This window comes from Microcebus murinus, chromosome 20 (assembly GCF_040939455.1).
Source record: "Microcebus murinus isolate Inina chromosome 20, M.murinus_Inina_mat1.0, whole genome shotgun sequence".
NCBI lineage: Eukaryota > Metazoa > Chordata > Mammalia > Primates > Cheirogaleidae > Microcebus > Microcebus murinus.
Window position 1 is genome coordinate 40973647 of NC_134123.1, and position 144179 is coordinate 41117825.

Sequence of the window (144179 nt, forward strand, 5' to 3'; positions counted from 1 at the left end):
CAGAGAGAGAGGCGGTTGGGGGAGAGAGAGAGAGAGAGCGAGAGCGCGAGATCACAGCGTTGATCTTCAGCCATTCTTAGAAAATTGTGTGATGAGCTATGTTCCTTTGGTGACAGCAAGGCTGTCCCTAAACACTTGATCACACCAAATTCCGTAGAATATGAAACTCTCCCTGGTGATGTGGACAAACTGCCTCGAAGAAATGAGTCTGAGAGTTTCCAGGGTAGGGATCATCAATCATCCGAGTGTGGGCTTATCTATTCCTCCTCACTGAATGCCACGGTGTTGTGCTCAGGTGCCCCAGGCAGTGATAGAGATGCGCAGCGTAGTCCCAAATATGAAATTTGACTGAAGAACACGGGAGCCAACCTTCTGTCCTCCAAAACCGAGAGTTTCCACCTTTGCGTGTGTGCAAAAGACAAGTTAGAGCATTGGGAAGACAGACGCGCTTTGGACACGAGTCGAGGGAAGGCTACGTTTCCCAGAGCAAAGGAAACGAGATCGGGCTTCTGAAGGAGGGAACGTGGTACACGGCCACACGCATCCACCCACACCCCGCACACAGACAGACACAACTCTACAAGGGAGTCAGAGACAGAGAGGGAGAGACTGAGAGAGAGACAGAGAGAAGGATCGCAATGATTTGAGATGACAGAGACCCTTGGGATGAGAATTCAGCTCCAGGCAGCTTTATTGTGCATTGTCGGGGAACTGGCCCATCCCCTGCATGCGCTGTTGCTTTCTCAAATGTCGGGGAATGTCTCCTCCTGCAGGGGACACCCCGTTGCGCTGTGAAGCATGTGCAGCAGATGCTGAAATTCTTCCTCGCTGAGGGGTGGCTCGGGTGGCAGAAGGTCCTCGTCCCGTGCAGCTAGACTTGGGAAAGGCTGTGCCTGTTCCTGAAAGTCCGGGGCCGGCGAGAGCTCAACCAAAGGGCTCCAGCTGGGTGGTGCCGCTTGCTGTCGCTCAGGCTCGGGAGAAGGCTCTTCCCCGGCGCCTGTCGGCTCTTGCCGCACGTGTGCCCGCCTCTGAGTGGGCTGCAGGAGGCCCGCAGCCCCTTGTCCCGGTTGCCTGCCCCCCTCAACCTCCTGGGGCCCCTGTCCCCAGCCCCACCGTTGCCCAAGCTGTGATGATTCTTGCTGAGTCACGGCCTGGCCAGGGGCCCCAGGCTGAGCAGGCAGAGCCAGTGTGAAGGACAGGCTGGGGCTGAAGCAGTTGGGGGTGGGAAGAGGAGGGGCCCCTCGGTGCAGCTGCACAGTGAGCCCCGGTGTCTGACGTGCGTCTGGCTCCAGGCAAGCGGGAGGTCCCTGTCTGCTCGGGCCCGGATGTCTGGCCCTTCGATTCTGAAACCAGATTTGAATTCTGGACTCTGGAAGGCCCGTCTGTTTCGCCAGCTCCTCCCTGGCGGCCATTCCCGGGAAGCGATTGTCCTCAAAGGCTCGAAGGAGAAGAGCCAGCTGGGATGCCGTGATGGTGGTGCGCTTCCGTGGGCCTTCTTTGGGCAGGCCCCCCTGAGCCCAAGCCTGGGCTTGCGCTCGCTTCTGCTTCCGCAGCCGGGATCTCTGGTTTTGGAACCAAACGTGTATTCGAGGCTCCGGAATGCCGACCTCCTGCGCCAGTCTCTCTCGGGTACTCATACCAGGGTAGGCGTTCAGCTGGAAGCACGCTTGCAGGCTTTGCTTTTGAGTCGGGCTGAGAACGGTTCTCCTCCTCCGGCGGGACCCACTTGGGAGAGAGCTCCCTGGAGGTTGGGGAAAATCCATCATGGGGGCAGGATGGCACCTGGCTCCCACACAGAGCTCTGGAGAGCCGCTTCCGTCCCTCCTGGCAGCACTTGTGCACACCCACCCAGCAGGTCCCACCCTGGGCTTATATAGACTCTGAAGGGGCCCTTCCTTAAGCATCCCGCCCTTAGCAGCGGGATCAGGGTGGGGCACCGAGCAGCCTGCTCTCTAGGAACTTGGCCTTGAAGACAGCCCCGAATAACCCACCAGAAACCAGAGGAGAACAGCAACTCAATGTTTGGCATTCAGAGGCGGAAATCACTGTGGAGAAAAATGAGTATTGTGTGCGATTTCCGTGTGAGGGTGATAAGCCTAGTAGGGGTGCCCATGACGCCAGTGGAGAATAATTTCTGATGCCGAGACTCACGAACGTGAGTATGATCTTCTTTTAATCCTCCAGGATTACAGAGAGCATGTGTGGCAGATACATAGAAGGGGAGGGAGCGACAGAGGGAGACAGAGATTGAGAAAGAGGAGAGAGACAGAGAGATCGTTTGACAGAGGAGGGGTGGGCACAAAACAGACACATGTCCTGGCATTTCAAAGGAAGAGTCGAAGGGCCCTACTGCCTTCTGGGGACAAAAGGAAAATTAGTGACGTCATGGCAGTACTCGGCAGACAGCTGTGAGAAGCAGAGTTGTTCACCGAGTCTTTCCTCTATCTGCCCTTCCCGGTGATTTTGTCACCTCTGAAACATAGTCCCGCTACCTTAGGGGAAGTCACCGTGCCCAGGAGATGTGCCTTGGGGGAGGACACGGAGGCCTGGGCTTTACCACCGTGCTGTCGGTGCAAGGGCCTCTCTCAGGAACGCCTTGAGGCTCTAGAAGGAATTTGCAAGGGCCGTGAGCTGCTGATGGTAATCAGCAGGATCGACATGTTCCTCTTGTCTGGTGGCCCGCTCTGAGATATGGTGAGCATGGACGCATGCAGGGTGCCTGCTGGCCAGCAAGAGACAGACAGAGAGAGAGGCGGTTGGGGGAGAGAGAGAGAGAGAGCGAGAGCGCGAGATCACAGCGTTGATCATCAGCCATTCTTAGAAAATTGTGTGATGAGCTATGTTCCTTTGGTGACAGCAAGGCTGTCCCTAAACACTTGATCACACCAAATTCCGTAGAATATGAAACTCTCCCTGGTGATGCGGGCAAACGGCCTCGAAGAAACGAGTCTGTGAGTTTCCAGGGTAGGGATCATCAATCATCCGAGTGTGGGCTTATCTATTCCTCCTCACTGAATGCCACGGTGTTGTGCTCAGGTGCCCCAGGCAGTGATAGAGATGCGCAGCGGAGTCCCAAACATGGAATTTGACTGAAGAACACGGGAGCCAACCTTCTGTCCTCCAAAACCGAGAGTTTCCACGTTTCCGTGTGTGCAAAAGACAAGTTAGGGCATTGGGAAGACAGACGCTCTTTTTACACGAGTCGAGGGAAGGCTACGTTTCCCAGAGCAAAGGAAACGAGATCGGGCTTCTGAAGGAGGGAACGTGGTACACAGAAACACGCTTCCACCAACACCCCGCACACAGACAGACACAACACTACAAGGGAGTCAGAGACAGAAAGGGAGAGACTGAGAGAGAGACAGAGAGAAGGATCGCAATGATTTGAGATGACAGAGACCCTAGGGATGAGAATTCAGCTCCAGGCAGCTTTATTGTGCATTGTCGGGGAACTGGCCCATCCCCTGCACGCGCTGTTGCTTTCTCAAACGTGGGGGAATGTCTCCTCCTGCAGGGGACACCCCGTTGAGCTGTGAAGCATGTGCAGCAGATGCTGAAATTCTTCCTCGCTGAGGGGTGGCTCTGGTGGCGGAAGGTCCTCGTCCCGTGCAGCTAGACTGGGGAAAGGCTGTGCCTGTTCCTGAAAGTCCGGGGCCGGCGAGAGCTCAACCAAAGGGCTCCAGCTGGGTGGTGCCGCTTGCTGTCGCTCAGGCTCGGGAGAAGGCTCTTCCCCGGCGCCTGTCGGCTCTTGCGGCACGTGTGCCCGCCTCTGAGTGGGCTGCAGGTGGCCCGCAGCCCCTTGTCCCGGTTGCCTGCCCCCCTCAACCTCCTGGGGCCCCTCTGCCCAGCCCCACCGTTGCCCAAGCTGTGATGATTCTTGCTGAGTCACGGCCTGGCCAGGGGCCCCAGGCTGAGCAGGCAGAGCCAGTGTGAAGGACAGGCTGGGGCTGAAGCAGTTGGGGGCGGGAAGAGGAGGGGCCCCTCGGTGCAGCTGCACAGTGAGCCCCGGTGTCTGACGTGCGTCTGGCTCCAGGCAAGCGGGAGGTCCCTGTCTGCTCGGGCCCGGATGCCTGGCCCTTCGATTCTGAAACCAGATTTGAATTCTGGACTCTGGAAGGCCCGTCTGTTTCGCCAGCTCCTCCCTGGCGGCCATTCCCGGGAAGCGATTGTCCTCAAAGGCTCGAAGGAGAACAGCCAGCTGGGATGCCGTGATGGTGGTGCGCTTCCGTGGGCCTTCTTTGGGCAGGCCCCCCTGAGCCCAAGCCTGGGCTTGCGCTCGCTTCTGCTTCCGCAGCCGGGATCTCTGGTTTTGGAACCAAACGTGTATTCGAGGCTCCGGAATGCCGACCTCCTGCGCCAGTCTCTCTCGGGTACTCATACCAGGGTAGGCGTTCAGCAGGAAGCACGCTTGCAGGCTTTGCTTTTGAGTCGGGCTGAGAACGGTTCTCCTCCTCCGGCGGGACCCACTGGGGAGAGAGCTCCCTGGAGGTTGGGGAAAATCCATCATGGGGGCAGGATGGCACCTGGCTTCCACACAGAGCTCTGGACAGCCGCTTCCGTCCCTCCTGGCAGCACTTGTGCACACCCACCCAGCAGGTCCCACCCTGGACTTATATAGACTCTGAAGGGGCCCTTCCTTAAGCATCCCGCCCTTAGCAGCGGGATCAGGGTGGGGCACCGAGCAGCCTGCTCTCTAGGAACTTGGCCTTGAAGACAGCCCCGAATAACACACCAGAAACCAGAGGAGAACAGCAACTCAAGGTTTGGCATTCAGAGGCGGAAATCATTGTGGAGAAAAATGAGTATTGTGTGCGATTTCCGTGTGAGGGTGGAAAGCCTAGTAGGGGTGCCCATGACGCCGGTGGAGAATAATTTCTGATGCAGAGACTCACGAACGTGAGTATGATCTTCTTTTAATCCTCCAGGATTACAGAGAGCATGTGTGGCAGATACATAGAAGGGGAGGGAGCGACAGCGAGACAGAGATTGAGAAAGAGGAGAGAGACAGAGAGATCGTTTGACAGAGGAGGGGTGGGCACAAAACACACACATGTGCTGGCATTTCAAAGGAAGAGTCGAAGGGCCCTACTGCCCTCTGGGGACAAAAGGAAAATTAGTGACGTCATGGCAGTACTCGGCAGACAGCTGTGAGAAGCAGAGTTGTTCACCGAGTCTTTCCTTTTTCTGCCCTTCCCGGTGATTTTGTCACCTCTGAGGAGATGTGCCTTGGGGGAGGACACGGAGGCCTGGGCTTTACCACCGTGCTGTCGGTGCAAGGGCCTCTCTCAGGAACGCCTTGAGGCTCTAGAAGGAATTTGCAAGGGCCGTGAGCTGCTGATGGTAATCAGCAGGATCGACATGTTCCTCTTGTCTGGTGGCCCGCTCTGAGATATGGTGAGCATGGACGCATGCAGGGTGCCTGCTGGCCAGCAAGAGAGAGACAGAGAGAGAGGCGGGGTGGGAGAGAGAGAGAGAGAGAGAGAGCGCGAGATCACAGCGTTGATCATCAGCCATTCTTCGAAAATTGTGTGATGAGCTATGTTCCTTTGGTGACAGCAAGGCTGTCCCTAAACACTTGATCACACCAAATTCCGTAGAATATGAAACTCTCCCTGGTGATGTGGGCAAACAGCCTCGAAGAAATGAGTTTGAGAATTTCCAGGGTAGGGATCATCAATCATCCGAGTGTGGGCTTATCTATTACCCTTCACTGAATGCCACGGTGTTGTGCTCAGGTGCCCCAGGCAGTGATAGAGATGCGCAGCGGAGTCCCAAACATGGAATTTGACTGAAGAACACGGGAGCCAACCTTCTGTCCTCCAAAACCGAGAGTTTCCACCTTTGCATGTGTGCAAAAGACAAGTTAGAGCATTGGGAAGACAGAGGCGCTTTGGACACGAGTCGAGGGAAGGCTACGTTTCCCAGAGCAAAGGAAACGAGATCGGGCTTCTGAAGGAGGGAACGTGGTACAAGGCCACACGCATCCACCCACACCCCGCACACAGACAGACACAACTCTACAAGGGAGTCAGAGACAGAGAGGGAGAGACTGAGAGAGAGACAGAGAGAAGGATCGCAATGATTTGAGGTGACAGAGACCCTTGGGATGAGAATTCAGCTCCAGGCAGCTTTATTGTGCATTGTCGGGGAACTGGCCCATCCCCTGCACGCGCTGTTGCTTTCTCAAATGTCGGGGAATGTCTCCTCCTGCAGGGGACACCCCGTTGAGCTGTGAAGCATGTGCAGCAGATGCTGAAATTCTTCCTCACTGAGGGGTGGCTCGGGTGGCGGAAGGTCCTCGACCCGTGCAGCTAGACTGGGGAAAGGCTGTGCCTGTTCCTGAAAGTCCGGGGCGACGAGAGCTCATCCAAAGGGCTCCAGCTGGGTGGTGCCGCTTGCTGTCGCTCAGGCTCGGGAGAAGGCTCTTCCCCGGCGCCTGTCGGCTCTTGCCGCACGTGTGCCCACCTCTGAGTGGGCTGCAGGAGGCCCGCAGCCCCTTGTCCCGGTTGCCTGCGCTCCTCAACCTCCTGGGGCCCCTCTGCCCAGCCCCACCATTGCCCAAGCTGTGATGATTCTTGCTGAGTCACGGCCTGGCCAGGGGCCCCAGGCTGAGCAGGCAGAGCCAGTGTGAAGGACAGGCTGGGGCTGAAGCAGTTGGGGGCGGGAAGAGGAGGGGCCCCTCGGTGCAGCTGCACAGTGAGCCCCGGTGTCTGATGTGCGTCTGGCTCCACGCAAGCGGGAGGTCCGTGTCTGCTCGGGTCCGGATGTCTGGCCCTTCGATTCTGAAACCAGATTTGAATTCTGGACTCTGGAAGGCCCGTCTGTTTCGCCAGCTCCTCCCTGGCGGCCATTCCCGGGAAGCGATTGTCCTCAAAGGCTCGAAGGAGAAGAGCCAGCTGGGATGCCGTGATGGTGGTGCGCTTCTGTGGGCCTTCTTTGGGCAGGCCCCCCTGAGCCCAAGCCTGGGCTTGCGCTCGCTTCTGCTTCCACAGCTGGGATCTCTGGTTTTGGAACCAAACGTGTATTCGAGGCTCCGGAATGCCGACCTCCTGCGCCAGTCTCTTGGATTTGTGAATGCGGACCTCCGGAATACCAACCTCCTGGGCCAGTCTCTCAGGTTTGTGATGTGTTTTTTAACACACATCGGAATTCTAGGCCCTGGAAGGCATGTTTTCCCAGCTCATCCATGGTGGCAATCAGTGGCATATGATTGTCCTCAAAGCCTGAAGTCAGAAGACTGCCTTGGATGTCGTGATAGTAGTGGGTTTCCTGCCATTTTTGGGGGGCATATTTCCCTGACCCCCAAAGTAGGATTGCGCTTTCTTTCTGCATTTGGAGCTAGGTTGTCTGGTTTTGGATCCAAACGTGTATTCATGGTTCCAGAATGCTCATCTTGTCTGTCAGTTTCTCTCTGGTACTCACACCAGATTAGGGGCTCAGCTGGAAGCACGCTTGCATTTTTTTGTTTTCATTCAAGCTTAAAACAATTCTCCTGTGGTGGGATCCACTTGTGAGAGCATTCTCTGGAGATTGGGTAAAACGTATCATGGGAGTATGGCACCCAGTTTCCACAGAGAGCTGTGCCTAGCTCCTTCAATGCCTCCTCAGGGGACTTATGCAAACCCAACCTGCAGGTCCCACCCTGGGCTTATATAAACTCTGAAGGTGCCCTTCATTAAGCATTCAGCCCTAACCAGCATGGTAATGGTGGGGCACAGAACAGCCTGCTCTCTAGGAACTTTGCCTTGAAGATAGCCCTGAATAACCCATTAGGAACCCAGTGAAAACCATCATTCAATATTTGGCATTCACAGGTGGAAATTATTATTCAGAAAAATGTATTGTATGTGATCTCCATGTGAGGGTGGAAAGTCTAGTCAAAGTCCTCGTGGAATGAGTGGAGAATAATTCCTCATGCATAGACTCATTTATGTAAGAATTTCATTTAATCCTCTAGGAAGCCAGAGGTAATCTGAATGAGATACAGACAATGAGAGGGAGCGAGACAGTCAGAGTTATAGTGAAAGAGAGAAGTACTGGTTGACAGAAGCGGGAGTGGGGAAAAGACACAGAGATGACATGGTTTTTAAAAGTAAGAGACCAAGGGGCACGCTGCCTTGTGGGGATAAGTGGTAAATTAGTAATGGCTGGCAGTAGTTATCAGGTCTTTGTGAGAACTTTTCTTGGTGGTGGTTTTTATACCTCTGAAACATAATGCCACTATACTAGGGCATGTCATTGTTTGCCTGAGGTGTTGTTTGTGGGAAGAAATGGAGACCTAGGATTAACCACCCCGCTGTCTGTCTAGGAGCCTCTGAGGAATAGCTTGAGGCTCTAGAAGGAATTTTGAGGGGCTGTGAGCTGGTTATGGTAAATATTAAGATTTCATTTTTTCATTTGTCTGTTGAGCTACCTTGAGATGTTGTGAGAATGGACCCATACATGGTGCCTGAGAGCTAGCAAGGGAGGAAGGGAGGGAGTAACGGGGGAGAGGGAGAGAGGGAGAGAGAGAGAGAATGAGTTTCATCAATCATCCGAGTCTGGAATTATCAATTCCTCTTTACTGAATCACACCATGTTGTGTTCAGGTGACCCAGACAGTGATATATGCACAACAGAATCCCAAACATTGAATTTGACTGAAGAACACAGGAGCCAACTTGCTTTCCTACAAAACTGAGAGTTTCCACCTTTGTGTGTGTGCAAATGTTAAATTACAGAATTTTGGAAGACGTGCTTTTGGAATAAGCGAGCGAACTCAGGGTAGATCTTCAGCTGTTCTTAGAAAATTTCCGGATGAGATATGTTCATTTTATTACAGCAAGGTGTCCATAAACCCTTCTCACAACATTCTGTACTTAAGCAAGTTCATGTGAATAAAGAGAATAACTGCTATAGTGAAAATAAACCTTAAGGAAAGCAGGAAAGGCGATGAAATCACTGTGTGGTGTGGGTCCACAATGCCTTCACTTTCACAAAGTGAAATCCTTTGATCCGAATGAAAAGATCTGCAACTATCAAAGTCTGAAAACTGAGTTTCAGAGATGTGCCACCCCTGGAGTAGCCAGTCACAGGTAGAAATGACTTTTCAGAGGAGATTAGAAAAAGGACAGTGTGGGTAGAGGGAGCCTTGTGGAGAGAGGAGCAAATGGAGAATCCTGAGGCTGCAAGATGAGGGAGGTGGCCTGTTCTTCTATGAAAACACTGCCCCCAAATTTACCACGTTTAGACAATACCTAACACCTTACGATTTGTTTCTCACAGTTAGGGCACAACTTATCAGGTGCCTCTGCCTCTAGCTCTCCAAAGAGTCTGGGGCTGTGGTCTCAGTTGACATTGGATTGTGAAATAATCAGCTTCCAAGCTCACACATGTGGGGATTGGGAGGAATCCATGTAGGCTGAGCCTGATTTTCTATTCGTTCTCTTATTGTCACTCCTTCAATTCTTCACCATTCAGGATCTACGAAAAGCAGTTCATAGTACTAATGCTTGCTTCACCAACGTTAAGAATACACTGGAGATAGGGAAACTTTAGTGGATAGAACATGTGAGAAAGGAAATTAGAGGGAAATAATAGCTTTGTTCATCATTAATTTATGGAACTCAAAATGGACTGTCCTCCAAAAATTGATATGTTATACTTTTTGTCTCCAATGTGATGGAATTAGGAGATGAGTCCCCTAGTAAATTATTAGGTCCAAAGGTGGAACCGCCATGCTTGGGATTACTGGCTTTCTACACAAAACCCCAGAGACCTCTCTTCTCTGTCTGCCAGGTGAATATAAAACCTGAAGTCTGCAACTAAGAGTAGAGTCCTCACCAGAGCCTAGCCATGCTCACAGCCAGATCTTGAACTTTCAGCCTGTGTGCAGTTAAACTCTGTTTTGTTTTTTTGTTTGTTTGTTTGTTTTTGCTATAGCAGCCTGAACTAACACATAAGTAATAGCTGATCATTTGTGTGGTGTTTTGTTAGTTCAAAGTGACTCACTAAACACTGATTGCTGTGAGCCTTTGTGGAGGTGGCAAGTACATAGGCTGAGATGAGGAACATGAATCTGACTCTAAATATAATGGGAAGGCATTGGAAGGTTTGATTTCAGAGGATGAATATATTTGGATTTCATTTAATTTAAATTTCTTACTTTAGCAGAATTAAAAATGAGGCCCAGAAGAGAAGTGACTTTTCCCAGATCACACAGCTGGGCCCCAGGCCTGAGGTGTATTCTGTACTACTGTCTTCACATTCTTATTCTTCACATTTCTATGGTTTCTCTCTGGAATGTATTTTCTCATGTCTTTTAAGATTTGAGGACCAGTTAATATCTGCCACATTCTTCACATTTGTAGGGTCTCTCTCCTGTATGAATTCTCTTATTTGCAATAAAGGCTGAGAACCACTTAAAGGCTTTGGCAGATTCTTCACATTTGTAGGGTTTCTCTCCTGTATGAATTATCTTGAGTTTTAAGAACTGAGGACCACTTAAAGGCATTGCCACATGCTTCACATTTGTTTAGTGTATCTCCAGTATGAATTCTCTTATGCAAATTAAGGGTAAAGCAAGAGCTAAAAGCTTTGCCACATTCTTCACATTTGTAGGGTCTCTCTCCAGTATGAATTGTCTTGTGTGCAATGAGACTTGAGGGCTGGTTAAAGGCTTTCCCACATTCTTTATATTTGTATGGCTTCTCTCAATTATGAGTTCTTTTATGCTGAGTAAGGGAAGTACACCAGGTAAAGGCTTTGCCACATTCTTCACATTTGTAGGGTTTCCCTACTGTATGAATTATCTTATGTGCAATAAGATGTGACGGCCGGTTAAAGGCTTTGCTACATTCTTCACATTTGTGTAGTTTCTCTCCAGTATGAATTATCTTGTGTCTTTTAAGATTTCAGCAACAGCTGAAAGCTTTGCCACATTCTTCACAGCTGTAGGGTTTCTCTCCTGTATGAATTCTCTTATGTGCAATAAGGAGTGAGGTCCGGTAAAAGGCTTTGCTACATTCTTCACATTTGTAGGATTTCTCTCCAGTATGAATTCTCTTATGACTTTTAAGATCTGAGGACCACGTAAAGGCTTTGCCACATTCTTCACATTTGTACGGTGTATCTCCAGTACGAATTCTCTTATGCAAATTAAGGGTAGGGCATGAGCTAAAAGCTTTGCAACATTCTTGACATTTGTGGGGTCTCTTTCCAGTATGAATTGTCTTATGTAAAATGAGGCTTGAGGACTGGTTAAAGGCTTTGCCATATTCTTCACATTTGCATGGTTTCTCTGCAGTGTGAGTTCTTTTATGTTGAGTAATGTATGTACACTGTGTAAAGGCCTTCCCACATGCTTCACATTGGTAGGGTTTCTTTCCTATATGAATTCTCTTATGTGCAATAAGGAGCAAGTTATGGTTAAAGGCTTTGCCACATTCTTCACATTTGTATGCTTTTTCTCCAGTATGAGTTTTCTTATGTTTAGTAAGGCATAAGTACTGATTAAAGACTTTGCCACATTCTCTCAATTTATAACGTTCCTTAGTATTAGAAGTTATTTTATGTTCAGAAATGTGTAAGCATTTGTTAGAGGCTTTCCCACATTCTTTACATTTTAAAAGTTTCTCTAGGTCTCACTTTATGTCTATTTAGATTTAACAATTCCCTGAAGACTTTCAAACTTTCATTACACTGGAAGATCTTGCTATATGTAGTCATTGAACATTGGTTATGTTCATTATAGCATCCTTTCTGCTCCTTACACTCACCCACACTTTCCCAGTCTTCTGTTAATTGTAGATTCTCAAAGCCACAGCTTCCATATCTTCTTGGTATCTCTTTCAGGAATAAACATTGTATATGCTGCTCTGACGTATAGTGTTGGGTAGAATGAGAAGATATAGCTGAAAGAAATTTTAAAAATAACAAATTATCTCCTTTTTTCTTCTCTTCACAATCAGATAAATATTACAAATAAATATGTAAAACTATATGAAGCACATTATCAAGATAGTACAATACAACATGCAGTTTCTAATTCTCTTTTAGAAAAATAAATATAAAAAATTACACTTAGCAAATTCCTTTGTGGGAATTCTAATAACCAGAGAAGAGTTCACAGAACAGCAGGTGAGGGCAATGTCAAAAGAAGAAAAATTGTTATATATACCCTCCATGGCCTTTCCTCCTTCTTAATACAGCAAGATGCACATAGAGGTATATTCCCAAATCCCAGCCTCTCTGTCAAAAGAGAAGGAAAATGTTACCTAACTTTCTGCTTTTTAAGAGCCCTTCCAAAGACTGATTTCTGTCTCCCATAACACAGAGTTCTAAAAACAATTATGCTATTATTTGAAAGACAGAGTGTGCTGAAACCAAAAGTAATAGATTGTTACTGTACCATGGACATTTTAAGACCACAGATGGAGAAGTGTTCTAGCATATGATGAAGCTCCTAAGAAGAAATGTGGGAAAATAAACAAAAAAATCACAGAAGAAGCGTCCTCACAACAGATTTGAGGCTCCTCTCCAGTACAGTGACTTGGTATCAGAGGACTGCAGGATAAAGCCACTTGATGGAGTTTTTGAAAGCTGATTTTGTTAATTCTCAAATTTCAACCAAAGATTACAACATACACAAAATATCAGCGTAACATATCCCAATCAAAGAAACAATATAACAAGAAATCAGCCATTAAGGACAAGAGATGCATAAATTTCCTGAAAAATTAAAAATAACCATCTGAATGATGCTTAATGTCTGACATCAGGACAATACTGAACACTAAATGAAATCAGGAAAATAAGAACAAAACATAGAAGCAGAAGAAAACATACACAGTTCAACTGAGGCATGCAATAAGAAAGGAGTGAGAAATTCTCAAAGGTAAGAATAAATACATAAAAAAATTGAGAAGCTCAACATACATCAGCTAGAAAAAAACCAAAGAACACACAGGGGACAGATATATGCAAAGTTTTGGAAGTAACACACAACAAAAGAATCTTTAAAGCAGCAAGAGATAATTATGTTATCTAAAAATATGCTTCTTAGAGATTACTAGATTTATCAACAGAAAACTCACATGCGAGAAAATGGTTGGGTTGCATAGTCAAAGTGTTAAAGGAATGAAAACTTCAAAGCAGAACTATATGTTTCAAAACTGCCTTTCTAAATGAAGAAAAATAAGGATTTCAGAAGATAATTAGATACTGGAAACGTTGATTATCCACATGAAATTCCAAAGGGAGCCCCTTGCATTATAAATAAAAAGATGCTGGAAAACAACATAAAATTACATGAAACCAAGTAACTCTATGGGAACAGCATGAAAGAATATCTGAACAAAATTCTCTAGTATCATAATGACGGTGCATAAAACATTTTTATTCATGATCTAAAATTTGAAGACAAAAACAGAAAAATACCACACCTCTGTTAATGGGTATACACTATAATAAGACATAATTGGTGACATCAATAACAAAGATGATGGCAGATATAATGAGGAAAACTTTTTGTATGTGACTAAATTTCAGTTGTTAATGTTTTAAAATACATTGCTGTAACTATAAGAAGCACTGTGTTGTCATCATGGTATCAATAATAAAAATACCTACAGGGATACAATGAAATTAAATAACAAAGGAGTCAGAGCATGTCACTACAGAAATCAATGAAACACAAAGGAGGAAAGAAAGAGAAAAGAGAGCTACAACAATAAAAATACAATTGATAAAATGGCTAGAGTAAGTCCTTTGCATTGAGAAAATTATGTGAATATTCATGGAGTAAACTTCACAATCAAAAGACATACATTGAATAGAGATAGGGATTCAAGAAAATACTAATAAAAACATCCAACTATAAACTTTCTGCAAGAGATTCACCTTATGTCACATGAGAAAATACAGAATAAAATTGGCAGGACAGAAAAAGATATCCCATGCAAATGTTGATCAAATGAGACTAAGGGAGATCAAAATTAGGCACGATATATTTTGAAACAAAACTGGTCTTATTTCATACAATATACTTTAAGTCGAAACCATCACAAAACACAAAGAATGATATTAAATAATAATAAAAGGGTTCATTCACTAGAAACCTATGATTTATTTTTACATTTCTATATATGTGTATACTTGTGTGTGTCTGTGTGTGTGTGAGTAAAATAAAGGTTGCCAAATATGTAAACATTGACAGAATTAAAGCTAGAAATACATAGCAATGTCATAATGGTAGGATCCGGCAATACCCCACTTTTGGTAATGAATAATAATGCGAGACACAATATTAAATGAGGGAACAGAGAACTTAAAAGCACTATAAAACAATTATGCTTAATAGCCATATTGATAACACTCCATGCAACGACAGAATAAAAAATCTTCTCAATGGCTCAAAAAACGTTATCCTGGATAGAACAAGTGTTAGGCCACAATACATTTCTTTACAAGATTTAAAAAATTAAACTGTTACAATTATTTGTGACCAAAAGGAAATAAAAGTAGAAGTCAGTAACAGATCGACAAACAAAATATCCATAAATAAATGGAAAGTAAATGATGTACTCTTGAGAATAATCTTCAGACATTTAAATGCTGTTATTATTTGTAAGATGGCCGTACTGCCCCAAATGACCTATAACTTCAATGCCATGTTTTAAAAATTCTCAAGGTAAATTTTTTTTAGGAAAAGAAGTTAAAAAATCATATGGAATGCCAAAGTACCATGAAGAGCACAATAATCTTGAAAAAAGAAATGATGTTAGAGATAGCCCATTTTCTGATTTCCAGATGTGTTACAAAGGTAAAGTAATCAAAGCAGTTTGCTACTGGCATACAGTCAGACAACTAGAACAATGAAACAAAATGTAGAACAGATATAAAAACCTCACAAACACGGTCAAATGAAGAGTTATTTGCACATTCATATTTATTGCAGCATTATTCATAAAAGCAAATATGTGAATGCAACCCAAATCTGCCTCATAAAATGAATGGATACATATAATTTGATATATAAAAATAATGGAGTGTTATTCAATTTTGAAAAGGAGAAAATTTTCTAACTTTACAATAAAGATAAATCATGACTTTATGCTAAATGAAAAAGCTAGCCACCTGAACAATGACAATTTATGAATGTACTGATATAAAATATTTCAAGTAGGTTAATTTTTAGAAACAAAAGAAAAATAGAATAGTGTTTGTAAAGGATGTATGTTGCATAGCATTGTTAATATATTTACTGTGAGCAAAATGTATAGTCAAAATATTTAAGATTATAAATTTCATGTGTTTTACAATAAAAAAGAAATAATAGCAAAAATACTTTAAAACCTTTTCAAAAATCATTTTCAAATCACACAAATGATTCACACAAAGATAATATATCTTTACCAATAACTACAGGTTGGTTTTAAGATAATTTTCATGACTATTCTCCTAGACAGAATAAAATAATCATTTTATACCAAGAAAAAAATGTGTTACTCATAAAGAAAATAGGAGTAATTATTTATAATTACTTATAATTATTTATACAGGCAAAGAAACACAAAGAAAATTATATTAGAAAGACATATGGCTGATTTATATTTTACATTTGCCCCACAATGTTTTAAATGATACAGAGTTCAATATTATCATGCAAAATATTATATACACATAAAAACTAAAAGCACAACTGTCTGATGCGAAGTTGCCTACGTTAAAGAATAATAGAGGAAAAAAATGGAACTATAAAATTACAAAACAAAATTAAAAAATTAATCTATAAAATTCTGAATAAACATAGTGTATGAATAAATAAGAATTCGAGATAACTGTAATTTTCAAAGATGCCTGGGCATCCATGAAGAGCACAGATTTTGAAACATTAGCATACATATAAGGCAATAATATTTCACAAAACACATTGTAATCATACATAAATATCTTTGAGAATTGTTAAGGATTACACATTGAGATGATACTAGAGAACCTTCTTTCTTATGTTATTGTTATAAATTTAAGATGTTTTGTACTCTCCATTTCTCAATGTGTCCAGAAAGTATCTATAGAAGATAAACTAAAGAAGATTACAGGGAATCAAAGAAAGTAACTACAAAATCAATATAAGATATATTAAGGCAGTAAGAGAAGAAATGACTGATAACATAGCCAGAAGAAACAAAGTCAGAAGTAACTTCATTTCTTTCACTAATTACTTTTAATATAAATGGATTGAACTCTGAGATTTTTCTAGAGAGAATAAACAGAAGTTGGCTACAGTTAGGGAAATAAGAAGAAAAACTGTGGATGGTAAACTGTTCCCATTAAAATGAAGCAATAATGATGTGAGTGAGAAATTCCCCAAGATTGATATATCAATCTGGAAAAGATCATTCCAAATTTTATATACACATATGTCAATTACTGTCAAACATTTAATATGTACACTCAAAAATAGAATATTCTGCATAGAAACATAAGTTCTGATATAATAATTCCATTAAAACACTAAATTCCAAATTTGCTATTGACTCTCCTGAAGATTTTATTTCAAAGAGACATTGAATCTTAAGAATTTTCCATATTCTGATCTGTGTCTTTACATTATTTACAATAGGTTAAGGCCCACTACTAATGCTGTTCATACTCTAACATTTTTCCTTCACAAAGGCAGACAATATTAACAGTCTGTTTTACCCTCTAGTCAATGGACACTACATCATTCTTATCTCAATTAAGTGATCAGAACGTTTCTTTTATACCTTATATGTGGGCTGTCTCAAAAGTATCAAGCCATTTTTCTCACATATTTCATATTACATGGCTGCATACTTCCCAGACAGCCCTCATAAATGCTTTCAAACTCTCCAGATAAAAACAATTTTTCTCCACATTAAAAAAATTCAAACTTCTCATTGCAGCCTACAATGTGCTATGCAAAATTACATGGGGTGGAGAGGACAGTGAGAAAGCTGTTAGGCATAACACAGGGAAAGAAGAGAAGGAGAAGGGCTGAGATGCACTAGTAGCTAGAGATGAACATGAAGACACACCAAGGACCTGGATATAATTAGGAAATTAAAAATACAGAATTCCTCTTTCAAAGTTGAAACAGAGTCCATTGTGTAGCCTGGGAAAAGGTGTCCTCTTCGCACATGAAGAATCAGTGCCATTTCTACATATGATTATTTTCTATCTTTCATGTAGAGCTGATGTGGCCCAATTAAAGGACAGGGGATGACACAGAACACAAAATAACGTTCCCATGGTCTCAGACCTCAAAACGGTTACTAAAATTCAGGAGCCGGACAGAGCTCAAAAGCCAAAGCCAAGATAGGCAACATAAAACAATGCAGCCATTTGAAGTGCTTCTTGGTCTCAATCCCAGGCGGCAGTTCCTCCCTGGCCCCCACAGTTGTGCCTGTTTTAGGTCACCCCCCTCCATGGGGAGTCTTACCCTTCATTGACTACCAACCATCAATTGGGGGCCAGTTCTTGGGAGAGTTCTTGTTCTCATGGCCTCCAGACTCCCACCATGGGGCCCTCCGTGTGGGAGTTGGGAGCATTTGCTTATGTGCAACAACTCAGGCCTCTTACCAAGTCACAAGGCAGCAACCGTGTCTGAAGGAAATGCTGACTACTGCTGCGTCAGACAGCACACGGACATTACAGACTATAGTGAATGATTAGTATAAGGCGTAACACCAGAATCAGCCCCCAACATCTCCCCCCTTTTTCTTTAATTAAAAACGATGAACAGAGAGAGGATCAAGATGGCAGACAAGAAACACCGCCAGAAAGAGTGTCTCTGCAGAAAAGACAGATTCTAGCAGAAATTAGAAAAAAGAAGCAAGAAGGCGAGCATACAGCAGATGAGGGCCGGAAGGAGGGTTACCTGAGACCCCGGGAGACTCCACGGGAGGAGACTATGGAGGAGAACTGCAATCTCAGACCGCTGGAGCAGCCCGGAGACCAGCGGGAAGGGTAGGTGGATAAATCACCTTTCCCCTCCCCTGCATTTGGGACTGCTGGTGGGCTCCCCAGCGGGTGGAGAGACCTGCGGACACCAGCCCAGATACGGCCGCCACCAGCTAGTGGTGAGCCTGTAGCAGACATGGCACCAGACTCCCAAATCCCTCGGGGCACCTCCGTGTGCACAGACCCAAGCCGCACGGCAGGTGCCATATTGCCTCCTCCTCCCCTCCGCCAACCCTACCCGCGGCTGCCCAGAGAGACAATACAGCCACCAGCCAGAGGCACCTCCAGGGAACAGGACCTTCCCTTTTGGGACCCTACAGCTGACTAAGGGGAACTCAGACTGTGAGCTCCCTACCCGACAGCCCTCCCAGGTGCTGCTGGCATGGTGTTCCCAGGAGAACGGTGCCAACTCAGAGGCTGAGAGACACAGACACAGCTTGGGCTCCCTGTGGGTAAATTGGGACCAGAACTCCTCTCCCTGGTGGGGATACAGTTTGAACTCTGGGACCCAGAGGTCGGACCTGCAGACCAGATCCCGTGCACCAAGGTCTAGCATTTCCCGGGGCACAGAAGGGATATTTGTGAGCAGCCTGCTGAGGTGTGTGTGCCTCCAGGGGCAGATCAGTGTCCTAGAGGGCAACCCTCCCCCAAAAGGGAGGCCGTGCGCCCAGCCCAGGTGGCGTTCCAGTGCAGGGAATCTCCCCACCGGCATCACAGTCCGGGGAGGCCTGGTGGCGTGTGGTCTGGCCTGCTGGCAGAGGCCCAGGAGTAGCTGCGGAGTTGGGGAGTGTGGAAAGAAGCGAGGACTGCTCCAGACTGTGGGTCTCAGACAGCCCCACCCCCACAAGCAGACTTTCTAGCTGAGCGGGACCATTCCAGCCCCGCCCTGACAGCTTTTCCTGGAAGCAGAGAACAGAACTTTGACCCCTGATAACTGCCTGAGGGCAGGCTTACCCAACACAGCTCCGCCCAGAACAAGAGCTGATAACAGGACACAAAATCAACAGCATAGCCTGTTCCTCCAAGCAAGTACCACCTACTGACAGGGACGGCATCCTGCACAGCCTTTTCACGGCACCCACTGACTCATTATACAGGGAGTGGTAGAATCTCACCCACAGACACCACCTAACGGCTCAGAAACTAAACAAGGTGTGTGAATACCCAAACAATAACCTAAAGGAAAGAAACAACAACTGATCGACATGGGAATAAATCACCGAAGGAACTCAGGAAATATGAAGAACCAAATGGAAAACACACCCCCAAAGAGGAGCACCAGCCCCCTAGAAATGGACACCAACCCAAATCAGGCAACCAAAATGACAGAAGAGGAATTTCGTATGTGGATCATAAGAACACTCACTGAGCTGCAACAACAACTCAATAACCAACACAAAGAAACCACAAAAAACCTCCAGGATCTGGAAAAAGAAATAGACACAATGAAGAAAAGTTTAGCTGAACTCCTGGAAATGAAGAATCAATTCAGGGAACTACAAAATACAGTGGAAAGTCTCAAGAACAGGGTAGATCAAACAGAAGAAAGAATCTCAGAGATTGAAGATAACACCCTCCAACTAAATAAATCCATCACAGAGATAGAGCAGAGAAACAAGAGAAAAGAGCAAAGCCTAAAAGAGCTGTGGGATTATGTGAAGAAACCTAATGTGAGGGTCACAGGGTTACCAGAAGGGGAAGAGGACAACACCCAAGGGTTGGACAAGCTATTTGAAGATATAATAGAGGAAAATTTCCCAGGCCTTGCTCAAAATCTCGATATACAAGTTCAAGAAGCTCAGAGGACCCCTGGGAGATTCAATGCAAACAGGAAGACATCACGACATGCAGTCATCAGACTGACCAAATTATCAACTAAAGAGGCCCTTCTAAGAGCTGTAAGACAAAAGAAGCATGTGACATACAAGGGAAAGCCAATTCGAATAACACCAGACTTCTCTAATGAGACTTTACAAGCAAGGAGAGACTGGGGCCCCATTCTCACTCTTCTGAAACAAAACAATGCCCAGCCTAGAATCTTATTCCCTACAAAACTAAGCTTCATATATGAAGGAGAAATAAAGACATTCTCAGACAAGCAAAGTCTCAGAGAATTCACCAAGACAAGACCAGCCCTACAAGAAGTACTCAAAACAGTGTTATCCACAGAACACCATAATAAAAAACGATGAACATGTTGAAAAACAGTCATGATGTCTTGCTGCCTTTTTGTGCTGCATCTTCTCCTTGGCCTTCCAGCACCTATGAATTAAGAACAAGAGTCACAACAGCAGCAAAAAGACAACCAGATTCCCACCAATTCTACGAAGCATAGTTTTAAGTGAAGCAAGGGGATAAACTTGGGATAGTCCATTAGCCAAACCAGAGAAAAATTCATCATTATCAGGTAATCTTTTCTGAAACGTTGAGTGATTTCTTGCTCTAAACTTTGGATATCTTTAGTAATATTTAGACTTCCAATCAACAATTTTCTTAATGACATCCAGTGTCGGCTACTATTAAAAGGAATGGAAGTTACACAGAACCAAGGGGAATTCGTCACAATGTAAAAAAGACTAAGTAGTCAGCACCTGAATTTGGTCTCCCAACCATTGCAGTGCTTTTTAGCTGAATGACTTTGCCTTCTAGGCAGAAGTCAATCTCCTGCTGATGTTGCCATAATTTATGAGAATCTTTATTCCATTTTTGAACAAATCAGCAGTTTGTACAGAATGATGTAAAGTTACTCCAGCAACAGTGGCTGAGGAAACAATAGCTATTAAGCCTACTGCTGCCATGACTATCAGACCAATGACTCTTTTTGTTTTGTGAGCCAAGGAAGTTATTTTATTTAATAAAGTAGTAACCAAAACAGAGTCTCCCCAAGGCCGTGAAAGGCTAATGGGCAACCATATCTCTGTATGAGCCTTGAGGATGTATAAACTATGTAAAGATTTGTTAAAAGTAACCCATGAAGTAAAATTTACACAAGTAAATAGGGCACAATTACCAAGGCAAGTCAACTTTTCTGTAGACTGATTTTAATAAGCAGTTTCCATTAGCAAAAGGTAAAGATAAGAAACACACACTAGTAAAGACCTAGAGGGCGGTGGTGAAGATTTACTTTAGCTTTTTCATTATCACTTGAGGACATATTTTTAATCTAAATTTTAAGGTCTCCACCTGAGGCAGAGAGTTTTTAAATATGTTTTTGCTGTTTTGGTCTTTTAGTCAAATTAGACATTACCCCTTAAAATATTTTATGGATAATAATGTAGTGCAGGTAGCAAATGAGGAGGAATTATATTGCAAACCCCATGCTTGCACGGAAGGTGCCAAGCAGTGTTTTCTCACTCCAAAACATATAGGATAACCTCGATCATAAGTGGAATAATTGCAAACTACCCTCCCTTTGTCCTTAGGATGCGGTTACTGATATTGAAATGGGGGTGGCATCCATTTTGAATTATTAGTACAGACGAGGACTTTAGGCTCTCCCCGAGACACTGCCTTAAAAAGGGGAGGATAAGGGACATAAACCCAATATACATACTGAGCATTAGCTGAATTAGTCTGTCCAACAGCAGGGGAGCAAAAAATAAGCAGAAGAATAGAAAGGTTACGGATCAATCAGACTGCTAGTGTTACCGCCTGCTTCTTCTTTCTCTGTTTTTGGCATGGCATTCTCTTCTCAGGCGGTGTCTTGCTGAGGATACCATCGCCAAATGTCAATGAGGAGATTCCTTGACTCCCCCTTTTTGTTTTTGTAATTGAAGCTATAAGTAAAGAATCAATGTTAGCATTGCCTTGTGATAAGGGACCGGGCAGTCCGGAATGCGAGCAAATATGTACCAGATAAATAGGAAAATGTCGTTTGAGAAGAAGAGTCTGGAGGTGTAAAAACAACTGCTGCAACATTGTAGAAGGATGAAGTGGTAATGAGGCCGTAGGTAATTGGGAGGTAACATAAAGAGCATATTGAGAGTCACTAACAGTATTAAAAGGCTCACTGGGAAAATCTTGGAAAACCAAACAAATAGCATAAAAAGGTCATCAAATGTTTTAACATAATCAACACAAGCTACTTTCCAGGCAGAAGAAAGCTCTAGGTAAGTTTGAATGTCTTTGGAACTCAAATTTGTAACTATTTTATCAGGATCTCATCCAGACAACTGACGACTTCGTCATCAACCCCTGATGATTAAATGAGCAAGTTTAAGTTTTTCTAATTATTTGCTAAAAACAACCATTTAAGGATGCTAGCATCTTGGCCCAGGCAACCTATAGGAGAAAGATATGTATGAAAAAGGTAGAGAACAATTGGACAGGAAGGCCGAAGAGAGGTAAGAAATCCAGAGCTAAGTCCTTGCTCCACAAGCTGTAACTCTTGCTCCACTTGTGGGGTATGGGAGCAAGGGCTGACGAGAGCTGAGCTTCCCTCTAAATGTAGCAAATGAATGTTGCAAAGCATAAGTAGGTATACCTAATGATGGTTGCAGCCAATTTATATCTCTAAGGAGCTTTTAAAAGTTATTGAGTGTTTTTAATTGTGCATCACAGAATGTACACAATTTTATGTTATTATATATATAATTTGCTTATATTTTTACATTTATATATGATGTATGATCATATATTTATATATATATTATATAGCATATAGTGGATACTATAGATTATAATTAGTTGTAGTATACATATGATACATAAACATTTTACATAGATTAACATATATGCATGCATTGTAATTATATGCAAATAGCATTACACACCTACATATGTTATACATTTGTATGTTGCATGCGTATAAGTTATATACACAAACTATATTTATATTACATTTGTGTGTATATATAATACTCCTATATCGTTATAGTCCATTTGCTCTCTCACTTTTTAAAATTACAAGTGGCATCTGGTATCAATTAATTTAACACTTTATATAAGAAATAATAAAACATTTATTTTCAAGTCTTACATATATTACTTAAAATAGACAAAAAGTTTACTTTGTAATTTTTAAGATTTACTGCTATCTCAAACTACCTGAAAGAAAATAGCTTAGTGGAAAAAAATGTTTTGATTGCCTTGAATAAGTATGACTTTTAAAACAAGTGCTGTCAGTAACAGTTCACCCATATATTATTTAGCAATTAGGTAGGTCAAATGATTTATGAAATTAACATGAAAAGAAATATTTGTTGGGCAGGTAAAATAACATTTGAGACCATTATAATATGCAACTTAGAATGAACTTTAAGAAGTTGATAGCTTTAACAAATTTAACATTGCACAAAGTCATAAATAATCATCTTTAATATTAACCTGTATTATTGAAGCACACTAAAAACCATGAGATGAAATAAGGTAGAAAAAATTGTACATATGATCATTTGCTTGATGGAAGCATTGGATTGTTAAAATAGTTTTTTTATACATACTTCCCTGTCCAAAAATATAAACTTGCTTGTTTTCCATATATACTAGTATCCTGTGAAATCCTGGATTCTGAGAAAAAGAAAAGTATGAGGTATAGCATTGAATAAAGCATCACAATGCATGATATTCTAGGCTGAAATTTAGCAAAGTTACTGTCAGAAGAGAAGAGTTGATCGTAGTGTGCTTCTAAAAGTCTCTTAGGTGGTAGGCAATGCCCCCCACAGTGGCACAGGCGCTTACCATATTCATCAAGAGTAGCGCCACAGGCCTCTAGCAGGCGAAAAATTTTCTGACAGTCAGGATTAGCGTTTTTCATAGCCAAAGATTGTATGACAATAGTAGCAGCCTCTGTGGAACTAACGCTCCTCTGAACTGCCTCTTCAAGGTGAGAGAAAAAATCAGTATATGGCTCAGTAGGCCCTAGCATAGTTTTTGAAAAGGCTGGTCCCAAAGTGCCAGAAGTTTCAATGTGCCTCCAAGCATGGATTAAAATAGACTTAGTTTGCACTAAAGTAGTATCCCCAGGATCAAACCACGGACCTTCAGATCTTTAGTCTAATGCCCTTCCAGTTGAGCTATTTTGGCTAGGGCTGTGCCTCTAGCTCTTGCTTAGGCTTTTAAGGTTTTATATTGTTTTGAGCCTATAAGCTTGTCCTCTGTTAGCCCTGGAGCACCTAGGGGATCACCTGGAGTATAGTAAGAAACTCACGGGCAAGTCTGAGGCAGCAGTAAAGGCAACAACATGCTGGGATGTCAAGCAGCCAGGCAGCTGCACTCCGAGATGTTAGACAGAGGAGCGCCAGCAGCACCGGTGGGCCAGGGAGGGGCGGAAAAAGAAAACAGCTCTGCCACTACAGCCATCGTACTCTTTGCAAACAAAGGGATTAACTCTTGCCTTTCTGATTGAATGAGCTCTTGTAACTTAACATCAGAAGAGGGATTACTCTTTCCTCTCCTGAGGACTCTTCCCCATCATCTTTACTTGGGGAAAGAGGTCGAGATCTCGGAGGGTTTTTATTATTTTCCTCATTATAATCACCCCTCTCTGAGTCTGACCATAGGAGAGAGAGAGAGACTGAGTAATAACATTACAAACTAACTAAATTTTAAATAAATAATATCTCCTTGCTGAAGAACTACATGCAAGGCTTTAACAACTTGCTGCCAGCTATGTAAATTTAGCTGAACTTGCGATTGAAATTGAAACCAATTACAATGTTTTTGCACTAAAGCCAATAAATGCTTTAGGGTCCAGTCCTTTATACGGGGTTCAAGACCCCCCAGGGTTCCAAACCCTGCTCAGTACAGGGTTCAAGACCCCCAGGGTTGCAGACTCTGCTCAGTTCTGGGTTTAAGACCCCCCCAGGATTCCAGACCCTGCTCTTTTTCCCAAGAGTCCCCTCTCGGATGCCACTTACCATTAGCCAAAGGGGTAATCCTCTTGGTCCCCTCACCTGAAATGACACAGTCCTAGTACAGGATTCAAGATCCTCCAGGGCTTGAGACCCTGCTTGCTGTGCCACTTAATGTGGCCCAATTACAGGACGGGGGATGACACAGAACACAAAATAATGACACAGACACTCATGGACATGACAATGACTCGAATGACCAATGTACCAGTCGCTTTATTTTTATACCCTCCAGACCCAAGGTTAGTTCCTTGTACGTGAGCATCTGAGCACAGCAGCGATATCAGTCAATTCTGGAGATGTTTCAAAAGAGAACAATTTCCCATGGTCTCAGACCTCAAAGGGGTTACTAAAGTTCAGGTGCCAGAGCTCAAAAGCCAAGGCCAAGACAGGCAACATAAAACAATGCAGCCATTTCCTCCCTGGCCCCCACAGCTGTGCCTGTTTTAGGTCACCCCCTCCAGGGGGAGTCTTACCCGTCATTGACTACCAACCACCAATCAGGGGCCAGTTCTTGGGAAATTTCTTGTTCTTGTTCTCATGGCCTCCAGACTCCCACCACAGGGCCCTCCGTGTGGGAGTTGGGAGCATTTGCTTATGTGCAACAACTCAGGCCTCTTATCAAGTCACAAGGTAGCAGCCGTGTCTGAAGAAAATGCTGACTACTGCTGCGTGTGCTGCGTGAGACAGCACACGTACATTACAGGCTGTAGTGAATGATTAGTATAAGGCATAACACCAGAATCAGCCCCCAACATGGAGCCATATAATACTCTATCATTCCTCCAGGAATACTTACTGCTAATTATGAAAAATCCTTTACATTCCAAGAGCTGTCTTGTGTTTGTCCACTTCATATATCAAAACAAACCATTACTTATGAAGCTTCCCTAGGTTTACCGAAACCAACTGTCCCAACAAAGTCAACCAATTCAGTTATGTCCATTCCTATACACTAAGGGAAATAAATTAGGGAAAAATTAGAGGATTCTCCAATTGAGAGGAAAAACTGGAATATAAAAATTTACACAATTTTACATAATGCACCCACTGTGGAATTGATCATCTCTTCAAATTATTTTGTGAGCACCACATCTCAAAATTTATTCTTCTAATATCTGAGCATGCCATATAAAGAATACTTCATTAATTTTTAAAGGAAAAAATTATGTCTTAGGTCTACCATGAGTCAATGACAATTAAAAATATGGAATTTTCTGAATCAGGATTCATAAGGTTTTAGAGAATGGAATTCAATACAAAAAAGAGAATATACACTTATTTTCAGAATTTTTGAGATTTCTACATTACTAGCAAATTATCAACATGTTTGGAATTATCTGTTTTTTTCAATGCATCTTTTTTTCTCCTCAAAATAGATACACAGTAACATAAACACAGTTACTTTCTCCATAAACCTCTTACAACTAAAATTTATCTTTAGAGTGATATAATTCTATATTTGACTTATTGAAAATCAAAAAGAAAAGTATGTTTATGTTTTACGGGCCAGAGAGGTCATATGTTCAAAGGAAAATGTGTTATGAAATCTTGTAAGTTGTCATTCAGGATTCAGAAATATATGCCCTTCTATGGCATTTTAGTGACACAAAGAATAAAAGTATAACCTATAGAAATATTTTTCAAAATATTTGAAGTTTAAAACCTATTGGTATAAAGGTCACTAAACATGTTATTACATGATGATACTCAATAGTATATTGTTACCATCTGTTTACCTACAACTTTGAATAAGGTGGGACAGCTTAGTGTTGGTGGCAGTATAACACTTTATTCAGTGTACAATGCTCAACACATTAAACACAATTTATTTAAAAACTTAAGTTCACACAGTCTTTAAAATCTCTCTCCAATGTCTAGTGTATTTTATTACCTAAGTATGCAAGTGATAAAACAATTTAATTCTAATATCTCAAATGTCTCTAACTATAATAATAAAGAAGAATATTACTATGTACAACTGCCACCAACATCACCTGCCATGCACTTACAAGTTAATCACAAAGAGTTTCTTCATTTTATTCAAGCATCTTACATTTTAGTGTCTTTAATGTTCATTGTAGGAGCACATGAATGATGCCCACCTAATTTAGAAAGACCATACATATCTTTGATGCAGCAACGATTCACCACATTCTTTCTTAAAAAACACTAGGAGTCATGGCATAGCATCCAAAAATTTAAAATTGAATTACCTTGATATTCAATTTTCCAAAAAAACCCACAACATTTTAATGCAAAAAGCATACTCTAAATGTAATTATAACTCTCCAAAAAATCAATCTCCTGCTGTTTTTAAACATACACATAAATTATTAAACTATTTAACTCTGCATTCTCTATAAGCGAAATCCTACATTAATCTCTGAAAGTATTAGCATCTTAGTTATTTCTACTGTGAGTCTTCTGGTGTTATTCAAACATGACTTTTTAATTAAATATTTTTTTCAAATTATAGAATACGTAAAATATCTTTTCATATAATCTCGGATGTTTTCAAAGCTGTGTTAGTGAACAAAGGTTTTTCAGAATTCATTACATTCATACAGTATCTCTCCAATCAAAATCTTCTTGATTTAAATAAAGTTTGAGCAATCAATGGAGGATTCCCCCTACTATAAATTATCTTATGCACAATACAATCTGTGATAAAAGTAAAGGTATTATGCCACTCTTTGTATTTGTAATTTTTTTTAGTATAAATTCTCTGATACACTGATACTCAGATTTTTATGTTCTGAGTATCTCTGATACTCAGATTTTTATGTTCTGAAAGGTGTCTGGACACTCGCTACATTTCTATCAGTTACCCAGTATAACTCTCTGGTGTTGAGTAATATTTAATCAGTTATTAAAGGCTACCCCACTTTATTTACATATGTAGGATTTTGTTTGTGCATCAATTCTCTCACATATATTAAAATAGAAGAACTATGCAAAGTATTTGCCACATTTTTCACTTTCATAAGGTTTGAACAGTGGTTAAAGATTTTGCCACATTCTTCACATTTATAGGGTTTCTCTCCAATAAGAATTATCTTATATACAAAAAAGTGCGAGTACTGGATACAGACCTAGCCACATTGTTCCCATTTGTAAGGGTTTTCACTGGTTGAATTCCCTCATGCATAGACCATTTTGAGCATAAGACAAAAGCAGTATTTACATTTGCACGGTTTCTGTTTAGTGTAAATTCTTTTTGCTTAGTAGGATATGAACACTGATTAAATACTTTACCCTATTGTTCTCATCTGTAGGACTTAACTTCAGTATGGAACGGCGTGAGTACTCGTTAAAGGCTTTGTCAAATTCTTCCCATTTCTACAGTTACTCTTCAATATGAATTCTCTTACATCTTTTATGATGTGAGCAAAGGTGAAAGGCTTTGTCACATTCTTCACATCTGTGTGGTTCCTCTCCACTATAAATTCTCTTATGTGTTTTAAGTTGTGAGAAACAGCTAAAAGTTTTGCCACATTCTTAAAATTTGTAGGGTTTCTCTCCAGTATGAAATATCTTATGACTTTTAAGTTGAGAAGACCAGTTAAATGCTTTGCCATTCTTGACACTTGAACGGTTTCTCTCCAGTATGAATTCTCCTATGTGTAATGAGGCTTGAGGACTGTTTAAAGGTTTTGCCACATCCTTCACATTTGTACACTTTCTCTCCAGTATGACTTCTTTTATGTGCGATGAAGTGTGAGAACCAGTTAAATGCTTTGCCACATTCTCAACATTTGAATGGTTTCTCTCCATTATGTATATTCTTGTGTACAATAAAGTGTGAGGCCCAGTTAAAGGCTTTGCCACATTCTTCAAATTTGTATGGTTTCTCTCCATTATGCATTTTCTTATGTGCTTTAAGTCGTGAGCAACAGGTAAATGCTTTGCCACAATCTTCACATTCGTAGGGTTTCTCTCCAGTATGAATTGTGTTATGACGTTTAAGATGTGAAGACCTGGTAAATGCTTTGCCACATTCTTCACATTTGAAAGGTTTCTCTCCAGTATGTATTCTCATATGTCTTTTAAGTTTTGAGCAACATCTAAAACTTTTGCCACATTCTTCACATTTGTATGGTTTCTCTCCAGTATGCATTCTCTTATGTATTTTAAGTTTTGAGCAACGGCTAAAGGCTTTGCCACATTCTTCACATTTGTATGGTTTCTCTCCAGTATGAATTCTCTTATGTACACTAAAGTGTGAGGACCAGTTAAACGCTTTGCCACATTCTTCACATTTGTACGGTTTCTCTCCAGTATGTATTGTCTTATGTTCTTTAAGTTTTGAGTAATGGATAAAAGCTTTGCCACATTCCTCACATTTGTAAGGCTTCTCTCCCATATGAATTCTCTTATGTACAGTAAAGTGTGAGGAACAGTTAAATGCTTTGCCACATTCTTCACATTTGTGTGGTTTCTCTCCAGTATGCATTCTCTTGTGTATTTTAAGTTTTGAGCAATAGCTAAAGGCTTTGCCACATTCTTCACATTTGTGTGGTTTCTCTCCAGTATGCATTCTCTTATGTCTTTTAAGTGTTGAGCAACGGCTAAAGGCTTTGCCACATTCTTCACATTTGTGTGGTTTCTCTCCAGTATGCATTCTCTTATGTCTTTTAAGTGTTGAGCAACGGCTAAAGGTTTGCCACATTCTTCACATTTGTATGGTTTCTCTCCAGTATGAATTCTCTTATGTCTTTTAAGTTTTGAGCAACGGCTAAAGGCTTTGCCACATTCTTCACATTTGTATGGTTTCTCTCCAGTATGTATTCTCTTATGTTCTTTAAGTTTTGAGTAATGGATAAAAGCTTTGCCACATTCCTCACATTTGTAAGGCTTCTCTCCCATATGAATTCTCTTATGTACAGTAAAGTGTGAGGACCAGGTAAAGACTTTGCCACTTTCTTCACATGTGTATGCTTTCTCTCCAGGATGAGTTCTCTTATGTTTAGTAAAGTATAAGCACTGATTAAAGACTTTGCCACATTCTTTCAATTTATAATATTCCTTTGCATTAGAAATTATTTTATTTTCAGAAATGTATGTGCATTGGTTAGAGGCTTTCCCACATTCTTTACATTTAAAAAATTTTTCTACAGTATCTCTCAACTTAAGTCTATTTAAATTTGAAGATTTCCTGAAGACATTCAAACATTCGTTACACTGGAAGATTTTGTTATGCGTAGTCATTAAACATTGGTTATGTTCATTATGGCATCCTTTCTGCTCCTTACACTCACCCACACTTTCCCAGTCTTTTGTTAATTGTACATTCTCAAGGGCACAGCTTCCATCTCTTCTTGGTATCATTTTTTGGAATAAATATTTTACATGCTGCTCTGGCAAATACTGTTGGGTAGAATGGGAAGACACATCTGAAAGAAATATTGAAAATAACAAATTATATCCCTTTCATATTTTTTCATAATCAGATAAATATTATAAATTTAATATGTAACATTACATCAAGCACATTAGCAAGATGGCATGATACGATACACAGGCTTGAATCCTCTTTTAGATAAATAAATATAAAAAGTTATACTTACCAAATTGCCGTTGTGGGAATTCTAATAACGACAGAACAGTTCACAGAATAGTAGGTGAGGACAAAGCCAAAAGCAACATGAAAGAAAAAGAAAATTTGTTATGTTTACCCTCCATGCCCATTCCTCCTTCTTAGTACAGCATGGCACACATAGAACCATATTCCCAAACCTCAGCTTCTCTCTCAAAAGAGAAGGAAAATGTTGGCTATATTTCTATAGCTCTTAGGATCCCTTTTAAAGACTGGTTTCTGTTTCACAGAACACAGAGTTTTGAAAAGAATCATGCTATTATTTGAAAGACAGAGTGTACTGAAACCAAAGGTAAAAGATTATTACAGCAGGAGGGAGATTTCAGTACTACAGATAAAGAAGAGTTATAGCATATTATCACAGGCTCCTAAGAAGAAATCTGGGAAAGTTACTTTAAATAGGAAATAAACAAAAACTGTCACAGAAAAAACATCTTCAGAACAGATTTGAGGCTCCTTCAATCTCCAGTATAGTGAATTGATATCAGAGTCCCCCAGGACAAAGCCAGTTGATGAAGTTGTTGAAAGCTGATTTTGTTAATTCTCAAATCTCAACCAAGAATACACTATATAAAAAATGTCAGGGTAACATATTCCAATCAAAGAAACAAAATAATAAGAAATCAACTATAAAGTATTGGAGATTATAAATTACCTGAAAAAAAATTAAAAAGAACCATCTTTTTAATGCTGCTTAATGTGTAAAATCAGAACAATACTGAGCACTAAATGAAATCAGGAAAATGAGAACAACAACAAAACATAGAAACAGAAGAGAACATACACTACTCAGCTGATGATACAATAACAAATGACTGAGAAATTCTCAAAGCAAAGAATAAATACATAAACATATTGACAAGCTCAACATACTTCAGTTAGGAAAAACACCAAAGGACCCACAAGGGACAGATATATGCAAAGTTCTTAAAGTCACACACAACAAAGGAATCTTGAAGACAGCAGGAGAAAATACATGTTATCTATATAAATATGCTTCTTAGAGATTACTAGTAGATTTATCAACAGAAAATTTACATGCCAGAAAACAGTTGGGTGATATAGTCAAACTGCTAAAAAATGAAACCTTCAAAACTGTCCTAGAAGGACAATCAAGAAAATTAAAGAATTCACAAGATAATTACATACAGAAAAGGTTTATAACAAACAAGACATTCCAAAGGGAGCCCCATGCATTAAAAATAAAATGATGCTAGAAAACAACACAGTTATATGAAACCAAATAACTCTATGGGAAAACATGGAAGTATATCTAAGTAAAATTCTCTAGTATCATAATGACGGTAAAGAAAACATTTTCATTTGTCATCTAGAATTTTAAGACAAAATCAGAAAAGTAACACCACACCTCTGTTAATGGGTATACAATATAACAAGATATAACTGGTGGCATCAATAACAAAGATGATGGCAGATGTAATGAGGAAAAATTTTGATATGCCAGTAAATTTCAGTTGTTAACATTTCAAAATATATTGCTGTAACTATAAGCACTGTGCTGTCATCATGATAACTATAATGAAAATACCTATTGTGATACACTAAAACAATTACAAAAGAATCAAAGTATGTTACTATACAAAACAATGAGACACAAAGGAGAAAAGAGAAAAAGGAGCAAGACAGCTACAACAATAAAAATATGATTGATAAAATAGCAAGAGTAACTCCTTCCCTTTCAGAAAATTATGTGAATCCTCATGAAGTAAACTTCACAATCAAAAGACATATTGAACAAAGATATGGATTTAACAAAATACTAATAAAAACATTAAACTATATACTGTCTGCAAGAGATTCACCTTCCATCAACTGAGAAAATACAGAATAAAATTGGCAGGACAGAAAACGACATTCCATGCAAATGTTGATCGAATGAGAACGGGGGGTCAAAATTAGGCACAATATATTTTGAGTCAAAACTTGTCTTATTTCATACAGCATACTTTACATCAAAACTGTCACAAAAGAAAAAGAATGATATTAAGCAATAATAAAAAGTTTCATTGACTGGAAACCCATGATTTATTTTAACATTTCTATATATTTGTGTGTGTGTATAAAACAAAGGTTGCCAAACATGTAAAGCAAACATTGACAGAATTAAAGCTAGAAATACATAGCTATGTTATAACGGTAGGATCTGGCATTCCCCCAATTTTGGTAGTGAATAATAATTCAAGACACAATGTTAAATGAGGAAACAGAGAACTTGAAAGCACTATAAAATAATTATGCCTAATAGACATATAGATAGCACTCCATGCAACAACAGAATACAAAATCTTACAAATAGCTCAAAAAACTTTCTCCTGGATAGAATAAGTGTTAGGCCACAATATGTTTCTCTACATATTTTTTAAAAAGTAAACTATTACAGACATTTATCTGTGATTAAAATGGAATAAAATTAGAAATCAAAAACAGATGGAAAAACAGAATATCCATAAGTAAATGGAAACTAAATGATGGAGTCTTGAGAATGCTCTTCAAAGTTTGAAATGCTCTTACTATGTTTAAGATGTCCCTACTGCCCAAAGTAACCTATAAATTCAATGCCATCTTTTTAAAATTCTCAAGGTAACATTTTTTAGAAAAAGGAGTTAAAAAAAATCATATGGAATGTCAAAGTACCATGAAGAACACAACAATCTTGAAAAAAGAAATAACGTTGGAGGCATCCCATTTTCTGATTTGAAGACATGTTACAAAGGTAAAGAAATCAAAGCAGTTTGCTACTAGCATAAAGTCAGACAACTAGAACAATGAAACAAAATGTAGAACACACAAAAAACCCTCACGAACATGGTCAAAGTTGACACACCTCTGCATAGATTAATGAGAAGAAGAAAAGAAACTCTAATAAGCTCCATCAGGAATGAAAAAGAGAAATTACGACTGATACCACACAAATACAAAATATCATCCATGAATACAATGAAAACCTCTAGACCATACGCTGGAAAATGTGGAGGAAATAGACAAATTCTCAGAAACACACAGCCTTCCTAGGCTCAGTCAGGAAGAAATAGAAATCGTGAACAGACTGATATCAAATACCAAAATTGAAACAGCAACAAAAAGCCTTCCTAGAAAGAAAAGTCCTGAACCAGATGGTTTCACACACAAATTTTACCAGACATACAAAGAACTCATTCCTGTGCTCCAGAAATTATTCCACAACGTTGAGAAGGAAGGAATCTTCCCCAACACGTTTTATAAAGCCAACACCACCCTGATACTGAAATCAGAAAAGGACACAACAAAAAAAGAAAACTACAGACCAATATCCCTTATGGATATAGATGCAAAAATTCTCATCAAAATCCTAGCCAACAGGATTCACTTGTTTATCAAAAAATAATCCATCATGAAAAAGTGGGCTCCATTCCAGAGATGCAGGGATGGTACAACATATACAAATGTAATTCACCACATACATAGAAGCAAACACAAAGACGATATGATCCTCTTAATAAACGCATAAAAAGCATTTGACAGACCGGGCGTGGTGGCTCACGCCTGTAATCCTAGCACTCTGGGAGGCCGAGGCGGGCAGATTGCTCGAGGTCAGGAGTTCAAAACCAGCCTGAGCAAAAACGAGACCCAGTCTCTACCATAAATAGAAAGAAATTAATTGGCCAACTAATATGTATAGAAAAAATTAGCCAGGCATGGTGGTGCATGCCTGTAGTCCCAGCTACTCAGAAGGCTGAGGCAGAAGGATCACTTGAGCCCAAGAGTGTGAAGTTGCTGTGAGCTAGGCTGACACCACAGCACTCACTCTAGCCTGGGCAACAAAGTGAGACTCTGTCTCAAAAAAAAAAAAAAAAAAAAAAATCAGACTTACCTAAAAAATGATGTAAGCTATATATGACAAACCCACAGCCAACATCATACTGAATGAGGAAAAATTGAAAGCATTCCCACTTACAACTGGAACCAGACAAGGTTGCCATGTATCTATCACCACTGATATTCAATATGGTGCTAGAAGTCCTAGCTAGAACAATCAGACAAGAGAAGCAAATCATGGGTATTCAAATGAGGGCAGAATAGGACAAACTATCTCTGTTTGCTAATGATCTGATCTTATATCTGAAAAACCCAAAGATTCCGCCATGAGACTGCTGGAATGGATGAACAAATTCGAAAAGTCTCAGGTTACAAAACCAATGTATGAGTAGCATTCCTAGACACCAACAACAGTCAAACTCAAAACAAATCAAAGACTCAACACCCTTCATGATAGCAACAAAGAAAATAAAGTACCCAGGAATATATTTAAGGAGATAAAAGACCTGTACAGTGAGAATCACAAAACATTGAAGAAGGAAATGGCAGAGGACCTAAAAAAGTGGAAAACCATACCATGCTCATGGGTGGGCAGATTCTACATTGTTAAAATGTCTATGCTACCCAAAGTGATCTATGGATTCAATTCAATCTCTATTAAAATACCAACATAATTTTTCACAAATCTAGACAAAATAATTCTATGCTTTGTATGGAAAAAGAGAAGACTCCATATAACAAAAGCAATCTTAAGCAAAAAGAACAAATTTGGAGGCATAGATTTATCAGACTTCAAGCTATATTACAAGGCTACAGTAACTAAAACAACATGGTGATGCCAAAAGAACAGAGACATAGATCAATGGAGCAGAGCCAAGAACCCAGGTATAAAACCATTCTCACATAGCTGTCTAATGTTTGACAAATGAGACAAAACATATACTGAGGAAAAGAATACTTATTCAATAAATAGTGCCAGGAAAACTGGATAGCCACATGTAGAAGACTGAAACAGGATCCACACCTGTCAACTCTGACAAAAATCAACTCACAATGGATAACAGACTTAAACGTAAGGCGGGAAACTTTAAGACTTCTAGAAGAAAATGTTGGAACAACTCTTATAGACATTGGCCTAGGCAAAGAATTTATGAAGAAGACCCCAAAGGCAATCACAGCAACAATAAAAATAAATAAATGTGACCTGACCAAATTAAAAGGCTTCTGCACAGCCATGGAAACTATCACAAGAGAAAAAAGATAAGATACAGAATGGGAAAAAAATGTTCACATGTTACACATACCATAAAGGGCTGATAACAAGAATCTATACAGAACTAGAAGAAATCAGCAAGAAAAAAATCAAACAACCCTATCAAAAAGTGGGCAAATGACATGAACAAAAAATTTTCAATAGAAGATAGACAGTGGACAGCAAACATATGAAAAAATGCTAAACATCTCTAATCAGCAGGGAAATGCAAATCAAAATTACAATGAGATGTCACTCCTCTCCAGTGAGAATGGCTTTTATCAAAAAGTCCCAAAACAATAAATACTGGTTTGCATGCAGAGAAACAGAAAGACTCCTACACTGCTGATTGGACTGCAAACTAGTACAACTTCTGTGGAAAACAATATGGAGATACCTCAAAGAGATACAAATAGAATTACCATTTTATCCAGCAATTCCATTACTGAACATCTACCCAAAGGAAACAAAATATTCTATAAAGAAGACATCTACACTCAAATGTTTAGAGCAGCACAATTCCCAATTGCAAAGATGTGGAAAAAACTCAAGTGCCCATTGATACATGAGTGGATTAATAAAATGTGGTATATGTGTGCCATGGAGTACTACTCAGCCACAAAAATCAATGGTGATATAGCACGTGTTGTATTATCCTGGCTAGAGCTGAAACAGATTCTATTAAGTATCTAAGAATGAAAAAACAAGCACCACATATACTCACCATAAAATTGGTTTCAGCTGATCAACACATAAGTGCATATATAGCAATAACATTCATCAGCCATCTGACAGATGAGAGGGGGGATGAGGGAATGGGTATGTACGCAGCTAATGGGTGCGGTGTGCACCGTCTGGGGGATGGACACCCTTGGAGCTCTGACTCGCGTGGGGCAAGGGTATATATATAACCTAAACATTTACACCCTCACAATATGCTGAAATAAAAATCTGAAAAATATTTTTAAAAAAGAAAAGAAAATTGTATGCCCAAGATTCAAAGCAGATATTTCCAGATACAGAGTTCTGATAGCACACACTAGAGTAAAGGAAAAAAAGGCCAATCAGACCCCAAGCAGGCCTGCCTGGCAGAGTTCTGACTGCCCAGACACCGAGCAACCTACCTACATGCTAGAAGAGCCTTACGGGATGCTGACAGTGAAACCTTCTGTCCCTCTTCAAAACAAGGCAATCTGGACTGGAGGGTCAGAAGTGCCTAGGGAAACCAAATACCTCATACCTGGGCAGTCAATTTCTGGGGTTTCACAAACCCATCCCTTAGCCTGGAAGCCTGGCTCAGAGGCCCAGGAGATGGGTTACACCCATGATTTGGCGCCCTCTAGTGGCTGTCCATTCTGACGTCAAGCCTCTCTAGCCAGTCCTTCCAGACTCACTCTCTGGCTTGCCCTGCCTTGGACCACTGATGGCCTAATTTTGTTCCTCTTCTCCCTCTGGCAAAAGGAATTGCCCTACAGAGGTTGAGATCTCTAGGATAAGGAACAAGTTCTTTTGGTTGATAACACATCTACAACCTAAGAAAGATTCTAAGGTTAACCTGAAATACTGTATTTTCTCTTGATATTTCCAAAGAAAAATTTATCTACTATTCCAAGCAATAAGAAAAATGAAGTTAAAAGTATAACATTCTGAGCCAGAGATGTAAAAGCAACATTTAGGAAAGTTTGTCCTTTTTAAATGGAGCTTTAATTTAAAACAGAATAAAAGATTCCCTTGTGAGTTACTGGAAATTAAAAAAACAAAAATGAGAAGATGACTGATATCACACAATGTATCATTTTTGACCAAAATGAAATAAAACCAGAAATGAAAAACAGAAGAAAAACTGACAAATCCAAAATCCAAAAAAGATGTGAAAATTAAACACATTCTTGAACATATTTTTCCTCAAGGATCAGATGATTTGATATTCTTAACATGCCAATGCCACCCACAGTGATGGACAAATTCAATCTAATCATTGTCAAAATCTCAGAGGTTTTTTGCAAAAATATCCTACATTTTTTTAGAAACTGTGACTAGCCAAATATCCTTTACAAACTAGGACAAAATGACATTGCACTTCCTGATTTCAAAATGTATTACAGAACTGCAAAAGTCAATGCAATGTGGTAATGGCACATAGAAAGTTATATAGAACATGGAACAGAATATAGAGCACAGAAATAAATTCTTATGTACATAATCAAATGGTCTTTCACAAGGTGGCCATGACCACACAATGGGAAAAGGAGAGTCTCTTCAACAAAAGGTGTTAAAAATTGAATATCTACATTAAAAATAATGAAATCAGATCAATCCTTTGCATCACATACAAACAATATTTTAAAAAGAGAAAATATTTACAAACATATAACCAATAAAAGTCTTAGAAGAATATAAGTGAAAAATATACCAATATTAACCTTGGTGCTGTTTCCATGGATATGACACAAAATGCATAAGCAATAACAACAAAAAAGAACAGAACAGTGGGACTACATCAAATTTCAGCATTTCTGCACATCAAAGGATACACTTAGTGAACCCCCCACTGAAGAAATGGGTAAAAATATTTTGAAATCATATATATGAGTTAATATTTGGAATAAATTATATTAAAAAAGTGAATAACTCAATTATAAAATAGACGAAGAATTGAACTGACACTTTTTCAGATATACAAATGTCTAACAAACATTTGAAAGGACATAGAAAATTACAAAATTTTAGAGAATACAAAGCAAAATCAAAATGAAATATCACCTCACACTTAGAAATATAAAGAAAAGTTTGTCTAATATGTAGAGAAATTGAAACTCTTTTCAAACACTGATTTGGAAAAATGATGCGGATGCTATGAAAAATGTATATATGGCCATAAAAAATTAAAAATAAAAATTAGAGTACGATTCCAATATCCCTATTTGGGGTATGCAGTGCAAGAGCTACAAGATATATGTGCACACCTATGTTCGTTGCAGCAATAGTCACAAAAGCCAAGAGGTGCACGCAACCAGATGTCCCTGAACCAATAAACAGATATAAAATGTAGCATATATACACAATTCAATACTATTTGGCCTTAAAAAACTTAGGCCACATATGGTGGCTCATGGCTATAAACCTACCAATTTGGGAGGCCAAAGCAGGATGATTGCTTGAAGCTTGGAATTCAAGATTAGCCTGAGTAACAGAGTGCAACCCTGTTTCTACAAAAAAATAGAAAAATTAGCTGGGTGTGATGGTGTGCACCTGTAGTCCAACCTAATCAAGAGGCTGAGGCAGGAGGACCACTTGAGCTCAGATGTTTGAGGTTGCAGTGAGCTATGATGACACCACTGTACCCTACCTCAGACAGCAGATTGGGACCTTGTCTCCTGTCTCAAAAAGAAAAGAAGAAAAGAAAAACCTATCACACTCTATGATTAAGACTATGTCAACTGAAATAAGCCAGTAACAATGTGACAGACAGTGGATGATTACACTAAATATGATGTATCTTAAGCAGTCAAAGTCATAGGAACATAAATTAGAATGAAGTTCCACAAGGGCTGGAGAGAGGGTAAAATGGGCCTTGTTACTTAATAAGTATAGAGTTTTAGCTGTGCAAGATATAAAGGTAATACAGCATTTGTGTATAACAGCATAAATATAATTAATACTACTAAAATATATATACTTACAAAGACTTATAATAATAAATTGTATGTGTTTTTATCACAACTGATTTTTATAAAAATAATAACTAAAATAAATGGTTATAAAGTTTTTCAGAAACAACCTTCAAATCTCAAAAGTATTTTTCTCTCAAAAAGAGAATAGTCATCAATAAGTACATGGTAAAATTAAGACTATTTCCTTGACTACTCACCTACATAAGACAAAAAAAAGCCATTTAAAAACAGCCAGGAAAAGAAATATGCAAGATCAGCCAGAAAGAAACTTGGGGTAATATTTAAAGAGACATACACATTTATAATTTCTAATAGACATATGACTGATATTTTAATCGAACCACATATAGACTAAAAGTGCATATGCGGAGATGTAATTTCATATAAAATTATAATGCCTAGGTGAAACCAAACAAAAAACTGATGTCAAGGATACAACCCTGGAAAAGAAACATAGTAATACGGAATTGTAAAATAAGAATAAAATAAATATTTAGATGTTAAATCCTGTGTGCAACATTGCTGTGACATTACAATTTTTTAAATAGATAAATACAATGCTCAACTGTGACAGTCAATCCAAAGATAATTTTCATTATATTATTAATATACTGATTCTATTTTTGAAAAAGTGGAGAAGCAGCAATTAAGCCTTTAGAAGACCCTTACATTTCTAAATAATATAAAATATAAATTTTATACAATATTACAATGAAGGATATGCAAAAGGAACGTTTGGTGAAAATTATATTATAATTTACAAACAGATTGAAGAAAGTGGATGACAATTCTAATGATTCCTTTCTGCCTGCATTAAATTTAAACTTTCAGTGAACTTTTTTTTTTTTTTTTTTTTGAGACAGAGTCTCACTCTGTTCCTTGGGCTAGGGTGCCCTGGTGTCAGCCTGGCTCACAGCAACTTCAAACTCCTGGGCTCAAGCGATCCTTCTGCCTAAGCCTCCCAAGTACCTGGGACTCCAGGCATGCATCACAATGTCTAGCTAATTTTTTTCTATATTTTTTTTTAGTTGGCCAATTAATTTCTTTATTTTTAGTAGAGGCAGGGTCTGGTTCTTCCTCAGGCGGGTTTTAAACTCATGACCTTGAGCGATCCTCCTGCCTCAGCTTCGCAGAGTGCTAGGATAACAGGCATGAGCCACCCTGCCCGGCCCACAAGTGAACTTTTTAATAAGTATGGGAAGCCTACTAATTATCTACTCTACTTCTTACATAACATAAAATTCTAGCACATTTTTCTAAATATTTAAATCTACAGAAAATGTCATACAAAAAAAAGTGAAAATGTAAATAGAGAGTGAAATAAGCAAAATGGTGGGATAGAAAGACTTCTACTTGTTTATCCCCACATGACAATAAAAATTTGGTATACATCTATAGGCAAAAATGTCTTGTGGCAGTCTAGCTTATTGGGTCACATTTGTAATCTCAGCTACTTGGAGGCTGAGGTCAGAGGATAACTTTGGTTTGAGACCAGCCTGGGCAATATGCTGAAACCTCATCTCAAAAAAAGTGCTTTCATGAGAGATTTTGGGTACGAGAAGGAGCTTGAAAAAAAAAATACTGCTAAAGCCCATATTAAAGAGTGGCATTTTGAGAAGGTAGGCCCTCATTGAGGTGGCAAATCTGAGGACCCCAGATTTTGAATACAGATCAGGAAATGGTCCACTCATGTCAACTATGTCAACATCTTTATCTTGTCCGAGCCATGATTTGGAAATGATCCTTCCTATTCAAAGACCTGGAGGGCTATGCCCACTCATGGCCATAGAGACAGGACCAGAGACCTCGGCACTCACTGTGATCTATGACGCAGTTCTGTCACTCAGTTCCACCTGTCTTAGCCACACAGTTCATACCCAGTGCTGCAAACTGAAAGACCCACACAGTGACCTGAAGAAAGCATCTCAGATACTCAGTGGGAGCCACACTCACCCATAAACCTGGCATCAGGCCCAGCTTATGCAGACCCAACTGTAAGTGCCTGCTCCAAAGACCAAAGTCATGAAGGCAATCCAGTCTGCCACGATTAAGACAGGATTCACAACTACCCAAGCTCCTGATAACAGGCCCACACTAAAGGCAGTCCTCACTACATACCCAGCAGCAGACTTGTGACCCAGTTACAACCCCTTTTATCTGCAAACCCAGAGAAATTCCCACCATCCTGGGAACCCAAGAAGGGAAAATCTTTACCTGCTGAAACTACCTTATAAAACTGGAAGATGTTTAAATACACAGACATCAATGCAAACCTATATTATGACCATATTCAATGCTTCCATTTAACATAGTATTGGAAATCCTAGGCAGAACTATTAGGCAAGAAAATTTTTTAAAATGTGTCCAAATAGAAAAGAAAGAATTTAAAAAGTCAGTTTGTAGAACACATGTCTTCATATATATAGAAAACTATAAATACTGTACCAAAAACCTATTTAAACTAAAATATACACTCAGCAAATCTACAGAGTATTAAATGAACACGAAAATATCAGTGTTTCCATACACTAACAACAAACTATTCAATAGAATAAGGAAGCAAACAATCTCATTTATGATAGCCCAAAATAAAGACTTTTTAGCAATAAATTTAACCAAGGAATTAAAAAAAATGTTTACACTGAAAAATGTATTAATGAGAAAAATTGAAAATGACACAAATGTAAAAATATACCATATTTAAGTATTATAAGAATAAATACTATTAAATTGTCATGTAATCCAGAGTGAAATATAGATTTAATAAACTCCCTATCAAAATTCCAATGGCATTTTTCATAAGAATAAAAAACACACTCCTGGCCGGGCGCGGTGGCTCACGCCTGTAATCCTAGCTCTTGGGAGGCCGAGGCGGGCGGATTGCTCAAGGTCAGGAGTTCAAAACCAGCCTGAGCAAGAGCGAGACCCAGTCTCTACTATAAATAGAAAGAAATTAATTGGCCAACTGATATATATATAAAAAATTAGCCGGGCATGGTGGCGCATGCCTGTAGTCCCAGCTACTCGGGAGGCTGAGGCAGAAGGATTGCTCGAGCCCAGGAGTTTGAGGTTGCTGTGAGCTAGGCTGACGCCATGGCACTCACTCTAGCCTGGACAACAAACCGAGACTCTGTCTCAAAAAAAAAAAAAAAAAAAAAAAAAAAACACACTCCTATTTTTGTATATAACTACAATATACTTTGGATCTCCAAGGTATATCTTTTTTTTTTTTTTGCTGGAGGAGGGAAAAAGCAGGGGACATCATACTTCATGATTTCAAACTGTATTGCAAAACTATAGTAATAAATACAGATTAGTATGTGCATTATAAATGACACAACCACCAACGTAACAAAATAGAGAGTTCAGAAATAAGCCCATGCACACAAGGTCAACTAATCTATGACAGGCACAACAAGAATACAAAATACAAAAAGTGTAGTCTCTTGAATTGGTGCTAGGAAAACTGGATATTCATAAGCAAAAAATAAAGTTAGACAATTTTTCTTACACCATTCAGAATAAAATAAAAAGTCTTGTGTAAGGGCCGGGCGCTGTGGCTCACGCCTGTAATCCTAGCTCTTGGGAGGCCGAGGCGAGCGGATTGCTCAAGGTCAGGAGTTCAAAACCAGCCTGAGCAAGAGCAAGACCCCGTCTCTACTATAAATAGAAAGAAATTAATTGGCCAACTGATATATATATAAAAAAAAAAAAAAATTAGCCGGGCATGGTGGCGCATGCCTGTAGTCCCAGCTACTCGGGAGGCTGAGGCAGAAGGATTGCTCGAGCCCAGGAGTTTGAGGTTGCTGTGAGCTAGGCTGACGCCATGGCACTCACTCTAGCCTGGGCAACAAAGCGAGACTCTGTCTCAAAAAAAAAAAAAAAAGTCTTGTGTAAGACATGAATCTTTTAAAATCTTAAAACATATTTTAAAAACCTTCTTGCTATTGATGTTAGTAATAAATTTTTTACATATGACACCAAAGGTATAAAAATAAAAGCAAATATAAAACAAGTCACACAGCAACAAATTAACAAACTTCTGCACAGCAAAGAAAACAATAAAAAAGAATACTTCCTGATGCAAGAAAATATGTGCAAACAATATATCTGATAAGATTTTAATATCTAAATTATATAACAAACTTATCCAAAGGTAAAAACAAGAAAAATAATGATAATCATAACTTATTTGAAAACTAAGCAGAAGACAGAATTGATATCTTCCAAATGAAGTCATACAAATAAATGGCTGTGAAGTATATGATATCAGCAATAATATCTCAGTATCACAAATCATCACAGAATTGGAAATCAAAATCATGATGAGATATTACTGTATACCTGTTAGGATGGCTTACATCAAAAGGAAGAGATAGGTTTTTAAAAAGAACATGAACAAAAAGAAAAAGGAAAGAAATCCTGCACCCAGTTGGTAAATATAAATCGATAAATTATGAAAAACAGTATGGAAATTCTTTAATTAATGAAAAAATGGACTACCATACAATGCAACAACCCCACTTCTATGTATAAAACCAAAGGAAATAAAATCAGTATCTTGGAGAAATATCTGAATCCTCGTGGTTATTACATTATTCAAAATTGCCAAGATATGAAAACAAGCTAAACTTTTGTAAATGCTGAATGCATAAATAGAGTACATGTGCAAATAAAAATATCATACAGTTATAAAAATATTATTCAATCATTTCTACAACATAGATTGACCTGAAAGATATTATACCAACTGAAATAATTCAGGCACACAAAGATAAATACTGCATAATCTTACATATATGGGGAATCTAAAAAGGTTAAAATCATAGAATCAGAGATTACAAGACTAGTTGCCAGGGCCGGAGGTAAGGAAGAATGCAAAGATGTTGTTCAAGGGTACAAGCATTAAGATACAAGTTCAATAAGTTTTGTAGATCTGATGTATATCTTGGTGGGTATAGCTAATGATAATGTTTGGTATCCTAAAATTTTCTGACTATAGATCTTAAGTGTTCTCACTACAAAAAACAAAAAAAGAATAGGTAACTGTGAGATGACATATATTTTCATTAACTTGGTTATGTTAATCATTTCAAAACACATAAACATATCAAACAAATCATTACATGGTACATAATAATTACATAGCTATACTATTTTTATTTGTGGAGAAAATTTATATGACACACACAAACACACACACACACACACACACACACACACACTATGAATGACAAAGCCCCAGTAAGCTTCATATTAAAGAAGAGAAAATGATGGAATGAGAGTTGGTAAAAGTAAAAAGTGGGACTTTAATGCACGCTCGGCAATGTTCTAAGTGCCCCAAACATACTTAAGATACATAGGGAGTAGATACATTAAACTATATTAAAGTTGAGAAATGTAGGCACATAGAGTTAAATTAGTAATACGACTTCACAATAAAAACAGAATTTTGAAGTAAAATAACATTATATTTTCTTATATTTAGAGAGATACTTAGTGTTCTGATAATGAGTATGAATTTCTGTAGAAACACATTTTATCATTTCACAAGATAACAAATCATAAAGCAGAAAAATATAACATCTGCTTGTGGTGATCCTGGGATTTCTGAACCAAATACCAATATCACCACAACACTCACACATGTCAGACCTGATGCAATAAATGCAGAGAAATTAAAAAAATGGTTTGCAGACAGGTGTGGTGGCTCATGTCTGTAATCTTAGCACTCAGGGAGGCCAAGGAGGGAGGATTTCTTGAGCTCAGGAGTTCAAGACCAGCCTGAGCAAGAGCAAGACCCCATCTGTACTAAAAGTAGGAAAATTAGCCAGGAAATGTGGCACACACCTGTAGTCACAGCTAATCAGAAGGCTGAGGCAGGAGGATCACTTGAGCCCAAGAGTTTGAGGCTGCAGTGAGCTACCATGATGCCATTGCACTCTACCCAGAGTGAGACTCTGTCTCAAAAAAAAAAAATACTTTACCATATATTTTGTTAAATATACACACATATTTCCATGTCCTGCAATGTAATGGAAAGCAGTCAGTACCTGCAGTCCCTGATAAACCTTGAGCAGGGCTTTTGTTCTCACTCTAACCTTAAATCAACAACACTGATGGGAAATAAAATCCTTAGATAATTTAAGAATAAGGAACAAGGAAGCCTCTATCAAAGATTAAGAGAAAGAAATCCAGGATTGCCAGAACCCATTTCCATGGAAGCAGAGTTTTCCAAGCACTTTTTAAGGTCTGCCTTCCTCATTGACCTTTGGAGCTCTCACCTGTGTCATCTGCTTCACTTACTCCCACCTACCTGGGTGTCTGGCTACTGACTCACTTGTCTTCACATTCCGGGGCCCTTTTCTTTGCTCCAGACAGTTGATCACGTCTGGCTTAGAGGCAGCAAGACCTGTTTTATTTGGAAAAACATGACATTTTGGGGAATCTTCCATTATCAATACAGTACTGTGCTCAGTAGACAGTATAGAAGCTTCTAAAAAATATTAATCCCAAAATACTAATTCCTGACAGACACTTTAAAATATTTAGACAGTATGAGAATTTCGGGGTCCTTAGCTCCATTACCTAGTACTGTAGAATCAAATATGGGTGGTAGAAATTGGATTTTAAGCTATGAGCAACAACATCTTATGCCACTAAATTTTTGAAATTACCACTAACGAGGAGTGAAGGATACAGCTCAGCTCAATAAAGGGAAACATTAATGTCAAGATAAAAAAGATTGAAGATTTTGTTTTCTATACTAACGAATCCCACTTTTTCCTTGGAAACAAAGATCAGAGCTTCTCTCATGCAAAGCAGAAAATCCCAGAGAAATTCTACAAAGGTAGAATATAAAATACTTAGTGTGGAATAAAAATTGTGTATTGAAATGATCTTTACCCAGGAAGAGCAAATTTCTGTAGTTCTCAAACATCACATCCCTATACAAATTCCGCTGTGCATTGTCAAGGCATGCCCACTCCTGCAGAGAGAATACTATGGCCACATCCCTGAATGTCAACAGTCCCTGAAAAAACAAAACAAAACAAAACACATATATACCAAGTGGTCATGTGGAGGATTCTTAATTTCACTGCTGGAAAAATAAGGAAGTGAAGAGAATTGGTTCAGACTCATATGAATAACTGGAATTATTCAAAAAGACAATTTATAACACAGAAATATTCTCTAATGTGTTAGCTGACTCTGAGGAGAGAGGATGACATAAGGTCCACAAAATTCATGTAGACGTTATACTTTTCTAAATGATAAGGTATAAAATTCAGGTCACCAACACAGATATTTATATATTTTTTTTTTCTTTTTTTTTTTTTACATGGCCAGATATTTATATTTTTGAGTACTATATTTACAACATACTGGATAAGTTGTATATATTTTTCAGATGGAAAAGTCATGTTGAGTTAGAAGGTATTAATGCATGTTAAGTTTTTCAAAGTCTTCAATATGTACAACATGAACTAGAAATCCTAATAAAATACAGATTTTGATTCCGAAAATCTAGGGTGAATCCTGAGTTTCTGATTTCTAACAAGCTCAGCAGTGACATCAATGCTTCTGGCCAAAAGGGAATATTTTTCAAACATTAAGTAAGCAGCAGAGTCTGGCTTCATCTCGGTTCAACTGACCAGGATATCAAGATGAGGGCCTGTATTTTCTAAAGCAAGTTATATGCAAAGGGAATCTAAAATGAAAATGGGAGCTTCCACGTGAAATGTGACGGTTTATGCTCATCAATAGGAAAAGCTTCACAAAGTACTCAATATAATTAACTCTATATTAGAAAAATGATAGAGAACACGTTAGCCAAGTGAATAAAATTAATATCAACTGTAACACAACAAATTACTCTCAGGTGTCAATGCACACAGACATACCATCACTGCTGTGATATTTTGGGCCAAAGGAAAAATGTAATTTATAATCTGAATCTACTCATGAACATCAGTTTTATGCAAAGTTCAAGCTATAGATGTCTCTCGTGTTCTGTAATCTATAATAATGTATTTAAATAGTCTTTCTTTGGTATCCTAGAGAGCAAGTGTCTTCTGATTATTCTTTTTCTCAGAACTTTCTGAGTTATTCTGAACAATCAATGTGTATTCTTTTAATCTTGTTCTGCACAGAGCTGATGGAGCATCTAGACAGAACCTAAATAGTACATGTTCCTCTTCTTCACTGATATCCTAGGGATCGAACTCATCTCCAACAGTAATCTTGGGCATCTAAGATTCTGCTTCCAAGATGTTCAACGGCCACAAAGGGAATATTTTTAATATTTTAGTTTATAAATTTATGGTGACAATTGTTCATGATGTATAAGAGGTGTGGATGCAGAGAAGTCTCTGGTATATAGGAAAAAATAATACTTCAGAGCTTGTTGACTATCATTAAAAAAAAGAGAGAAAAAAGTAGTTAAAATGAACACATTAGGCAGGAACAACAAAGGAGAAAAGTAATGGTTTGCAAACTCTAAACACATGACATTCCAAGAGGAAAAGTAAACACAGCCCCTGACCTGGGACACATTCACCTGAGAACCAGCCATTTCTTTCTGTTTCTCCTTCTCAGTTAAGATTATCTGGAAAAGTCACAAATGTATCTTGGGAATATGCATCTAAAGGTGTCAGCACCACCCTGTCCCCTACTGCCACCACACTCACAACAGAAGGACCACGAAGTACAGAAAAAAAATTCACACTTCCCTGTCATTATTACAGGAGAGAGTCAGGAGCAATAAGCTCCTACATAAAGATCAAAATTTCAGTGTTTTTCTTTCCTACCTTCAGGTACCCCCAACTGCCACAGTCACTGGCAATTTTGTGGCAGCAGTGGGAATATGGACCACACTGACCTCTCCCTAAAAACCACAAGCAAAGCAGGGCCTGTGACCTTCCTTTGGAACAAAGTCTGAATTCAAACCTCACGAATATATCTCAGAGCCCTTGTACTTTTCCCCTGGCTGCAACTTAGCATCACATGTGGCACTTCATTAAAATCACATCAATGCTCCTACCTAGAACAATAGACAGACTCTGTGCCTGGATGGAGAATCTCTTAGAATGTGCCTATAAATCATTTTGTAATCTGGAGCCCACTCTAAGTTATGTGATTCTACAGCCATGGAATTCATCCAAGGGGCCCATGAATTGGCTCCTTGAAAAAGTCCCCTGTGAATGCTGATGGTGCTTCTCCTAGACCCACTATGAGAAGCTTCTCCTAGACCCACTATGAGAAGCACTCAGCTAGAGGCAGCAGGTACACATAGGGAGCATTACACCCAACACTCTTATGGCAAAAATACTTTGGGTCCAAAGTGAAGACCACCAATTGCCATCCTGAAACATGGCATTCTATTAAAAGTAGACAGAGGCTAGAGAAGGCAGCAGTGTCTGAGTAAGTCTGCATTTGGAAAATATTAGCCTTGCCTGAATGCTACATTTCCTGAGCCTGTACGATGTGTTCACAAGTATGTTGCAGCGGTGGTCCCCAACCTTATTATAGGCACCAGGGACCCTTTTCAAGAAAGACAATTTTTCTACAGATTGGGGAGTGGGGGTTGGTTTGGAGATGATTCAAACTCGTAATTTTTTGTGAATTTCATTTCTCTATTACTACACTGTAATATATAACAAAATAATTCTGCAACTCACCATAGCTTGGGGATCCCAGTGTTACAGTGCTGGCAAACTCCAAGTTTGGGAGTTAATTCTCATAATACCCTGGGAGGTAAGTACTAAAGACCCCATAATTTCCAGGATTTAGTTGAAGGGCCCACCCTGTTTCTTTTATCTATCATTGATTTTAAAAGAAAAATGTATAGAACAAAAGCTAAATATAAACAAATGGAAGAGATAGAGAAAGGAAAGTTGGGCTGTAGTTCAGAGGGTTTTTTTATTGTGTTTATATTTCTGCCTGTAACTTGTGGAGCAACTACTAAATGTAAAGGAAAACAAAACAAGTTGCTAGGTTGTTTCTCTGGGAGCATAGGTTTTAATAAAAATAAAGAAATTAAGTCCCCCAAACAATAGCCCTTAGCCCTTTTATATCTAGTTTTGGGATTGAGAGAATTGAAAACACAAGCTCTGAGGAGACAACACGAGAAGCCATGCAAAACTCTTGTCTCCTCTTATAAGTTTTGTGCAGAGAGAATCCAACATTGATTCAGACCTAGACAAAGCTCAGAAGACAGTGGATCTGGGCAGGTTGGGGTGGGGAGAGGGCCCAAGGCTTCTCACCTCTATTCAGTTAAAGTATATTCAGTTCTATCTTTTGTACATCTTCCCAAGAGAAACTTGACTCCCAGAGTTTGTATAACTTCAACCTATTCACACCATTTTGGGGCCTCTTTTATAACATAATAACAAGTGATATCAGAAAATCCCTCAGAGTTTTCTAGGACAATGATATTTGAAGCTATCTATTTATTCTTGAATCCTAAGAGGAAAAGACACTCAAGAGTGAAGCCTGCCTGAACCTACCACTCTGGGAAGCTGAGGCAGGAGGTCACTGGAGGTCAGGAGTTGGAGACCAGTCTGAGGAATATCTCATCTCTACTAAATCTCACCTCTACTAAAAATATCTCTACTAAAAATCTCATCTCTACTAAAAATAGAAACAATTAGTCAGGTGTGGTGGTGTGTGCCTGTAGTTCCAGCTACTAAGGAGGCCGAGGTGGGTGGATTCCTTGAGCCCATGAATTTGAAGTTTCTGTGAGCTAAGCTAATGCCACTGTACTCAAGCCTGGGTGACAGTGGGGGACTCTGTCTCAAAGGAGTAAAGCCTGGCACCTTATATGTTTGTATTATGTCTGGTAATTCTGAACAATGCTTCAGAATTACAATTAAAAACAAAATTATTTCCAAGCCCAGAAAATCTCTCCACAGTGGCAGCACAGAAAGAAAACTCTTTCATTACATAATTAAATCAGAATGTGATGCGCACCACAGACAATCTCCTAAGAGCTTACAAAAACAAAATAGAAAGGTCATTATTTTTCCTCAAATTGAGATGGAGCAAGGTCCCCTCTATTTGTCCTGCAGAACCCCCCAAGCATGTCAATAGATAAAACATCTTGAGTCCCTTCAAGGAAAATTCTGGGCAGCTAGGTACAGCAATTTGATGAGCAAAAGACAATGATACCTACAGTCCTCCAAGCAAGCCAGAGTCATGGGGAGTTTTAGTTTCCTATAGAAACTAAAAGATAAGCCAGGCTCGGTGGCTCATGCCTGTAATCCTAGCACTCTGGGAGGCTGAGGCGGGCAGATTGCTCAAGGTCAGGAGTTGGAAACCAGCCTGAGCAAGAGCGAGACCCCGCCTCTACTATAAATAGAAAGAAACTAAGTGGCCAACTAATATATACAGAAAAAATTAGCCGTGGATAGTGGCACATGCCTGTAGTCCCAGCTACTTGGGAGGCTGAGGCAGCAGGATTGCTTGAGCCCAGGAGTTTGAGGTTGCTGTGAGCTAGGCTGACGCCATGGCACTCACTCTAGCCTGGCCAACAAAGCGAGACTCTGTCTCAAAAAAAAAAAAAGAAAGAAAGAAACTAAAAGATAACCTGTTAACATATGTTTTGAGTTATTTTTCAGAACTCTCCCCCATGGAATATGCAGATAGGAGGGAACTGATGAATTGAACTCTGATCACAGGTTTTCTTCCCTAAATTTCTGTCTAAAGGGACTAGATAGAGAGTGGAACATCACCTTAAAATCTCTTTCTGCTAACGAAGTCATCTAGGAATCCACCAATGACCAATAAGCATCTGCTTCAAGATATCACAAATCAATATATAACCTCCATATACTGATTTACAATTTTGCCTGCAACTTCTGCTTTCCTCAAATGTGCCCATATCTTTAAAGACCTTTGCCTGTGAGCCACTGGGGAGTTCCAGTCTTAAGCATTAGGTGTCCATTCTCCTTGCATGGCATCTTGCAATAAAATGCCCTTTTCCCACTGCAACTCTTTGCATCAGCATCCATCTTGGCCATGCTGGGTGAGTGGACCCAACTTAGGTCTAGTACTAAAGATTTGACAATATCATTTGTCCTATATAAAATTCATTCTAAATTAATCTGGTGATTGAAGAGATTATCTGTGTTTTGGCTACATTCCAAGGAAAATTAAACTTTCAACATCTTCATGATAGGAGGTAGTTTTGTAGCTTGGAGCCATGTGCCCAGTGAATGTAAGTTCCTACTCTCCAATGCAAACTGTGGGATAGGGCTGTATCATCTTTGCTATTTACATTTTAAAGCAATGGGTTAAAGGTTCTAGAGAAAGACATTCCTGAGTCAAAAAGATCAACAAAAGGCCTATTTAGAGGTGAAGATGATTTACATATAATTCAAAGAATATTGTACAATATTTTAAAAAATGTTTTTATATATAAAACTAAGAAAAATTTACCAAATGTCATGAGGACAGAGAATACTACTACAGCTTCAAGGAATATATCCAGAAGAAAATTTTAAATGAAAGATGCAAAACATATAAGAAAAACGTTAAGATTCCAAAAGACACAAAAATGACCTGCAGCTGTTTGTACAGAACACAAAAACATCCTCAGATACTGATTCTAACACAATCAGTAGTTTTACAGAATAGGCAGAAAGTTGACAAATAAAAGAGAGTGGCTGATAAATAAAAACACAGTAAAATTGGAAATGCACACTAAAACTACAGAGGGATCAATATTTTCATGCATCAGTTGTCAAAGGCCCCACAATTTTCAGTGATGTTGTAAAGAAATAGACACTTGTGAACATTTCTGCTGGAAAGTCAAAGTTATATAATGAAAGTACAAAGAAATGCACAATGGCATTAACCTTGGATTCTGGAAACTGAATTCCAGAAATGTACCGTGCAATATGTTTCACCAACATGAAAAATATTTTCAAGGTTATCCCCTGTGGCTTTATCCATAATAGAAAAATATGGGAAAGTACAGTTATGTCCATTAATATCGCACAGACTTATAGTCCCATGACATCCTCATAGTAAAACATTCTGCAGTCATGAAGGTAAAAGAGAAAGGTCTCTGTATGCCATTATGGAGCAATAGACATGACATACTGTGGTATGAACAAGCCAAGGTGGTCAAACACTTGATCCAAGTCAATGTTATGCATGCACACTTAAAGAAGGAAACTAAAAAGCAAAACCAAATAAATGAAAATAACTATATATTATATCAATGTGATTAATATTTTTAGTTTAACCCAAACAACTATGCCTTCTGATTTATCAGCAAAATATGTGTGTATTTATTATAATGTTAAGGTTATTGTTCCTATGATACTTGTCTACCATACAGGAATATAAAAATGGTTAATAAAAAGTTTAACTTTGAGATGATTGCTAGACTTATCTAAAGGTTCATGAGATTTCATACACATAATTGTTAAGACTGGATAAATAGACCTAAATGGATAAAATCTTATAAATCAAGTTATAATAATAATTATGTTTCATAATATGTTTACTTAAAAATATTTTCTCTATTGCTCGAGGTCAGGAGTTCGAAACCAGCCTGAGCAAGAGGGAGACCCCGTCTCTACTATAAATAGAAAGAAATTAATTGGCCAACTAATACATATAGAAAAAATTAGCCGGGCATGATGGCGCATGCCTGTAGTCCCAGCTACTCGGGAGGCTGAGGCAGCAGGATTGCTTGAGCCCAGGAGTCTGAGGTTGCTGTGAGCTAGGCTGATGCCACAGCACTCACTGTAGCCCGGGCAACAAAGTGAGACTCTGTCTCAAAAAAAAATATATATATATATATATTTTCTCTAATATTTTTGGAGAGTCAGGAATCATGGATAAAAAACAAAATATCATAACATCACAGAAATTGTAAGGAACTTAAATTTCATACTTCTAGACGAAAAACAAAAGTATTTATCTCTTTTAGACAATAAGTAGGCTATTTCGTTATTATTTTCATGATAACAAATCATTTGGTAAACAATGGCATATGAACTCTTCTAAGAGTTGTCAAACCCCATCTCATAGGCTTTATAGTTAAGTTCCAACATCCAGATAACAGGACACAAAACAGTGATCCACTTTCACAAATCCTACACACACACACAAAGGAGGAGGAATAGGTGTTTTGGTGAATATTTGTCATTCACTTTTTTTCTCACACTTTCTTGTGGAAATGTATATATTTTTCTAGTACACTCACTCTGGGGAAGAAAATAGGTAAGCAATAATTTTTAAAAATCAATATATAGAGTTTTTCTGAAATCTACTTTTTCCTTTAAAAGTATTTTCTTATATTCAAGCTCTACTGCTAAAATTTACTTTACAGTTAATGAAAAGCTTAAGTTGAATAAAAAATTCTTTTCAAAGTTTCAAACTCAGGGAGTAGAAGTGCTGACAGGAACACAGACTTATCTGACTCAAATGTCAATATAGGCTATCTTATCAGTTGGGACATCCTTCTAGAAAACCTTCTTCCTACTTATTGAAATGTTCAAAGACCACCCTCACACAACAGGAGCCACTTCACTGGTCCCCCCGTGTGCCTAAAGTGCAAATTGCTGTGCAGATTCTTGCACCATCTTACTGTAGTGCCCTTTTCTTGGCGTAGGGACAGTTTTTCTCCCTTCACAAGTGTGAGAAAATCCAGCGAACAGGAATCATTTCTGGCCAGGCACAGTGGCTCATACCTGTAATCCTAACACTATGGGAGGCCAAGGCGGGAGGATTGCTCCAAGTCAGGAGTTCAAAACCAGCCTGAGCAAGAGTGAGACCCCATCTCTACTATAAATAGAAACAAATTAATTGGCCAACTAATATATATAGAAAAAATTAGCCAGGCATGGTGGTGCATGCCTGTAGTCCCAGCTACTGGGGAGGCTGAGGCAGGAGGATTGAGCCCAGGGCTTGAGCCCAGGAGTTTGAGGTTGCTGTGAGCTAGGCTGATGCCATGGCACTCACTCTAGTCTGGGCAACAAAGTGAGACTCTGTCTCAAAAAAAAAAAAAAAAAAAAAAGAATCATTTCTGTCTTTTCCCCTTAACACCAGCAACCAATGGTTGGGTGACCACAAATATGTCTCCAAACAATGGAAACTGGGGTTGGGGGTAAAAGTGTTATGGCACAAAGGGTTATCCGTTTTCATGAATGGTGTGCTAGGAGAATTCTCTCAACCCCAGGGCACCCAGCTGTTCTCCAGCCATGATCCACAACCACACTTCAGGCTGTTCTCTGGGAGTACATGCTGCAGGACTGATATTCACCACACGTTCCAAGAGTTATGGCCACCATGAGCATCTTGGGTCACCCTCAGACAATTTTGAAGCCTAGGACCACAAGAAGACAGGAGGGTGTCCCAGGACACATTATTCCATAAAGTTTCCAAAGGGGAACCTCAAACCAAAGAAACCCTGGTAAGATGTCTGTGCCTAGGGAAGATAGAAGGAGGAGAGGCAAGATATATTTTTAAAGGTAGTGACAAGTGAATATTTCTGATTTCCTCTCATCTGAAATGTTCACAAACACAAAATGAATATTTTTTTAAAGCCACCCATTGCTTTGTGCAAAAATGATAACAAATTAAAACATTCTATTGGAAAAGTGAAATAAAGGACAAATAGTTGATAATGTTGTAATTGGTGAGGAAAAGTTGGTATTTGGGAATCTGGGGAGGAACTAGAAATTTAGGATTTTACCACAAGCCCTAGCTGGGTTACGCTAGGGGATCAGAGGAACAGAGTGAGATTCTACTTGCCATATATTTGGATAATGCAAGGGAAAATGAGACCCTCTGTGGTGTAAAAACAATAAATAAATAAACAGAAGGCAATCAGATGGAAGTGACTGTAGTGTCCTGGGTTCCTACCGAAAAATACCAAAATTTGATTCAAATACTTTTTTTATATATTACTAACTTAGAGAGAAACAAAATTTGGCTTAACCAACCACAAACTACCAATTAACCTCTGGTCACATACCTGGGAAGTATCCATCAGGATAGTCCAAGTAAAGCGATGGCATAAAAACTACACAGCTATAACCTCTCAATTCTTGAACTTGGTTTGCTGTCTCCTGCACTTTATGAAAGTCTTTGCTTCAAGCCCCCCTGGTGGACCCCAAGAACAAACCATGGATGATTGCTGTCTGATCCATAAATTGCTGTTTGTTCTAATAAACTCTATCATGTTTTTAAGCAGTTCCTTCGTTTCATTTTTAACACCAGAGCGGAGTGACGGGAACCCAAGGGGCTACAGCTCCTCCCATGCACGGACCTCACACACCAGTCAAAACTCATCCCTGATGACCCTGCCCTGGTCGCCCCACAATGCAGGGGACACGGAGAGCTGCATTACGGAACCACCCAGACGACTCCCACGGGGCCACAGATGCCCCAGAGGATGAGACGGGGCGCCCCTGGTTCTCGCTGCAGCCCAACCCCGCTCTAAGCCGCAGGGAACTGAGGGCCGAGCCGGCCTGACGAGTCCCTTGTCTGCAGACTCCGGGTCTGGCGGGAAGCTGGGGTCCTGCCACACCCAGTTCCACGGGGTTGCAAACTCCCTAGCACAGCCGGCCACGCACACTCACCATTTTGTTTCAGAACTCGCAGGTCATAGGCAAACTAAGGCTGAGGGTCACCTGAGTTTCCCAAAGCAAAGAAAAAGGAGCAGTGAGAACAAAGGGCATCATGGAGGACCGGAATAAGACAAAGGCACGGCCAGGTCCCGGAAGTCCCGCCCTCCCACTGCATGCCTGATTGGACAGTTCCAATGCAAGTATTTCTGATTCGCTCGGGCTCTGGGCCACACCCCTCACAGCCCTGATTGACATACAATGGGATCCCACCTACTAATGGCAGCAACCAGGGCTTTCTCTCTGCATTGGGACCCAGCACCACCTGGAGGATATTTGCATTTAACCTTGTATATAGGTTATATCCCAGCCTGGCATGATGGCTCATGCCTGTAATCCTAGCACTCTGGGAAACCGGGCAGCAGGATTGCTTCAGGACTTTGATAGCACCCTGAGCAAGAGGGAGACCCCGTCTTTACTAAAAAATTAGAAAGAAAATAGCCAAACAACTAAAAAAAAAAATGAACCAGACATGGTGGCACATGCCAGTAGTCCCAGGTACTCGGGAGGCTGAGGCAGGAAGATTTTTGAGTCCAAGAGTTTGAGGTTGCTGTGAGCTAGGCTGATGCCAGGGCAATCTAGCCCTGGGGGCACTCTAGCCCCAGGTGACAGAGTAAGACTTTGTCTAAAAAAAATTATATCCACTTATAAATAATTTATATCATATTCAAATTTGGAAACTGTATGATAACAAACATCATAAAATTTAAGACTTAGTGAAGGTTGTATTTTTTTATATTTTAACTTTTCTTACACATTCTGGTAGGTTTGGGAATTTTCTGCTGTCCTGATCTATTTGTCTGCTTTCGTCAACCCCACACTGCTTTTACTATAGAACATTTTAATGTTTTTTAATATCTTATTGGAGCAGAAAAACTCATTGTGTGTTTTCCTCAGGAATTTTGGCTATCCTTATACATTTGTTCTTCCATGTGCAATTTGCAAAATCATTGCTTGCTTTATAAATGCTGGCAAAATTTATTATAAAATCCAATACAATGTTGAAGATAGCTTAAGGATAAAAGACCTTTTTATATTATTGATTTTGTTTCTATTTAAGAACAAGATATGACTTTCCATTTCTTTAAGTGTTTATATATTTCAGGAATGCTTTATTATTTTGTTTATATAGACTGCACATTTCACATTATATTTGTTACACATTATATTTGTTACACATTATATTTGTCACATTATATTTGTGTTTTGATTTTTAAAATTTATTTTATATTATACCCTTTCATTGCATCCTCACACCATACTGTTGAGTGATTGTGAATTATACACAGGCTATTGTCTGGCTTCCTGCTGGCAGCCTCATCCCCTGCAGGGCAGGGCAGGGAGGGCACTAGTTTACTAGGTAACAAAGTATGCATCTGGGTGTTAATACAACCAGCACTAGAAGCCTGTGGGAAGCAGGGCTGCAAGAGCAGTAATCACAGCAGCAGTGGGTTACCTATGCCCCACATCCTCCAGGAAGCCATTGTGCCAGCCCCAAGCTGGCACTGCCAGGCAGGACTCATGGCACCTACAGCGACCTCCGCTTTCACTGGTGGCCACAACCCCACAGGCACCACAGTATGGAGAGAACTCTGCTGTGTGCCGGAGTGCCCTTTGCTGAGAGTTAGTGGAAGGAAATAAAAGAGAATGAAAAAGAATGTAGCTTGAAGGAGGGGTCCTGAATGGCCAGGCCTGCAGTGGGGGGGTGTCTGTACGCTGGCCACAGTGCCACTATGTACCCTGGGCCGGAGAAGCAGAGCATGCCTATGGGACTGTCCTCTGTGGAGCAGCCCTGTCGGGACAGGGGGTTTATGCAACCATAGGGAACACTAAGCGCTGGTCACAGGGGGCCTGCCAAACTCCTTCCCAGTGTGTATTTCCCTCACCCCCAGTCATCCTTGGCTCCCTGCCTGGAGCCTCCATGTCGGCCTCAACCTTGCTCATAACTTCCTCCAGAAAGTCCACCAGCACTCGATGGAAGGTGAAGCCACTACCTGTGAGAGTCCCCAAAAGTGCCAGGTTTGTGTATCTCATTAAGCTGGGCTGCCACAGCGAAAACATAGAGAGGAGGCAGGCTGGGAGAAGAGCAAAGGAGAGCAAACTGGCTGGATTTGTTTGCCCAGGACAGGAGCCAAGGGGGCATGAGGAGTGTGAACTAAAATAAAATCTTAAGGGTGTTCCCCACAGGCTAACCGAATGGGCCCCTCTTGGCCAAGAGGATAACCTACACCTCAGTTACTAGCCATGAGAAGGGAGGTCAGAGGTGTCTTACCATGGTCCTCTCCCTTCTTAGAGATATCTCTTGTAACTCATTATGAGGACTAAGGCTATGCAAGACAAACATGCAGGTCCTCAAATTACACAACAAATAGGTAGCTTCTCTCTGATTAGCAGACTTCCTTTACTTAACTTAAAACATTCTAGGGATTTAGACAAAGCTTCATTTCTTTAACCAATTCCAAGTCAAAGAGTCTTTAAACAAACCTATAAGCTGTAACCACCCGCCCCTTTGAGATGTCCTACTTTTTCATACAAAACAAATGTATGGGGGTGGAGCAAGATGGCGGACAAGAAACACTGCCAGACAGAGTGTCTCTGCAGAAAAGACAGATTCTAGCAGAAATTAGAAAAAAGAAGCAAGAAGGCGAGCATACAGCGGACGAGGGCCAGAAGGAGGGGTACCTGAGACCCCAGGAGACTCCACGGGAGGAGGCTGCGGAGGAGAACTGGAGGCTGAGACCACCGGAGCAGCCCGGAGACCAGCGGGAAGGGTAGGTGGATTTTCTGTTTCCCCTCCCCTGCATTCGGGACTGCTGGTGGGCTCCCCAGCGGGTGGAGAGACCTGCAGAAACCAGCCCAGAGACGGCCGCCGCCAGCCAGCGGTGAGCCTGTAGCAGACGTGGCACCAGGTTCCCAACTTCCTCCGGGCACCTCTGTGTGCACAGACCCGAGCCACGCGGCAGGCGCCATATTGCCTCCTCCTCCCCTCCGCCGACCATACCCGCGGCTGCCCAGAGAGACAATACAGCCACCAGCCAGAGGCACCTCCAGGGAACAGGACCTTCCCTTTTGGGACCCTACAGCTGACTCAGGGGAACTCAGACTGTGAGCTCCCTACCCGCCAGCTCTCCCAGGTGCTGCTGACATGGTGTTCCCAGGAGAATGGTGCCGACTCAGAGGCTGAGAGACATAGACCCAGATTGGGCTCCATGTGGGTGAATTGGGACCAGAACTCCTCTCCCTGGTGGGGATACAGTTTGAACCCTGGGACCCAGAGGTCGGACCTGCAGAAGAGATCCCCTGCACCGAGGGCTAGCATTGCCCGGGGCACAGAAGGATTATACGTGAACAGCCTACTGAGGTGTGTGTGCCTCCAGGGGCGGACCAGCATCGTAGAGGACAACCCTCCTCCCAGGAGGAGGCCGTGCGCCCAGCCCAGGAGGCGTTCCTGTGCAGGGAACCTCCCCGCCAGCATCACAGTCCAGGGAGGCCTGGTGGCTTGTGGTCTGGCCTGCTGGCAGAGGCCCAGGAGTAGCTACGGAGTTGGGGAGGGTGGAAAGAAGTGAGGCCTGCTCCAGACTGCGGGTCTCAGACAGCCCCACCCCCACACCCAGACTTTCTGGCTGAGCAAGACCATTCCAGCCCCGCCCTGACAGCTTTTCCTGGAAGCAGAGAATAGAACTTTGACCCCTGCTAACTGCCTGAGGGCAGGCTTACCCAACACAGCTCCGCCCAGAACAAGAGCTGATGACAGGACACAAAATCAACAGCATAGCCTATTCCTCCAAGCAAATGCCACCTACTGACAGGGTAGGCATCTTGCACAGCCTTTCCACGGCACCCACTGACTCAATATACAGGGAGTGGTCCAATCTCACCCACAGACACCACCTAACGCCTCAGAAACTAAACAAGGTGTGTGAATACCCAAACAATAACCTAAAGGAAAGAAACAACAACTGATCGACATGGGAATAAATCAGTGAAAGAACTCAGGAAATATGAAGAACCAAATGGAAAACACACCCCCAAAGAGGAGCACCAGCCCCCTAGAAATAGACACCAACCAAAATCAGGCAACCAGTATGACAGAAGAGGAATTTCGTATGTGGATCATAAGAACACTCACCGAGCTGCAACAACTCAATAACCAACACAAAGAAACCACAAAAAGCCTCCAGGATATGGAAAAAGAAATAGACACAATGAAGAAAAGTTTAACCAAACTCCTGGAAATGAAGAATCAATTCAGGGAACTACAAAATACAGTGGAAAGTCTCAAGAACAGGGTAGATCAAACAGAAGAAAGAATCTCAGAGCTTGAAGATAACACCCTCCAACTAAATAAATCAGTCACAGAAATAGAGCAGAGAAACAAGAGAAAAGAGCAAAGCCTACAAGAGCTGTGGGATTATGTGAAGAAACCTAATGTGAGGGTCATAGGGTTAACAGAAGGGGAAGAAGACAACACTCAAGGGTTGGACAAGCTGTTTGAAGATATAATAGAGGAAAATTTCCCAGGCCTTGCTCAAAATCTTGATATACAAGTTCAAGAAGCTCAGAGGACCCCTGGGAGATTCAATGCAAACAGGAAGACGTCACGACATGCAGTCATCAGACTGACCAAAGTATCAACTAAAAAGGCCCTTGTAAGAGATGTAAGACAAAAGAAGCAAGTAACATGCAAGGGAAAGCCTACTCGAATAACATCAGACTTCTCTAATGAGACTTTATAAGCAAGGAGAGACTGGAGCCCCATTCTCACTCTTCTGAAACAAAACAATGCCAAGCCTAGAATATTATTCCCTGCAAAACTAAGCTTCGTATATAAAGGAGAAATAAAAACATACTCAGACAAGCAAAGGCTCAGAGAATTCACCAAGACAAGACGAGCCCTACAAGAAGTACTTAAAACAGCGTTACGCATGGAACATCATAATAATAACCCACGAATATAAAAACCACCAAAACTCAAAGATATTAAAGGCCAGATATTACAATGGCTCAAGACAGAAATCATAGCAACAACATCCAACCCAACAGAATGAACATTAATCTACCTTACCTATCAGTTCTCTCAATAAATGTGAATGGCTTAAACTCTCCACTCCAGAGACATAGGCTGGCTGAATGGGTAAGAAAATACAGGCCAAGTATATGCTGTCTTCAGGAAACACATCTAACCTGCAAGGATGCATATAGACTAAAAATAAAAGGGTGGAGAACAATATTCCAAGCAAATAGAAGCCAAAAGAAAGCTGGTGTGGCAGTTCTACTTTCAGATGATTTAGTTTTTAAACCAACAAAAGTAGTGAAAGACAAAGAGGGCCATTATATAATGGTGAAGGGCACAGTTCAACAAGAAGAGATAACAATTTTAAATATATATGCACCCAACTTAGGTGTACCCAGATTCATAAAGCAAACCTTACTGGAGCTAAGCAAATGGATTCATACAACTCCATAATCACCAGAGATTTCAACACCCCACTGACGGCATGAGACAGATCCTCCAAACAGAAAATTGATAAAGAAATAATGGACTTAAACAAAACTCTAGAACAATTGGGTCTGACTGACATTTACAGAACATTCTACCCAAAATCCACTGAATATACATTCTTCACATCAGCTCACGGGACATTCTCTAAGATTGACCATATCCTAGGACACAAAGTAAATCTCAAGAAATTTTAAAAAATAGAAATCATACCATGTACCTTCTCAGATCACAGTGGAATAAAAGTAGAAATCAACCCTAACAGAAACTCACATTTCTACACAAAAATGTGGAAATTAAACAACCTCCTACTAAATGATTACTTCATAAATGAAGAAATCAAGACGGAAATAAAAAAAATCTATGACGCCTGTAATCCTAGCTCTTGGGAGGCCGAGGCAGGCAGATTGCTCAAGGTCAGGAGTTCAAAACCAGCCTGAGCAAGAGCGGGACCCCGTCTCTACTATAAATAGAAAGAAATTAATTGGCCAACTGATATATATAGAAAAAAAATTAGCCGGGCATGGTGGCGCATGCCTGTAGTCCCAGCTACTCGGGAGGCTGAGGCAGAAGGATTGCTCGAGCCCAGGAGTTTGAGGTTGCTGTGAGCTAGGCTGACGCCATGGCACTCACTCTAGCCTGGACAACAAAGCGAGACTCTGTCTCAAAAAAAAAAAAAAAAAATCTATGAAGAAAACGACAGTGGAGAGACAAGTTACCACCCCCCCTTGGGACACAGCTAAAGCAGTTCTGAGAGGAAAGTTTATCTCCATAAATGCCTATAACCAAAAGACAAGAAGATCACAAATAGACAATCTAATGAAACAACTCAAAGAGCTGGATAAAGAAGAACAGACCAACCCCAAACCCAGCAGAAGAAGTGAAATCAACAAGATCAAATCAGAACTAAACGAAATTGAAAACAGGGAAGCTATTCAGGAGATTAATAAAACAAAAAGCTGGTTCTTTGAAAAAATAAACAAAATTGACACACCATTGGCTAAGCTAACGAAAAGCAGAAAAGAGAAATCTCTAATAAGCTCCATCAGGAATAAAAAAAGGAGATATCACAACTGATCCCAAAGAGATACAAGATACAATTTATGAATACTACAAAAATCTTTATGCACACAAACTGGAAAATGTGGAGGAAATGGACAAATTTCTAGAAACGCACAGCCTCCCTAGGCTCAACCAGGAAGAAATAGATTCCCTGAACAGACCTATCTCAACAGCTGAACTAGAAACAGCAATTAAAAATCTCCCTAAAAAGAAAAGTCCCGGTCCAGATGGCTTCACACCTGAATTTTACCACACTTACAAAGAAGAACTAGTACCTATCTTGCAGAAACTATTCCACAACATCGAGAAGAACGGAAACCTCCCCGATCACCTTTTATGAAGCGAATATTACTCTCATATCAAAACCAGGAAAGGATGCAATAAAAAAAAACACTACAGACCAATATCCCTAATGAATATAGATGCAAAAATTTTCAACAAAATCTTAGCTAACCGAATCTAGACCCTTATCAAAAAAATAATCCACCACGACCAAGTGGGCTTCATCCCAGGGATGCAGGGATGGTTCAACATACGTAAATCTATAAATGCAATTCACCACATAAACAGAAGCAAAAACAAAGACCACATGATTCTTTCAATAGATGCAGAAAAAGCTTTTGACAAAATTCAACACCCTTTCATGATACGAACACTTAAGAAAATAGGCATAGAAGGGACATACCTAAAAATGATACAAGCCATATATGACAGACCCATAGCCAACATCATACGGAATGGGGAAAAATTGAAATCATTCCCGCTTAAAACTGGAACCAGACAAGGCTGCCCACTATCTCCACTTTTGTTCAACATAGTGCTGGAAGTCTTGGCTACAGCAATCAGACAGGAAAATGGAATCAAAGGTATCCAAATAGGGGCAGAAGAGATCAAACTTTCACTGTTTGCTGATGATATGATATTGTATCTAGAAAACCCCAAAGATTCAACCAAGAAACTCCTGGAACTGATCAATGTATTTAGTAAAGTCTCAGGATACAAAATCAATACACAGAAATCAGAGGCATTCATATACGTCAACAACAATCTAATTGAGAACCAAATCAAAGACTCAATTCCCTTCACAATAGCAACAAAGAAATTAAAGTACCTAGGAATATACTTAACCAAGGACGTAAAAGACCTCTACAGGGAGAACTATGAAACACTGAGGAAGGAAATAGCAGAGGATGTAAACAGATGGAAATCCATACCATGCTCGTGGATCGGTAGACTCAATATCATCAAAATGTCTATACTACCCAAACTGATCTACAGATTCAATGCAATACCTATTAAAATCCCATCAGCATTCTTCACAGATATAGAAAAAATAATTTTACGCTTCGTATGGAACCAAAGAAGACCCCGAATATCAAGAGCAATTCTAGGCAACAAAAACAAAATGGGAGGCATTAATATGGCAGATATCAAACTATACTACAAAGCTGTAGTAATTAAATCAATATGGTATTGGCACAAAAATAGGAATATTGACCAGTGGAACAGATGTGAGAATCCTGATATAAAACCATCCTCATATAACCATCTAATCTTTGACAAAGCAGACAAAAATATACGCTGGGGAAAAGAATCCTTCTTCAATAAATGGTGCTGGGAAAACTGGATAGCCACCTGTAGAAGGCTAAAACAGGACCCACACCTTTCACCTCTCACAAAAACCAACTCACCCTGGATAACAGACTTAAACCTAAGGTATGAAACTATTAGAACTCTAGAGGAAAAAGTTGGAAACACTCTCCTAGACATTGGCCTGAGCAAAGAGTTTATGAAGAAGTCCCCAAAGGCAATCACAGCAGCAACAAAAATAAATAAATGGGACATGATCAAACTACAAAGCTTCTGCACAGCCTAAGAAATAGTCATGAAAGTAAACAGACAACCTACAGAATGGGAGAAAATTTTTGCATCCTATGCATCCGATAAGGGACTGATAACTAGAATATACTTAGAACTCATGAAAATCAGGAAGAAAAAATCAAATAACCCCATTAAAAAGTGGGCAAAGGACTTGAACAGAAACTTTTCTAAAGAAGACAGAAGAATGGCCAACAAACATGAAAAAATGCTCAACATCTCTAATCATCAGGGAAATGCAAATCATCACTTAACCCCAGTGAGAATGGCCTTTATCAAAAAATCTCCAAACAATAAATGCTGGCATGGATGCGGAGAGAGAGGAACACTCCTACACTGCTGGTGGGACTGCAAACTAGTTCAACCTCTGTGGAAAGCAATATGGAGATATCTTAAAGCGATACAAGTGAATCTACCATTTGATCCCATTGCTGGGCATCTACCCAAAAGATCCAATGACACTCTACAAAAAAGACACCTGCATTCAAATGTTTATAGCAGCACAATTCATAATTACAAGGCTGTGGAAACAGCCCAAGTGCCCATCAATCCAAGAGTGGATTAATAAAATGTGGTATATGTATACCATGGAGTACTATTCAGCTCTAAGAAACAATGGTGACATAGCACATCTTATATTTTCCTGGTTAGAGCTGGAACCCATACTATTAAGTGAAGTTTCCCAAGAATGGAAAAACAAGCACCACATATACTCACCAGCAAATTGGTATTAACTGAACAGCACCTAAGTGGTCACATAGGTACTACAGTATTAGGGTATTGGGCAGGTGGGAGGGGGGAGGGGGGTGGGTATATACATACATAATGAGTGAGATGTGCACTATCTGGGGGATGGTCATGATGGAGACTCAGACCTGTGGGGGGAGGGGGGGAAATGGGCATTTATTGAAACCTTAAATTCTGTACCCCCATAATATGCCGAAATAAAAAAATAAAAATAAAAATAAACAAATGTATGTCTTCTACATAATGATTTATAATTTACCTTTTTTTTTTTTTTTTTGAGACAGAGTCTCGCTTTGTTGTCCAGGCTAGAGTGAGTGCCGTGGCGTCAGCCTAGCTCACAGCAACCTCAAACTCCTGGGCTCAAGCGATCCTTCTGCCTCAGCCTCCCGAGTAGCTGGGACTACAGGCATGCGCCACCATGCCCGGCTAATTTTATATATATATATCAGTTGGCCAATTAATTTCTTTCTATTTATAGTAGAGACGGGGTCTCGCTCTTGCTCAGGCTGGTTTTGAACTCCTGACCTTGAGCAATCCGCCCGCCTCGGCCTCCCAGAGAGCTAGGATTACAGGCGTGAGCCACCGCGCCCGGCCTTATAATTTACCTTTAATCCCTGTCTCCCTGAAAAGTATAAAACAAAACTTTAACTCAACCATGGCAAGGACACTTGCTCAAGGCTCCTTGGGCATTGCTTGGGCCATAGTCCTCAAATTTGGCTCAGAATAAACCTTTTTAAATTATTTGACAGAATTTTCATTCTTTTGCATTGACACCAGGAACCAAGCTGCAGGCCAGCCATTCAAGTTCACTATCCTGCAATCCCTGGACCAGATTAAGGAGATATTCCAGTTTCTACAGTTGCAGTATCACCACCTTCTAATGGAATATGAGAAACCAGTAAGTGAAAAGACAGAAATTGGGAGGCACGATGTGATGTATTATGAAATGTCATATGGATTAAACACTGAAATGCACAAACAGGCTGAAATCACCAAGAAATTGAATGTGACATGTGCACAAATCATCCCATCTCTGTCTCAGGAACATCAACAACAGGTGACACGGCCCTCAAGCCTGCCAAACTAGTGACCATGGCAGGGTTGAATGTCATCCTTTTGCAACAGCAGTTGCAAGCTCCGTGTGTGTCACAGTACCACAGACCACCAATATCCCTAATGTCTCAGGCTTAGGGACCTCTTCCTCCAGAAAACCTGCCCATCTAGGGCAGTCCCCACCTTCTGGCACCATCTATCGCTCTGAGTGGGCGGTCTCACTTGGCATTAAAGGATTACAAGAAGCACCACTATGCAGAGCACCACAAAGAGTGTTGAGCACAAATAATGCCCTCTTGGGCCCAGACAGTCTAAAAGGCACAGATAAATGCAGAAATGTACCTGAGTTTTCTGACTAATTCAAGAAAATGAAGGTTAATGATAAAGACTCCAGCTTTCACCAGTGATGGTGACAAAATATGTGACAACGTATGTGTGGATGTGTTTTTTGAGGACCCTTCTCAAAAAACAATCACTGTCCATTCACATTTGGAAAATCAAACTAACAAAAATTGTAAGCCCCCCATAATATGCCGAAATAAAAAAAAATTGTAAGCCAAAAAAGATGCTTGTAGCAGCCCAGCCTCCATGGCCCCCTTGGGAAATTCCACTATTTTGAAATCCAAAGAAAGAAGCTTGCATGAAAAAGCCAGCACACCTGTTGTGGAATACAGCACACCAATACCTCAAAGTGATGTGCCAATGCTGGGCATAAATGCCACCACAAGAGTTGGTCCAGGCCTCAACATGCCTCCAGTTAGGGACCACCTCATTAACCAAATGGCAGCTGGTTTGAGAACATGCCTGGAAATGACCAGCTCTAAACACTGCTACCTTTGGGATGGTTCCCAAAACTAGTAAGAACAGCAAGCTGACCAGAACAGGTGCCACTTACAAAAGGCTGCACATCATGTTTCCCCAGATAAGTGTGGTGGCTGCAGGAATGGCCTAAGTGCTTCCCAATGAGTGGGGTTTGATCCTCTACCTCACATGAGAGTACCTATCCTCCCTCCAAACCTGGTAAGAATCCCTAGGTGGAAACCTACATATTCCTTCTACATTACTACAGTGTTTCTGATGCAACCTGTTCCCTTTACCCTCATGCCCTCATTGGACCTTGAATCCCTCAGAATGCTCACCAGATCACCATCCTCAACCAGGGTGAACATCTGCAACCCATGAGACATGTGTACATGAGTAGGAAGGGTTGCATCAAGATCTGGGACATCAATCCCCTGGCAATAAGAGTTCTGTTTCTCAGCTTGACTGTCTAAATAAAGATATTTATATCCATTTCTATAATTGCTACCTGATTGTGGCACTCCGGTAGTAAGAGGGGAAGCCAGTACTTTGCCCATTTGAGACCTGGCAGGTCAGACCTCATGCATCAAAGCAGAACTGACATCCTCAGCTGCTACCTGCTATCCCCTGGCCATCAGCCTGAATTCCAAGGTCTGCTTCTCACACTGTGATGTTACAGACCTGCACAACCAGACACCAGCGAGACAGTTCCAGGGCCACATAGATACAGTCAGGTGTATTGACATTTGTAATGATGGCACCAAGCTCTGGGGGACAGTTTGGACAGCACTGTCAGATCCTGGGTCTCGTGTGAGGATGACAGCTGCAGCAGAATGACTGCACCTCCCAGATCTTCTCCCTGGGATACCGCCCCATTAGAGAATGGCTGACTGTGGGCACGGAGAGCAGCCATATGGAGATGTTGCTAGTATAATATGGAGCCTGTTCTCTCATTTTCAGGGACATGGGACCCCACCCACAGCCATCTTGACTCTTATCCTCTTATAAGGGAAACCCCAGACCTCAGGCCCCTCATGGGAATTATAAGATATGTGAGACCCAGGGATCTGTCAGTCATCTCCAACCACAGTCCACAGAATCTCCCATACTTTGGGTGGGGCAGGAGGTTCTTTTTTCAGATCCCAAATTCACTCATTTTTTAAATTGGTCCTGGTGTTTGTCATCCTGATAAGAATCTGAGAGATGCCTCCTTACACAGAGGAGGCCATGAACTTCATCTGATGTCTACTGCGAGTGTCTGCTTTCTGAACAGAACTGAGACCCAGGGATTGTCCTATGCTTTGTTCATTAAATTATGTCGAGTATCTATAAAAGTGCCTGTACAAAACACTTGGTTAATGAATGAACCCAAACCAGAACCTTCCCAAATATCTATCTAAGCCCGGAGACCCTCTTGTGGTACCCTGGGACCATTGTTCTGTCAATCAAGAGTAAAGACTAGCTAAAAGGAAACCCAAATATTTTTTTACAATGGGAAAACATGTTTGCTTTCTATGTGCTTTTCCCAATCTAGATTGGGAAATCTAGATTCTCTAGATTTCTCTAGAGGAAATCTAGAAATCTCTAGGAAATCTCTAGATTTCTCTAGAGAAATATGGGCAGTTGAAGCATGAGGCAGAAAGCTTCTTCAGTGAAGGAGGAGAGGGAAAATAATAAATACGAATAACTACAACACACCCCACAGCTTTTCCACAGCGCCAGATGCTAGGGGCCTGCTTGCCATGTCTTAGGCTATCCAGTCCCTACAGGAGCCCTATGAGGTTCATCTTCTGACCACACTACTTGTCAGAGGAGCAGCAGTGATATTCTAAGGTCACACCTGGTAGACAACTGAGTCACCATTGTGCCTCAGAGTGAGTGGACATTCACCTGCTGAACAGCTGCTGTGAGAACTTTTTTCTGAAGATAGAATTCTAAGTTGATAAATTCCGCCAATACTCATTACTTGAATATGCAATCCTGCTGTCAGCTGACCTGATGAAAAACCAGCTTTTAACTTAGCGAGTATGCTTTGCAAATGAGAAGTCAAATCTCTCTTACTGCCTTCAACATTTTTTTGTCTTTGGCCTTTGAAAGCTTAATTATAAAGTGTGAATCTTTCTTAGATTACACTACTTGGAGCTCCTAAGGATTCTTGGAGTTATGCAATGTATACCTTTCCATAATGATTTAAGTGATTTTTCTTTAAAAATTATCTTGCCCCTTTTTCTCTCTTCTCTCCATCTTTGAATTCCATAATGCCTGTGTAGGTGCATTTGAGGTTCAACTGCCTGCCTCTTAGGATATGTTCATTTTTCTTAATTTTTTCCCTCTTTCTTAGTCAGACTGGATAATTAAAATTAAATTATATTCCAATGTGCTGATTCTTTTTGTGTGCTCAAATCTGCTATTTAATGACTCTCTTAAGTCGTTTTTATTTCAGTTATTGTACTTTTAAGATTCATAATTAATTTTGGCTCATTTTTAAAAATTTCTACTTTATTAAAATTCTCTATTTGTTCCAAAGATCAATGCCTCTGTTCTTGTGCCAGTGCCAGGCCGATTTAATTATTATTGCTTTATACTACAGCTTGAAGTCTGGAATACTGATGTCTCCCAGTTTGTTCTTTTTTCTTAAGATTGCTTTGACTATATGATGTCTTTTCTGGTTCCATACCAAGTGAAGAATTATTTTTTTCTAGATCTGTAAACAATGATGATGGTACTTTGATGTGGATTGCATATATTCTGTAGATCACTTTAGGTACTATTGACATTTTAATGATATTGATTCTACCAACCCATGAACAAAGTAGATTTTTCCATCTTCTACAATTTCTTTCTTTAGCATTTCACAGTTCTCCTTATATTAAGTCTTCATATCTTTCGTGAAATATATTCCTAGATATTTAATTTTCTTTGGGGCTATAGTAAAAGGTATTGTGTTTTTTATTTGAGTTTTGGCTTGACTGTTATAAGCATATATGAATGCCTCTGATTTGTGTATATTGATTTTGTAACCTGAGACTTTACCAAATTCATTTATCAAATCTAGGAGTCTCTTTGACGAATCCACGGGATTTTCTAGATATAATATGATATCATCAGTGAATAATGAGAGTTTGATCTCATCTGTCCCCACTTGGATGCCCTTAATACCCCTCTCTTGCCTGATTGTTATAGCTAGGACTTTGAACACTATACTGAATAGAAGAGGAGATAGTGGGCATCCTTGTCTAGTTCCAGTTGGAAGTGGGAATGGTTTCAATTTTTCCACATTCAGTATGGGTTTGCCATAAACAGACTTGATAATTTTAAGATATGAGCCTCCTATGCCTATTTTGTTAAGAGTTTTTATCATAGGGGCCGGGCGCGGTGGCTCACGCCTGTAATCCTAGCTCTTGGGAGGCCGAGGCGGGCGGATTGCTCAAGGTCAGGAGTTCAAAACCAGCCTGAGCAAGAGCGAGACCCCGTCTCTACTATAAATAGAAAGAAATTAATTGGCCAACTGATATATATATAAAAAATTAGCCGGGCATGGTGGCGCATGCCTGTAGTCCCAGCTACTCGGGAGGCTGAGGCAGAAGGATCGCTCGAGCCCAGGAGTTTGAGGTTGCTGTGAGCTAGGCTGACGCCACGGCACTCACTCTAGCCTGGACAACAAAGCGAGACTCTGTCTCAAAAAAAAAAAAAAAAAAAAAAAAAAAAAAAAAAAAAAAAAAAAAAAAAGAGTTTTTATCATAAAGGTGTGTTGGACTTTGCCAAATGCTTTTTCTGCATCTATTGAGATAATCACATGGTCTTTGTTCTTGTTTTATTTATGAAGCAAATGGCATTTCTAGATTTGCATATGTTGAACCAGCCTTGCATCCCTGGAATAAAGCCCACCTGGTCATTCTCTTTTGAATAAATGATGCTGAGAAAACTGGATAGCTACATGCAGAAAAAAGAATCTGGATCACTACCTCTTCCCTCTCACAAAAATCCACTCAAGATGGATAACAGACTTAAAGCTAAAGTATGAAACCTTTAGAATCCTAAAAAAAGATGCGGGGAAGACCCTTTAGGACATTGGCCTAGGGAAAGAATTCTTGAAGAAGACCTCCAAAGCAATCTCCACAGCAACAAAAATAAACGAATGGGATCTGATCAAATTAAAAAGCTTCTGCACAGCCAAGGAGACTATCATTAGACAACCTACAGAATAGGAGAAATTATTTTCTCTCTACACTTCTGATAAAGGTCAAATAACAAGAATCTATCTAGAACTCAAAAAAATTAACAAGAAAAAATCAAACAACCCCATCAAGAAATAGGCAATGAAAATGAACAGAAATTTTTCCACAGAAGACAGAATAATTGCCAGCAAACATATTTTTAAAAATGCTCAACATCTCTAATCATTAGAGAAATGCAAATCAAAACCACAATGAGATATCACTTAAACCCAGTGAGATTGACTTCTATCAAAAAGCTCCATAACAACAAATGCTGGCGAAGATGTGGAGAGACAGCAACACTCTTATACTGCTGGTGGGACTGCAAATTAGTGCAACCCTCATGGAAAAGAATTTGGAGATACCTCAAAGAGCTCAAAATAGAAATACCATTTGATCCAGCAATAGGATTAATAGTCATCTACCCAAAAGAGCATAAGACATTCTATTATAAAGACATCTACACCCGAATGTTTATGGCAGAACAATTCACTATTGTCAGGATGTGGAAACAACCCAAGTGCCCATCAATTCATGAGTGGATTATTAAAATTTGGTATATGTTTACAATGGAATATTACTCAATTTTAAGAAACGACAATAAACTAGCACTGCTTATTGTATCCTGGATTGAGCTTGAGCCCATTATCCAAAGTGAAGTGACACATGATCAGAACAATGGGCTCCACATGTACTCACCTTCAAATTGGTACTGACTAAATAACACTATGGTGCTCAAATGGTGGTGGTGGTCACCAGGGATTCAGGGATGAGGAAGGTAGACCCACATCTGAGAAATGCGATGAGTATTGTGGAGGGTAAGGGCATACCTCTAACCCTTGATAGGGAGTGGCAAAGGTATAAAATGCAACCAAAATGTTTGTACTCTCATATTTTCTTGACAGAAAAAAATTCTCATATGGTGATACCCCATTTTTCTGGTTCACTATAGGTACTTGTGCATTTTTTAAATTCTAGCTTTTCAAACATATTTAAGGCAGTTTATATAAAGATTTTTTTCTCATATGCCATTGTCTAGGTTTCCTCAGAGGCAGCTTATGTTAATTTCTTGTTAGCATGCAACATTTACATATTTCTTTGCATGCCTGGTAACATTTTGTTTAACACATTAACTGCCATCTGAGTTGTATTTAACTCACACTAGTTTTCAGGCCAGGGCCTTGTGAAGCATATGTAACTCACACATCTCTTCACCTTGGGAGCCACGTGGTGTGCAGGTTACCATGCTGCCATGCTGTAGCATACATGTTATGCCATGGGTGGCCCCCAGGCACAACCCTGCTGTTTGTGAAAATCTCTCTTGTTGATGTTCTTATTGTTACAATTAATATTGACAATTTAATTGCATATAACTTATGCAAGAAAACAATAAAAATAACAAATTTTTCATGAAATTAGAGAGGAACATTTTGCTTTTGAAGTTTCTATTCTATTTTCATAATAAAGTACTGTGGTCCCAAAGAATACTTTTTTTCTAGCGTGGCAGTGGATATTTGAGATATAATGTGGTATTGCTAGAAATCAGATTTTTTCACTTTCCTTAGGGTTATTGTGACAGATTATTTTGAATTTTAGTTAATTTGTTCATTGAGTTTTTTTTGTTTGTTTGTTTGGTTTTTTTTGAGACAGAGTCTCACTTTTGTTGCCCAGGCTAGAGTGAGTGCCATGGCGTCAGCCTAGCTCACAGCAACCTCAAACTCCTGGGCTCAAGCGATCCTCCTGCCTCAGCCTCCCAAGTAGCTGGGACTACAGGCATGTGCCACCATGCCCGGCTAATTTTTTGTATATATATTTTTAGTTGGTCAATTAATTTCTTTCTATTTTTAGTAGAGACGGGGTCTCGCTCAGGATGGTTTCAAACTCCCAACCTCGAGCAATCCGCCCGCCTCGGCCTCCCAGAGTGCTAGGATTACAGGCGTGAGCCACCGCGCCCGGCCTCATTGAGTTTTTTTAAACTGTATAGTCAAGCTATTATTTGCTGTAAATGGCCATTGAAGTCTCTATTTCTTTAGCTAGGTGGTCAGCTAGTGATTTGACAGAAATATACTAATTGTCTGATTCCCTCCTAAAAAAATAAATCTCTAATTCTTTAAAACTGTGCCATGTATTTTTCATGTGGCATATCTTTATTACTCAGAAAATGCTTTTTTAAGTTTGCTTTTGCTTCTATTTTCTCCTTCTCTAGAGCTTGAGAGTCAAATGGACATATGTTCATAAGGCTTTTCTATGTCTTTCCTGCACCTGCCCCTGATAATACACATTGTCTTTTAAGTTATCTGAACAATGCAAGCACTTTTCAAAGTCCTAATCCCCAAATAATTTTACTCCCAATTATTTCCTGCTAGGGATTTCAGCATGACCATTGATTATTAAAGCTGATATCCTCTGGCACAGGTGAAATAAGTTGTTTATTTACATTTAAACATATTTAACAACCCTTCCAAGACAAGGACAGCCCCTTCCTGCCTCCCCTATCTCCTTCCCACCAGCAGCTTTCTGTCTCCTGGGCTGTGAGTTAGCAAAGCAATAAGACATGTGACTCTCTGGGCCATTCATGGGAGGGGGGTCTGAGCAGCAGAAGGAGAAAAGAGAAGGGGTAGAGCCTTGCTCCTGGGGCCAACTTGCAGATGCTGCAAAAAGGCATCTTAGTCCCCATTTCACCATTTGACAGATTTGGTGCCCAGAGTGTTATGAAAAACATTGAGCCCATGTTCAGAAATAAATAGATGTCATGTTTAAAAAAAATAAATAAATGGATGTAACAAACTTGAGGTTTTGATTTAAATCTTTCTTTACACAGGTAGGCACTTACTACCATAAATAACCCTCTGAGAACAACTTGTCCTGCATCCTATATGTTTTGCTACATTGGGTCTTCATTTTCATTTATGTCAAAATATTTTCCAGTTCTCTTGCAAATTTCTTCAAAACACTACTTACTTAGAATTTTTTTATTTAATGTCTACATACCCAAAATTTATCTGTTATTCATTTGTATTTTTTCTTTTTTTTTTTTTTTTTTTGAGACAGAGTCTCACTTTGTTGTCCAGGCTAGAGTGAGTGCCGTGGCGTCAGCCTAGCTCACAGCAACCTCAAACTCCTGGGCTTGAGTGATCCTTCTGCCTCAGCCTCCCGAGTAGCTGGGACTACAGGCATGCGCCACCATGCCCGGCTAATTTTATATATATATATCAGTTGGCCAATTAATTTCTTTCTATTTATAGTAGAGACAGGGTCTCGCTCTTGCTCAGGCTGGTTTTGAACTCCTGACCTTGAGCAATCCGCCCGCCTCGGCCTCCCAAGAGCTAGGATTACAGGCGTGAGCCACAGCGCCCGGCCTGTATTTTTTCTTTTAATAAGAAAATATATTTTCCATTTTTTAATCCTTTTAATTTTATTGTTTGTGGCCTTGAATTTATTCTATCCTAGAGACTGTTCCATGTATGCTTTAGTAGACTACATAATCTGCTGTTGTTTGTCAGATTATACCAATCCTGACTGTAAGGTTTAGTTGGTGTAAAGTTTTCTTTAGGTGCTCGATTTCCTTATTGATCTTCTGACTGTTTTTATCCATTATTGAAAGTGGAGTATTTAAATGTCCAAAAATTATTGTTTTTTATTTTATTTCATTTTTTATTATTATAGTTACATAATAGTTGCATATCTTTGTAGGGTTCATGTAACATTTTGATACAGGCATACAATGTGAATTAATCAAATCAGGTACTTGAGGTAGGTATCACCTTATGCATTTAACATTTTTTTGTGCTGGCAATATTCCAATTCTACTCTTTGAGTTCTATTAATGTATACCCTATCTTATTGATGATTATAGTCTCTTTGTTATGCTATCAAATATTGTTCATTCTATCTATTTAACTATATTTTGCACCATCAACTATCCCCACTTTATCCCTCCATCCCTACTACCCTTTCATTGTTGAAATATTTGTATATTTCTTCATTTTTGACCGTTTTGGGTTTAAGTATTTTGCTGCTTATGTGTTAGGTGGATATATGTTTATAATTTTTGTGATGTCCTGGGAAATGGGCCATTTGATCACTATTGAATGCCCTGTTTTATATCTAGTAGTTTTTTAACTTACTATTTTGTTTTTTTCTGATTCTGAGATAGAAACTACAGCTTTCTTATAGCTCCTGTTTGGGAGTTTCTAACTTTTCACATTCATATCATTAGTGTTTTTGACCTCAAGTGAGTGTGTTGTAGATAGCATAGTCATATCTTATTTTTAAATTCAGTTTAACAATCTTAGCTTTTCTTAATTGTCTGATTTTTATGTATTGTTATTTATATAGTTGTATTTATATTATTTTTGTTTTTGTACCTATTGTGAATTTTATTTTTCTTACCTTTATTGATATTTTTATTGAGAGAAAATTTTTATATAACATTGTAATTTCATGATTTTCTCCATATACTTTTAGAGTTATCCCATTACCTGTTGCTCTAGGGCTTACAATACACATCTCAACTCATCAGAATCTGCTACACATTTATACTGACTGATGAGATATAAGCATGTTAGTTTTACATATTTCTATCCCTCTTTCTCATATTTGTGGCATTAATTTTATATGTATTATATGTACACATGTTATAAACTTGATACATTTTATACTAATTTTATAAAAGTTCATTTATTTTAACAAAACAGAGATAAACAATTACATAGGTACAACTTTTCTCATAGTAATCATCTTATTCATCATTTCTTATTCTCTTCTATTTGTTCTAGTGTATTCAATTTACTATCAGGAGATATTTCTTTATTTCAAAACAACTTTGTTCTTATTTGCCTTTCTTGTGTTGTTATTGGAAAATATATTAAATTTAAATTTGTAATAGGCTCCTCAATAAAATTATACTCATTTTTATATAATTTCTTAGATGAGTTAAGATAGGAAAGGAAAAGAAATGGGCTTTTATACTGTAGTCTATAATGACATAATTACTTTTACCTGTTGCTCTTTCTTATTTTATGCAAATTCAAATGAGTATCTCTGATAAATTGCTTTCTGCCTATAAAAACTTTAATATTGTCTGTAAGGTGGGTCTGCTAGCACTAATTTTTTTGGTTTTGCTTGCCCAACATATGTTTATTTTGCCTTTATTATTGATAGATAGCTTGCCTTGATATAAGACTCTTGGTCAACAGTTTTCTCTTTCATTTTCCTTTTTTTTTTTTTTTTTTGAGTCAAGGTCTTACTCTGTTGCCCAGGCTAGAGAGCCCTGGCGTCAGCCTAGCTCACAGTGACCGTGACCTCAGACCCCTGGGCTCAAGCAATCCTTCTGCCTCAGGCTCTTGAGTAGCTGGGACTACAGGCATTCGTCGTCTTGCCTGGCTAATATTCTGTAGATATTTTTAGTTGTCCAGCTAAATTTTTTTGTATTTTTAATACAGAAAGGATCTCATTCTTGCTGGCCTCCAACTCTTGACCTCCAGTGATCCTCCTTCCTTGCCCTCCCAGAGTGCTAGGATTACAGGTGTGAGCCACTCTGCCAGACCAACAGTTTTTTTGGGGAGTTGACAAAAAAGTTTAAAGTGGAGTTGAAATCTTACAAGACAGCAAACAAATCAAGACCTAAGAAAGCCAACTGCATTGAGAAATGAAGTCATATTGATGACAGCAAATGATATAATGGACTGGGCTGGAGATGGCAGAAAGAATTAAACTTTTTGTACAATACAAGTCTGTGAAGCTAGTGGTTCTGACTGAAACCAGATGGAAAACTTACTTTATAAAGGATCATAGATGGCACGTGACAGTACATCATGCTGAGCACCAGCAGACTGAGCTCTACCCTATGATAATGTCCATAGGTTGATAGCAAAAATATTCATAATTTTAAAATTAGATAATGTTTGATTAAGTGAATCACAAATCATAATTATGATTAAGTTGAAGTTAGGTTTAACAATAACAGAAGTGTTTCCTATATGAGCATCACAAAAGAAAAAAAATAGCTATTGCTACATTGTGGGTGCTCTACGGCTGAGTGTTTGCAATAAAACATTCATTTGAGTAGAAGCACCAGGTAAGACCGGAGTTGAGGTTGTGGAACACACCATCAGAATAGCTTAATACCTCACATATAAGCAGGGTGTCTTAAAGGGTACAGTTCACAACTCAAAACTCATGGCACTTGGAATGGAGGTATTCTCCTGTTCTTAATAAATGCACCTGGACACGTTAGTGAAAAGGAAAAGTAAAAAACAGTCTACTTTTATATATATATATATATATATATATATATATATATATATATATATATATATAGTTCCCTGGCTCAGAGCTGTGTCCTCTGGGGAACAGAGCACTTTGCCTATGTAGAGCTAATAGAGGTGGCATTTTTCTAATTCCCACAAAGGTACTTTTGGTCTGGTTCTGACCCTGAAAACTAGAAACCAATGAGGAACATATATGAAAGGCATGATGAAACATTTGAACCAGCATGGATGCACTGGGAAATCTGACAAGCTCTTCAACTCATTTTGAAGATTGTATCATGGGGACATATCTGTTTTGTTGACAAGGACTGAGATCATACAATTCACTGGGCCTAAGTTACCTAGAAAATGAGCTCACATGGGGAAACGTTTGGAACCCTGCTGTTCCTGTTCTGTTTTCTGGTAATTAGGTAAGTTCAGTTTTCCCTTTGGTGGCTCCCTTTGTAACCACCACAAAGCTAGTCCTTGTCTCCCTTCTGTAGCTGCCATGAAAAATTATAGGCATGGGGGGAGATGAGCTGATGTCATGACTTCTTTTAAATCATATTTTGAGGACTTCATCTCTCACACATGGATGTACTTCAAGACACAGCTGGGTGAGCATCTATTTGTCAGCATTACTAACAGAGAGAGCTCAATATTCAGCTGGGTGGTTGGGTGTCAGAGTTTTCTTAACAAATTACTAAAAGAATTGTCTTCTCATAATCTCAGTATTATAGTTCAATGAATAGTAACTAAATATACTAGATATTTCCAAAATAAAAGATAACTGTTATACATTTTATGAGGCTATACATTTATAAATTCGAAAGACTTTTGTAATTTTTTACTTGCTGTTAAAATTCAAATTTTGTAATTTGCATTTTAATTGAGATTGTGTTTTACTTTTTTTTTAGTTTGACTTATGGCATGTACATTGGTAAAATTTTACATTGTATGAGAAAAGAAATCTGAACCATTTTGGAAGGATTTAGTCATTCTTCACTGTTCTTTTAAATTTTTTTAATTTAGAAAAACTATAGTGCATTTATACTGTTTACAATAATTTAAAATTAAGATGTCATAATATATGAAATAATTTTTTCAACATTTTATATTAATTAGCTTTTAGCAAATGATCATAAATATCATTTGGTTTTACTCTGTTATAATAACTGCTCATACAGGATTTATTCCTGGTTGTTATGAAATTAAAAATACCTACTTTTGCAATTTATCAAATGTATGTAGGGTTAATTACTACATGACAGATATGAGAGATTGTAATATTAAGCATGTTTACAAATGCTTATATGTATTCAGTTTTATTATTTTATATTTTTTATTAAACTAAAACTTATAAAATGTTTTGTGTATTAATATAGGTAATTTTATAGTAATGAAAGAATAATACTTTGTACAATTTGAGAGAAAGAAAATTTCCTTACTTTAAAAAAATTGTAAATTTTCTAAATTTTCTATATTTCTATATTCTAGTCTCCTCTGAAAGTTTCAAATTTGGAATTTGCTTATTAAAACATATATTCACAAGTGTGACAAGTATATTTCAACTCATTCTTGAAATACACAAATTAATGACTGATTCCAGGAGGGATATTTCCATTCTACTGTCTGGTTTTTAAAATGGAAGGCAGAGAGAATGAGGTAAAGGTAATGAAACAGAAATAAAAAGTGGTAATAATAATGATTGCACATTTGTGACCAATGATGGCAGCAAAGCCTCAAGAAAATTTAACAGTACAAAATACTTTTGTCTTTGAACATGAGACAAAGGAATGAAAGTATTTTTAAATGCTGTAAATGTCTTGATTTTATTCATTTAATAAGAATAATGTCAGGGAAAAATAACCTCAAGTATCTTAAATCAATGTACATGAAAAGAAAAGAATGCAATCCAGCAAATTTCAATTTCTAACTCAAGAATATTTCTCTAAATTTAGTGTTTGACACAGTTATTATGACTCTCAGCATCTCTCTACTGTAAGGCACAGGGACATGATGGTACTGGAACAGTCAAGCCTTTAGAAAAAAAGAGTTTTACACTCACTGGTATCTTTTTGGGTGGGATAATCAGAAAGCAAACAAACAAAATAGAAACCCAAGAAACTTCCAACATGTTTAATGTTTTCCAAAATGGGCAGCACAGAATTTTTGATCAATTCCCCCCAGTGGTTCTCCGTCTCCGACTTCTGCAGTGACACTTTCCCTGCCTAATCTTTCCCACAGGACAGCTGATAATTAAATGTTTTGTGATTATCAATATCCTTGTGAGCAAAAGTTGTGCTTCCGACTGTACAGTAAATTAAGTTCAGTTTCTAAAGAATTGTTAATTCATGCATTGCAATCATAAAATGATATGTAATGCTTATCATATTTATTCTTCTGGCGTGTGTATCTCATAAGATATTTTCATGGAATTAACCTTGGTGGGTATGTATTCTGATTTCTGAGTTTGCCTGCTATATTTCTTCTTTCTTTTTTGTTTTTTTGAGACAGAGTCTCGCTTTGTTGTCCAGGCTAGAGTGAGTGCCGTGGCGTCAGCCTAGCTCACAGCAACCTCAGACTCCTGGGCTCGAGCAATCCTCCTGCCTCAGCCTCCCAAGTATTTGGGACTACAGGCATATGCCACCATGCCCAGCTAATTTTTTTCTATATATATTAGCTGACCAAATAATTTCTTTCTATTTATAGTAGAGATGGGGTCTCACTCTTGTTCAGATGGTTTTGAACTCCTGACCTCAAGCAATCTGCCCGCCTCAGCCTCCCAGAGTGCTAGGATTACAGGCATGAGCCACCGCGCCCGGCCTGCCTGCTATATTTCTTATGATGCAACTTATTGTCACTCGTCAATTAAAACCCATGACTTGGAACTTAAAATCCTCATAATCACTTTTTCCTGTCCATGATCAATCATAGGTCTTATAAGACTGTTCAATCAATATGGGGAAATTTATAATAAAAATGGCACTTTTAATTAATATAGTAATAAAACATCTGATTTTTATTAAATATATTATATTTTTAATTTTAAATAGGCAGAGTACAAATATCACTTTTAAGTGCCATCATTCATAAATAAAATTCATAATGTTTATAAGTAAAATTTATGAATTTATCATAAAACTAATAAAATAACACTACTATAAAAATTAAATATTGTGATAAAGATAAGAATTTGGATTTTCCCAAACTAGTTTGCTTTTAAATTTCTTATTCATTCTAGGCAAAATAGGTTTTGGTTTCCTATAAATTATTCCCTCCTTTGATTATACATTTTATCTTTACTTCAGATGTCTGATTCAGACCCTGTATGATGAGTTTTTTTCTTGGTGCATTTAATGATGTTATTTTCCCCACCATTAGTCATAATTATGTAACTACTTTGGGACTTACAATACTGAGACTAGTCTAAGGTGAGAGTCAGAGAGTGAATGTAAACTGCATTATCTTTTTACAATGAGTGTTCAAGAGCTTCACTCTAAGCCCCAGCAGCCTCTGATTGTCACTTCCCATAATGAGAACTAAGATGTGCGTTCCCATTTTTTTTTGTTTTTGAGACAGAGTCTCACTTTGTTTCCCAGGCTAGAGTGAGTGCCGGGGCGTCAGCCTAGCTCACAGCAACCTCAAACTCCTGGGCTCAAGTGATCCTCCTGCCTCAGCCTCCTGAGTAGCTGGGACTACAGGCATGTGCCACCATGCCCAGCTAATTATATATATATATATATATATATTAGTTGGCCAATTAATTTCCTTCTATTTATAGTAGAGACAGGGTCTTGCTCTTGCTCAGGCTGGTTTCGAACCCCTGACTTCAAGCAATACGCCCACCTCGGCCTCCCAGAGTGCTAGGATTACAGGCGTGAGCCACTGCGCCCGGCCCCCATTTTTTTAATGTAACAGTTAGAAACCAATTCTTTGTTGCACTTTAACCAAAATATAAGTAATGTCTGTAGATTTTACTTGTATTTCATTACTCCCAACTTATCAACAATATTATTACAAATCATATTGTTCTCCCATAATGGAGTTGTCATAATTATCAAATTAATATAAAGGACAAACAGTTTAAAATTTGTATTTTGAAGGTAACTATCTGTTTAATTCTGGCAGTTGAGATAAATTTCAAAAATATAATACAGCATATTTATTATTAAAATTAATTATTTGTACACCCTATTCATAGGGACCATGATCCTTTTCTGTGCAGGCTCAATGGCAATGTCCTCAGGAATCTCATGGACAAAAGCACCATTTGATGATCCAGAAGATCAAGTCTTTTTCAATATGTAATTGTCATTTACAAAGTGAAGGGCATGAATTAGAGGGGGTGAGCTGATTATCTGTTGATAGAGACTAAAACACTAACATTATTATCTACACTATCTAATGAAATCATTTTCCATATATCATTACTCCATGCCCAAATATTCTTTTACTAGTACTGGAGTATATTAATATGTGGGGAACATTAAACCATTTATTTAACATTATGGCAATAAGCCTCTTTGTTCTCAATTGATTGCAAAATGCAACGGTGCCAAGAATGCTACTACATATTGGTAGAAACTGTTTCGTTCTTTCAGCTAAGATAAATATATTCCCTTACTAGATTAACATTTTGGAGGAAGAGAAAGAACCATTTAGTCCACTATAAAATGTATCCTTTGTAAAAGTGTACATGTCAGATGGTTTTAGAGCAATTTTCTACCTCAGCCATTAATTCCTGATTATTATCAAAGAATGTTAATTGTCAACATTTCTACATTTTCTCACATATTCGTATTTATATAACAGTAGAGTGATAAGTAATCTTGAATATATAGTTGACATAATTTTTTCTTGGAGTGTGTATTTTTTATTCTTCAATGCCATAATAATAAATTGTTCTAATCCCTGTATTAAATTCAATTGATAAAATAATGATGCCTGAATCCAAGCTAAGTGATCTGAGAAAATAACTGTAAAATTATTCTGTGAAATTTTACAAGATATTCTGGTTTTGGAAATATTCTGACAAAACTTTAGTGGAATTATCTTTACTACTGGAGACAGTATTTTACTTGACACTTTAGAGTATCCCTGGAGTAAGTGAAGTCTCAGGAAAGGAATAAATATGTGATCACATTGATGCAACTTCATTGTTGTATTAAAGGGATTAAAAGCATGCTTTTTCTCTTGATAACTGAGAAGTGGACATTAGTAATCTTGTACTTAGATTTAAAAAAGTATCATAAAGAATCTATGTCCCACTGAAGACTTTTTATTAATAAAGAAAGTAATACAATTTAAAGATAAAAATAAAAAAAATAAGTAAAATAAATATATAAATAAAGGATCTCTGAGGAAAATTAAACTTGGAGAGAGCCAGGACAATTTTTAGATAATACAGTTAGGAGGTTTTTGTTAAGCATGGTAATGGCCCCCACCCCAAAGGTGTCCAGATTAATTTTCAGATACTTGGAATACATTACAATTTATGCAAAGGAAATATAAGATTTCTTATGTGGTCAAGAGTGCTAATCTGTTGATTAAAGAATAGGGACATTGTCATTATTACAGTTGGTCCAGTAGAATCACCAGGGTTCAAAACTGTGAAAGGGTGATGAAGAATAGAATGTCTTAAAGTGAAGGTTTGTGAGAATGAATTAACTGAATTTTAAATTGCTTATTTTATAATTCTTTCTACATGCACAAAAAACTTTCTTTCAATTCATCTATACAAATATCACTGAGTAATTTTTTTTTTTTTTTTTTTTTTGGTGTAAGGACAAGCTTTACATTGAGTAATTTTATATGTTCATTGCTATTCTGGGTGCTGAATGTAAAATGAGGGAATACAGAATAACAACAATATAATTTTTAAAAGGGAGGCCCAGGCATATTAGGAGTTGGGAAAGTGTGCACTCTATACAGGCATTATTGCAGATATGTTAATTTCTACATATATGTTATTTGATGTAGAAAATACTACGGAGACAGAACTATCCAGAATTTACATGAGATGGTGAGAATTAACCAAAAATCAGTGGGTCAAATTAAAATAATAATAATAGTGATCATTTTGAACACTGAAGAACAAACATTAATGATGTGAGATGTATTGTTTTTTTTCTCCAGATATAAGAAATATGTTTCCTCTACACCATTAGGATGGACACACTTTCCACCCATTGTATTATTAAAAATGCCTTTTTTGTCCAAACTGCCATTGGATTTTCAGCCAATATCTTTTTTATTTTCTTCCATATCTTCATATTCCTTCAGGATCACAGGCCTAAGCTTCATGACCTCATCAGCTGTCACTTGGCCTTCATTCATGTAGTGATGCTTCTCACCGTGGTATTTAATTCGTCTCAAGATACATTTGAATCACTGCCTTTTCCGAATGACTTCAAATGTAAAACTTTGTTCTTCATAAACAGAGTGTTGAGGGGCCTCTCTATCTGCACCACCTGCCACCTGAGTGTGTTTCAGGCCATCACCATCAGCCCCAGCACCTCCTGGCTGGCAAAGTTTAAACATAAATTCAGAAATAATATTATCAGTGTTTGTTTATTTCTATGGTCCCTCAATTTGACTTTCAGTGGTAACATGATCTTTTTCACTGTGGCTGCTTTCAATGTGACCCGGCCCAATCTACTTAAGGCCAGTACATACTGCTCACTCTTTCCCATGACTGCCGTTATCAGAGGAGTATTTTTAGCTCTATCATTTTCCAGAGATGTCTTTTTTGTAGGAATCACGCTCATCTCAAGTGCATACGTGGTACTCTTTTTGTCCAGGCATCAAAGGGAATCCCAGAACCTTCACAGCACCAGCCTCTCTCCAAGAGTTTCCCCAGAGAAAAGGGCCTCCCAGACCATCCTGCTGCTGGTGAGCTTCTTTGTAGTCACCTACTTATTGGACCTTATCATCTCAGCCTCTTCATACCATAGATGGATGTACAGCACTTTCGTCCTGAGTGTCCAGATTCTTGTCAGTCATACCCATGCCACTGTTGCTCCTTTGGTACAGATATGCTCTGATAAAAGAATGATGAATATTCTCCAAAATATGCAACCACAGTGCAACCAATTTTGAGCAAGTTAGTGAAGAAAAACATTTTCTGAAATATAGTTTTTTTCCTATAGTTAAATTGTTCAAGCAGCCCAGATTTTTAAAATCTAATTTAAATAGAATGCATGGAATTACACTTTTAAAATCTTTAAATACTTTTGAAACTGATGCATCCAAGGACCATGTAATTTCTTTAGTTCAATGTCCACCATGAGTTGATATTCTCATATCAAGTCTCTTACACATTCATTTTCATTTTATCTTCATACCAGGAAATGTTTCTATCTTCTCGAGGTATAATATTAATAATCTCTTATTGATAATTGAGTCTCCCAATATTTTTACCTCTGAAAATATTTTAATTGGCTCTTATTTATTAAGATATTTTAGCCATATATCCAATTCTAGTATTCACACCATGCTTGCTCATTAGAACTTCCCTGACTGCAAACATTTTTATTAATTTGTATTTTACATATCTAGAACTCATTTAAAAGAATTTTAAATGCAATTTACATGTGCTAGATATTATTTTGGTTACAATTAATATTTTCTTGACTTTATTTGTGTACCATTGTCAAGTAAATAGTATATTTTAAGGTGCATAATGTGATGTTTTGATATATGTATGCATTGTGAAATTATTACCACAATCAAGCTAAATAACACACCCACCACTTCCCACAATTACTATTCTTTTGAGGTAAGAACCTTTGAGATCTACTTTTTAACAAAGTTGACTTATGTAATACATCATTATTAACCATAGTCTCCATAGTGGACATTAGGTTTCCAGTAGTTATTCACCTTATAATAACAGATTTGTACCATGTGACCAATATATCATTTCCCCCAACCCCCAGCCCCTGGTCACCACTATTCTCCTCTGTATAAGTCCCACATTTTTTATTTTTTATTTTTTTTATTTTTTTTATTTTTTGAGACAGAGTCTCGCTTTCTTGCCTAGGTTAGAGTGAGTGCCATGGCGTCAGCCTAGCTCACAGCAACCTCAAACTCCTGGGCTTAAGCAATCCTACTGCCTCAGCCTCCCGAGTTGCTGGGACTACAGGCACGAGCCACCATGCCCAGCTAATTTTATATATATATATATATATATATATATATATATATATATTAGTTGGCCAATTAATTTCTTTCTATTTTTTATAGTAGAGACGGGGTCTCGCTCAGGCTGGTTTTGAACTCCTGACCTTGAGCAATCCGCCCGCCTCGGCCTCCCAGAGTGCTAGGATTACAAGCGTGAGCCACCGCGCCCGGCCAAGTCCCACATTTTATAGATTCAACATATAATTGAAATCACACAGTGTTTGTGTACATTTGTCTGGATTATTTCTCTTAGCATAATGTCATCCAGATTCATCTATGTTGTTGGAAATGGCAACATTCCCTTTTTGTGTAAGGCAGAATTACATTCATATAACGTGTATGATATATATCATATTATGTATTATAAACATACATATATAAATACACATATATATCACATTGTATTAATTGACTCATGCGTTGATGGACATTTAGATTGTTCTCATTTCTTATCTATTGTGAATAATGCTGCAATGAACTTGGGGGTGCAGATGTCACTTCAAGATAGTGATTTTATGTTCACTGGACATGTATCCAGATGTAAGATTGCTGAATCATATCTTGGTTCTTTATTAATTTTTTGATTATCCTTTAGGTTATTTTCCACAAAGGCTTTATCAATTTACATTGCCATTAATAGTGTATGAGGGTTTCCATTTCTCTACATTCTTGCTAATTCTTGTTTTCTTTTGAAATTTGATAAACTTTACCCTGACATGTGTGTGAGGCATGTGTGAGGTGATAACTCATTGTGGTTTCAATTTGCATTTCTATGGTAATTATGAATGGTTTCTCTGGAAAACATATCTGTCTACATCCTTTTCTCATTTTTTAAAAACCAGTTATTTAAAGTTTAAGATAATTTTTTCTAGTTCTGTGAAAAATGACATAGGTATTCTTTTTTATACGAATGGCATTGAATCAGTTGATTACTTTGGGCAGTATGGATATTTTAACAATATCGACTTTTCCAGTTCATGAGCATGGGATGCACTTCCTTTTATTTGTGTCATGTATAGTTCTACTCATCAGTGCTTTGTAGTTCACCTTGTAAAGATCTTTCACCTCCTTGGTTAAGTATATTTCAAGGTATTTTATTTTTTTGCAGCTATTGTCAATGGGATTGAGTTCTTGATTTCATTCTCAGCTTGGTTGTTGTAAATTTATAAAAATGCTACTGATTTGTGTACATTAATGTTGTAACCTGACTTTACTGAATTCACTTATCAATTCGAGGACTCTTTTGAAGTAGTCTTTAGGGGTTTTTAGGTATAAAATTTTATCATTGAAAAACATATAATTTGAGTTTCTCTTTCCCGATTTGGATGCCATTTATTTCTTTCTCTTGCCTGATTGTTCTGGCTAGAACTTCCAGTACCATGTTGACTAGAAGTGGTGAAAGTGGGCATCCTTATCTTATTCCAGTTCTTAGGGGGAATGCTTTCTACTTTTTCCCTTATACAACATGTTGTTAGATGTGTGTTCGTTATATATGGCCTTTTTTAAAATTTTAGGTACCTTTCCTATATTCCTAGTTCATTGAAGGTTTTATCATGAAGGGATGTTCTATTTTTCAAATGTTTTTTCTGCATCTATTGAGATGATCATATGGTTTTTGTTCTATAAATCTCTTTGTGTGGTGAATCACATTTGTTGGTTTGTGAATGTTGAACCATTCTTGCATCACTGGGATGAAACTCATTTGATTGTGGTGAATAATTTTTGATGTGTTTTATTAATTCGTTGTGCTAATATGTTTTTGAGAATTTTTGTTTCCATGCTTATTAGGGATATTGATCTATAGTTTTCTTTTTTTGTTGTGTGCTTTCCTGGCTTTGGTTTCAGGATGATACTGGCATTGTATAATGAGTTAAGGAGGCTTCCTTCCTTCTTGATAACTTGGAACAATTTCAGTAGGATTGATACCAGGTCTTCTTTGAAGTTCAGGTAGAATTGAGCTGTGAATCCATCTTGTCCCTGTGTCTTTTTAGTTTGGATTTTTAAAAATTACTGATTCAATTTGCTACTCATTATTGATCTTCCAGAGGAGTTTGTGTGCTTCTAGGATTTTATCCATTTCCTCTAGATTTTCTAGTCCGTGTGTGTAGAGATGTTCATACTAGTGTCAGAATATCTTTAGTATTGCTGTGGTATCAGATGCAATGTCTCCTATTTCATTTCTGAGTGAGCTTATTTGAATCCAGTCTCATTTTTCTTGGTTAAACTAGTTAGTAATGTATTGATTTTATTTATCTTCTCAAAGAACTAACTCTTCATTTCATTGATCTTTTTAAATTTTTGTTTGTTTTGATTTCATTTAATTATGCTCTGATCTTTGGTATTTCTTTTCTTCTGCTAACTTTGTTCTTGGTTTATTTTTGTCTTCTGGTTTCTTTTTTTTTTTTTTTTTGATATCAAGGCTTTTATTTTTTTTTTATTTTTTTTTATTTTGGCATATTATGGGGGTACAGATTTTAAGGTTTCAATAAATGCCCATTTCCCCCCTCCCCCCAAAAGTCTGAGTCTCCATCATGACCATCCCCCAGATGGTGCACATCTCACTCATTATGTATGTATATACCCGCCCCCCTCCCCCCTCCCACCTCCCCAATACCCTATTACTGTAGCACCTGTGTGTCCACTTAGGTGCTACTCAGTTAATACCAGTTTGCTGGAGAATATATCTGGTGCTTGTTTTTCCATTCTTGGGATACTTCACTTAGTAGTATGGGTTCCAGCTCTAACCAGGAAAGTATAAGATGTGCTATATCACCGTTGTTTCTTAGAGCTGAATAGTACTCCATGGTATACATATACCACATGTCTTCTAGTTTCTTGAAGTGTGATTTTAAGTTGTTGATTTGTGATATTCCTGTATTTTTGCTATAGTTTTTTAGTGTTATAAGCTTCTCCTTTAGCACTGTATTTTCTGTATCCTAGTTTTTTAAAACATATATATAGATAGATATACATATATATATAATATATATTATATATAACATATATAATTTATACTCCCATATTTGGGGAGTACAAATATTTAGGCTATGTTGTCCTTGCCCTCCCCTCACCCCTACTCAGAACTTTAAGCATATCCATCCACCAGAAATGGTGCACATCACACTCATGTAGGTATATACTCATGCCCTCTTCCCCCCTCCCAGCTGCCCAATGCCTGATAGATGTTATTCCTATATGTGCAGTTATGTGCTGATCAGTGAAACCAATTTTCTGGTTAGTACATGCCATTTTATAGATTTTGATAACTAGTGGCCTGTCATTCATTTTGAAAAAACTTCACATTTTTATCTTAATTTTATCATTGACATAAAGGTTGTTCAGCAGTAGGTTGTTTAATATCCATTGTGTTTATATGGCTTTTAGAGTTACTCTTGGAATTGATTTCTAGTTTTTTTCTACTGTGGACTGAGAAGATAGTTTGTATGATTTTAATTATTTTTAATTTGTTGAGACTTGTTTTGTACCCTAATATGTGGTATATTTTGGAAAATGTTACATATGCTGATGAGAAGAATGTATATTGTGCACTTTGGGGGTAAAATATTTTGAAAATATCTGTCAGGTACATTTGTTCTAAAGTTCCACTTAAGTCTAGAATTTCTTTGTTGACTTTTTTCTTATGCTCTGTTTAGTAATATTAGTGGAGTGTTGAAATCTACCATAATTAATGTATTACTGTTTATTTATTTTGTTATTTCTAGCAGTATTTATATTATGCATCTGGAATCTCTGATGTTAGGTGCATTATATGTGGAAAATTTGTATCTTCTTGTGGAATATATTCCTTTATATGATGTGTTTTTTGTCTTTTTTTTAAACTGTTGCTTATTTACAGTCTATTTCTTGGCTGGGCACAGTGGCTCATGCCTGTAATCCTAGCACTCTGGAAGGCCGAGGCAAACAGATTGCTCAAGGTCAGGAGTTTGAAACCAGCCTGAGCAAGAGTGAAACCTCATCTGTACTATAAATAGAAAGAAATTAATTGGCCAACTAAAAATATATAGAAAAAATTAGCTGGGCATGGTGGTACATGCCTGTAGTCCCAGCTCCTCGGGAGGCTGAGGCAGAGGATCACTTGAGCCCAGGAGTTTGAGGTTGCCTGCAAGGTGGCCATTATGACAGGCTGGGAAGCATCACCTTCATCAAAGAGCATAGAAGGGAGGGGTAAGACAGGAATTTAAGCTCCAGGTTTGACAAATATGCATATTTAACAAATTATAGGAGGATCTATAAATATTCATGGAGGTGGCCCTAACAAATATCTATTGAACAAACATACATGTTGCATATGACACATGTTCGACATGGGATGGGGAATTAACGTGTCAATATATTACAATTAGGCCTTTTACATCAAAAGGTCTTTTTTAGGACACAAAGGCACTCAAGTGTGCAGCCTCTATAAAGCCAGCCAGCGCCAGTCCAAGGTCAGTGGTCTTTGTGTCAGGGGAAAGTTACTGAAGTCAGTCTTTTGTCCAGTCCAAGCTGTGGTTATGGCTAATGGAACAGGGAGTGAGGCTCAGCATCTGTCAGTGGAGCTAAAAATTATTTTAATGTTGCTCATATGGAGGCCAGTGCTTACTTAGCTGCTAGAGAAAAAGAAAACCTGGTGGCAGTTAGAACATAGCTGATTCTTTAAGTGCAGGGGCGTGTGACTTAACTCTGGTCTTACGTGTCTTAGGCTCTGTTTATAACCTGGTATCTTATTGCCATGTAGAGTCCATTCTATCAGTCTTGTGATCTCTATTTTAACATTAATAATGCTGCTCAGTTGTCATGTCTAAATCCTAAAGGTAGGGAGTATAATGAGGGCTGTCTGACCTCTCAGCCCATCATGTCTGGAAACTCAGTTTTTAAGGTCCCCTTGGCCAAGAGAGGGTTCATTCAGTCAGTTGGAGACTTCAAATTTTATTTTTAGTGTATAGTATCAAAAAATATTATTTCCCAGGAAGGCACAAATAAATAGTGGCAGCTATTCACAAACTGGAGGGGTGGGATTGAGCACACACACCGAGCCCACACAGCAGCCCAGGGTGGCCATGAAAAGCCTATGAGCACCTGCAGAGGGGTGGCTGATTACCAGGAACTAGATAAGGTTCCTCCAGCCATACATGCTGCTGTCCCAGAGGTGGCTCAAATATTGGAAAGGCTGTCTACTTATTTAGGTAGAAGGCATATTGTCCTAGATTTAGCAAATGCTTTCTGCAGCATAACCTTAGACCCAACAGGTAGTGGTGACATACGCCTCTAATCCCAGCTACTCGGGAGGCTGAGGCAGGAAGATCACTTGATCCCAGGAGTTGGATGTTGCTGTGAGCTAGGCTGACACCATGGCACCCTAATGTGAGCAACATAGCGAGACTCTGTCTCAAAAAAAAAAAAAAAAAAACTCTGAAATAAAAGAAATAATACAACATAAAATTCATGATAAATAAAGAAAAATAAATATAAATAAATCCATATGCAAAATAAAACGCAGGCAGAAGAAGCTATCGCCAAGATGTCTAAGATGCTGTAATTAGCAGACAAGGATTTAAAAGCAGGCATTATAAAAATATTCATAGTTGTAAAAGAAAATATTCTAATGAGTGAACAGACAGAAACCTCAGTAGAGAAGTGGAGATTATTAAAAAGACCAAATAAAAAGATAGTAAAATAAAAAAAATATTTTTTAGCACATCCAGATTAAACACAGTAGACAAAGCAATATGTATTATCCTATCTAAAGAAAAGTGTTAAAAAAAAGTTTGAAAAATTGAACAGAGCCTTAGAGATCTGTAGAATGATTGACTCTAAGAAGGAGATGGGAAAGACAGAAAATTTAAATGAAGTACAAAAGTACATCAACACCACTAGCTGAAAACTTCTAAAAATTGTTTAAAACCTAAATAATGTTTATATCCTAAAGTCAACAACCTCCCACAAAACACAAATAATACTATAGAAAGGCCATTCTGTGATTTAGAAAACAGGCTTTCCTAGCTTTTTTGTTGTTGTTGTTGAGATAGGGTTTCACTCTGCTGCTCAGGCTGAAGTGAAGTGGTACAATCATACTCACTGCAGCCCCCAAGTGTTGGTGGACTCCCTGGAGACAGTTGGGAGCAAGGGTGAGACCACCACGTAGGCTCCAGGCAGGGATCGAGGGATAACTGGGGAGGGGGGGGTTTGTACACACTGGGAAGCAGCTTCCAGGCCTCCTGTGACCAGTGCTTAGTGTTTCCCATGGTTGCACAAACTATCCGGACCAAACAGGGCTGCTCCACAGAGGACAGTCCTGCAGGCGCCCTATTTTCCTCTGGCCCCGGGCACATCATGGCTCCCTGCCCAGCATGCATGCACCGGGAACTGCAGGCCTAGCCATTCAGGACCCCTCTTCCAAGCTACATTCTTTCTTGGTCTCTTTTCTTTCCTTCCTCTGATCCTTTACAAAGGGCAATCCAGCCCACTGCAGATTTCTCTCAGTACTGCAGTGCCTGCAGGGTTCTAGTCACCAGGGACTGCTAAGGTCATGGTTGGTGGCCTGCGTCCCACCCAGCAGTGCTACTTGGGGCTGGCACAATCACTTCCTCGAGGATGTGGGGCATAGGTAACCCACTGCTGCTGTGATTCCTGCTCTTGCAGCCCTGCCTCCCACAGGCTTCTAGTGCTGGTTGTATTAACACCCAGATGCATACTTTTTTACCTAGTTAACTAGTGCCCTCCCTGCCCTGCCCTGCAGGAGATGAGGCCACCAGCGGGAAGCCAGCCAGTAGCCTGTGTATAATTCACGATCACTCATCAGTACAGCGTAAGATTGCAATGAAAGAGTATAAAATAAAGTAAATTTAAAAAATCAAAATACAATTACTCAGTAACAAATTTAATGGGAAATGTGCAGTCTATACAAACAAAATAATAAAGCATTTCTGAAATATATGAATGAAGACTTAAAGAAATTGAGAGTCATATCTTGTTGTTGGATAGAAACAAAATCAATAATATAAAGAGGTCCATTATCCTTAAGCTAACTTCAACATTTTATTGGATCTCCTAATAGATTCTGTCAGATTTTTAAAGCTGGCAATGATTTTTCAAATTGCAAATGGAAAAACAAACATATAAGTATAGCCAAAATTCCTGAGGAAAACACATAATGAGGATTTTTACTCCCATAAGATATTAAAACACATTAAAATGTTCGATATTTCAAGCAGTGTGGTATTGAGGATAGTAGATAAATTAGGACGGCAGAAAATTCCCAAACCTACCAAAGTATACGTATAAGAAAAGTTAAGAAATAAAAAAATACAACCTTTACTGAATCTGAAATTTTAAAATGTTTGTCATCATACAGTTTCCAATTTTGAATACAATATACATTATTCATAAGTGGATATAACCTTTTTTTTTCTTTTGAAACAGAGTCTCTCACTGTCACCTGGGGCTACATTGCCCTGGCATCAGCCTGGCTCACAGCAACCTCCAACTCCTGGGGTCAAGCTATACTCCTGCTTCAGCCTCCCCATAAGCCGGGGCCTCATGCATGGGCCACCATGCCTGGCTAAATTTTTTTTTTTTTTTTTAGTTGTTTGGCTAATTTATTTTTATTTTTTTAGTAGAGACAAGGGTCTTGCACTTGCTCAGTGTGGTCTCGGACTCCTGAGATGAAGCAATCCTCCAGCCTGGCCTTCCAGATTGCTATGGTTACAGGTGTGCGCCACTACACCCTGCTTAGATATAACCTACATACAAGGTTAAATGCAAATGTGCTGCAGGTAGCAACAGGTCCCAGCACAGACAGAAAGCCTAGGTTGCCGCCATTAGTAGGTGGATCTCATTATATGTCAGTCAGGGCTCTAAGGGGTGTGGTCTAGAGCCTTACCCAATCAGAAATCCTGGAACGGGAACTCTCCAATCAGGCACGAGGTGGGAGGGTGGGACTTCCGGGACCTTCTGGGGCCTTTGTCTCCTGCCCGGTCCTCCATGCTTCTTTTTGTCTTCAGTGCTCCTTCTTTGCTTTGGGGAACTCAGGTGACCCTCTGCCTTTGTCACTCTCTGAACTGCGGGTTCTGAAACATCTGCAAGAAGGATCCCAGGGCACCACGGAAGTTGGAAAATGGTGAGTGTGAGTGGCCGGCTGTGCCAGGGGATTTGAAACCCCGCGGAACTGCCTGTGGCAGGACCCCGGCTTCCCGCCAGACCCGGAGTCTGGGGACAAGGGACTCGTCAGGCCGGCTCGGCCCTCAGTCCCCTGCGGCTTAGAGCGGGGTTGGGCCGCAGCCAGAACCAGGGGTGCCCTGTCTCATCCTCTGGGGCATCTGTGGCCCCGTGGGAGTCGTCTGGGTAGATCTGTGATGCATCCCTGCGTCTCCCCTGCATTGTGGGGTGACTACAAGGTCATCAGGGAGGAATTTCGGCTGGTGCGCGGGGAATTCATGCCTGGGAGGAGCTGTAGCCCCCGGGGTCCCCGCCACTCCACTCTCATGTTAAAAATTAAACTAGGGCACCGCTTAAAAACGTGACGGAATTTATTAAAGCAAACCTCGACTTATGGTTCAGAGAGCAATCATCTATGGTTTGTTTTTGGGGTCCCTCAGGAGAGCTTGAATCAAAGACTTTCATAAAGTCCAGGAGACAGGAAACGAAATTCAATAATTGAGTTATAGTTGTGTAGTCTTTATGTCATCATAAAAAGGAGTCATAAAAAAGTAGATTTCAGAAAAACTTTATTTATATATTGCATTTTTAAAACTTATTATGTACCTATTTTCTTCCCCAGAGTGAGTGTAGTAGGTCTCCCAGGTATGTTGCTTTTTCACGAGTGATTTTTCTTCTTTTTGAGACAGAGTCTCACTCTGTTGCCCGGGCTAGAGTGAGTGCCCTGGCGTCAGCCTCGCTCACAGCAACCTCAATCACCTGGGCTCAAGTGATGCTCCTGCCTCAGCCTCCCGAGTAGCTGGTACTAACGGCATGCTTCACTATGTCCGGCTAATCTTTTCTATATATATTAGTTGGCCAATTAATTTCTATTTATAGTAGAGACGGGGTCTCGCTTTTGCTCAGGCTGGTCTCGAACTCCTGGCCTTGAGCAATCCGCCCACCTCGGCCTCCCAGAGTGCTGGGATTACAGGCGTGAGCCACCGCGCTGGGCCTCCTTGGATGAATTCTATGGCTGTAGAATAGCATTACTTAGAGTGGGCTCCAGATTACAAAATGATTTATAGGCACATTCTAAGAGATTCTGCCTCCAGGCACCATCACCTGTGCCCTCTCCCACAGAGCGTGTCCATTGGTCTAGGTGGGACCATGGATGTGATTTTAATGAAGTGCCCCACGTGATGCTAAGTTGCAGCTAGGGTAAAGTACAAGGGCTCTGAGCTATATCCATGGGACTTGAATTCACACGTTGTTCCAAAGGAAGGTCACAGGCCCTGCTTTGCTTGTGATTTTTAGGGACTGGTCAGTGTGGTGCGTATTCGCACTACTGCAGCAAAAATTGCTGGTGACTGGCAGTTGAGTGTACCTGAGGGTAGGAAAGAAAAACACTCAAATTTTGATCTTTATGTAGGAGCTCATTGCTCCTTACTCTCTCCTGTGATAAAGGACAGGGAAGTGTGAATTGTTTTCTGCACTTCATGGTCCTTGTGCTGTAGGTGTGGTGGTAACAGGGGAAAGGGTTGTGCTGACTCCTTTAGATGCATATCCTTGAGATACATGTGTGATCTTTCCAGATAATCTTAACAAAAGCAATTTCATAGAAGGAGGAAGACAAAGAAGTGGCTGGTTCTCAGGTGAAGGTGTCCCTGGACTGGGGCCGTGTTCACTTTTCCTCTCGAAATGTCATGTTTAGACTTTGCAAACTTGTATTTTTCTCCTTTGATTTTTGTACCTAATCTGTTTATCTCAACTGCTTTTTTTTTTTTTCCTTAAGTATAGTCAAGAATCTCTGAAAAATTCTTTTTCTCTATATACCAGAGCCTTCTCTCCATCCAGGCTTCTTGTACACCATCAACAATTGTCACCGTACATTTATAACCTCCAATATTAAAAATATTCCCTTTTTGGCTGTTGAACATCTTGGAAGCAGAATCTTTGATGCCCAAGATTACTATTGGAGATGAGTTGAGTCCCTAGGATAGCAGGGAAGAAGGGGAATATGTACTGTTTAGTTTTTATCTAGATGCTCTATCAATTCTGTGTAGAATAAGATTAATAGAATACACATTAATTGTTCAGAATAACTGAGAACATTTTGAGAAAAAGAATTATTAGAAGAGACTTGCTCTGTAGGATACTAAAGAAAGACTATTTAAATACATTATTAGAGATTACAGAACAAAACATATATATCTGTAGCTTGAACTTTGCATAAAACTGATGTTCACAATTAGATTCAGATTATAATTTGCTTTTTTCCTTTGGCTAAAAAATATCAAAATACCACAGCAGTGATGGTATGTCTGTGTGCATTCACACCTGATAGTAATTTGTTTTATTATAGTTGATATTAATTGTATTCACTTGGCTAATGTGTTTTCTATAATTTTTCTAATTTAGAGTTAATTATTTTTCTGTTAATTATTAAGTATCTTGAGAAGCTTTACCTAGTGATGGGCATAAACCATCACATTTTATGTGGAAGATTCCCTTTTCTTTTTAGATTCCCTTTGTATATAACCTGCTTTGGAAAATAAAGGCTCTCATCTTGGTTTCCTGGTCAGATGAACTTAGATAAATCCAGGCTCTGCTGCTTACTGAATGTTTTAAAGATATTCCCTTTCAGCCAGAAGCATTGATGTCACTTGGTAGAAATTCAGAAACTCAGGCTTCACCCCAGAATTTTGGGAATCAAAAGCTGTATTTTAACCGAATTTTTAGTCCATTGTAGTATGCAGTGAAGACTTTCCAAAATGTCAGAAGTATTAACACCTTGTAACTCAACATGAGTTTTCCATCTGAAAAATATACACACATTATCCTGTATGATATAAATATAGTACTCAAAAATATAAATGCCTGTGTTCGTGACATGAATTTTATACCTTATAATCCAGAAAAGTGTAATATCTACACGAGTTTTGTGGACATTATATCATCTTCTCTCCCCAGACACAGATAACACAGTAGAGCATATTTCTGTGTTAAAAATTGTCTTTTTGAATAATTCCAGTTACTCATATGAGTCAGAATCAGTTCTCTTCACTTTGTTATTTCACCAGCAGTGAAATTAAGAATTCTCCACAAGAGTATTTGGTAAATATGTGTTTTGTTTTGTTTTATTTTTTCAGGGACTGTTGACATTCAGGGATGTGGCCATAGAATTCTCTGTGGATGAGTGGGCGTGTCTTGACAATGCTCAGCGGAATTTGTATAGGGGTGTGATGTTTGACAACTACAGAAATTTGGTCTTCGTGGGTAAAGATCATTTCAATACACAATTTTTATTCCACACTAAGTATTTTATATTCTACCTTTGTAGAATTTTTCTGGGATTTTCTGCTTTGCATGAGTGAAGTTCAGATGTTTGTTTCCAAGGAAAAATTGGAATTTGTTGGTATAAGAAAGAAAATTTTCAATCTGTTTTATCTTTTTTTTTTTTTTTTTTTTTTTTTTTTTTTTTGAGACAGAGTCTCACTTTGTTGTCCAGGCTAGAGTGAGTGCCGTGGCGTCAGCCTAGCTCACAGCAACCTCAAACTCCTGGGCTTGAGTGATCCTTCTGCCTCAGCCTCCCGAGTAGCTGGGACTACAGGCATGCGCCACCATGCCCGGCTAATTTTTTTTTTACATATATATATCAGTTGGCCAATTAACCTCTTTGTATTTATAGTAGAGACGGGGTCTCACTCTTGCTCAGGCTGGTTTTGAACTCCTGACCTTGAGCAATCCGCCCGCCTCGGCCTCCCAAGAGCTAGGATTACAGGCGTGAGCCACAGCGCCCAGCCTGTTTTATCTTGATATTAATCTTTCCCTTTCTTGAGCTGATCTGTATCCTTCACTCTTCATTAGTGATAATTCCAAAGATGTAGTGGCATAAGATGTTGTTTTACAAGCTTAAAATCAAATTTCCACCACCAATATTTGATTCTACAATATTAGGTAATGGAGCTAAGGACCCCCAAATTTTAAATACTTTCTAAATATTCTGAAGTGTCTTTCAGGAATTAGTTTTTTGGGATTATTTATTTATTTTTTTTTTTTAGAGTCTTCTGTACTGTTCCCACTGTTCTACTGAGCACAGTACTCGATTGGTAATGGAAGAATCTCAAAAATGTTGTGTCACTTTTCTTCAAATATAACAGGTCTTGCTGCCTCTAAGCCAGACCTGATCACCTGTCTGGAGCAAAGAAAAGAGCCCTGGAATGTGAAGACAAGTGAGTCAGTAGCCAAACACCCAGGTAAGTGGGAGTGAATGAAGCAGGTGACACAGAGAGAGAGGTCCAAAGTTCAAGGAGGAAGCCAGACCTTAAAAAGTGCTTTGGAAAACTCTGCTTCGATGGAAATGGTTTCTAGGAAGTCTTGGTTTCTTTCTCTTAATCTTTGATAGAGTCTTTGCTGTCCCTTATTCTTAAATTATCTAAGGACTTTATGTCCCTTCAGTGTTGTTCTCCTCTTCTCTCCTCTCCCTCTCCCTCTCCCTCTCCCTCTCCCTCTCCCTCTCCCTCTCCCTCTCCCTCTCCCTCTCCCTCTCCCTCTCCCTCTCCCTCTCCCTCTCCCTCTCCCTCTCCCTCTCTTTCTCCTCCCTTCCCCTCCCCTCCCCTCTCCTCCCCTCTCCTTTCTCTCCTCTTTCTTTTCTCTCTCTCTCTCTCTTTTTTCCTCCCTCCCTCCCTCCCTCCGTTGTCCAGGCTAGAGTGCTGTGGCATCAGCCTCGCTCACAGCAGCCTCAAACTCCTGGGCTCAAGTGATTCTGGTGCCTCAGCCTCCCAAGTAGCTGGGAGTATAGGCATGCACCATCATGCCTGGCTCATTTTTTTTGTGCATATATTTTAGTTGGCCAGTTAATTTCTATTTTTAGTAGAGATGAGGTCTCACTCTTGCTCAGGCTGGTCTCGAACTCCTGACCTTGTGCCATCCTCCTGCCTCGGCCTCTCAGAGTGCTGGGATGACAGGCCTGAGCCACCACACCTGGCACAGCATTGTTCTTTTAAGGTTAGAGTAAGAACAAAAGCCCTGCTCATGGTTTGTAAGGGACTGCAGGTGCTGAATGCTTTCCATTACATTCATTACAGGACATGAAAATATGTGTGTATATTTAATAAAATTTATGGTAAAGGATTTTTTTGATACAGAGTCTCACTCTTTCAACCTTGGTAGAGTGCAATGGCATCATGGTAGCTGACTGCAGCCTCAAACTGTTGGGCTCAAGTGATCCTCCTGCCTCAGCCTCCCGAGTAGCTGGAGCTATAGGCATGTGCCACAGTCTCTGGCTAATTTTTCTATTTTTAGTAGAGATGGGATCTTGCTCTTGTTCACACAGTTCTTGAACTCCTGAGGTCAAGCGATCCTCCCCACTTGGCCTCCCAGAGTGCTGGGATTACAGGCATGAGCTGCCCCACCTGTCTGCAAAGCATTTTTTAATTTTTCTGCTTGTACGGCATCACGTCTGACCTGTGTGAGTGTCGTGGTGATATTGGTGTTTGGTTCAGAAATCCCAGGATCACCACAAGCAGATGTTATATGTTTTCTGCGTTATGATTCGTTATCCTGTAAAAGTATTAAATGTGTTTCTGCAGAAATTCATACTCATTATCAGAACACTTAGTATCTCCCTGAATATAAGAAAATATAATATTATTTTACTTTGAAATTCTGTTTTTATTGTGAACTCTGATTAATAATTTAACTCTAAGTGCCCAAATTTCTCAATTTTAATATAGTTTAATGTATCTACTCCCTACATTTAGTCAAAATGTTTCGAGCACTAAGAACACTGCTGAGCATGTATAAAAGTCCCACTTTTTACTTTTACTCACTCTAATTCTATCATTTTCTCTTCTTTAGTCTGATGCTTACTGGGGCTGTGTCAGTCACAGGTTTATATGTGTGTGTGTATATATATGTGTTTGTGTGTGTCATGAATTTTCTTTACAAATAAGAATAGTATAACTATATAATTATGTATAATATAATGATTTGATGTGTGTATATGTTTTGAAATGATTAACATAACCAAGTTAGTGAAAATATATATGAACTCACAGTTACCTATTGTTGTTGTTGTTGTGAGGATACTTACAGTCTATAGTCAATAAATGTAAAGATGGAAAACATTATTATTAGCTATAGACACCATAGTATTTAGGTCTACAACACTTTTTGATCTTGTAACTTAATGTTTGTACCCTTGAACAACATCTTTGCTTTTTTCTTTACCTGAGGCCCTGGAAATTAGCCTTGTAATCTCTGCTTCTGTGAGTTTAACCTTTTTAGATTCCCCAGGTAGGTAAATTATGCAGTATATATCTTTGTGTGCTTGAATGATTTCAGTTAGCATAATGTCCTCCAGGTCCATCCATGTTGTAGAAGTGATTGAATACCATTTTTATAGCTGAGTGATATTCTATTTTGCATATGTACCCTATTTTCTTTATCCATTCAGCATTTACAAATATTTATGTTGTTTTCATATCTTGGCAATTTTGAGTAATGTTGCAATAAAGATGAGGGTGCAGATTTTTGTTCAAGATACTGATTTTGTTTTCTTTGGTTATATACATGGAAGTGAGGTGGTTGCATTGTCTGGTAGTCCTTTTTTATTTTATTGTTTAAAGAATTTCTGTACTGGTTTTCATAATTGACCAATTTAGACTTACCAACTGAGTACAGGATTTCTTTTTCTTTATGTTCTTGTTAAATTTTATCTCTTTTGATGTAAGCCATTCTAACGGGTATACAGTGATATCTCATCATGATTTTGATTTTCAATTCTCTGATGATTTTTGATATTGAGATATTAGAAGTGATATCCATATATTTCTCATTTATTTTTATGACTTCATTCAGAAGATATGAATTTAGTCTTTGCCTATTTTTCAAACAATTTATTATCATTATTTTTATTGTTTTTATGTTTGATTTGGGTAAGTTTCTTATATAATTTAGATATTAATCTCTTATATATTATTTGCAAATATTTTCTTGCATCAGAAAAAAGTTTTTATTTTCTGTGCAGAAGCTTTTTAATTTGTTGCTGTCCAACTTGTTTTATATTTGCTTTTGTTTTTTTTATACCTTTGGTGTAATATGTAAGAAATATATTACTAACATCAATACCAAGAAGGTTTTTTAAATATGTTTTAAGATTTTAAAGGATTCATGTCTTACACAAGACTTTTTGTTTTATTCTGAGTTAATTTTTGATAGTGGTATAAGAAAAATTGTCTCATTTTATTTTTTGCTTACACATGTCCAGTTTTCCTAGCACCAATTGAAGAGACTATACTTTTTGTATTTTGTATTCATGCTGTCCCTACCAAAGATGCAAAACTTGTATGCCTGGGCTTATTTCTTAGCTCTCTATTCTGTTACATTGGTGGTTGTGTCATTTATAATGCACATACCAATCTGTGTTGATTACTATACATTTGCAATACAGTTTGAAATCAGAAGGTATGATGTCCCCTCCTTTTTTCTTTCTCCGGGAAAAAAAAGGGTATACTTTGGATATCCAAAGTGTATTTTAGTTACATAGAAAAATAGGAGTGTGGTTTTTAATTTTCTGATAAATGTCATTGGAATGTTGATAGGGAGGTTATTAAATTTATATATCACTCTGGATTATATGGCAGTTTAACAGCATTTATTCTTGTAATACTTAAACATGGGATATTTGTACATTTGTGACATCTTCAATTTTTCTCATCAATATCTTTTTCAGTGTAAACCTTTTTTAACTCCTTTGTTAAATTTATCACTAAAAAAGTCATTATTTTGTGCTAATATAAATAAGGTTGTTTTCTTCCCTATTCTATTTGATAGTTTGTTGTTAGTGTATGGAAACACTGCTATTTTCATATTCATTTAATACTCTACGGATTTACTGAGTGTGTATATAGTTTAAACAGTTTTTTGGCCTACTATTTATGGTGTTCTATTTATATGAGATCACGTATTCTACAAACTGACTTTTTAAATTTCTGGACACATTTTTGAAAATTTTCTTGCCTAATAGTTCTGCCTAGGATTTCCAATACTATGTTAAATGGAAGCATTGAATATGGTCATATCATAGGCTTGCATTGGCGTCTGTGTATTTAAAGGAGCAAACACTTCTTCCAGTTTTTATAAGCTAGTTTCAGCAGGTAAAGATTTTCCCTTCTTGGGTTCCCAAGATGATGGGAATTTCTCTGGATTTTGAGATAAAAAAAAGGTTGTAGCTGGGTCACAAGTCTGCTGCTGGGTATGTAGTGAGGACTGCCTTTAGTGTGGGCCTGTTATCAGGAGCTTGGGTAGTTGTGAATCCTGTCTTATTCATGGGCAGACTGGATTGCCTTCGTGACTTGGGTCTGTAGGGCAGGCACTTACAGTTGGGTCTGCATAGGCTGGGCCTGATGCCAGGTTTACGGGTGAGTGTGGCTCCCACTGAGTATGTGGGATGCTTTCCCCGGGTCACTGTGTGGGTCCCTAAGTAGCACTGGCCATGGACTGTGGCTAAGACAGGTGGAACTGAGTGACAGAACTGCTTCAGAGATCACAGTGAGCTCAAAGGGCTCTGGGCCTGTCTCCATGGCCATGAGTGGGCATAGCCCTCCAGGTCTCTCAATAGCCAGGATCACTTCCAGATCAAGGCTACAAGAAGATAAAGGTGTCCACATAGACACTTCTGAATTCTCAGTGGGACAAATGTGAGTTGGCCATTTCCTGATCTGTCGTCAAGATGAGGGCTCCTCAGATTTGCTACCTGAGTGAGGGCCTACCTTCTCAAAATGACACTTTTTAATATGGGCTTCAGCAGTGCTTTTTATCAAGTTCCTCCTGGTACCCAAAATGTGTCATGAAAGCACTTTTTTAAATTGAGGTGTCAGTGTATTGCTTAGAGTGGTCTCAAACTGCTGAAGTAAAGTGATCCTCTCACCTCTGCCTCCAAGTGGCTGAGATTATAAATGTGACCCACTAGCTTGAGCAAGAGCAAGACCCGGCTCTACTATAAATAGAAAGAAATCAGACAAACAACTAAAAATAGAAAAAATTAGCGAGGCATGGTGGTACATGCCTATTGTCCCAGCTAGTTGGGAGACTGAGGGAGGAGGATTGCTTGAGGCCAGGAGTTGGATGATGTAGGGAGACTGACGCCATGGCAGTCAAGCCCAGGCAACAGAGTGAGAATCTGTCTCAAAAATAAATAAATAACTAAATAAAATAAATGTGACCCACTGTGCTAGGCTGTGGCAAGGCACTTTTTTCCATTGACATATACCAAATTTGTTTTGCCATGTGTGGATAAACAAGTTTAATACTTTCTATCCCACCAACTTGCCGATTTCAATCTCTATATACATTTTCACTTTCTTTTTTATGTGTTAAATTTTTGTAACTTCAGATGTAAATATTTAGAACAATGTGCTAGAATTTTTGTTATTTAAGAAGTAAATTAGGCCGGACGGACACGGTGGCTCACGCCTGTAATCCTAGCTCTCTGGGAAGCCAAGGCAGGAGGATTGCTCAAGGTCAGGAGTTCAAAACCAGCCTGAACAAGAGCAAGGCCCCATCTCTACTAAAAATAGAAAGAGATTAATTGGCCAACTAAAAATATATAGAAAAAATTAGCCAGACATTGTGGCACATGACTGTAGTCCCAGCTACTTGGGAGGCTGAGGCAGGAGGAATGCTTGAGCCAAGGAATTTGAGGCTACTGTGAGCTAGGCTGATGCCACTGCACTCTAGCTTGGGCCACAGAGGGAGACTCTGTCTCCAAAAAAGGAAAAAAAAAAGAAATAAATTAGATAATTATTAGTCATCCCATATTTGTTAAAAAGTTAACTTGAAAGTTTAAGTTAACTGCAGGCAGAAAGGAATCAATAGAATTGTCATCCACTTTTCTCAACCTGTATATAAATTATAATTTTCCCCAAATGTTTAATTTGCATTTCCTACATTGTCATATTTTATAATATTTGCATTTTACATTATTTAGCAATGTAAGACTTTTCTTCTAAAGGCTGAATTACTACTTCATCACTTTTTAAAAGATAGCATCAGTATATTAAAATTTTAATCAGTATTATCTTTAATGTTTTAAATGCTTATTAAAATTTTCTGATTAGAGCCTTTTATTAATGATTGTGGTATATTATCTGTAAAATTTTCCTGCCATAGACTGCATATCAATGATTCAAAATGGCTGTTCTCCAAGGGCTCACAGTGATAGTTGAACATTGTATTTATCTATTAAAAACATTGTAGTGTTACACCAATGTTGCACACAGGATTTAACATCTAAACATTTTTTAAATTATTCTGTTACAATTCCATGTTACTGTCTTTCTGTTTTAGGGTAGTTTCCTTGACATCAGTTTATTGTGTGTTTGATTTCACCTAGGTATTATAATTTTATATGACATTACAACTCTCTAAATACACTTTAAGTCAATATGTGGTTCGATTAAAACAGGCGTCCTCAAACTATGGCCTGCGGGCCACATGTGGGTGTTTTTGCCCATTTTTTTTTTTTTTTTTTACTTCAAAATAAGATATGTGCAGTGGGCATAGGAATTTGTTCATAGTTTTTTTTTTTTTTTTTTTTTTAACATAGTCTGGCCCTCCAACAGTCTGAGGGACAGTGAACTGGCCCCCTGCTTAAAACTTTTGAGGACCCCTGAATTAAAATATGAATCAGTCATGTGTGTGTTACAAATTATAAATGTGTGTCTCTTTAAATATTTCCCAAGTTTGTTTATGGCTTCTCTTGCACATTTCTTTTTCTGGCTATTTTTATTTTTTTGTCTTATCTGGGTGAATAGTCAAGGAAATAGTCTTAATTTTACCATGTACTTATTGACAACTCTCTATTCTTTTTTTGAGAGAGTAATACTTTTGAGATTTGAAGGTTGTTTTTTAGAATCTTTATGATGATTTATTTTAGTTATTTTTTAAATAAATTAACTTTGATGAAAACATTTTAATTCTTTATAAGTATACATATTTTAGTAGTATTAATTATATTTACACTGCTATGCACAAAACCTCTATTAGTTTTACATCTTGCACAACTAAAACTCTATACCTATTAAGTAACAACTGCCCATTTCACCCTCTCTCCAGCCCTAGTGGAACTCCATTCCAATTTATGTTCCTATGCCTCTGACTGCTTAAGATACATCATATTAAGTGTAATCATACAATATCTGTCACATTGTTACTGGCTTATTTCAGTTAACATAATAGTCTCAAGGTTTGTCTTTATTATAGAATGTAGTAAGATTTCTTTTTCTTTTGTTATTTATTTATTTATTTATTTAGAGACAGGAGACAGACTCTCAATCCATTGTCTGGGGTAGAGTGCAATGGTGCCATCATAGCTCACTGCAACCTCAAACACCTGGGCTCAAGCGGTCCTCCTGCCTCAGCCTCCTGATTATGTTGGACTACAGGTTCACTCCATCACACCCAGCAAATTTTTATTTTTTTTAGAAACAGGGTCACACTCTGTTACTCAGACTGATCTTAAATCCCAGGCCTCAAGCAATCCTCCTGCTTTGGCCTCCCAAAGTGGTAGGATTATAGCCATGAGCCACAACATTTGTCCTAAGTTTCTTTTTCTTTTTTTTTTTGAGACAGAGTCTCGCTTGTTGCCCAGGCTTGAGTGAGTGCCATGGCATCAGCCTAGCTCATAGCAACCTCAAATTCCTTGGCTCAAGCAATCCTACTACCTCAGCCTCCCGAGTAGCTGAGATTACAGGCATGCACCACCATGCCCGGCTAATTTTTTCTATATATATGTTAGTTGGCCAATTAATTTCTTTCTATTTTTAGTAGAGACCGGGTCTTGCTCTTGCTCAGGCTGGTTTCAAACTCCTGACCTCGAGCAATGCACCTGCCTCGGCCTCCCAGAGTACTAGGATTACAGGCATGAGCCACCCTGCCCGGCCTGTCCTAAGTTTCTTAAGGCCAAATAATATTCAATTGTCTGTATATGCTCCTTTTTTAAATTGTTTATCAGTTCAGGGTCATTTGGGCTGCTTGCACCTCTGGGCTTTTGTGAATATTGCTGCAATGAACATAGGTGTACAAATGTCTCTTCTAGCTTCTGCATTGCATACCCCAAGGTGGAATTTTTGAATTATACTCTAATTTTTATATTTAATTTTTTAGGGAACTTCATACATTTTTCATAGTGTCTGCATCATTTTTCCTCACCAGTGTTTAGAAACAGTTTCAATTTCTCTACATATTTGACAAACTTTTCTTTATATTTCTCATTCTGAATGTGAGGTGATATTTCATTGTGATTTTGCTTTGTATTGCTCTAAAACTTTGTAATTTTCTGTTCCTTTCAAAGGTTGGTTGGACATTTGTATATCTTTGAAAAAGTGTTAGCTCAATTCTTCGTTTATAATTGAGTTTATTTACCTTGTGTTGCTGAATTTCAGCAGTTGTTTTCATAATTTATTCTGAATATTAACTCCTATCATATATATGATGTCCAAATATTTTCACCCATGTCTTGGGCATGGTGTTCACTAAATATTTCCTTTGATGTGCAGAAATTCTGAAATTCGTTGTAGTCCCACTTTATGTTGTTTTCTATCATTGTTGGTGTTTATACATTGATGTCATAGCCAAGAAAACAGTCCCAAGAATAATATCATTGTGTTTTTCCCATATGTTCTTCTCAGATTTTATTAGTTATATTTTTATAAATATTTAATCCATTTAAAATTTTTGTAGTATGTGATGGAAGTGATTTATCTAATTTCATTATTTTTAATGTAGATATTTAGTTTTTAACATTTTGTGTTGAAGAGACTCTCCTTTTCCTGTTGTGTGGTCATGACCACCTTGTGAAAGATCATTTGATTATATACATAAGAATTTATTTCTATGCTCTCTATTCTATTCCATGATCTATTTATCTCTTTGTGCCGTTTCCATAGTGCCTTGACTTTTGTACTTCTGTAATACATTTTGAAATCAGTAAGTGTAATGTCATTTTGTCCTAGTTTTTAGAAGGTATTTGACTAGTAATAGTTTCTAAAATATTTGGGATATTTTCATATTTTTGCAAAAAAGTACCTTTGAGATTTTAAAGGTGGTTAGGTTGAATTTGTCCATCTCTGGAAGTGGCATTGACATATTAATATTATCAAATCATCCAATCCTTGAGGAAAAATACGTTCAAGAATGTGTTTAATCTTCACATCTTTTTTGGACTTTTCAGTTTTTCTTCTCCTTATAATCTCTGGTTTTATTTCATTTTGGTCAGAAAGGACACATTGTACGATTTCATTCATCTTAATTTTTTTTTAGTTCTGGGAACACACAAGGGAATACTTTATTGTGTTTTAAAGTTAAGCTCCATTTAAAAAGGACAAACTTTACTAAAATGTTGCTTTTACATCTGTGGCTCAGGATATAATACTTCTAACTTCATTTTTCTTATTACTTACAACACCAGAGAATTTTTTTCCTTGGAAACGTCAGGGGAGTTACAGTATTTCAGGTTAATTCTAGACTCCTCCTTAGGTATGATATATATTATTGACTAAAAGAACTTACTTTTTCCTCACTCCTACACTGCTGGTGGGACTCCAAACTTGTTCAACCCCTGTGGAAAGCAATATGGAGATACCTTAAAGCGAAACAAGTAGATCTACCATTTGATCCAGCAATTCCACTACTGGGCATCTACCCTAAAGGTCAAATGACACTCTACAAAAAAGACACATGCACTCAAATGTTTATAGCAGCACAATTCACAATTGCAAAGTTGTGGAAACAATCCAAGTGCCCATCAATACATGAGTGGATTATAAAATGAGGTATGTATATACCATGGCATAATATTTAGCTCTAACAAACAATGGTGATACATCACCTCTTGTATTTTCTTGGATAGAGCTGGAACCCATTCTACATGTGGCCATCTAGTTTTCTCAGCACCATTTATTGAATAAGGATTCTTTCACCCAGTGTATGTTTTTGTCTGCTTTGTCAAATAGTAGATGGCTATATGAGGATGGTTTTATACCTGGGTTCTCAGTTTTGCTCCATTGATCTATGTTTCTGTTCTTTTGCCAGTTCCATGTTGTTTGTGATATAGTCTTGTGATATAGCTTGAAGTCTGGCAAATTGATGCCTCTCAATTTGTTCTTTTTGGTTAAGGTTGGTTTTGCTTTACGGGTTCTTCTCTTTTTCCATATGAAGCATAGAATTATGTTTTCTAGATTTGTGAAAAATGATGTTGGTGTTTTAATAGGGATTTCATTGAATCTGTAGATCACTTTGGGTAGTACAGATATTTTAACAATGTTGATTCTGCTAACCCATGAGCTTGGTATGGCTTTCCACCTGTTTACATCCTCTGCTGTTCCCTTCCTCAGTGTTTTGTAGTTCTCCCTGTAGAGGACTTTTATCTTCTTAGTTACATATATTCCTAGGTACTTTATTTTCTTTGTTGCTATCATGAAGGGTTTTGAGTCTTCGATGTGGTTTTCAGTTTGACTGTTGTTGGTGTATAGGAATGCTACCGATATCTGTACATTGGTTTTATAACCTGAGACTTTGCTCAATTTCTTTATCCATTCCAGCAGTCTCATGGCAGAATCTTTGGGGTTTTCCAGATATAAGATCATATCAGCAAAGAGAGATTGTTTGACCTCTTCTGCCCCCATTTGGATATCCATGATTTGCTTCTCTTGTCTGATTTCTCCGGCTAGGACTACCAGCACTATGGTGAATAGAAGCAGTGATAGAGGACAACCTTGTCTGGTTCCAGTTCTAAGTAGGAATGCTTTTAATTTTTCCCCACTCAGTATGATGCTGGCTGTGGATTTGTCATATATGCCTTGTATCATTTTTGGGTAAGTCTGGTCTATGCTTATTTTCTTTTTTTTTTCTTTTTTTTTTTTTTTTGAGACAGAGTCTCACTTTGTTGCCCAGGCTAGAGTGAGTGCCGTGGCGTCAGCCTTGCTCACAGCAACCTCAAACTCCTGGGCTCAAGCAATCCTCCTGCCTCAGCCTCCCAAGTAGCTGGGACTACAGGCATGCACCACCATGCCCGGCTAATTTTTTGTATATATACTTTTAGTTGGTCAATTAATTTCTTTCTATTTTTAGTAGAGACGGGGTCTCGCTCAGGCTGGTTTCGAACTCCCGACCTCGAGCAATCCGCCCGCCTCGGCCTCCCAGAGTGCTAGGATTACAGGCGTGAGCCACCGCGCCCGGCCTATGCTTATTTTCTTAAACACATTTTGTACTGCATAGAAATCTCTAAGACATATGCCAGGGACTGCATGTTTTTGTGCAAGCTGCACACTATTTAAATCATCATAAGTACAGATCATAATGCACTTTAGGTGTTGTTTTTCAGTAATTATAACATTTTTATTTTCAAAAACAATTAACCAATTAATTAAACAATTAAAATTCCTAGTACATTTTATAATGTATGGTACTACGTAAAACATTTTTCTTTATGAAGAGGAACCAAACAGAATTTACATAAATATCTAGATTTGCTCCTTTTTCCGTGGGCAGCACAAACTCTGCAGGCTCTCGTAGGAAATTTTTTCTTTTCACTCGTTGGAATACATATAGGTTCATGCAGCTTCATATCACCTGACAATCTTTTGGGTGGATCTTTTACGAGGTGCTCTCAGGGGAAGGGCTGGACAGATTTGTCTCTGGTCTGGAGAGCCTTCATTATTGCCATCTGTTATCCAGTCTCCCACCACCGATAGCAGAAACTGTTTATACTTCATTTTTGCTTGTGGATTGAGGATGTTGTACACTCTGAATGAACTGAAAAGTCTACAGTTTATAAGGTACAGTACTACTTTTTTTGTCCATCTCATCATTTTCCTTAGAATCGAACAACACGAAAGGAATTGATCCACACGGTCAATGCCTTTCATGTGGGCATTATATTCCTTGATGCAGGTAGGTTTTACAGTATTTTCTCCCATTTTTCTATTTTTTTTTTCCTCTTGTCAAGACAGGAGTATCATGGATCGTTGATATCATTTGGACAACCTGCTTGTCTTTCCATGCTAGAAGAATATTGCCTTTTCTGGAAAATATTATGTCACCTTTCTTCATTCTTGATGTTTTCATTTTTAAATTTGGCGGTAAACCTCTACTCTCCCTAATGGACATGACAGTGTGCTGACATCTAAGGTCTATAACACATGGCATGTGAAACACGAGAAAAGTCATGAGCGGTCCTTAATAGATGGTGCACAAAAGATGAGAAAACTCGTGAGTGGTACAAAAGGTGTTAAGTGTTCTTACCATAAAAGGATGTTGAATTTTCTCAAATGCTTTCTCTACATCTAGTTTTTTTTTTTTTTTTTTAGACAGTGTCTCACTGAGTTGCCTGGACTAGAGTGCTGTGGCATCAGCCTAGCTCACAGCAACTTCAAACTCCTGGGCTTAAGTGATCCTCCTGCCTCACTTTCCCGAGTAATTGGGACTGTAGGCACAGCCACCATGCCAGGCTAATTTTTTTTCAATATATATTTTTAGTCGGCCAATTAATTTCTTTCTATTTTAGTAGAGACGGGGTCTCACTCTTGCTCAGGCTGGTTTTGAACTCCTGACCTTGAGAAATCCTCCTGTCTTGGCCTCCCAGAGTGCTAGGATTAGAGGCGTGAGCCAGCGTGCCCGGCCTTTTTCTGCATCTATTGAGAGGATCATATGGTCTTTGTTTTTGCTTCTATTTTTGTAGTGAATTACATTCATAGATTTGCATATGTTGAACCATCCCTACATCTCTGGCATGAAGCACACTTGGTCATGATGGGTTATTTTTTTGATAAACACCTGAATTGTGTTTGCTAGGATTTTTTTTGAGAATTTTTGCATCTATATTCATAAGGGATGTTGATGTGTAGCTCTCTTTTTTCACTGCGTCCTTTCCTGGTATTGGTACCAGGGTTATGTTGGCATTATCAAACATGTTGGGGGATTCCTTCATTCTCAATGTTGTGTAATAATTTCTGCAGGATAGACACAAGTAAGTGTGGTAGAATTCAGGTGTGAAACCATCTGGTTCAAGACTTTTCTTTTTAGAAAGGTGTTTTTATTGCTGTTTCAATTTCAGAACATGACATTCGTCCATGTGGGAATACTATTTCTTCTTGATTGAGCCTAGGGAGTCTTTGTTTCTAAGAATTTGTCCATTTCCTCCATATTTAAGAGTTTATATGCATAGAGGTTTTTCTAGTATTCAGAGATGATATTTTGTATTTATGTGGAGTCAGTTGTAATCTCTCCTTTTTCATTTCTGATGGAGCTTAATAGAGTTCTTTCTTTTCTGCTTCTCATTAATCTAGCCAGAAGCATGTCTTCGATGTTGTGGGTTTTTTTCAAAGAACCAACTTTTTGTTTTATTAATCTTCCATGTAGTTGTTTTGTCATCAATTTCATTTAGTTCTGCTCTGATCTTTGTTATTATATTTGTTCTTCTGGGTTGGGGGTAGGTTTCCTCATCCTTTTCCTGTTCTTTGAGACAATTCATTGGATTGTTTATTTGTGATCTTTCTGTCTTTTGGATGTAGGCATTTATGGATATAAATTTTCCTCTCAGGACTGCTTTATTTCAATTTCTTTAGTGTTTTTTTTTCCCAACTCATGGATTTTTTCTGGTCTTTGTGATTGTTGTCCTTTTTTACATGTTCAAAATTCTTCTGTCATTTTAGTGTTCTGAATTCAGTTGATGTCCATTGCTAGAGAGCTGGTGTTCCCCTTTAGGGGTGTACTTTTTGTTTGACTCTTCATACTTCCAGAGTTCTTTTGCTGATTCCTTCCCATCTGGATCAGCTGTTGTTTCTTACCTTTAGATTTTCACTTGAACACACACCATGTTTAGTCTCTGAGACAGTAGGTGGTGTTTGTTGGTGAGATTTAACCGTACCCTTTAAGGTGAGTCAGTAGATGCAGTAAAAGGGTATGCAGAATGACCTGCCTTTCAGTCAGTGGCACTTGCTGGGAGGAACAGGCTGCAGTGTTGTTTTAGAGTCCTGTAACTAGCTTTTATTCCTCTGAAGAGGCACTCTAGTGCCTCAGGTTGTTAGGGACCGACCTTCCACAGCCCCACCGGACAGAAAAGCAGAGACATCGAGGATGTAATTACACAAGAAGAGGTTTATTTTCTGGCTAGCCAGGGTCCAAGCCCCAGAGCACCAACGCAGTGGTCACTCTTGCAGGCAAGGACCCCGACTGGGGTTGCAGCATGCCTTTTATCCCTATGGTGCATACGCTATGCAGTGGCTGATCACGCGTGGATCATGCATTGACCTTTAACATGATTGGTTGGCTGGCAGCCCCACTATACAGGGGTCCGAACAATGCAAAGTTGGCGCAATCAAGCAAGCAAGCAACGGTTTCCATGGCAAGCAAGCAACAGTTTCCAGAAGCCGGATGTTAGTTCCGGCTTCACTGGGGTGTGGGCCTTGCAGGTATGCAATGTCTCGACCCCTCACATTCCCCCCTTTCTTTAGAAGCTGGTCGAGCACTCTTGCTCGTCTCTTGGGTCTTCTAAAGGTTTCAAGTCTGTGCTACCTGACTAGAGCTTTTGATACTGCGGCTGCAACACTAAAAGCTGTACTGTGTTAACCCTTTCTTTTACAAAGGTTATTATCTTGTTTAATATGCAGGGTCCGAATGTAAAGACTAAGAGCAGAATTACTAGTGGTCCTAATAGCGTTGAGATAAGGGTAGTTAGCCAAGGGGAGCTGTTAAACCAAGATTCAAACCAACCTGCCTGCAGCTCGTTTTCTCGCTTGCGGCGGGCAAGCCCTTCTCTAACTTTAGCCATAGATTCCCTGACGACTCCTGTGTGGTCTGCATAGAAACAGCACTCTTCTCGGAGGGCAGCACATAGTCCCCCCTGTTGAAGGAACACTAGATCTAGCCCCCTCTGATTTTGTAGTACTACTTCGGACAGGGAGGTCAGAGACTTTTCCAGATGGGAGATAGACTCTTCTATTTTTGCAATGTCTTTATTAATGGCTGCTCTCAAGGTGCTGAATCCTCTTTGTTGCATCGCTAGGGAGGAGATACCAGTCCCTGCTCCTATTGCCCCCAAGCCAAAAAGTGTGGCCAGGGTAATGGCTGCAAGGGGTTTTCTTTTTCTCTGGAAAATTAGGTTAGTGACCCCTTGGCCTGCCCTGCTGGTGTATATGGTCTCTACTGTATGGTATATTATTTTAGGGAACACTAACACCATAACACAGTATTTTTAGATTCATTAAAAACTGATAGGCTAAGGCAAAGGGTTAAACTGGTTTTGGAGCAAATCCACCATCCACTTGGCCTGGGAATGACCCATTTTTTTTTTTTCCTGTTTGATTTATTACTGTTACCCCTGGCACAGAGCTGTGCATGGCTGGGTGGCACTGTTCCCAGGCAGGTCCCCTTGCCAAGAACTGACTGAAAAGTGAGACCAGGGCCTTTACGGTCCCATTGACATGACCTAGGGGAGGCTTCTGTGGAGAGGTTGAAATTGACAGCCATTCCCACTGCTTCATATGCAGCTGTCAACATCTTCCACAGAGTATCTCTAAGTTCTACTTCAGGCACCGTGCTTATGGGGCTCCCTAGGGTGAGTGAGTTTGTCCCTAACTTTATCACTGGTTTGGGGTGCACCGTGGCCAGCTGTGGGTGCAGCACCTGGTTGGGCCCTACTGCCTGTGGTGACATAATCCCACTTGGCCGAGGGCCGGGCGCCCCTAGGGGCTCACTCACGCTGATGGGGCTTATTTCTTCTAGGTTAAACATAAGGTCTGGCCACCATCCGTTTACGGGGCCTACCCCCGAAGTCACATTCTAGACTTTATGAGTCTCTTGATTGGTAATCTCCCATGTGAGGTTATGAGGTTGGTGGGGATTGCTATTTATCACGGCTGCCACACTCCTGCCCACAAGCAAAGTAACCCCAAAGCACCCACATAAAAGATATAAAACAAGCCTAGCATGCATCTCTGCGACGGAGTCCAACCTCTAGGTGCTACAGTCCCAAGTCTGACTCCAACTAGTATGACCAGTACTCCAAAGAGGACTGGAGTCACTAAGTTCATCTATGCTGGTGTCACTCGGGTCAGCCTGGTCTTTAGGGGGTTCTCCGGATCCACCGTTGCCTTCCACTGGCTCTGGCACTGCTCTTGGTCGCTCTTGCTAGCCGACCTCACGTGGGAGTGGTGTATCCAGGTTGATATTCCATCCGCCTTGAGGGCAGTGGGAGTAACAAGGATAACTTGAAAGGGGCCCTTCCATTTAGGCTCGAGGGTTTTGCTGTTATGTCTTTTTACCCACACCCAGTCCCCCGACTGGTGTGGGTGATGAGAATGTTCAGCACTACCCGCCCCCAGCCCTGTGGCCTGGTATATGGCGCGGAGGGCCGGCCACACTCGGCTGTGAACGCGCTGCAGAGCTTGTACGGCTTGCAACACGTGTTTGGGGTGTTTTGGGAGAGCCTCGGGGCTCACCCTGGGGACCACGGGCGGAGGAGTGCCATACATGATTTCAAAGGGGGTTAAACCTAAATGATAGGGGGTGTTCCGGGCTCGGAACAGGGCGAAGGGAAGGAGGGTCACCCAGTCCCCGCCAGTCTCTAGGGCCAATTTAGTCAGAGTCTCCTTTATTGTTCTGTTCATTCTCTCCACCTGCCCTGAGCTCTGGGGGTTATAGGCACAATGTAGCTTCCAATTGGTCCCCAGAGCTTGGGCCAGTCCCTGACTAACTTGGCTGACAAAAGCAGGTCCATTATCTGATCCTATTCCTTCTGGCAGTCCATACCTAGGAACTATTTTTTTCTAATATTTTCTTGGCTACCGTTAGAGCAGTCTCTCTCTTAGTGGGGAAAGCCTCTACCCACCCGGAGAACGCATCCACCATAACTAGCAGATACCGGTCCCATATTTACCAGGCTTCACTTCTGTAAAATCTACTTCCCAGAACAGCCCTGGCTGCCTCCCCCTTTCCCTCGTACCTGCGTGGGTCCCTTTGGCCCTCCCCGGCTGCATGACTTGACAGGCTTGGCAGTCCCGGACGATGTCGCTCGCCACTCGTCCCTGGGACATGAACCTAAGCTGGGCGGTGTTTAATAGTTGTAGCATTTTTCTCTTTCTTAAATGTGTGGTCTGGTGTAGGTGCGTTAACAGGTGACGTCCCAAAGTCTCTGGCACTATCAGGCGGCGTTCTTCGTCTTTTTGCACATTTAGCTGTTTTGTAGCCCAGGCTTCATCTGCGCTGGAGTAGTCTGGCAGAGGAGGTATCTGTCCCATGCCCGGGGGTGGTAGGCTTATATGCAGAATGTGGGGTGGCGCAGCGCCTTTTGCTGCTCTTTTAGCCTCGGCATCTGCCCTTCGATTGCCCCGTGCCTCCAGTGAGTCTCCACCCTGATGTCCCGGGGTGTGGACTACCGCCACTGCCTTTGGCAGCAAGACAGCTTCTAGCAAGTGGAGTATTTCGGGCTTGTGCTTAATGTCCTTCCCTTCTGCTCTGATGAACCCCCTTTCTCTGTAGAGGGCTCCATGTATGTGCACAGTACCAAATGCATAGCGGCTGTCAGTATATACTGTCAGCCTCTTCCCTCAGGCCCGACTAAGAGCTTCTGTCAGTGCGATCAATTCTGCCTTTTGGGCAGATGTTCCCTGTGGAAGGCATGCCGCCCAGACAAATTTGCCTTGATCATCGACTATGGCCGCCCCCGCATACCTGTGTCCATCGCGGACGAAACTGCTCCCGTCCCTGAACCAAGTTAGGTCGCTGCTCGGAAGGGGGCGGTCCTGCAGGTCCTGCCGAGCCATCTGGGTCTCCGCCAAGATCTCGAGGCAGTCGTGTTCAGGCGCGGCAGAATCGGGGTTTGGTAGAAGCGTTGCGGGGTTTAGGACAGTGGGGGTTTGGAACTCAACTCGGGGTGCATCCAGCAGGAGCCCTTGGTAATGGGTCAGCCTTGCATTTGTGATCTATTGCCCCGGCGGCTGCTTTAGAACTCCTTCTATAGCGTGTGGCGTGGTGATTAACAGTCTCTGCCCCAAAGTAAGCTTGTCAGCGTCCTTGACCAACAGGGCTGTGGCTGCGATTATTCGCAGGCACGCAGGCCACCCCCGCCGCCACCGGATCTAATTTTTTTTTTTTTTTTTGACAAGTATGCCACTGGCCTTTTCCAGGGCCCTAGGGCCTGTGTGAGTACGCCCTTAGCTATTCCCCTCTTCTCGTCTATGAACAGGTGAAACTCTTTTGTCAGGGAGTGCTAGGGCCGGGGCTTTTAGCATGGCTGCCCTCAGGGCTTGAAAAGAGTCTTCCATTTGCATAGTCCACTCTCATGCTCGCCCCGCCTTACACCCTTTATACAGAGGTCGAGCCTTTTAGTCCTTACACCCCGGTTTCTTCACCAGCAACAGGGGGGTGTTCCAGGCCGACTGGCATTTCCGGAGAATCCCACTGTCCAGGAGTCTCTGAATGTGGAGCGTAATTCCCACTCTGGCTTCCTGGGACATGGGGTACTGTCTGACTCGGGCTGGCTCGGCTCCGGGTTTTAACTCAACGTAAAGAGGCGGCAAGTGTTTTGCCCATCCTGTGCCCCCTGTCTTGGCCCACGCCATGGGAAATTTACAGAGCCATTGTTCCATGCCTTTTTCTCTGCTCTTTATGGGCTGGTACAGTCTATATTCATTTGCCTGTGTCAGGGTCAGGATCTGAGTGACCCAGGGCTGTTGATAGCCTTAAGCTTGGTAAGGATGTCTTTTCCCAGTAGCGGCGTGGGGCACTCAGGGATGACCATAAAGGCGTGACTCACTTGTCCTGAACCCAAATTTAATCTCTGCCATGTGGTCCACCGATATAGTTTAGCTCCTGTATTTATGAGGAAGCTGACTGGGTTCCCCTCTACTTGCAAAGTTACCCTAGGTTCGGGGAGGGAGACTGAACCCCGTCTTTCCTATTCATCTGTCACCTGTCCTGCAACCATGACTTTTTCAGGACCTCTAAGTCTTCGCCCCCCTTTCTTTTTGGGGCATTCTCAGGCCCAGTGCCCATGCTCCTTGCAATTAGCACATTGATCCTTGCCTAGCCTCTCTCGCCGGGGCCTTCTCCTCTCCTCTGACCCTGTCTGCCCCCCTCTTGTGGCGGCTAGCAGGATTTTTGCCATTTCTTTGTTTGCTTTACGCGCCTCTCCAGCTTGGAATGTCCTATCTTCTATCCCGATCCTCTCTAACCTCTCTTTTGGCGTTTCTCTATTGTTATAGACCTTTTCTGCCACTTCTAACAGGTCCTGCAGAGTCTTTTTGCCTAATCTATCTATTCTCTGCACCTTGCGCCTGATGTCTGGGGCTGCCTGATTAACAAACGCCATCATAACAGTGGCTTGCTGCCTTCCATAGTGGGATCTATGGGGATGTACTGCCGGAAGACCTCCAAGATCCTCTCTAAGCATGCTGCCGGGCTCTCCTCCAGCCCCTGACGAACATCTCCTACCTTGGCCAAGTTGGTCGGCTTTCGCGCCGCCATAAGGAGACCGGCCATCAGAGTCTGGCGGTAGACCTGGAGACGCTCCCTACCTTTAGCCTCATTGTAGTCCCAGGGTGGCCATTCAAGGGGGAAGGTCTGATCAATGGTCTGCGGATTCGTGGCAGGTCTGCCATCTTTACCCGGGGCCAGCTTCCGTGTCTCCCCCTGAATTCTTTCTCTTTCTTCTGTGGTGAAAAGCACCTTGAGCAGCTGCTGGCAATCATCCCAAGTGGGCTGATGTGTAAAAAGAACAGAATCTAAAAGGTTAATGAGATCTCTGGGGTTCTCAGAGAAGTTTGAGTTTTGAGCCTTCCAATTATAAAGATCACTGGTAGAGGAGGGCCAATATTGGAATGTCTGTGCTCTGTCCTTCCCCAGGGGTCCCACTGCTCTCAGAGGGAGCACCTTTAAGGGCTCCGGGTCTGGGGCCCGGCCAGTCTGCTGTCTGGTTTCATAGGCCGGCCATGCTGCCGGTGGTCCCGTGTCCTCCTGGGCCGGGGGAGCTGCAGAGGCTGCCCCAGGATTATAGGGTGGAGGCGTGTTTCATTTGAGACCTGTCAGGTCTGGGTAGAGATTGGAGTCCAGCAACACTGGTGTCCCAATGGACCTCGGACTCCGTGCCCCCCCCCTTTCTGACTTCTTTAACTGCCAGAACTTCCGCCTTTTCCCTCGGGGCAGGTAGGGGGGCCTTCAGCCAGGATGGCGGGTCTCAAACCCAGTCTTGCCAGACCACAATATAGGGGATCTGATCAGGGTGTCCGTGGTGGCCAAATACCACCCCTTTTACCTTTTTGATCAAGGAGGCATCAAACGAGCCCTCCCTGGGCCACCCCACTCCAAACATGGGCCACTCGGCCTCACAAAGGGTAACAAACTTTCCCTTCTTGACCTCTAGGGACAGGTTGTGTGCCCTTGCCCTGACATCCTTAAAATGGCTCACCAGGATGGACAACGGCGTTGTTAGAGCCTGTCCCATGGCTAGCCAATAATAGGCAGATGTGCAAACCAATATTCCGCCTTTGGGGCACTGGGGACAAGGATCTAAGTCTCTAGCCTTTTACACTCCCTACGGAGGTAACGGCCGTGCCCCTCCCGCATAGCCACTCCTGGCACGGGCGGCAGGAGATACACTGTGCGCTGCCAGCCCATGCAGGGGAATACTCACCTGGAGGTTCTAGTCACCTCTGCGGATCTTTTCGTGGGTCCCCTGATTTCACGGCCCCAGCCCGAAAACCCATGCAACCCTGATGGGTTCTCGGGCCGAAACCACAGAATCCAGAGACTCCAACAAGCCAACGAGAGATGTCACACTCACTCACACACACACAGAAAGCCGGCGACAAACAAAGCAGACAACAGACAAGTGGACAGTGAGGTAAACAGACAACCTAACCTGATCCGGACCTACTTCCCGGTCTCCTCCTGACCGAGCCCTAGGCTACAAGGTCAGCTCCGGAGTCCCAAGGGGCCAGAGGACGTCTCCGCCTGGCTCCGACCGGCGACCCACCAGCGCGTCTGCCTAGGTCCTGTGCCGGCGTCCTGATCCGGGGTCCTGCAAGGGGATTCCGCGTCCCTTGCTCAACACCACACCTGGCTAGTCCGGGGTGGATTTTCACACTCCTCCCTCAGCCCTGAATTCTATCCGGTAGTCTGTAGGGAAGGCAAATCCCGGACGAGCCCCCAAATGTTAGGGACCGACCTTCCACAGCCCCACCGGACAGAAAAGCAGAGACATCGAGGATGTAATTACACAAGAGGAGGTTTATTTTCTGGCTAGCCAGGGTCCAAGCCCCAGAGCACCAACGCAGTGGTCACTCTTGCAGGCAAGGACCCGGACTGGGGTTGCAGCGTGCCTTTTATCCCTATGGTGCATACGCTATGCAGTGGCTGATCACGCGTGGATCATGCATTGACCTTTAACATGATTGGTTGGCTGGCAGCCCCACTATCCAGGGGTCCGAACAATGCAAAGTTGGCGCAAGCAAGCAACGGTTTCCATGGCAAGCAAGCAACAGTTTCCAGAAGCCGGATGTTAGTTCCGGCTTCACTGGGGTGTGGGCCTTGCAGGTATGCAATGTCTCGACCCCGGCTTCACTGGGGTGTAGGCCTTGCAGGTATGCAATGTGTCGACCCCTCACAAGGTGTTGAGTGGGACTCTGGGACTTCCAGGTGTGTCTTTGTTCTCCATGTCAGTAGTGGTAGGTGGGAGAGTGAGTCTGAGCAGGTGAGATTACACTCAAGCTCCACAGTTGTTGTTCTCAGAGCTTAAAGGTATATTCTCTGCTTCTGGGCAAAGCTGTCAGGGAGCGGCTGAAATGGTCTGTCTCAGATGAAAAGTCTGCATGTGCGGGTGGGGCTCTCTTAGACCTGCAGTCTGGAGCAGGCCTCGCTCCTTTCCACCCTCACTCTGGCCTTGCTCCTTCCCACCCTCACTCTGGAAAGGCCTTGCTCCTTTCCACAGTTTGTCCCAGGCCTCTGCCAGCAGGGAAGACCTAAAGCCAGTCAGTCTCCCCTGGCTGTGATGTGCATCGGGAAGTCCCCTGCCCAGGACTGCAGCCTAGACTGGGCAGACATGGAGGAGTGTTGTCCCTGAAGCATGCTGATCTGCCCCTGGAGGCACACACGCCTCACTAGGCTGGTGCACAAGTATCAGTTCTGTACCCCAGAGTATGTGATCAAGACCTGGGTATATGGGATCTCATCTACAGTCCTGTCTCCTGGGCTCTGGAGATCGATCCCTGACCCCACCCATGAGAGGAATGCTGATCTGAAGTCACCCACAAGGTGTTGCAGGTGGATTGATGTCTCTTTGTCTTGGGATTGTCCCCACTCTCCTGGATTCCAGGCAAGCGACACCTGGGTGGGCCAGAGGGTAGGAACTCACTGTCTGAGTACCCCTCACTCTGCTGTAGGACTCCAATAGGAAAGGTCACACTCTCTGCAGATGCCTACTGGTGATGTGTACATTTTCTGTCTGGGCAGCCGCAGGTCAGGAAGGAGAAAAGGAGAAGGAAGCAATGTGAGATCTTCCTATTGGCTCAGGCCTGTGGGCTGGGACGTGCGCCAGGGGAGCTGGGGGCCTGGAGCCCTGTCTGCAAGAGGCTCCCCACTAACTGGTGGTGGCTGTCTCTGGGCTGGTGGTGGCTGTCTCTGGGCTGGTGGTGGCAGGTCTCTCCAGTCACTCAGGAGTCTGAGATGGGAGGGATGGGAAATTTAACTGCTCTGCCTATCCTTTTTGCTGACCTCTAAGCCTCTTGGGAGGCCTTTCTCTTTGCAGTTATCCTCCGCAAATTCTTCCCATAAAGTCTCCTGTAGTTTCAGGCACCATTCCATCTGATTCATGTCCAATCTGTTTGCCTTCTTGGTTTTTTTTTGTTTGTTTGTTTGGTCTTTCTTTCAGAGAAACTCTGTCTGGCAGTTTTTCTCATGCACTTTCTTGACTCTCTGTCATCTTAAATTTCATTAGACTTTTTAAGTGTCCTAACAAAAGGTACCATATGTAATTGAAAATATTATACATTTTGCTGCTTTCACTTGAGAGATGTGTATTTGTTTGTTAGTTCTAATTGCTATATAATGTTCATGTTTTTAACTTTCTTATTGATCTTTTATCTGATTATTCTATCCGTTATAGATGGTGGGACCTTAAAATGAATAGCAACCATGTTGCTGTGTTATTTCTTGCTTCACTTCTGCCAGTATTTGATTCATGTGTTTGGAATCCCTGATATTATATATATATATATATATATATACACACACACACACACACACACATATATATGTGTAATTTACATATTGTACAACATATAGTATATAACATATAAGTATTAGTACACATAGTATATATATGTTATTGTATAATATAAGTATTAGTACACATAAGTACTAGTACACAGTATTAGTACACAAATTTTATATATTTTTTATTGTTATTGATTTCTGGTAAATGGACCCATTTTATCATTATGTAATATGAATCTTGGCCGGGTACAGTGGCTCTTGCCTATAATCTTAGCAGTTTGGGAGGCTCAGACGGGTGGATTTCTGAAGGTCAGGTGTTTAAAACCAGTCTGAGCAAGAGTGAGGCCCCGTCTCTACTATAAACAGAAATTAATTGGCCAACTAATATATATAGAAAAAATTAGCTGGACATGGTGGTGCATGCCTGTAGTCCCAGCTACTTGGGAGGCTGAGGCAGTAGGATTGCTTGAGCCCAGGAGTTTGAGGTTGCTGTGAGCTAGGCTGATGCCACGGCACTGTAGCCCCGGCAAGACAGTGAGATTCTGTCTCAAAAAAATATATATACATATGAATCTTATTTTCTCCTGACAGTTTTGATCTAAAATGTGTTTTATCTAATATAGTAATAATTATGTATACTATATCTAATTATAGTTACTATTTGCATGGAATATATTTTTCATGTATTTATTTTCAGCCTATTTGAGTCCTCACAGGTTAAATGAGTTTCTTGTAGATAAAATATTTTATTTAGAAATTTATTTATTTATTTTTCTTTTCTTTTCTTTTTTTGTTTCAGCATATTATGGGGGTACAAATGTTAAGGTTACATATATTGCCCATGCCGCCCTTCCCACCTCGAGTCAGAGCTGCAAGCGTGACCGTCCCCCAAACGTTACACATCTCACTCATTATGTTTGTATATACCCATCCCCTCCTCCCCCTTCTCACCTTCCAGGCTCCTGATAAATGTTATTCCTATATGTCCACTTAGGTGTTGATCTCTTAATACCAATTTGCTGGTGAGTACATGTGGAGCTTGTTTTTCATTCTTGGAAACTCATTTTTTCTTAATCCATTCAGCAATATTATCTTCTTTGGATTAAGGCATCTAATCCATTTATATTAACAGCAACTACTGAAAGAAATGAAGTTACTCTGACTTTGTTTCTTCTGGCTATGTTATCACTCGTTTCTTCTCTTACTGCCTTAATATGTTTTGTATTGATTTTGTAGTTACCTGCTATGGTTCCTTTTTAATTTTCTTCAGTTTATTTTCCATAGATACTTTCTGAACACCTTGAGAAATGGAGAGTACAAAAACATCTTAAACTTATAACAATAACATAAGAAAGAAGGTTCTCAAGTATCATTTTTTTTTTTTTTTTTGAGACAGAGTCTCGCTTGTTGCCCAGGCTAGAGTGAGTGCCGTGGTGCCAGAGCTCACAGCAACCTCAAACTCCTGGGCTCAAGCAATCCTTCTGCCTCAGCCTCCAGAGTAGGTGGGACTACAGGCATGTGCCACCATGCCCGGCTAATTTTATATGTATATATTAGTTGGCTAATTAATTTCTATTTATAGTAGAGACGGGGTCTCGCTCTTGCTCAGGCTGGTTTTGAACTCCTGACCTCGAGCAATCCACCCGCCTCGGCCTCCCAGAGTGCTAGGATTACAGGCGTGAGCCACCGCGCCCGGCCTCTAGTATCATTTTAATGCATAATCTTTAACATTTCTTTATCAAAGATTTTTATTATGATTATAATGTGTTTTATGAAATTTTCTTGCCCTGTCTATATGCTAATGTTTCAAAATCTGTGATCTTCATGGATGCCCAGTCATCTTTGAAAATTATAGTTATCTCGAATTCTTGTTCAATCATACACTATGTTTATTCAGAATTTTATAGATTAATTCTTTAATTTTGTATTGTAGTTTCATAGTTCTTTCAATTTCTTTCCTCTGTCATTTTTTTTATCTCAGCATATTATGGGGGTGCAAATGTTAAGGTTATGTGTATTGCCCATGTCCTCCTCACCCCTCGAGTCAGAGCTTCAAGTGTGACCATCACCCAGACGTTGCATATCTCACTCATTGTGTTTGTGTATACCCATCCCTTCCTCCCCCTTCTCACCTTGGCGACTCCTGATAAATGTTTTTCCTATATGTCCACTTAGATGTTGATCCATTAATACCAATTTGCTGGTGAGTACATGTGGTGCTTGTTTGTCCATTCTTGAGATACTTCACTTAGTAGAATGGGTTCCAGCTCTATCAAGGAAAATACAGGAGGTGCTATATCACTATTGTTTCTTAAAGCTGAATAGTACTCTATGACATACATATACCACATTTTATTAATCCACTCATGAATTGATGGGCACTTGGGTTGTTTCCACAGCTTTGCAATTGTGAATTGTGCTACTATAAACATTTGAGTGCAAGTGTCTTTTTCATGAAGTGACTTTTGAACTTTTTAGTAGATGCCCAGTAGTGGAATTGCTGAATCAAATGGTAGATCTACTTGTATCACTTTAAGGTATCTCCATATGGCTTTCCACAGAGGTTGGACTAGTTTGCAGTCCCACCAGCACTGTAGGAGTGTCCCTCTCTCTCCACATCTATGCCAACATTTACTATTTGGGGACTTTTTGTTAAAGGCCATTCTCACTGGAGTTAAGGGATATCTCATTGTGGTTTTGATTTGCACTTCCCTGATGATTAGAGGTGGTGAGCAGTTTTTCATATGTGTTTTGGCCAGTATTCTGTTTTCTTTTGAGAAGTTTCTGTTCATGTTCTTTGCTCATTTTTTGATAGGGTTGTTTAATTTTTTTCTTGCTGATATTTCCGAGTTCTAAATAGATTCTAGGTATCAGCCCTTTATCAGATGCGTAGCTTGGGAAAATTTTCTCCCATTCTGTTGGTTGTCTATTTGGTTTCTTGACAGTTTCTTTGGCTGTGCAGAAGCTTTTTAATTTGATCAGGTCCCATTTATTTATTATTGTTGCTGCTGTGATTGCCTTTGGGGTCTTCTTCATAAATTCTTTGTCTAGACTAATGTCTAGAACAGTATTTCCAATGTTTTCCTCTAGAATTCTAATAGTTTCACACCTATTATTTTTTTCTATATCTGTGAAAAATGATGATGGTATTTTATTAGGGATTGCATTGGCTCTGTAGGTCACTTTGGGTAGTATTGACATTTTAACAATGTTGATTCTGCCGACCCATGAGCATGATATATTCTTCCACTTGGTTACATCCGCTGCTGTTTCTTTCTACAGTGTTTCACAGTTCTCCCTGTAGAGGACTTTTACCTCCTTAGTTAAATATATTCATAGGTACTTTATTTTCTTTGTTGCTATTTTGAAGGGAATTGAGTCTTTGATTTGGTTCTCCCTTGTACTGTTGTTGGCGTATATGAATGCCTCTGATTTCTGTGTTTTAATTTTGTATCCTGAGACTTTACCAAATTTGTTTATCATTTCAAGGAATCTCTTGGGTGAATCCTTGGGGTTTTCTAGGTATAATACCATGTCATCAGCAAAGAGTGAGAGTTTGATCTCCTCTGGTCGCATTTGGATGCCCTTAATTCCTCTGTCTTGTCTGATTGCTGTAGCAAGGACTTCCAGCCCTATGTTGAATAGAAGTGGAGATAGTGGGCAACTGTGTCTTGTTCCAGTTCTAAGTGGGAATACTTTCAGTTTTTCCCCATTCAGTATGATATTGGCTGTGGGTTTGTCGTATATGGCTTGTATCATTTTTAGGTAAGCCTTGTTTATGCCTATTTTGTTGAGCGTTCTTATCATAAATGGGTGTTGAATTTCGTCAAATGCTTTTTCTGCATTTATTGAGAGGATCATATGGTCTTTATTTTTTCTTCTGTTTATATGGTGAGTTACATTTATAGATTTGTGTGTATTGAACCATCCCTGCATCCCTTGGAATGGGATGAAGCCTACTTGGTTGTGATGGATTATTTTCTTGACAAGCACCTGGGTTCGATTGGGGAGGATTTTGTTGAGAATTTTTGCATCTATATTCATAAGGGATATTGGTCTGTAGTTTTCTTTTTTTGTTGCATCCTTACCTGGTTTTGATATCAGGCTTACGATCGCTTCACAAAATGTGTTGGGGAGGATTCCATTCTTCTCAATGTTGTGGACTAATTTCTGCAGGATAGACACCAGTTCTTCTTTGTAGGTTTGGTAAAATTTGGGTGTGAAACCATCTGGTCCAAGACTTTTCTTTTTAGGAAGGTTTTTTATTGCTGTTTCAATTTCAGTACTTGATATTGGTCTGTTCAGTAATTCTGTTTCTTCCTGGTTGCACCTAGGGAGGCTGTATGTTTCTAAGAAATTGTCCATTTCCTCCACATTTTCCAGTTTGTGTGCACAGAGGATTTTCCAGTATTCACAAGTTATATCTTGTATCTCCATGGCGTCAGTTGTAATTTCTCCTTTATTTTCCTGATGGAGCTTATTAGAGATGTTTCTTTTGTGCTTTTGGTTAGTCTAGCCACTGGTATGTCAATTTTGTTTATTTTTTCAAAGAACCAACTTTTTGTTTTATTAATCTTCCATATAGTTTCCCTGTTGTCAATTTCATTTAGTTCTGATTTGATCTTAATGATTTCACTTTTTCTGCTGGGTTTGGGGTTAGTCTGTTCTTCTTTTTCCAGGTCTCTGAGATGATTCATTAGGTTGTCTATTTGTAATCTTTTCGACTTTTGGATATAGACATTTATGGAAATAAACTTTCCTCTCAGGACTGCTTTTGCTGTGTCCCATAGGTTTTGGTAATTTGTGTCACCTTTGTTATTTAGTTCAAAGAATTTTTTGATTCCCATTTTGATTTTCTTGTTTATGAAGTGATCATTCAGTAGAAGGTTGTTTAGTTTCCATGACTTTGAGAACTGCTGTTATGATCGATTTCTACATTTATTCCATTGTGGTCTGAAAAGATACATGGTATAATTTCTATTTTTTTAAATTGTGTGAGACGTGCTTTGTGTCCTAGGATATGGTCAATCTTAGAGAATGACCCATAAGCTGATGAGAAGAACGTATATTCAGTGGTTTTGAGGTAGAGTGTCCTGTAAAAGTCATTGAGGCCTATTTGTTCTAGAGTTCTGTTTAAGTCCATTATTCCGTTGTTGATTTTCTATTTGGAGGATCTGTCCTGTTCTGTCAGTGGGGTGATAAAGTCTCCGACTCTTATGGTGGTGTTGTTTATCCATTTGTTTAGATCAAGTAGAGTTTGCTTTATGAATCTGGGTGCACCAAGGTTGGGTGCATATATATTTAGAATTGTTATGTCTTCTTGTTGAACTGTACCCTTCGCCATTATATAGTGACCTTATTTATCTTTTATTATTCTTGTTGGTTTAAAAGCTAAGTTGTCTGTAATCAGCACTGCCACGGCAGCTTTCTTTTGGCTTCCATTTGCTTGAAATAATGTTCTCCACTCCTTTACCTTAAGTCTAACTGCATCCTTGCAGCTTAGATGTATTTCCTGAAGGCAGCAGATACTTGGCTTGTTTTTTTTAATCCATTCGGCCAGCCTATGTCTTGAGGGGGGAGTTCAAGCCATTCACATTTATTGAGATAATTGATAGGTGAGGAAGATTTGTGTTCATTATGTTGGGTTGAACTTTGTTGCTTTGTTTTCTCTCTTGAGCCATTGTGGTATCTGGGCTTTGTTCTTTAGCTTTGAGTAGATTTACATTCGTGAGTGTTTATTGTGCTGCTTCGTGGATAACACTGTTTTGAGTGCTTCCTGAAGGGTTGGTTTTGTCTTGGTGAATACCCTCAGTCTTTGCTTATCTGACAATGTCTTGATTTCTCCTTCATATACAAAACTTAGCTTTGCAAGGAATAAGATTCTAGGCTGGGCATTATTCTGTTTCAGACGAGTGAGAATGGGCCCCCACTCACTCCTTGCTTATAAAGTTTCAGTAGAGAAGTTGGCATTATTAGGATTGACTTTCCTTTGTACATTACTTCATTCATCTTACAGCTCTTAGAAGGGCCTCTGTAGTTGATATTTTGATTAGTCTGATGACTGCATGTCCTGACGTCTTTCTGTTTGCATTGAATCTCCCAAGGGTCCTCTGAGCTTCTTGAACTTCTATTTGGAGATTTTTAGCAAGGCCTGGGAAATTTTCTTCTATTTTATCTTCAAATTCCTTGTCCAACCCTTAAGTGTTATCTTCTTCCCCTGCTGGTAACTCTATGACCCTCACATCTATGACCCTCACATTAGGTTTCTTCACATAATCCCACATCTCTTGTAGGCTTTGCTCTTTTCTCTTGTTTGTATGCTCTGTCTGTGTGACTGATTTATTTAATTGGAAGGTATTATCTTCAATCTCTGAGATTCTTCTGTTTGATCTACCCTGTTCTTGAGGCTTTCCACTGTGTTTTGTAGTTCCCTAAATTGATTCTTCATTTCCAGGAGTTCGGTTAGACTTTTCTTCATTGTTTTAATTTCTTTAGTGAATGTTTGTTCTAGGTGCTGGAATCTTTTTGCGTTTTCTTTGTGTTGGTTATCCAGTTGTTCTTGCAAGTCATTAGAATTTTCTTACGATCCATGTTCTAAATTCCTCTTCTGTCATTTTAGAGGTCTGATTTTGGTTCATGTCCATTTCTAAGCGTCTGATGCTCCTCTTTGGGTGTGTGTTTTCCGTTTGGTTCTTCATATTTTCAGAGTTCCTTCGCAGATTTCTTCCCATCTGGATCAGTTGTTGCTTCTTGCGTTTAGGCTTTCTGTTTGCATAAGGCCCTATTAAGTTTCTGAGCCAGTAGGTGGTGTTTGTGGGTGAGATTTGACCACACCCTGTATGATGAGTCAGTAGATGACATGGAAAAGGTGTGCAGAATCTCCTCCCTGTCAGTAGGTACTGCTTGATCAGAGGAACAGGCTACACTGCTGTTTTTGTGTCTTATATCTTGTTCTTTTTCCTCTGGAGAGGCATTCTGGTGCCTCAATTGGTGGGTGGGCCCCTGGAAATTCTAGGTGTGTCCTTATACTACACCTCAGTGAAGGCTGGTCTGGGAGTGAGTCTGGGCGGAGCTGGGTTGGGTAAGCCTGCCCTCAGGCACAACAAATGCTGTTAGCAGGAGTCAAAGTTCTGTTCTCTGCTTCCAGGAAAAGCTGTCAGGGAGGGGCTGGAATGCCCCTGCTCAGTCAGAAAGTCTGGGTGTTGGGGTGGGGCCGTCTGAGACCTGCAGTCTGGAGTGGGCCTCGTTCCTGTCCACCGCCCCCAATTCTGTGGCTATTCCTGGGCTTCTGCCAGCAGGCCAGACCTCACGCCACCTGGCCTCCCCTGGCTGTGATGCCGACCGGGAGGTTCCCTGCACAGGATCGCCACCTGGGCTGGGCAAATGGCCCTCCTTTGATGGAGGGTTGCTGATATGCCCCTGAAGGTACACATACCTCAGTATGCTGTCCATAAATATCCCTTTTGTGCCCCGGGCAATGCAAGACCTGGTGCATGGGATCTGGTCCGCAGGTTTGACCTCTGGACCCCAGAGTTGAATCCCTAACTGCACCGGGGAGAGGAATGCCAGTCCCAATTCACCCATGGGCGACCAAGCTGGGTCAATGTCTCTCAGTCTCCCTCATTCTCCTGGAATCACTGGGCTGGCAGCACCTGGTTGAATGCTGGCGGGTAGGGAGCTCACAGTTTGAGTACCCCACAGTCAGCTGTAGGGCCCCCAAAGGGAAGGTCCCGTTCCCTCAAGATGCTCTGGCTGGTGGCTACATTGTCTTTCTTGGCAGCTGTGGACAGGGACGGGAAGGGACAATGAAGCAATATGGCTCCTGCTGTGTAGCTCGGGTCTGTGCACAGGGAGGTGCCCTGAGGAAGTTGGATGCCTGGTGCTGCATCCACTATAGGCTTATCGCTCACTGGCAGTGTCTGTCTCTGGGCTGATTCCCGCAGGTCTCTCCAACCTCTGGGGAGCCCACCAGCAGTTCAAGGTGCTAGGGAGGAGGGGGAAGTTAAATGCTCCACCTACGCTTTGCACTGGTCTCCAGGCTACTCGGGAGGTCTCTGCTCCTCCACAGTCTCCTCCTGTGGAGTCTCCTGTGATCTCAGGTACCCCTCTTTCTGACCCTCCTCTGATGTATGCTCGTCTCCTTGCTTCTTTCTTCTAATTTCTCTTAGAATCTGTCTTTTTTGGAGAGACACGCTGTCTTCTGGTGTTTCTCATCCATTTTTTCCGCCTTGGGCCTGTGTTGTGTTTTCAAATATGAGACAATGTCTCCTCCTGCAGAGGACACCCTGTTGACCTCTGAAGCATGTGGGACAGATCCTGAAATTCTTACTCGCTGAGGGTTGGCTGGGGTGCTAGAAGGTCCTCGTCCTGTCCAGCTAGATTGAGGAAAAGCTGTGCTTGGTCCTGAAATTCTGGGGCTGATGAGAGCTCATCTAAGAGTCTTGAGCTGGGTTGTGCTGCTTGCTGTTGCTCAGGCCCGGGAGAAGGCTCTTACCTGGCACCTGTCAGCTCTTGCCGCACATGTGCCCGCCTCTGAGTGGGCTGCAAGAGGCCTGCAGCCCCTTGTCCCGGTTGCCTGCGCACCTCAACATCCTGGGGCCCCTCTTCCCAGCCCTACTGTTGCCCAAGCTGTGATGATTCTTGCTGAGTCACGGCCTGGCCAGGGGCCCCAGGCTGAGCAGGCAGAGCCAGTGTGAAGGACAGAAGCAGTTGGAGGCAGGAAGAGGAGGAGCCCCTTGGTGCAGCTGCACAATGAGACCCGGTGTCTGACTTGTGCCTGCCCCCAGGCAAGTGGAAGCTTCCCATCTGCTCAGGCCTGGATGTCTGGCCCTTTGATTCTGAAACCAGATTTGAATTCTGGACTCTGGAAGGCCTGTCTGTCTCACCAGCTCCTCCCTGGCATCCATTCCCAGGAAGCGATTGTCCTCCAAGGCTTGAAGGAGAGGACCCAGTTGGGATGCCGTGATGTTGATGCACTTTCGTGGGCCTTCTTTGGGCAGGCCCCCCTGAGGCCAAGCCTGGGATTGCGCTTGCTTCTGCTTCCACAGCCGGGATCTCTGGTTTTGGAACCAAACATGTTTTTGAGGTTCTGGAATGTGGATCTTCTCTGACAGTTTCTCTCTGGTACTCATACCAGGGTTGGGACTCAGTTGGAAGCACGCTTGCAGGCTTTTCTTTTGATTTGGGCTCAAAACAATTCTTCAGCGAGAATCACATGGGAGATAGTTCCCTGGAGGTCAGGGAAAATCCATCATGGGAAGATGGCACCTGGCTTCCACAGAGAGCTCTGGCTAGCTCCTTCCATCCCTCCTGGCAGGACTTCTGCAGACCCACCCTGCAGGTCGCACTCTGGGCTTATATAAACTCTGAAGGCGCCCATCTGCCATCTTGCTCCGTCCCCTCCTCTATCATATTTTAACATAGGCACCTTCACATCAGACTATTGTGCTTTTAGTTTTTAATCTATATATTATTCTTTCACATGACAATATTGAACTTAAAAGTATAGTATAAATCAGCTACATGTCTTTTTGAATATAATTTGCTTTGTGTTTCTTTGTATGTATAAATATTCCTCCTATTTTCTTTATGAGTAGCACATTTTTTTCCTTTGCAGTAAATGGTTATCATATTCTGTCTGGGAGAATAGTCATGAAAATTATCTTAAATTATATATTTATTGGTAAAGATATATTATCTTTGTGTTTGTGCTTTGTGTGATCTCAAGATGATTTTTGACAAGGTTTTAAAGTATTTTTGTTACTTAGTTTTTATGGTAAAACACATGAAATTTATAGTCTTAAATATTTTGATTATACAGTTTACTCACCGTATGTACACTAACAATGTTATGTGAGATACATCCTTTACAAACACTATTCTATTTTTGTTTCTAAAAATTAACCTACTTGAAATATATAAGTAGATTCATAAAGTGTCATTGTTCGGGTGGCTAGCTTATTTTATTTAGCATGAAATCACGATTTACCTTTATTGTAAAGTAAGAAGATTTTCTCCTTTTCAAAATTGAAAAATACTCCATTATTTTATATACCAAATTATATTTATCAATTCATTTTATCAGGCAAATTTGGGTTGTATTCACATATTGGCTTTTATGAATACTGCTGCAATAAGTATGGATGTGCAAATAACTCTTCATTTAACCATGTTCATGAGGGTTTTATATCTGTTCTACATTTTGTTTCATTGTTCTAATTCTCTGACTTTATGCTAGTATCAAACTGCTTTGATTACTTTACCTTTGTAACTTGTCTTGAAATCAGAAAATGGGATGCCTCCAACATTATTTCTTTTTTGAAGATTGTCGTCCTCTTCATGGTACTTTGGTACACTGCATATGAGTTTTTAACTTCTGTTTCTAAAAAAAATTTACCTTGAGGGTTTTTAAAATGTTTCTTTGAATTTATAGATCATTTTGGGCAGTAGGGCCCTCTTTGAAATAGTAAGAGCATTTCAACCTTTTAAGAGCATTCTCAACAGTTCATCATTTAGTTTCCATTTATTTATGGAGATTGTGTTTTTCCGTCCATTATTGGTTTCTCGTTTTATTACATTTTGATCAAAAATAATTGTCTGTAATAGTTTAATTTTTAAAAACTTGGAGAGAAATGTATTGTGGCCTAACACTTGTTCTATCCAGGAGAATGTTTTTTGAGCTTTTGATAAGATTTTGCATTGTGTTGTCCCATGGAGTGCTATCTATATGTCTATTAGGCATAATTCTTTTAGAGTGCTTTCAAGTTCTCTGACACCTCATGTAATATTGTGTCTTGTATTATTATTCATTACCAAAAGTGGGGTAGTGATCTCTCCTACCATTATGACATTGCTCTGTATTTCTACCTTTAATTCTGTCAATGTTTGCTTTACATGTTTGGCAACCTTTATTTTACACACAGACACACACATATAAATGTAAAGATAAATCAAAAGTTTCCAGTAAATGAACCCCTTTATTATTATTTAATATCATTCTTTGTCTTTTGTGACAGTTTTAACTTAAAGTATGTTGTATGAAATAAGAGAAGTTTCAACTCAAAATATATTGTGCCTAATTTGGACCTCTCCTGTTCTCATTTGATCAACATTTCCATGGAATATCTGTTTCTGTCCTGCCAAATTTATTCTGTATTTTCTCAGTTGACAAAAGGTGAATCTCTTGCAGACACTATATAGTTGGATGTTTCTATTAGTATTTTCTTAAATCTATATCTTTATTAAATGTATGTCTTTTGATTGTTAAGTTTACTCCATGAATATTCACATAATTTTCTGAAAGGGAAGGACTTATTATTGCCATTTTGTCAATTGTATTTTTATCGTTGTAGCTCTCTTGCTCCTTTTTCTCTTTCTTTCCTCCTTTGTGTCTCATTAATTTGTGTAGTGACATGCTTTGACTCCTTTGTGATTATTTTAGTATATCTCCTTAGGTATTTTTATAATGGTTGCCATGATCAAAGTATAGTGCTTCTTATAATTACAGCAATATATTTTTAAATTTTAACAACTGAAATTTAGTCACATAGAAAAATTTATCCTCATTACATCTTCCATTATATTTGTTATTTATGTCACCAATTATATCTTATTATAGTGTATAACCATTAACAGAGGTGTGGTGTTATTTTCCTGTTTTTGTCTTCAAATTTTAGATCATGAATAAAGATGTTTTCTGTACCATCATTATGATACTAGAGAATCTTATTCAGATATTCTTCCATGTCTTTCCCATAGAGTTATTAGGTTTCATGTAATTGTGTTTTGTTTTCTGGCAGCTTTTTACTTTTAATGCAAGGGACTCCCTTTAGAACTTCTTGTGGGTAATCAACCTTTTGAATATTTAATTATCATGTCAAATCTTCTTACCTTTGAGAAATTCTGAGTCATTTCTTATTGCATGCCATGGCTTAACAGTGTATGTTCTCTTCCGCTTCCATGTTTTGTTTTTATTCTTATTTTCCCGATTAAACTTAGTGTTCACTGTTGTTCCAATTTCAGACATTAAGTATAATTCAGATGATGATGATGATCTTTTTTTTTGAGACAGAGTCTTGCTTTGTTGCCCAGGTTAGAGTGAGTGCCATGGCGTCAGCCTAGATCACAGCAACCTCAAACTCCTGGGCTCAAGCAATCCGGCTGCCTCAACTGGGACTACAGGAATGCGCCACCATGCCCGGCTAATTTTTTCTATATATATTAGTTGGCCAATTAATTTCTTTATATTTATAGTAGAGACAGTGTCTTGGTCTTGCTCAGGCTGGTTTCTAAAACCTTACCCTGAGCGATCCACCTGCCTTGGCTTCCCAGAGTGCTAGGATTACAGGCGTGAGCCACCGCGCCCAGCCTTCAGATGATTATTTTTAACTTTTTCAGATAATTTATACATCTCCAATCCTTAATGGCTGATTTCTTGTTATATTGTTTCTTTCATTGGGATATATTACCCTGATATTTTCTATATATTGTAATATTTGGTTGAGATTTGAGAATTAACAGAATCGGCTTTCACAAAATTCATCAAGTATCTTTGTCTTGTGGGACTCTGATACCAATTCACTGTACTGCAGAGGACCCTTATATCTGTACTTAGGATGTTTCTTCTGTGACACTTTTTGCTTATTTTCCATTTAAAGAAAGTTTCCCATATTTTTTCTTAGGAGGCTCTCATCATTTGCTATAACACTTCCCCATCTGTCGTCCTGAATTATCCCTGGTGCAGAAACAATCCTTTACCTTTGGTTTCAGCACATTCTGTCTTTTAAATAATAGGTGATTCTCTTCAGAACTCTGTATTATGGGAGACAGAAACCAGTCTTTGGAAGGGCTCCTAAAAGCCATAAAGTGAGCCAACATTTGTCTTCTCTTTTGAGAGTAAAGCTTGGATTTGGAAATATATTTCTATGTGCATCATGCTGTATTAAGAAGGAGCAAAGTCCATGTAGGGTAAATATAACAAATTTTCTTTCTCTTCTATGTTGCTTTTGACATTGCCCTCACCTACTGTTCTGTGAACTCTTCTCTGGTTATTAGAATTCCCACAAAGGCAATTTCATAGGTATAATTTATTATATTTATTTATCTAAAGAGAAATAGAGCCTGCATATTGTATTGTGATATCTTGCTAATGTGTTTCATATAATTCTACATATTAAAGTTGTAATATTTATCTTATTGTGAGAAAGAGAAGGGAGATAAATTGTTATTTTAAAAATGTCTTTCAGCTGTATCATCTCATTCTACTTAACACTATTTTCCAGAGCAGCATACACAATGTTTACTCCCAAAAGTGAGAGTAAGACGATATGGAAGCTGTGACCTTGGAAATCTGCAATTAACCAAAGAGTGGGAAAGTTTGAGTGAGTGTAAGAATCAGAAAGAATGCTATAATGAACGTAACCAATGTTCAACGACTACGAATAGCAAAATCTCCCAGTGTAATGAATGTTTGAAAGTCTTCAGGGAATTGTTTAACCCAAATAGACATAAGGTGAGACATACCGTAGAGAAACGTTTTAAATGTAAAGAATGTGGAAAAGCCTCTATCCAATGCTCACACACTACTGAACATAAAATAACTTCTAATACAGAAGAGTATTATAAATTGAAAGAATGTGGCAAAGTGTTTAATCACTGCTTATACCTTACTGAACATAAGAGAACTCATACTGGAGAAAAAGCATACGATTGTAAAGAACGAGGCAAAGCCTTTAGCCGTACCTCGCTCCGTATTGCACATAAGAGATTTCATACAGGAGAGAAACCCTACAAATGTGAAGCATGTGGCAGGGCCTTTACCTGTTGTACATACCTTACTCAACATAAAAGAATTCATACTGTAGAGAAACTGTACAAATGTGAAGAATGTGGTAAAGCTTTTAGCTTTTCCTCAAATCTTAAAAGACATAAAATAATTCATACTGGGGAGAAACTGCACAAATGTGAAGAATGTAGCAAAGCCTTTAGCCGGCCATCAAAACTTACTGCACATAAGAGAATTCATAGTGTAGAGAAACCCTACAAATGTGAAAAATGTAGCAAAGCCTATTACCAGGCCTCACGTCTTATTACACACAAGAGAATTCATACTAGAGAGAAACTGCACAAATGTGAAGAATGTAGCAAAACCTTTTACTGGCCCTCACATCTTACTGCACATAAGACAATTCATACTGGAGAGAAACCGCTCAAATGTGAAGAATGTAGCAAAGCCTTTAACTGGCCATCACAACTTATTGCACATAAGAGAATTCATACTGGAGAGAAACCACACAAATGTGAAGAATGTAGCAAAGCCTTTAACTGGCCATCACAACTTATTGCACATAAGAGAATTCATACTGCAGAGAAACCCAACAAATGTGACATATGTAGCAAAGCCTTTCACCAGCCCTCACATCTTATTGCACATAAAAGAATGCACACTGGAGAGAAACCGTACAAATGTGAAGAATGTGGTAAAGCTTTTAGCTTTTCCTCAAATCTTAAAAGACATAAAATAATTCATACTGGGGAGAAACTGCACAAATGTGAAGAATGTAGCAAAGCCTTTAGCCGGCCATCAAAACTTACTGCACATAAGAGAATTCATAGTGCAGAGAAACTCTACAAATGTGAAAAATGTAGCAAAGCCTATTACCAGGCCTCACGTCTTATTACACACAAGAGAATTCATACTAGAGAGAAACTGTACAAATGTGAAGAATGTAGCAAAACCTTTTACTGGCCCTCACATCTTACTGCACATAAGAGAATTCATACTGGAGAGAAACCGCTCAAATGTGAAGAATGTAGCAAAGCCTTTAACTGGCCATCACAACTTATTGCACATAAGAGAATTCATACTGGAGAGAAACCACACAAATGTGAAGAATGTAGCAAAGCCTTTTACTGGCCATCAGAACTTATTGCACATAAGAGAATTCATACTGCAGAGAAACCCAACAAATGTGACATATGTAGCAAAGCCTTTAACCAGCCCTCACATCTTATTGCACATAAAAGAATTCACACTGGAGAGAAACCGTACAAATGTGAAGAATGTAGCAAAGCCTTTTACTGGACATCACAACTTACTGTTCATAAGAGAATTCATAGTGGAAAGAAACCGCACAAATGTGAAGAATGTAGCAAAGCCTTTTACTGGCCATCACGACTTATTGCACATAAGAGAATTCATACTGGAGAGAAACTGCACAAATGTGAAGAATGTAGCAAAGCCTTTAACTGGCCATCACAACTTACTGTTCATAAGAGAATTCATATTGGAAAGAAACCACAAATGTGAAGAATGTAGCTAAGCCTTTTACTGGCCATCACAACTTACTGTTCATAAGAGAATTCATACTGGAAAGAAACCGCACAAATGTGAAGAATGTAGCAAAGCGTTTTACTCGCCATCACAAGTTATTGCACATAAGAGAATTCATACTGGAGAGAAACCATACAAATGTGAAGAATGTAGCAGAGCCTTTAACTGGCCATCACAACTAATTACACATAAGAGAATTCATACAGGAGAGAAAACCGCACCAATGTGAAGAATGTAGCAAACCCTTTTACTGGCTCTTTCTTCTTATTGAACATAAGAGAATTCATACTGGATAGAAAATTCACAAATGTGAAGCATGTAACAAAGCTTTTAACCAGCCCTCATATTTTATTGCACATAAGACAATTCGTACAGGAGAGAAAACCTACAAACGTGTAGAATGTGGCAAAGCCTTTCCCTGATGTAAATCCCTTACTAAACATAAAAGAACTCATGCTTGATAGAATCCACACAAGTGTGAATAATGTGGGAAAGCCTCTAACCAGCCCTCAAGCCTCATTACACATTTATATGGGAGAGAAAACTTACGAATATGAAGAATTTGGCAAAGCCTTTAACTGGTCCTCAAGCTCCTTTGCACATAAGACAATTCATAGTGAAGAGAGTACAAATGTGAAGACTGTGGCAAAGACTTCAACGGGTCCTCAAATCTTAAAAGATACAAGAGAATACATACTATATAGAGGCCATAGGAATGTGGGGAAACTTTTAACAAATACACATTCCTATATGTAGGAATATTCATACTCTAGAGAAGCCCTACAAATGGGAACAATCTCTTTAATCAGTGTTCATATCCTACTATGCAAAAAGGAATTTACATTGCAGAGAAATTGAGAAAATGTAAAGATGTAGTAAATCTTTTGACTTATGCTCAACACTTCCTATACATGAACATGTTCAACCAGAGAACAACCCCTATACATGTGAACAACGTGGCTATTTTTGTATCTATTACTCACACTTTTGTGCATACAAGATAATTAATATGGGAGAGAAACTCTATAAACGTGAAGAATGTGGCAGTCTTTAACCACTGTTCAACCTTTATAAGCATACCAGGAGGAAACCATACGAAAGTGAAAAATGTGGCAAATGCTTTCCCAGAGCTTTATTTTAGTATTGAGAGAATTCATACACCCACCTGTATCAGTAGCCTGTATAAATCATTTTATTGCTGTGAGTCTTTGAAAGCACATTCTTATATGGACCAAATAAAACATGGGCCATGTGATATGGAATGGCTGCTCACCAGTATATGGGTCACAACTGAGAACCCTGTTCAGACAGGGCTGCATAAAATTCTTTCTACACTCCCTGGCGCTCTCTGCCCTTGATGTGAATAGCGATGGTTTGGAGAATCCTCATTTTACTTACATTTTTGAAATTGTACACAGGGAAAGGCACCACAGAAGAAACCTTTTGACTTCCAGCAACAGATTTTTTTCTTTGAGATAGAGTCTCATTGAATTGCTCAGCCTAGAGTGCCATGGCATCAGCCTACTGGGTTCAAGCAATCCTTCTGCCTCAGACTCCCAAGTGGCTGAGTGTACAGGCATGTGTCACCATGCCTCTTTAATTTTTTCTATATATACTTAATTATCCAACTAAATATTTCTAGTTTTAGTAGGGATGGGGTCTTTCCCTTCCTCAGGCTTGTTTTGAACTCCTGAACTTGAGCAGTCCACCTGCCTCAGCCTTCCAGAGTGGTAGGATTACAGGCGTAAGCCACTGCACTTTGCGGATTTTTTTCTTTTACATTAAAATAGGTGTTGAGATACTGAGCTACAGCAATCCAAGATCCAGCAAAGAGCCTATTCTGGGAGAATCTGGGTGGGAGAAAACTAAGCACCACTGGGCCAAGGATCTGAGCAGACGATTCAGGAAAATGAAAACCCATGGAGATACTGAACAAATGATAGGTGACCCTCCCATAATCAGTTGAAAAACTGGAATGAACAGTAATAAAAAAACATGATTTATTTGACACAGATACTAGGCTGGTAAAAGAATTAAACAAGGTTATTTAGGGGAGGCTGGATGCAGAGCAGTGACTACATTTAGAAAACGTGGTAGCATATTTGGCACAACACTTTTGGGAAATAATCTGCCTGTACATATTAAAGTTTTATGTATGCGTATCGTTTCATTCATTAATGCTTTTTCTGGGAGTCTGTCTTCTGTAGGAGATCAGTATATTTTAGAGGATGAATTACATCTTCTCCCCAAAATTTATGTATTAATGTTCTAACACCTATTTCCTCTGAATGTGGTTGTATTTGGACATGTGGTCCTTAAAAATTAAGATTGATTTCTTTGGGGTGACCCATTATCCTAAAAGATTGGACTCATGAAGAGTCAGTTGGTATACAGAAGCACAAGAGACTACCCTATGACACACAGAAGCTGGACATGTATAAGCCAACAAGTTAGGCCTCAGAGGACACACCCAAACCAACAACTTAGTGTGGGATTTCTACCCTACAGAATTGTGAGAGACTAAATTTCCATTGTTAACGCCCTCAGTCTATGTGGCTTTGTTATGGCAGTTTTAGAAACCTGTTACATCCTATTAGGACACACACAGGATGTTCTCTGTAACATACATACAATGGACTTAGAATTTTATAATGTCAGTCTGTGGCAGCATTGAAAGACTGGAACATGATGGGAAACATCTTCCATCGTGGAATGTAATGGAAATAATAAGGATTTATGGGATCACAGCTCCTGCCCTCCTGGGGCTACAGAAATGATTTCCATAAGATGACATTTTGCAGACAAGGTAGTTTAACACCATTGTTTTGTATTTGCTCTGTTTTTTTTTTTTTTTTTTTTTTTTTTTTTTTGAGACAGAGTCTCACTTTGTTGCCCAGGCTAGAGTGAGTGCCGTGGCGTCAGCCTGGCTCACAGCAACCTCAATCTCCGGGGCTCAGCGATCCTACTGCCTCAGCCTCCCGAGTAGCTGGGACTACAGGCATGCGCCACCATGCCCGGCTAATTTTTTGTATATATATTTTTAGTTGGTCAATTAATTTATTTCTATTTTTGGTAGAGACAGGGTCTCACTCAGGCTGGTTTCGAACTCCTGACCTTGAGCAATCCGCCCGCCTCGGCCTCCCAAAGTGCTAGGATTACAGGCGTGAGCCACCACGCCCAGCCTTGCTCTGCTTTTTGTATAAAAACATCCCTAGTCCAAATGTTGACATTAAATGCTAGACTAGGTGTGGCAGGAAAATGGAGGTGTCTGTTACAAGGGATATGCAGGGTGGGTGGTGAAATATGATAGCAGTAGTAACATGCAAACACGCTCATGGCCTAGTATAAAGTAAAAACAACACATAAGTGTTTACTCTGATATTCGTACAAGTATGTCAACAGGGACTGTGCGGCTAAGTTGCCATTGGGGATTAACGAAGCCCACCAGATACCCTTCGGAGAGAGCTGTTGGTCACTCAAGTGACAAAACCATAAGGCAGAGCCCAAGGATTCCCCATATTTAGGTTTAGTTCCTTGATCCACCCTGACCTTCTCAGTGCATATCTGTTGAGACCCCATCATGCCCACTTTCCTCCCAGCCTATAACTTGCCACAGTTGCTGACCTTGTGCATTTGCCTTTCATCCCAGGATGTGAAGGAGTAGACGCATTGAACAGTTCCTCACCTATTGAGTGGAGCTCTGTAAAGAGAGTGCATGGAAGCTTGGCCAAGAGGCATCAATGGCCTTTCTGGCTTAGCCCTGTTGCGGAACACCCCATTAAGAAATAATGCTGGTCTGTCAGCAACATGAAGATCCGTATAGAAAACCAGCCAGGGAATTAACCAGGTAACAGCCTCCAGTCATTGGTTTAATATCTAAGCAGACAAACTTTGTTCCTAACACTCACCTTTCCATCATAGCAGCCATGACCTGGGGTATGAGCTTGACAGACCCACTAGATTTCCAGTACCTGACAACCTTCCAGGAAGCACCCCTCAATTTTTGTCTCCCCTAACATGGTAATGAGGAGGGTTGTGGGGCTGCCCAGATGGGATTATAGGTGAGGCCTGGCCTGGATGAGCCAAACCTGTGTTACCTGTGGGTGCCTCCTGCCAGAGGTATCAGGTAGGAGGGTTGAGTAAACATCTGCATACTCAGTAAAGGCTATTATTTCACACTTTTCTGAGGCAAGAGTCTTGGAATATCAGGATATAGGAAGGTCACATGTTCCTCTCTTCGCAATATCTCACCAAATGAGCTGCATATGGAGCTGTCTGTAGACTGTGGGTACCTGGTAACCAGAGTTCTCAGTTCTCTATGGTTCTGTCAACAATTAGTGAAGTCATTTTTTCAAGGTTTTGCCCCTTCCTGCTAGTCCTTCAATAAGAACTACCAATAGACCATACTGTCCTACTGACTGGCCACAATCCTTTCCCATGTCACCTTCTTATAAGCAAACACATCCCCTTCATTACACTGGGAAAACTTGAATGAAGCCAGAGCTGCAGATTTGGGAAGATGGAACTAGGTTATAAGCTCCTTATTCTTACAATGTCTGTGTCCCTAAAGAAGTCATTTTGTGTTTCAGCACCTCCCAAGCCACCAACCTGCACAGTGGGGATCATGCTAGCATCTATTTCTTAGCAACTATTCAGGTGTAAGCGAGACTAAACTTATAAAACTCATAATGTGGTGTCACATGTAGATAATGCACACATTTAGAGATTAAAGAATGAGAAGAAAGTGGAGACATTAGTACAGAATACACCTCAGACAGGCCTGGGTCCCAGCTGTGTGATCTGGGAAAAGTCACTTATGTTCTTGGCCTCATTTTTCATTCTGCACAAATAAGTTAAATTAAATGAAATCCAAATATTTTATTCTCTGACATCAAACCTTCTAATGCCTTTCCATTATATTTAAAATCAGATTCATTTGCCTCATCTCAGCCTCTGTGCTGTGCAGCCTGCAGAAAGGTTCACAGCAATCAGTGTTTATTGAGTTGCTTTGGAGTAACAGAACACCACAAAAATGATTAGCTATCACTTCTATATTAGTTCAGGCTGTGGTAGCAAAAAGAACAACAGAGTTTAACTGCACACAGTTCTGGAGGCTGAAAGTTCAAGATCTGGCTGCTAGCTTGCTAGGCTCTGGTGAGGACTCTTAGTTGAAGACTTCAGGTTTTATACTCACCTGGCAGAGGGAGAAGCGAGGTCTCTGGGGTTTCTTGTAGAATGCTGGTAATCCCAAGCATGAGGGCTCCACCCTTGGACCTAATAATTTACTAGGGGACTCATCTCCTAATTCCATCACACTGGGGATAAAAAGTATAACACCTATTTTGGAGGACAGTCAATTGTCAGTTCCAGAAATTGATGATGAACAAAGCTATTTTTCCCTGTAATTTCCTTTCTCACATGTTCTATCCATTAAAGTTGCCCTCGCTCCAGTGTATTCTTAAAGTTGGTGAAGCAAGCTCTAGTGCTATGAACTGTTTTTTGTAGATGCTGAATGGCAAAGAACTGAGGGAGTGAAAATAAGAGAATGGACAGAAAATCAGGCTCAGTCTACATGGATTCTTCCCAATCCCCACATGTGTGAGCTTGGAAACTGATTTTTTCACAATCCAAAGTCAGTTGAATCACAGCCCCAGATACTTTGGAGACCTTAAGGTAAAGGCATCCGCTAAGCTGTGCCCAAATTGTAGGAAATACAAATTATAAGGTGTTAGGTATTTGTTGTGTAAAGGTGGAAAGTTTGGGGGCAGTGTTTCCATAGAAGGGCAGGCCACTTCCCTCATCTTGCAGCCTCGGGATTCTCCATTTGCTCCTCTCCCCACAAGGCTCACTCTATCCACAATATACTTTTTCTAACCTCCTCTGCAAAGTCACTTCTACCTGTGACTGGCTACTCCAGGGGTAGCACATCTCTGAAACTCAGTTTTCAGACTTTGGCAGTTCCACATCTTGTCATTCTGGATAGCATTTCATTTCCATGAGGCATTGTGGATCCATACTACACAGTGATCTCATAGCCTTCCCTGCTTTCCTCATGTTTTATTTTCACTATAGCAGTTACTCTCTTTATTCACATGTACTTATTTTATTACAAAATTTTGTTTGAAGACGTGTTTATGGACATCTTTGCTGTAATAAAACAAATATAACTCATCCCACAATCTTCTAAGAACAGCTGAAGATCTACCCTGAGCTCACACAATCACTTGGGGGCTCTCTGTCTCTCTCTGTCTCTGTCTTTCCCTTGCTAGCTAGCAGGCAACCTGCATGGCCCAACATCACAATATCTCAAGGTAGCCCAACAGACAAAAGGAAAATCTCAATATTGCTATTTACCATCACCAACTCACAACCCTGGGAAATTCCTTCTAGAGCCTCAAGGTATTCCTGAGATAGGCTTCTGGACATACAACATGGTGGTAAATCCTAGGCGTTTATTTCCTACCACAAACCACACTTCAGAGGAACAATGACATCCCCTGGGATTGCAGCATTATGTTTCAGAGGTAACAAAATCACGAAGAAGGAAAGATAGAGGAAAGAGGCACAACTTGAGTTCTCACAACTACCTGCTAATTACTGCCAAGGTGTTACTAATTTTCCATTTGTCCCCAGAAGGCAGTAGACCCCTTGGTCTCTTCCTTTTAAATGTCAGGTCATCTCTGTTTTTTCACCACCTCTCCTTCTATCACCCTCTCTCTCTACCTCTCTCCCTTTCTCTATCTCTTGCTCTTGCTCTCTAGCTCCCTCCCCTTTTCTGTGTCTCATTTCGATTCTCTTTGTCTTCCTAGAGGATTAAATGGAATTTTTTTTTTTTTTTGAGACAGAGTCTCGCTTTGTTGTCCAGGCTAGAGTGAGTGCCGTGGCGTCAGCCTAGCTCACAGCAACCTCAAACTCCTGGGCTCGAGTGATCCTTCTGCCTCAGCCTCCCGAGTAGCTGGGACTACAGGCATGCGCCACCATGCCCGGCTAATTTTTTTTTTATATATATATCAGTTGGCCAATTAATTTCTTTCTATTTATAGTAGAGACGGGGTCTCGCTCTTGCTCAGGCTGGTTTTGAACTCCTGACCTTGAGCAATCCGCCCGCCTCGGCCTTAAATGGAATTTTTTATTCATATAAATGAGTCTCTGCAAGAGAAATTCTCCACCCATGCCATGAGCAACTCTACTAGGCTGTCCACTCTCACAGGGAGATCCCACATTATGAATAATGATTTCCACCTCTGAATGCCAAATATTAAATGATTGTTTTCATCTCGTTTCTAATGAGTTATTTGGGGCTGTCTTCAAGGGCAAGTTCCTAGAGAGCAGGCTGTTCTGTGCCCCACTATGACCACATTTGTTAGAGCTGAATGAATGCTTAATGAAGGGTACCTTCAGAGTTCATATAAGCCCAGGGTGGGAACTGCTAGGTAGGACTGCAGAAGTCCTGCCAGAAGGCACTGAAGGAGCTAGCCAGAGCTCTCTGTGGAAGACATATGCCCTCCTCCCATGATGGCTTTTCCCCGACCTCCAGGGAGATCTCTCCCAAGTGGGTCCCGCTGGAGGAGAATTGTTTTGACCCCAATCAAAAGCAAAGCCTGCAAGCATGCTTTCAGGTGAGCCCGTAACCTGGTATGAGTGCCAGAGAGAAAGTGGCCAAGCAGATCAGCATTCTGGAGTCTGAAATACACATTTCTTTCCAAAACTAGAGATCCCAGCTCTGGAACCATTAGCAAGCACAATCCCAGGCTTGCCTTCAGGAGGGCCTGCCCAAAGAAGGCCCACAAAAGCATACCACCATCACGGCATCCCAAATGAGTCCTCTCATTCAAGCCTTTGAGGACAATCACTTCCCAAGAATGGTCGCTAGGGAGGAGCTGGCAAAACAGACAAGCCTTCCAGCGTCCAGAATTCAAATCTGGTTTCAAAACCAAAGGGGCAGAC

General features: G+C 40.0%; 2 protein-coding genes and 1 pseudogene across 3 annotated transcripts; 1 reads left to right on the forward strand and 2 right to left on the reverse strand.

Moving 5' to 3' along the window:
- Nucleotides 1-3404: 3404 nt before the first annotated feature.
- Nucleotides 3405-93465, reverse strand: LOC142862638 (double homeobox protein 4-like protein 4). Its single transcript, XM_075995956.1, has 2 exons — nucleotides 93375-93465; nucleotides 3405-4482 (listed from the first exon to the last, which is right to left on the reverse strand). The coding sequence occupies exon 2, from the start codon at nucleotides 4376-4378 to the stop codon at nucleotides 3485-3487; it is 894 nt and encodes a 297-aa protein (XP_075852071.1). The 5' UTR covers nucleotides 4379-4482; nucleotides 93375-93465; the 3' UTR covers nucleotides 3405-3484.
- On the reverse strand, nucleotides 28323-29355 carry LOC142862569 (uncharacterized; annotated as a pseudogene).
- A 57-nt stretch (nucleotides 93466-93522) lies between the features above and the next one.
- On the forward strand, nucleotides 93523-98045 carry LOC105880769 (zinc finger protein 679-like). 2 transcript variants are annotated; one of them, XM_075995958.1, is made up of 3 exons: nucleotides 93523-93611; nucleotides 96781-96907; nucleotides 97792-98045. In XM_075995958.1, exons 1-3 carry the CDS (start codon nucleotides 93609-93611, stop codon nucleotides 97899-97901), a joined length of 240 nt encoding a protein of 79 aa, XP_075852073.1. In that variant the 5' UTR covers nucleotides 93523-93608; the 3' UTR covers nucleotides 97902-98045. The 2 variants fall into 2 exon arrangements, with proteins under 2 accessions (XP_075852073.1, XP_075852072.1); XM_075995957.1 differs by having other exon boundaries at nucleotides 93557-93888.
- The last annotated feature ends 46134 nt before the right edge of the window (nucleotides 98046-144179 follow it).

What these genes read in the sequence shown, in the direction of transcription:
- LOC105880769 (XM_075995957.1), top strand. Translation starts at nt 93,847, where the DNA reads ATGCATCCCTGCGTCTCCCCTGCATTGTGGGGTGACTACAAG. An exon ending in CATTGTGGGGTGACTACAAG is followed by an intron (nt 93,889 to 96,780) that starts GTCATCAGGGAG and finishes TTATTTTTTCAG; the next exon opens with GGACTGTTGACATTCAGGGA. An exon ending in CAGAAATTTGGTCTTCGTGG is followed by an intron (nt 96,908 to 97,791) that starts GTAAAGATCATT and finishes CAAATATAACAG; the next exon opens with GTCTTGCTGCCTCTAAGCCA.
- LOC142862638 (XM_075995956.1), bottom strand. Translation starts at nt 4,378, where the DNA reads ATGAGTACCCGAGAGAGACTGGCGCAGGAGGTCGGCATTCCGGAGCCT.